The sequence below is a fragment of the Pistacia vera genome, unplaced genomic scaffold (genome assembly GCF_008641045.1).
Source record: "Pistacia vera cultivar Batoury unplaced genomic scaffold, PisVer_v2 Contig141, whole genome shotgun sequence".
Lineage (NCBI taxonomy): Eukaryota > Viridiplantae > Streptophyta > Magnoliopsida > Sapindales > Anacardiaceae > Pistacia > Pistacia vera.
The window spans coordinates 280,601-391,164 of record NW_022195478.1 but is presented as its reverse complement, the minus strand read 5'-3'; the positions used below and the strand labels follow the sequence as shown (position 1 = coordinate 391,164).

Below are 110,564 nucleotides of genomic sequence, written 5' to 3'. Positions count from 1 at the left end.
GAGAGAGAGAGAGAGAGAGAGAGAGAGAGAGAGAGAATTGTGAGGTTATTCTTATGAGTTAATTATAGTGACTTTCTTAGGGTATGATTGGAAGTTTTTTTTTCATTGATTTTGGAGAGTATTTAATTAGACTGGTTTTGAGGTGTTTAAAAACCCTTATTTGCCAGATTTTTAATGGACTGGTTTAAAAACTCTCCAAAACCAGTATAGTGTATTTTTGAAGGGTTTATAAAACACCCCAAATCGGAGTGTTTTGGTTGGTTCAAAAATTTTATCCTAAAAAAACTCATTTCCACTCCCTTTGCTGCACACAACACTCTCATTGCTGTTGACTTTTCTGAAGCACACAAATCTCTTGCTGCTGCACACGAAGTGAGTAAATGGTTTTAATTTGTGAGTGAATGGCTTTAAAAGTATTATTAGAAAAACCCCTTCTTATGGGCTTTATCACTGGGACGGTTGAGACTGAGCTATCTCTCTTGAGCGTGAAGGAAATTAACCCAGACAGATATGAATGAGTAATACAGCCTTTAATCTTATCATTCCAAAAACAGTTCAGCTGGGCAATGTTGAACCAGCTTTTTTGGCCATATGGAGTCAAGTTTGACAAACTGCAAAGTACTATAGTACTCCATTCTAAAATTTTATTGCAACTTTGGCTTTCTGTGAAGTACAGAATTTTGAACTACAAATGCTACTGTATGATCCATAACACACACCCATGAAAAAGAAAACTAGATGCGTGGTGAATTTGACAACTGTGCCAATTACATAAATATTACCAGAGCAATTGTAAGTAAAATGCGTGGTGAATTTGAGAGTTAACTCCGCCGTTCTTATGATGGTAATGGAAATCAACACAGCAAACTTCTATCATTAAGAGCTTCCTTACAAATCTTAATAGAAAAAAACAAAAATATATTCCATCAAACCAAATACAACTGCAAACTAAAACTAATGACCTCCAATAACGGAATTTGTTGAAGCAATCATAACTGTCAGAGAGAGCCTCTTGCTTGATTAGAGAGAAAAAAAATAAAAACAAATAATGTAGGCATTATCTATATTTATCAAAATTAATTAAGCAAAAGAGAGAGGTTTTAACTTTATAGGCATTTATGTAAATTTATCATTTAAAAAAACTGTCAGAACCGTTGGAAAATAAATTTCCAAGCATAGATTGAGTGATTTAAAAACCGCTATTGAAAACCTCTCAAAACCGCTACGATGGTTTACCCTCAAAATCGTTACGATAGTTTACCCTCATAATCACTATCATAAAACTCCCAAACAAACACAGAGTCTACTTGGGAGTTTTATAATAACAGTTATGAGAGTAAACCACTGTAACGGTTTTGAGAGTAAATCATCGTAACAGTTTTGAAGGGTTTTTAGTAACGATTTTTAAAACACTCAACCTATGCTTGAAAGTTTATTTTCCAACGGTTCTGACAGTTTTTTAAAGTGATAAATTTACATATATGCTTATAAAAATAGCCCAACTCTAATTAATACTTAGGAGTTTTGTTTTTTCATTTATAAGGTAAGAGTTCTTTACTTGTTTTTTTATTTATTAGTATTTTATAACTTCAAATGTGATAAAATCTCTTTATTATTTTTCGTCATTCTTTGCGAGACCTAGAATAATTGAAAAATGGTAGCTCCACTTCTTCAAAAAAAATCTAGAAATGAGATTTTAATAATTTTTTTTTTTTTATAATTGTTTAAAATTATTTTATATTTAATATGGTTGGAAAAACACATAATATGGTTAATTTGTTTTTTTTTTTTTAATATAATTAGGATATTTTTATAGTGGATAGGGTATTTGTAGAATAAAATTTTAAAACCAACCAAAACACTCCGATTTGAAGTGTTTTATAAACCTCTCAAAAATATACTACATTGGTTTTGAGGGGTTTTTGTGCCAGTCAAAACCAGTGTATAAAAATCTGACAAGTAATAGTTTTAGAACACCTCAAAACCAGTCTAATTAAAAACCCTTAAAAACCAGCGGAAAAAAGACTCCTATGCAAACCCAACAGTAAATGGATTAGGCTAAGACAAACTCCCTACTCCATTAACTCTTACTTTATATATAATTATATATAATGGAGAGAGTAAACTTAAAAAGCCAAACTATGTATCCTCCTTACGCATTAATCTACGACGCCTATTTTAAACTAAAATCCAACAACTGTTTGATATTGACTCCTCAAGAATACTTCCATCCTCATCTGAATGGTCATTTTCAACGCCATGTGATTCTGTACAATGTAATTTCATTTAATCACCAACTTCAACTTTCATTTATTATAATTTCTCCACCTTCTAGGTAACATTATGTAAAACTAAAGAATGATGAATGAGAAATGCATCAGGTTAACTATCACATAACCAATTAGTCTCAACTGCAAATAAACATACTACCAGTACTACCCATATAAGCTCCTTCAGAGTCATACATACAGTTTCTTTTCAGCCAAAAAGAAAATGTCTTCCAAATTCCGCTTCACTCCCCCGTCAGCAAATATAAACTCCACTGCAGTTTTTGCTAGCTGAAACATTTCCCTCTTTCCAAGACCTTGCCAATGATAAAATAACCAATTTCATTATGCATTTAACATGATTACAGTCACATACACTAGTATCATAACACTCACCAAATGCTGATGCAGCAAGGCGGTATTCCTGAGAAAGGGTGGTGGAGAAAACCCCTGAGTCATCGGTGCACAGGACTATCGGGTGTTTTGCATTGTACAGATCAACTGCATCACCAACACACTGTGTTACGAGATAGACACCTACACAATAATCTACAACAAACAAAAAGGTTTCTAGAGGCTTGTTTTCAGGTTAAGTGAACACCAAAACTTGTTTATTTCAACCTGACTTCATCTCTAATAGTTGAAACAAAAGCAGAGACAAGTCTAACCAAAATGATGAATATCTATTGAAGAAATTGTTTCAGTCCTGAATCTTCTGATGTTGGATGTCAAACAGATCTCAACCTGCAAAATGGTATATAAACCCCAATCAATTTAGCAAGTGGAACACGGCAAATCTAACAAGCCTCTAATGTGTTTTACTAATTTTTAATGTTATACAAAAACTTCTGTCACCACAAACATAAATGTAATCCAACCATTACTAAAAAAAGAAAAAAAGGCATAGCCATGGCAGAAGTTGAAGTTTCCAGTTTGAATAATTTGCTAAAGTAATATACAGAAGGTTTTATGAACAAAAACCACTCGGACTCGATAAAGACATGTAGAACACAAAATTGATTGACCAATAATCTATTAGGAAACAAGAAAAACTATTGAACCTCTTAAAATTTGACCTTCCCATTCCACTGGAACAATCAATAAAAGAGATGTTCATAAAAATCTAACCGGGATTTCAGATGATTTCAACTTTGTCCATTCTTCCTCTTCAAAGCAACAAGCATGCCCAATTCTGTGGGGAAGAAAGCCTAGCATACTTTGGATCTCCTTCTTATTAGGTACCTACAAGCACTAAGTTAGGAAATAAACTAGTCAGGATCTATACATATCTAAAAAACACACACGAACTGAGTAATAAAGTAGGCCTTCAAAAGGCAAATGCACCTCTCCACAATGAAGAGTTATCTGAAGGCCTTGTTCCTTAGCAAATTCTAATGCTGGGAAGAATGTATCCCTGCCTCAGATGCAAAAGCAATTTGCAATTGTAAACGATTTATAATAAATAAAAAGTCTAAAACTTGTTTATATAGAGAGTTCTGTATTAAAGAAGCACCATTGGCCCACAATAGGATTTCCAGAGAGGTCAATACCAACTACCCCTAAATCCCTCATTTCCAATGCAAGCTTAACCTGAGAAAGAGAGAGGCAATAGAAATTAGTTGCCATACACATGGAGTTGGATGATATACAACTTAAAAAATTGCATACCACATTTTCCTAACATACAGTTTCTAAAGCAGCTTCAGTGCTCTCACGACGGTCAATGCTGAGAAGAAGTCTAACATATATCTTTTTCCTAGCAGTACCACTAAATGTATCCATATTCATAGTGGTCACAGGACTGCTAACATCCATACTACGAGGAACAAAATCAACATCAACCGCAGTGATAGCCCTTAAACCCTCCAACACTGCTTCCATGTAAGAACGTTTGCTCATTCCAATAGAATCATTTTTCTGGATGAAATAAAAAATCCAACAGATTGCTCTATCAAATGAATTTCTTGTTATTCTAAGTTTCTAACAACATTTAAGAAACGACTAACTACCGAAAAAAGAAAAAAAAAAATGTTGACAACTCAAGTAAGTACCTTTGGAGTTGTTCTTAACTCTAGATATACAACATTCTCAGAAGCAAAATCTTCAACAACCTGATTTTCAAGAAGAGAAAAAGTGCATCAAAAGGTTGTGTAGGTGGCAAAAGAAATGTAAATTCAGAAATTCAGAATTTGTTTGTCATACTTCTTTAGTAATTCTCGTCACAGTTTTGTGATCGGTAGTGATTACATGGATCAGGTCAAATAACTTGAACACTTCATGTAAAGTACGATCACCTGAGTTAAACAAACTTGCATAAATTCTTCATTTCAAGCTTTACAAGTACCCAGATCATAGTATAAGAAAAAATAGAACATTGTTGTAAAAATCGTGTCCCCTTACAAGATTGCAAAAGAGTAAGTTTTTGTTTCCATGGAGAACCAGATAATGTGACTTCAACATTTCCAAAATTTCAATATTTTTTTTTCTTTAGAAAAAAAAAAAAAAAAAACAACATCAAACAACCAAGAGCACAAGGTACATACTTTTCCTGATAACATGCTCCACATCTGAGAAAACTATGACACCCTTTTCACCCAAACCTCTAGCAAGTTCTCTGTTAAAATGAAAATATAGTAAGAAACAATCATAAATCAACCTTAATATTACTCAAAAAAAAAAAAAAAAATTAAAAAGAATAAATTAAAAACACACACACACAGAGACATACATATATATATATATATACACACACACACACACACAACAAAACTTGCCTTTCCTTTAGAAGTGAAACCTGAAACTAAGATTTTGCATATGTAAAGGAGAATAGAAAGAAAATGGAAGACTTACAGTCAGGGGTAAACTAAGATTTGGCATATGTAAAGGAGAATAGAAAGAACAAGGAAGACTTACAGTAAGGTGGAGTCTCTAATGGAGCCATTGAGGTGAGCGTGCAGTTCAATCTTTGGCATGGACACACACCACTCCATCTTTCTCTTTCTTTGAAACTGATCTTCTTCTTCTCGTTGATGTTGTTCCTGTTGTTGTAGATCAACAGTGTTACAATCTTAGCAGTGATTTTGGTATGCTACTCATTATTTTGTACTTTCTCATCACTTCACTCAACCAAATAGTCAAACCACACAATTGCTTTATCAAGTGGACTCATCCACAACTCTAACCGGCTCATTGGGCTCTCTGAACATAAAGCCTAGGCCGAACATCAGTCAGGGCCATCTCCCTTTACTTACTCCCTCTCTAATAATTGACTATTGACACCCACAACTTATATAGAAAGGACTGTCTTCACAATAATTTGGAACCACCAATTTAGTCCCATGTTTTTTTTTTCTTTTGTGTGTGTAATGATTGAGGGTGTTTAGGTCAATTTGTGTGTACTCCAATTATTTTCCTAAAACCTTGAAATTATCGATTAGGTACGAGCTCTAGTGGTCACCCTTATTAAAGGTCGTGAGGACTCAAACTCAGGAGACCATATAAACTTAGATCATTTTTTGTTCTTTTATCATCAGATCACCCACTGATAGCTATTTTAGTCCCACTTAACCTAATTTACCCACATCCTCCACTTTTTATTTTATTTTTTTCTAGTTCGACATGTTTTGCCTTAATGTTTTATTTTTAACCTTTAGTTCTTATATAAACTTTAACTCTAAATCTTCACAATCATTAAAACCTTTTATTTTATTTCAAATATTTGTTTGTTTGGTGAAAATATATTATTAAAAGTAAGTAGAATGTGGTCACACAACATGATAGGTTTGAAAAAACAATGAAGTTTTAAATTTGAAATTAGGGGACAGGTGTAAACGAAATATTTTTAGTATTAAATGGGTTTAAATAAGTTAGACGGGGGCTAAAAAAGTACTTGTCAACTTATTGTAGTTAACCATTAAAAAAGAGCATTATTTCATTGATGTGTCTATAAAATCACTCTTTGTTTTCAATATAAAAGAAATTCCATTGATCTATCTTTAATTATCAGAAGGCCCCTTTGATTTCAAAAATAGTTATAAATATCTTTTGAAGTCGTAAAAATCATTATTAACCTCCTCTTAAATTCATTAGTAACCTCATTAGTCGCTTGTGGGAACTAAGACTAGACTAATTTCCTGGGACTAAACTCTGATGTCAATATGGTATTGGATTGGTCAAAAATATATTATATCCAAAAATTAATTGATAAATTTTAAAACTAATTTAATATTTGTTTTAAAATTATTTAATTATTTAAAAAATAGGTAAATCAAATTTGTATATAAGATAATTAGTTATAATTATATATAGGGGTAATATCAATTTGCAGCCAGGTTTTTTTTAGAAAGTAATTAGGAATTGAAATAAGTTTAAAAACACACAAAAAAATGATAAAATTGTTTAAAGAATTTATATTTAACTTTTAAGAAGGGTAAAAATGTAATTATTAATTTCCAAATAATTCTTAAATTTTAATATATTTAAAATTATATAATTAAATTTACCTAAAAATAATTAAAAAAATAAAACATCCTTAAAAAAAAAGAAAAAGAAATGTAAACCACCAACGAAGCCAAGGCTACTACTGGCTATTCTTTGCCCCAGCCTAACCTGGCTTGGCTAGATAGATCTTGTGCCAGACTCACTGTTTTAAAACCCGGACCAGGCCGGTCGATCCAACCGGTTCGATCAGGACCCGGTCCTATGTTTGGTCCGAGCCAATATAAAACCTAGTTATAATAAAAAAACTGTGTTAACCTGCCATTGAACCGGATGAACAGTGCCACCTGTCCGGTCCAACTGACCTACCAAGTAATCCGGTTCACTGTTTCAAATGAAAAAAAAACTAACTCTATGACTCCGTTTGGTTCATTTTTTTGCAGTTTTTTGAAAAAAGTTAAAAAAAGTTAAATTAGGCGGGTATTACGATGTAGGATTTGAAAATTAATAAAAATACCCTCTATGTTTGTTTATTTACTAAACACCTCTATAATAAAACTTTGAAAGTTAACAAAAATACCCCCAACCCACCCATTGAATAATCATAGCCGGCCACCACAACTGGATGGTGGTCGGAGTCGCCGTATCGGCGCATGACCGATTGGATCTTGCCTGTCGTGCGCCGATATGACCTTTGCTGGCCAGATCCACGGTGGATTTGGCCGGCAAAGGCCAGATTTACGGCTAGATTGACGAGTGAATGAGGTCAGATCTGGCCGTCAATGGCCAGATCTAGCCGTAGATTTGGCCATTGACAGCCAGATCTGGCCGTATTTGCTCATTAACGACGGCCAAAGATACGGCCGTCATTGATGGTTAACGACGACTATATGTTGGCCGTCGTTGACGTCTGGTTACGGCCAAAGATCTGGCTGTCAACGACCAGATCGTTGGCCTTTAGCCTTAGATCTGGCCTTTTCCAGCCAGATCCACCATGGATCTGGTCGAAAAAGTCTAGATTGGTGCACTACTGGCCAGATTCAGCCGGTAGTGCACCATTATATTAGATTCCAGCCAACTTTCGGTAGTGGTGGCCGGAATCTGGTATAATGTGGGTTTAGTGGTGTTTTTGCAATTTCGAAAAAAATATTTAGAGGTATTTAATTAAATTAACAAATTTAGGGGGTTTAAAAAAAGTTGAATAATATTGGATAATATTGTGAGTTTTTGGGCATTTTTTTGTTTAACTTTTTTGGGAATACTAATAATAGTATTCCTAAAAACCAACCAAACGGAGCCTATACTTTTTAAGTTTTTCTACGCAAAACACCAGAGGGAATCACACACAGCCACTCTGAGCACTCTCTGAAATCGCAACCCAATCTCAATTAACTCCACTCTCTTAAGTCTGAAATCTCAACCATTGTTCAATCTCAATTGATGACAACAACATCTCCCTTCCTCGTTAGAAATCGACGATGACATTAACTCCTCGCGGAAATTGAGACTCGACACCTCCCTTGCTCGACGACAACGACGCCTTCCTCCCTCTCTGGAAGTCGACGACAACAACACCTCCCTTGCTCGAAATCGACGACGACAATGCCTTTCTCCCTGCTTAAGCTTTTAAAGGTATTCCACTGTAAAAAATGCTTAGTGTGATTTGGAAACGACAACACCTCCCTTTTTTTGGATTTTGCATGTTTCGGCTGAGTTGAATTGTAACGCCCCACTTGAGGTATGTAGCTAATTTACATTGCATTGCTTGAATCTTTATTGTTTTGCTTTAATTGAGTTGTTATATTGTTAACATTGTTTGGTTGGTCATTGGTTGAATGGAATGTGAGTTGGTTGAGTGGTTGCCTGAAATTGTAAGACTTGGTGAATTTTGTGTTATAGACTTCGCCGGGGCGAAAAAGAAGCTTTGCCACGGCGATGAAGTCCTGCAACCTACGGTGTAGGTTCTGTTAAGTTTTCGCCGGGGCGAAGAAAGATTCTTCGCCGCGGCGAGGGCTTGACAAAATGGTATGAGTTTCTAGAGAATTCTTCCTTTGGGGCAAAATAACCATTCTATCCCTAATTAGCAGGAAAAGTGGGGAGTGAAATACAAGGAAATTACATGGAAAATAGTTTAAATGGGGGTGCATTGCAAAGAATTCAAAGGGCAAAAGTGAAATTCCTAAGAAAGTGTAAGGGTAAAATAGGAATGAATGAAGATAATTTGAGCTAAAAAGGGGTTAAGTTTAGCAAACCCTTCATTCTCTATTCTTCCATCGCCTCTTCCATTCTCCATTTCCTCTCAATTCTTCCTTCAAGCTTTAAGGATTTTTGAGGGTTTTAATTAGATTTGGTAGAGAATGATCTAAGGCATCCTAAGGTAAGAATCCTTGCTCTAGATGTGAAATTTACCTATAAAGGTGTGAGGTCTTAAGTGTTATTGTTTAAAGGTGTAGAGAAAAGACATCTACCAAAGGAAAAGAAAAGTGTTAGTGGAATCACACCATCACAAGGTAAGTAAATCCCAATCCAAGTTGATATTTGAGAAATCCTTTGAGTAGAGATTTATTTAGCATGATATATGTTATGTTATTGAAACTGTGTTGAGATGAGTAGTTATTTTGTGGTTGTTAAATCACTCATGAGAAGTGTGATGTGTGATGAGAATGTAGTTTGTGATGAAATTGGAAGTGTTAAGTTATGGGAGGGATTATAGCTTGGTGAGGGAGTTTTCTCCCATTTTGGATGGTTTAAGAGAGGGATAGACTTGTAAATAAAGTGGAGTATAGGTATGCACACTAGTTGTTTGATGAAATGCCTAAGAGAGTATGAGCATGAGTTGTGAACCTTAATTTTTGCAACATTAATATTGGCATTTCCTAAGTGCATTAATGAACCTGAACCATCTATATGCATTAATTGTGCATTTGAGAAGTAGTTTGAGAAAGAGTAGAGAAATTGTGACTAACCTAATCTAAGCATTAAGCTACACTATGAATACTAATTTGAGAAAGAGTAGAGAACTTTGTGACTAACCTACTTTAAACATTAAGCTACACTATGAATACTAGTTTGAGAAGAGTAGAGAAGTGTGAATGAAATACTCTAAGAGTAGAGAGAATGAGAAGAGCATAAGAACGGGTTGGTGCTTTGTGATCTCCACCCGATAGTTTGAAAACGGGTTGGTGCTTTGTGATTTCTTCCCGATAGTTATGAAAAAAAGGTTGGTGCTTATGATCTTCACCCGATCACGAAGAGTGGGTTAGTGCTGTGTGAACTCCGCCCGGCTGTGCCTCCAATAAGATGAGACCGTGACATATAACAGAAGTGAAGAGGCTGTGAAAAAGAGAAAATAAATGAGATGAGAAAGAGTGTAAGGAAAGAATTAAGAAAAAGAAGTATGGGGACAGTCGTAGAGGTATTTACTTACTGAGCATTATTTTGTGCTCACCCCGTTGTTTTTTGTGGTTGCAAGATATTAGGTGAGAACTGTGGGACGGCATCGACAAGCGAGGAGAAATAGCTACATTGTCCACTGTTAATATCATTTTGTAAATGATAGTTTATTTTGTATAAAAAAATGCTTATATGTAATAAAAAAAAAAATTTGGGCCCATTTACTTTTGCTAATATTCATGTCTTCTACTTACTATGTTTCTATGAGTACCCTAGTATAAAGCCGTCATTACATGAATTTTGTTATCTCAAAAATGCTAGGAAGTTTGTATTTGTCTTTGTTTTGAGAAGGGAGATAAGAGTCCGTTAATTAAAAATGGAAAGCTTGCTTGTTGGGTGAAATTTTTGGCGTTGGTCTGGACTCTGATGTGGTTGTCATTAATTCTGCTTGGGGGTGAATTTGTGTTGGGTGGAATTGGAAACAATGAGTGAGAGACAAATGTTTGGCTCGTTCATAATTCTGAAGTTGACTCCCTTTTGGCAAAATTGTTATAATAAAGAAAATTTTTTTTATTATATGTATTTGTATTTTATATGTTATGGACTCCATGAATTGTGGATATTGAAGGATAAGGACTTGGGTTTTGGATTTAATTAAATTGATGTTTGGGTTCAATCATTAAATTGGGGTTCAATGGAAGTAATTGGGTCAATGAAACATAAGAATAATTATTTAAACATATATATGAAGGATATTGACAGATATGATGATGTACCGATCCAACTGATTGGACTGGTGACTCATGACCCGAGCAGTAGAACGAGTTGTCTTCTGATCCTAATTTTAAAACTATGATCGGCTAACGAGAGACCAAAGTGTTGGCGTCGCCAGTGGCTACTCGTGGCCATCTTTTTTTTAATTTTTTATTTAGTATTTTTAATAGTTAATTTTAAAATTATTTACAATATATTTTTGGTTTTTTAATTTTTTTAGTTTTTAATAGTGATCTGATTTTTAATTTTGGAAATATATATATTTAATTTTCATAATAATAAATTTGAATGTTTTCCTTCAACTATATGTTAAGGGGCATTTAGTCTTTTCTCATTTCAGTTAAATTTAACATAATTTTGCCCCTTTTTTTGTTTTAAAACGTTGTCTTTTATCTTTGAAACATTTTTTTATTCATTTTTTTTTTTTTTGTAATTTCCATGTATTCTTTCAAAAATCACTAAGGAGGATAAAATAAATGGAATCAAACAATAAAAAAGCTTTTATCCATAAGCTTCAATGGGTAACAAAAACATCGAATAATAAGGCGAGGAAATCCAAATAATTTACATAGTGGAATAGAAGAAATCAATTAATGGGCCAACAGCCAACTGCACAGAAGACCTTTACTAAATGAACCGTGAAATTCATTGAATGGTATGGGTCATCCTCATTCATTTTCATAAACTACCACAGCATGCATAAAATAAAAGCCAATTAGCAGAGCAGTAATGGCGGGGGCAGAGTGAGAATTTTTGTGTGGAAACATGACTCTGTCCAATCGGTGAATCAGTAAATTAAAAAACAAATACAGAGAGATATTGTCGACAATTTTATTAACTATAGACTTGGTCATTAATTTTGTGAAAACTTTTTATGGCAACTTATATGAGTCATTTATAAGGTGTGTTTTATTACAACCAAAGCACATAAATTGGTGGCGGTTGGTTCCGAAACCTGTCTTTCCTTAAGCTGGTAATTGAAATAAACCATCAAGAATGAGTCTTGGTTCGGTTAACTCACACATCATGGAAAAAATGCTTGTCCTCACATAGGCAAACGTGAGCAATGGGGAAAATTGCGTCCGATTCACATCTGTTATATAATCGGTTTATTGATTATTATTATTTTTGAAACCGGGTGTCGGGCTAGCTTTCGGTTTATTGTTTTTTTTTTTTTATATTTGAATACTCTACAAATCCAAAGATTATGTAAACACAATATATTGTAATAAATGATCAAATATTTGAACCTAGAAACTTACAAGAGGAGTAAACCTTTGACTGTCATTTTGTATTTATTGGGTGGAAAAATAAGAAAAATGGTTGAATATGAAGCATTCAATAATTATTGGCATGACATATTAAATGAAAGGATGCTAATCTCTCTCTCTTTTATATGTTGATAGTATAATTGTAGTTGCAATGTTTAATTAATTTGACTATAGATAGATTTTTTTTTGGTTTATTATTGACCTATTACTATTCTCACTTCCTCAGTCTATTCCTACCCGTTTTAACTCAAATAATCAAGTAAATTATTTCCTTATCGACATTAAAATAAACAAATAATTTACTAATAATTGATGGAATACGGACCACCATTAATTCTTTTTAAAATTGGAAATTACAATGCTATTTAAAATAGAACAACTACAATGCTTTATTCTCTCAATATTGGAAATACACTTGAAAATTCAAGCACTACATATATCTATTAATATCAATCCATCATTTATATGCTTTAATTCACTAATTAATATAACTTAAAATTATATCAAACATTTCCTTTTTTGTAAATTATCCGACATATGATCTTGGCAAAATAATAGCTTTGAGAGGATGCTTCATGACAACAGTGAAAGCATAAGTCTCTGTCGGGTCGGGTGGAGCCCCGGGAACCGGCAACCACTTGAAAGCATGCACCATTCTAGCCAGCAACAAATTAATATGTAACATTCCCAGGCTCCACGCTGGACAAATCCTCCTCCCAGCCCCAAACGGAACCATCTTCACTCCACGTGTCCCAGTCACATCCACACCAACCCCATCCCCGTCCACGAACCTCTCGGGTCGGAACTCTCTCGCATCCGACCACAGATCCGGATCCTCAGTCACCCAGGCTGTGTAAAACTCCACATAAGCTCCTGCTGGAATAGCATACCCGCCCAGCTCAGTGTCCTTTATCGCCGCATGTGATAACAAAAAGTGCCCCGGCGGGTGTCGCCGAAGTGTTTCTTTAACTACGGCATCAAGATAAACCATTTTCTCTACATCTTCTTCTTCAACCAGCCTATCTTTCCCAACACAATCAACGATTTCCTTATATAACTTTTCTTGAATCTCTTGGTTTAACACCAAGTGAAGCAACGCCCATTCAACGGTTGTTGCACTCGTATCAGTGCCCGCGCTTATCACTTCTGAGCATAATGTTACGATCTCTTCGTCGCCTAACTGGCCTCGACCATTCGGTTCCAAACCGAACAACGAATCCACATACGCTGCCCCAACTGGACTCACCATCTCCGAATTAGGGTTCTCCCCTTTTTGGACAAAATCTTTTCTGTTCCTTATAAGCGGAACCAAGCAATCCAGTTGTCTTTTCCTGAGTTGTTTTGCTTCCTTCATTTGGCGGTGAAATAACGGAGTGAGAATAGGCAAGAAATCCGGGAGTTGAGGTGATGTTATGAGCATTACGTCCTTTAGTATGCTTTCAATATGCTTGATCCTTTCTTCAGAGATCTTTGCACCAAAGCACAAACAAATCAATATACTGCAAATGGTGAGCCTGCAGTTACTCATTACCTCAATGAAGCCATTCTCTGAGGCCTCATTCTTGATCCTTTTCATGTGGTATTCCATTGCCCATTTTCTTATCCAGCTGCATTGTTTGACCCTGGTTGGGGTTATCAACTCTGTGACGAAGTTTCTCCTGAGAGTCCTCCAGAGAGACCCGTATTCGGCCGAGTTTATGGCGCATTTCCCGACGCTGAAGACTAGTCTGATCGGAGAATCGGGTGGGCGGGAGGCAAATGCAGGTCCCCTTTGGACAAGAGCTTCATGGATAAGCTGAGAGCTTGTGACAATAACCATAGTACGTTGACCCATTTGCATGGTGAAAATTGGACCATATTTTTTACGTAACTCACGTATTATAAAGATGAAATGGCGGCGTTGGAGGATGACCTGGATCAAGTTTCCGACGAGAGGCCAACCGGGAGGACCTGGTGGCAGCTGGTTCTTGGAGCCACGACGGATTTTAGACAAGTGTCGCCACCACAAACAGAGAAAGAAAAGGGCTGAAAAGATGATAAGGAGGTCTGTTAACTCCATTTTAAGTTGTGGAGAAGAGAAATGAAGGTCAAAAGAAAACAATTAAGTGCACTGGAGGCTGTGACGATTGTTATAGATGGTGAAGGAGGGTGAGTGAATGAGTTTGGTCCAACAACTTATTACTGTATTTATTTTTATTTCAGAGACATTTACTATACGTACGGCGAAATATTAATTGGTTATGTAACTAGACATGGCGGGTAGATATGCTAATTCAATGTTTTTTAAAATAAATCGTGAATAGATTTATTCTAATTAGATTAAAATATAATCATTGTCCAATTATATAAATTTTAAAGTAAATATAAATTTTATATAAATACAAAATTATGTTAAGATGAAATTAATAATTGTATCGGTATAATTATTAATATCAATTATAGGTAAATGTTATTAAATCATTCATCAATTTGAAAAGATCACATGAATATTATATGGTTTAATTATATTTTCAGGATCATCACCTTGTACAATTAATATTATTTTTGCAGATATGTCTTTGATATTCGATATCAGTATTTTGTAGTGAATCATGTATGATATTTAAGATCACCTGAATATTATCAAGATCAACTATTTAAACTTAAAATTTATACTAACATTCCGCAATTTTTGTAACTTATATTCATTTTCAAGTTGCGTTACGCGGGCATGTTTATTATATTTTTTTTACATTATTATTGGTTTTTTTGTGTGTTTAAATATATATTTTTTATATTGAAATTCATTTTATATTAAATTGATAATTAAAAAATCAATAAATAAAATATCCACAAATTGAACTCAAACTCTATATCATCATGGTTCTTCTCAAATATGTCACTATTTGAAATTCGCAATCAAAGTTTAAAACTTTGTCAAGAAAAGCAAAAAAAATTGTAGGATAACCCAATGCGTATTATTGTAAGTCTATAAATCAATCAGAGAAAGAGAAACTTTATTGAAAAATGTAAACTTTTAAGTAAGAGACTTGCAGAGCCAAAGGAAAGAACTGATTTTAATTGTTGAGAAGAGAAAATGAATTATTTTTTTTATTATTATTATTTTAGAAATTAAAAAAAAAAATTAAGAATATTGAGAAGAGAACTCACATAGAAAGCAATAACAGCTCCAGCAGTATAATATGAAAGTAACTTAATTGAAGCATTGAAGAAGCTATGAAGATAAAGGTCCTGTGATACAAATCTATTTGCTGCAATTAAAATTGACCACCACCTATAACAAAAAAAACATTTGATGATAGCATCCTAAAGAAAGATGATAATTGTAAAACCCACAAATCAAACAACAAAATCAATCCAAAAATCAACAAAAAGAGATAGAACAAATACAAGTAAAACTACATATCAATATTTATTTTTCTTTATTATCGCTAAAGTTGAATTTGTTATATGTGTGTGATGATAAAATGAATGGTTCAGTAGCAGATCTATAGTTAATCTAATTTATCGTATAATATATCAAATTAAAACCATATCTTTCTAGTTTCCAAAGATTTAAATTGCTCGTCAATTGAATTTTTATTGAGTAAGTTATGGCTAATTTACTACTGACTGTTCAGTGGATATCGAGATATAGGGAAAACTGAAATGTGTATGATAAAAAAAGGAATGGTTTGATAGTAGGGCTACAGTTTTCTAAATTAAGCATATAATATATCAAATTAATGCTCTGTCTGTCTAGTTTCTAAATATTCAAACCTCTCATTAATTAGATTTTTATTGAGCAAGTTATGGTCAATTTAATACTGACTGTTCAGTGGAAACCGAAATATGCGTGATGATAAAATGAATGGTTTACTAAAGCTATATGGTTCAGTATCAAACATCAGTAGATATTAAATGAAATTAGTTATATTTAGCAACAACCCCTTTTCATGATATATGTATGTAATATAAAAAGATATCAACAAAAAGAGTTAGAACAATTACAATTAAAACTACATATCAATATTTGTTTTCCTTTAAGGATAATAATAATGGTTCAGCATATTATAAATGGTTTACTCAATTAAGCTACATGGTTTGGCAACAAACATTAGCTGATATTTGTGATACAAATAAAATTTGTTATATCTAGCAACAACCTGTTTTTGATATATGTAACATAAAAAATATCAACAAAAAGAGATAGAACAAATACAATTAAAACTACATATCAATATTTGTTTTCCTTTGTCATCACTAAAATTGAATTGTTTTTATGTGTGTGATGATAAAATGAATGGTTTGGCCGCAGGTCTATAGTTATTCAAATTCATCATATAATATATATTAAAGTCTATCTTTCTAGTTTCCAAAGATTCAAACCGCTAATCAATTGGATTTTTATTAAGTAAGTTATGACCAATTTACTATTGATTGTTTAGTGGAAATTGAAAAACAGGGAAAACCGAAATGTGTGTGATGATAAAAGGAATGATTCGAAAGAGGGGCTACATTTATCAAAATTAAGCGTATAATATATTAAATTAAAGACCTATCTATATAGTTTCTAAATATTCAAACCTCTCATCAATTAGAGTTGTACTGAGCAAGTTATGATCAATTTATTATTGACTGTTTAGTGGAAACTGAAATGTGTGATGATAAAAGGAATGGTTTGGCAGTGGAGCTACACTTATCCAAATTAAGTGTATAATATAATAAATTAAAGACCTGTATATCTAGTTTCTAAAGATTTAAACCTCTCATCAATTGGAGTTTTATTGAGCAAGTTATGATCAATTTACTATTGTCTGTTCAGTGGAAGTTGAAATGTGTGTGATGATGAAAAGAAAAATTTGGCAGTAGAGCTACAACTATCCAAATTAAGTGTATAATATATCAAATTAAAGCACTGTCTATCTAGTTTCTAAAAAAATCAATTCTCTCATCAATTGGATTTTTATTGAGAAAGTTATGATCAATTTACTACTGATTATTCAGTGGAAACTGAAATGTGTCTGTTAAATAAATGAAATAAGTTATATTCAGCAACAACCTCTTTTCATGATATATGTATGTAACATAAAAAGATATTAACAGAAAGAGATAGAACAATTACAATTAAAACTACATATCAATATTTGTTTTCCTTTTGGGATAATAATAATGGTTCGGCATATTATAAATGGTTTACTAAAGCTATATGTGTAATATCCCACTTGAGGTACGTATTTAAGAGTTGTTGTATTAGTTAAAAGTTTATTGTTTCAACTTAAATTGAGTTTGTATGTTGAGTTGGTTGAATTGTTGCCTTGAAAATTGGTTGAGTTTTGGTGAAGTTGGAAATCCAATCTTCGCCGGGGCGAAGAAGAAGCTTCGCCGTGGTGAGGAGGAGAAGTTGCATTACGGGTAGGTTNAATAATCGAAAAGGATTTGTTTTTGAAGAAACCTGTTTTTGCCGAACTTCGCTTCTGATCTCTCTCTGAGCCTTTATTTCGTTACCGAAGTGACGAAGTGACGAATATTAATCGAAGAAGACTGATGAGGCGATGACTGATGAGAGACTGATGACGAAGTGACGATGCGGCCGCGATCTGAGACTGAGAGTCGAGAGATCAGAGATGAGATGGATTCGTGATGACTGTGACTCCGTGAGAGGGAGGCGTCAGGCGTGAGAGGGAGGCGTCAGGCGTAAGAGGGAGGCGTCAGGCGTGAACTGTGAAGTCTCAAGTCTGTGATAAAAAATAAAAGACTTTTAGTTTTAGGGATTCATTCAGTTCAAAACAGAATAGAAGGCTTATACGGGTGCCCGCGGGTGCTCACGGGTTCACCCGTATGACCCGTAATTTATTGGACCGGGTACGGGTACGGGTCAAACAAAAATGGGTTTAATTTATTGAACCCATACCCTATATTTTTTACCCAGGTACGAACCGACCCGCGGGTCCATACCCGTTTTGCCAGGTCTAGGTGGAATTGGAAAGAATGAGTGAGAGACAAATGTTTGGCTTGTTCATTAATTCTGAAGTTGACTCCCTTTGTTGGCAAAATTGTTATAATAAAGATAATTCTTTTATTTATATATTGTATTTGTATTTTATATGTTTATGGACTCCATGAATTGATGGATATTGAAGGATAAGGACTTGGGTTTTGGATTTAATTAAATTGATGTTTGGGTTCAATCATTAAATTGGGGTTCAATGGAAGTAATTGGGTCAATATAAACATAACAATAATTATTTAAACATATAATATTAAAGGATATTGATGGATATGATAATGTCACCATCCAACCGATTGACTGGTTGACTCATGACCCGAGCAGTAGAACAAGTTATCCTCCGATCCTGGTTTTAAAACAATGGTCAGGCTAACGAGAGACCAAAGTGTTGGCGTCGCCAGTGGCTACTCATTGGCCATCCTTTTTTTTTTTTTTTATTTAGTATCTTTTTATATTTAGTATTTTTAATTAATTAATTTTAAAATTATTTAACAATATATTTTTGGTTTTTTAATTTTTTTAGTTTTTAATAGTGATCTGATTTTTAATTTTGGAAATATATATATTTTTAATTTTCATAATAATATAAATTTTGAATGTTTTTCCTTTAACTATATGTTAAGGGGCATTTATGTCTTTTTATCATTCTCAGTTAAATTTAACATAATTTTGTCCCTTTTTTGTTTTAAAACGTTGTCCTTTTTATCTTTTGAAACAATTTTTATCAATTTATTTATTTGTAATTTCCAATGTTATTCTTTACAAAAATCAGTAAAGAGGATAAAATATAATGGAACTAAACTCATTATAAACCTTTGTAATTATTATTCCAAGAATCCTAACTTTCATTTTTATATAATAATCCTTTGTATTCTTTATTCAAAATTTCGTTGAAATCTTGCTTTCATGAGAAATAAAATCAATTACTCTTAAAAAAGCTTTCATCCATAAGCTTCAATGGCTAACAAAAACATCAAATAATAAGGCAAGGAAATCCAAATAATTTACATAGTGAATAGAAGAGATCAATTAATGGGCCAACAACCAACTGCACAAGAAGACCTTTTACTGGAAATTCATTGAATGGTATGGGTCATCCTCATTCATTTTCATAAACTACCACAGCATGCATAAAATAAAAGCCAATTAGCAGAGCAGTAATGGCAGGGGCAGAATGAGTATTTTTGTGTGGAAACTATGACTCTGTCCCAATCGGTGAATCAGTAAATTAAACAACAATTACAGAGAGAGATTATTGTCGACAATTTTTTATTAACTATAGACTTGGTCATTAATTTTGTCAAAACTTTTTATGGCAACTTTATTATTGAGTCATTTATAAGGTGTGTTTTTATTACAACCAAAGCACATAGTATTGGTGGCGGTTGGTTCCGAAATAAGTGACCTACCTGTCTCTCCCTTAAGCTGGTAATTGAAATAAACCATCAAGAATGAGTCTTGGTTCGGTTAAACTCACACATTACTGGAAAATATGCTTGTCCTCACATAGCCATAACGTGAGCAAAGGGGAAAATTGCATCGGATTCTACATCCGTTTATATAAATCGGTTTATTGATTATTATTTTTTTTGAAACCGGGTGTTCGGGCTAGCTTTCAGTTTATTGATTATTATTATTTTTTATAATTATAGTGGGTCTATTGAACACTCTACAAGTTTAAAGGACTATATAAACTATAATATTATTGTAGTAGATGGCCACAATGTTTGAACTTAAAACTCAAAGGGAAAAAGTAAAGACATGTCATTTTGCATTTTATTGGTGGAAAAATAAGAAAAATGGTTGAATATGAAGCATTCAATAATTATTGGCATGACATATTAAATGAAAGGATGCTAATCTCTCTCTTTTATATGTTGATAGTATAATTGTAGTTGCAATGTTTAATTAATTAGACTATAGATAGATTTTTTTTTGGTTTGTTATTGACCTATTACTATTCTCACTTCCTCACTCTACTCCTACCAGTTTTAACTCAAACAATCAAGTAAATCATTTCCTTATCGACATTAAAATAAACAAATAATCTACTAATAATTGATGGAATACGTACCACCATTAATTCTTTTTAAAAGTGGAAATTACAATGCTATTTAAAATAGAAAAACTACAATGCTTTATTCCCTCAATATTGGAAATACACTTGAAAATTCAAGCACTATATATATCTATTAATATCAATCCATCATTTATATGCTTTAATTCACTAATTAATATAACTTAAAATTATATCAAACATTTCCTTTTTGGTAAATTATCCGACATATGATCTTGGCAAAATAATAGCTTTGAGAGGATGCTTCATGACAACAGTGAAAGCATAAGTCTCTGTCGGGTCGGGTGGAGCCCCGGGAACCGGCAACCACTTGAAAGCATGCACCATTCTAGCCAGCAACAAATTAATATGTAACATTCCCAGGCTCCACGCTGGACAAATCCTCCTCCCAGCCCCAAACGGAACCATCTTCACTCCACGTGTCCCAGTCACATCCACACCAACCCCATCCCCGTCCACGAACCTCTCGGGTCGGAACTCTCTCGCATCCGACCACAGATCCGGATCCTCAGTCACCCAGGCTGTGTAAAACTCCACATAAGCTCCTGCTGGAATAGCATACCCGCCCAGCTCAGTGTCCTTTATCGCCGCATGTGATAACAAAAAGTGCCCCGGCGGGTGTCGCCGAAGTGTTTCTTTAACTACGGCATCAAGATAAACCATTTTCTCTACATCTTCTTCTTCAACCAGCCTATCTTTCCCAACACAATCAACGATTTCCTTATATAACTTTTCTTGAATCTCTTGGTTTAACACCAAGTGAAGCAACGCCCATTCAACGGTTGTTGCACTCGTATCAGTGCCCGCGCTTATCACTTCTGAGCATAATGTTACGATCTCTTCGTCGCCTAACTGGCCTCGACCATTCGGTTCCAAACCGAACAACGAATCCACATACGCTGCCCCAACTGGACTCACCATCTCCGAATTAGGGTTCTCCCCTTTTTGGACAAAATCTTTTCTGTTCCTTATAAGCGGAACCAAGCAATCCAGTTGTCTTTTCCTGAGTTGTTTTGCTTCCTTCATTTGGCGGTGAAATAACGGAGTGAGAATAGGCAAGAAATCCGGGAGTTGAGGTGATGTTATGAGCATTACGTCCTTTAGTATGCTTTCAATATGCTTGATCCTTTCTTCAGAGATCTTTGCACCAAAGCACAAACAAATCAATATACTGCAAATGGTGAGCCTGCAGTTACTCATTACCTCAATGAAGCCATTCTCTGAGGCCTCATTCTTGATCCTTTTCATGTGGTATTCCATTGCCCATTTTCTTATCCAGCTGCATTGTTTGACCCTGGTTGGGGTTATCAACTCTGTGACGAAGTTTCTCCTGAGAGTCCTCCAGAGAGACCCGTATTCGGCCGAGTTTATGGCGCATTTCCCGACGCTGAAGACTAGTCTGATCGGAGAATCGGGTGGGCGGGAGGCAAATGCAGGTCCCCTTTGGACAAGAGCTTCATGGATAAGCTGAGAGCTTGTGACAATAACCATAGTACGTTGACCCATTTGCATGGTGAAAATTGGACCATATTTTTTACGTAAATCACGTATTATAAAGATGAAATGGCGGCGTTGGAGGATGACCTGGATCAAGTTTCCGACGAGAGGCCAACCGGGAGGACCTGGTGGCAGCTGGTTCTTGGAGCCACGACGGATTTTAGACAAGTGTCGCCACCACAAACAGAGAAAGAAAAGGGCTGAAAAGATGATAAGGAGGTCTGTTAACTCCATTTTAAGTTGTGGAGAAGAGAAATGTAGGTCAAAAGAAAACAATTAAGTGCACTGGAGGCTGTGACGATTGAGATTTTTTTTATAGATGGCGAAGGAGGGTGAGTGAATGAGTTTGGTCCAACAACTTATTACTGTATTTATTTTATTTCAGAGACATTTACTATACGTACGGCGAAATATTAATTGGTTATGTAACTAGACATGGCGGGTAGATATGTTTGTTCAATGTTTTTAAAATAAATTGGGAACAGATTTATTCTAATAAAATAAATAAATTAGATTAAAATATAATAATTGTCAAATTATATAAATTTTAAAATAAATATAAATTTTATATAGATACAAAATTATGTTAAGATAAAATTAATAATTATATATGTATAATTATTAATATCAATTAAAGGTAAATGTCATTAAATCATTCATCCAATTTGAGAAAATTACCTGAATATTATATAGTCTAATTATATTTGCAGGATCATCACCTTATACAATTGATATTATTTTTACAGACATGCCTTTGATATTCGATATCAGTATTTTGTACTGAATCGTGTATGATATTTAAGATCACATGAATATTATTAACATCAACTATTTAAACTTAAAATTTATACTAACATTCCGCAATTTTTATAACTTATATCCATTTTCAAGTTGCGTTACGCGGGTATGTTTATTATATTTTTTTTACATTATTATTGGTTTTTTTTTTTTTTGTGTTTTAAATATATATTTTCTATATTGAAGTTCATTTTATATTGAATTGATAATTAAAAAATCAATAAATAAAATATCCACAAATTGAACTTAAAGTCTATATCATCATAGTTCTTCTCAAATATGTCACCATTTGAAATCCGCAACCAAAGTTTAAAACTTTGTCAAGAAAAGCAAAAAAAATTGTAGGATAACCCAATGGGTATCATTGATAAGTCTATAAATCAATCAGAGAAAGAGAAACATTGTTGAAAAATGTGAACTTTTAAGCAGGAGACTTGCAGAGCTAAAGGAAAGAAATGATTTTGATTGTTGAGAAGAGAAAATGAATTATTTTTATTATTATTATTTTAGAAATTAAAAAAATTTTAAGAATATTGAAAAAAGAACTCATATAGAAAGCAACAACAACTCCAACAGTATAATCTAAAAGTAACTTAATTGAAGCATTGAAGAAGCCATGAAGATAAATGTCCTATGATACAAATCTATTTGTTGCAATTAGAATTGACTACCACCTATAACAAAAAAAACATTTGATGATAACATCCTAAAGAAAGACGATAATTGTAAAACCCACAAATCAAACAACAAAATCAATCCAAAAATCAACAAAAAGAGAGAAAAAAATACAATTAAAACTACATATCAATATTTGTTTTCCTTTGTCATCACTAAAGTTGAATTTGTTATATGTGTGTGATGATAAAATGAAAGGTTCGATAGTAGGTCTATAGTTATCCTAATTCATGGTATAATATATCAAATTAAAGCCCTATCTTTCTAGTTTCCAAAGATTCAAACCGCTAGTCAATTGGATTTTTATTGAGTAAGTTATGACTAATTTACTACTGACTGTTTAGTAGAAATCGAGATATAGTGGAAACTGAAATGTATATGATAATAAAGGAGTGGTTCGATAGTAGGGCTACAATTTTCCAAATTAAGGCCTTGTTTGTCTAGTTTCTAAATATTCAAACCTCTCATTAATTGGATTTTTATTGAGCAAGTTATGGTCAATTTACTACTGACTATTCAGTGGAAACCGAAATATGCGTGATGATAAAATGAATGGTTTACCAAAGTTATATGATTCAGCATCAAACATCAGTAGATATTTGTTAAATAAATAAAACTAGCTATATTCAGCAACAACCTCTTTTCATGATATATGTATGTAACATAAAAAGATATAGAACAATTATAATTAAAACTATATATCAATATTTGTTTTCCTTTAAGGATAATAATAATGGTTCAACATATTATAAATGGTTTACTCAATTAAGCTAGATGGTTTGGCAACAAACATTAGATGATATTTGTGATACAAATAAAATTTGTTATATCTAGCAACAACCTGTTTTTGATATATGTAACATAAAAAATATCAACAAAAAGAGATAGAACAAATACAATTAAAACTACATATCAATATTTGTTTTCCTTTGTCATCACTAAAATTGAATTGATTTTATGTATGTGATGATAAAATGAATGGTTTGACCGCAGGTCTATAGTTATTCAAATTCATCACATAATAGAGCAAATTAAAGCTCTATCTTTCTAGTTTACAAAGATTCAAACCGCTCATCAATTGGATTTTTATTGAGTAAGTTATGACCAATTTACTATTGATTGTTCAGTGGAAATTGAAAAATAAGGAAAACCGAAATGTGTGTGATGATAAAAGGAATGGTTCGAAAGAGAGGCTACATTTATCAAAATTAAGCGTATAATATATTAAATTAAAGACCTATCTATATAGTTTCTAAATATTCAAACCTCTCATCAATTGAAGTTTTATTAAGCAAGTTATGATCAATTTACTGTTAACTGTTTAGTGGAAACTAAAATGTGTGATGATAAAAGGAATAGTTTGGTAGTAGGGCTACAGTTATCCAAATTAAATGTATAATATAATAAATTAAAGACTTGTATATCTAGTTTCTAAAGATTTAAACCTCACATCAATTGGAGTTATATTGAGCAAGTTATGGTCAATTTACTATTGATTGTTCAGTGGAAGTTGAAATGTTTGTGATGATGAAAAGAAAGATTTGGCAGTAGAGCTACAACTATCCAAATTAAGCGTATAATATATCAAATTAAAGCACTGTTTGTCTAGTTTCTAAAAATTCAATTCTCTCATCAATTAGATTTTTATTGAGTAAGTCATGGTCAATTTACTACTGATTATTCAGTGGAAACCGAAATGCGTGTGTTAAATAAATGAAATTAGTTATATTCAGCAACAACCTCTTTTCATGATATATGTATGTAACGTAAAAAGATATCAACAGAAAGAGATAGAACAATTACAATTAAAACTACGTATCAATATTTGTTTTCCTTTTAGGATAATATTCGGCATATTATAAATGGTTTACCAAAGCTACATGGTTCGGCAACAAACATCAGATGATATTTGTGATACAAATAAAATTTGTTATATCTAGCAACAACCTGTTTTCGATATATGTAACATAAAAAATATCAACAAAAAGAGATAGAACAAATACAATTAAAACAACATATCAATATTTGTTTTCCTTTGTCATCACTAAAATTGAATTGGTTTTATGTGTGTGATGATAAAATGAATGGTTTGGCCACATGTCTATATTTATTCAAATTCATCATATATTAAATTAAAGCTCTATCTTTCTAGTTTTCAAATATTCAAACCGCTCATCAATTGAATTTTTATTGAGTAAGTTATGGCTAATTTACTATTGATTGTTTAGTGGAAATCGAGAAACAAGGAAACCAAAATGAATGTGATGATAAAATGAATGGTTCGGCAGTGGGGCTACAGTTATCCAAATTAAGTGTATAATATATCAAATTAAAGCATTGTCTGTCTAGTTTCTAAAGATTCAATCCTTCGATTAGTTGGATTTTTATTGAACAAGTTATGGTCAATTTACTACTGATTGTTTAGTGGAAACCGAAATACGTGTGATAATAAAATGAATGGTTTATTTGACCAAAATTTAAGGGATTATTATATTAGGATTGATAAGAAATATTTCAAATAACACCTATAAATTAGAAAACAAAATCAACCAAAATTAATTCATTTAACATATATACTCGCACATCAGCAGGACATAAACAATTAATCATTCATATAACAAATTAAAATACATGAATTTTTTTATAGAAAACATATTCAACACAAATGAACCGTTTCTACTAATATAAATATGACACATACTCACAGTTCGGCTGACAATAGGATCATCCTCGATTTGATCTTAGTAAAGTACATGAACATTTTCTTGAAAACAAACATAACAAAATTTAATTGATCTTTATGTTAAGATTGTTAAGGAACAATTATTCATTCGTATAACAACTATTACCTGAAAACGAAATCAACAAATGTTAATTAATCTTTATATTAAAATTGTTAAGGAATACACTTACCGTTCAGCACGACTAACACAATTAATCATTCAAATAGTTTGACTGATAAAAAACAATCTTTCAATCAAATAATAACCGTTAAAATAGTTAGGAGATATACTTACAATTTCGTATTAAAATAGTTAGAAGATATACTTACAGTTCAGAAGAATGAATCAAAATAACAATTCACTTGACAATGTCAATCAGACATCCTTCCTTTATTCCACGCCAATTCATGAATCTTTGACTTATAAATAACAACAAAAACATAAATAAATAAAACATCATCGATTAACAAAATCATGAAGAACATACGTATTATTGACATAAACAAACATGACCTATAAATAATTAACAAAAGATTAAACATATTATTGACACCAACTAACATATTGTGATAATACACAATTAAACATACGCCCTTTTTACAACCCTTTATTTAGACCTTTCGAATGCCAACACAATTAAATATGAAGAAATGTTTGCAATGTCAATACATTGCACCTATATAATTATTAATAAACAGGTATACTTTTATATCAATGTAATGCACCTATGTAATCCAATCTTTATGTTTATTTATTTAGACTTTGGAATACCAATGCTAACATTATTATTATTATTATTACATATCACTTTTTTTAAATTAATTAATAATCATATATGGAGCAATAAATGCCAACCCAACGTGTTAAAATAGAGCAATTTGATTGGCTTATTAATCCAATGTGTCAAAATGGAGCAATTCTAGAGCTTCCAAAATGTGCCATATGTTGATTAACCCATATATTAGTTTGTATATATGCATGCATCCAGTAAGATTTGTATATATATACTTGTTAAATTTTATTTGTGTTTGGTAGAGTATTTTTGAAAAAGTTGAGTTAGGTTGTTATTACGAGAATATGATTGGATTTTGAAAATGTGTTTGGTAAATTTTTGGAAAACATTTTCTAAAAATATATAGATTATTTTTTAATCCTCTACATTTGTTAATTTAGCTTAACACCCCCTATAATAAAACATTGAAAATTAACAAAAACATCCCCACCCACCCATTAATTGCTGGCAACTGGCCACCATCGCCAAAGGGTGGCCAGAAGTCGCATGGCACACAACCGGCTGGATCTAACTGGTCGTGCACCGATTTGACCTTTTTTGGCTAGATTTACCATGGATTTGGCCAGAAAAGGTCAGATCTTCGGCCAAAGATTTGGCTGTTGACGGCTAGATTTAGCCACATCTAATTGTCAACGATGACCATATCTTGGCCATTATTGATGGTCAACGACTAGATCTGGTAGTTAATGGCCAAATCTTTGGTCGTAGATCTGGCCTTTTTGGGCTATATCCATGGTGAATCTGGCCGAAAAAAGCTAGTTCGGTACACGACCGACTAGATCTAGCTAGTTGTACACCATTTCGGCGACTTCTGACCACTCTCCGATGGTAGTGGCCAGCTGCCGGCACTGAATGGGTGGGTGGGGTGTTTTTGTTAATTTTTAATGTTTTATTATAGGGGGTGTTTAATTAAATTAACAAACCTAGGGGGTTAAAAAAATCTAAATATTTTGAGTTGAGTAGAATATGATTGAATTTTGAAAATATTGAAACAAACATGTATTTTGGGTGTGATTGGATAGGATAGGATAGGAAATAGTAAAACGAAACACAGCCTACTTTCAACTGGAGAGAAAAAATTTATCCACTCTGAGAATTTGGTCAACTATGATCCAAGTCCTGCATTTTAAAATATTAGAATTTACCCTTCTTGATTTTAACAAACGTTTACCTTAATCAATTAATCAACTTTTCATATATATATATCAGTCAAGTTTAATTAGAAGAAGTGGATAGTACTAAATAATTATATATGTTGGTTGGATCTATTATGTTATTTTAATTGGTGACAAAATTTATTTGGGATGCAAAAGTGGTTTGCTTTGATGATGGATTGACCACATAACATGCATGATACAATGTTTTTGTTTAGTTTACCAACCAACCGAATTGTGTATCATTAATTGTACTGTCGTCTAGACTACATTGTGGCATTTGCTTTGATCCTTTTTATTCTTTCCATGTTTGTGCTTAATTTGGCATCAAATAGCGATGAGCCATAAGAACAATGTCTTTCAATACCTAGATGATAAACAGCTACGACATATATCTACACAATATCCTATATAAATTCTTTTTTGACTGATGAAATACCCGTTTGGGTATTTTTTCTATTTGACTATGATAAAATTAAAAAAAGAAAAAGAGAGAAAAGAAGTCTTAAATTGGTTAGTTGCGGTGTCAACTACTTTCTAACTTTTACAGAATGTAACCATACTCTTATGCAAGCTAGCTAATCGTTTATAAGCACATGAATCCTAGTATTACTGTCCACTTGAAAGGCCAGAGCATTAATGTGGCAGGGAATCTATCTTTGGCTAACATATTTAGTTGAAACGAGCAAGTTGGAACAAAGAAACGGAAAACTATCTATATATCTAGCTGGCTAATTACACATGACACAACCCGTCCCGAATTTCCTCGTCCCGTAGGATCCGGGCGCTCCCACAAGACTCGGATACCCGAGACGTGCCATGTAGGAAAACTGCGAAACCTGTTTAAAGACATACATCATCTTTCGTTTTACAAAAGAAAATAGTTAGGGAAACTTTTGGTATCAGGTTTTCCACTTATACTACACATTCCAAAATATGAAACAAAAGGAAATACATCATGGAAAACATGAGTTCTTGAAACGAAAGTCCAGATTTACAATGCGACATAAATATAAGACCCACATAAAAGATGTCAACGCGTGGCACAACCCTGAGCNAGGATAGGATAGGAAATAGTAAAACGAAACACAGCCTACTTTCAACTGGAGAGAAAAAATTTATCCACTCTGAGAATTTGGTCAACTATGATCCAAGTCCTGCATTTTAAAATATTAGAATTTACCCTTCTTGATTTTAACAAACGTTTACCTTAATCAATTAATCAACTTTTTATATATATATATCAGTCAAGTTTAATTAGAAGAAGTGGATAGTACCAGTCAAGTTTAATTAGAAGAAGTGGATAGTACTAAATAATTATATATGTTAGTTGGATCTATGATGTTATTTTAATTGGTGACAAAATTTATTTGGGATGAATAAGTAGTTTGCTTTGATGATGGGTTGACCAAATAACGAGCATGATACAATGTTTTTGTTTAGTTTACCAACCAACCGAACTGTGTATCATTAATTGTACTGTCGTCTAGACTACATTGTGGCATTTGCTTTGACCCTTTTTATTCTTTCCATGTTTGCGCTTAATTTGGCATCAAATAGCGATGACCCATAAGAAAAATGTCTTTCAATACCTAGATGATAAACAGCTACGACATATATCTACACAATATCCTATATAAATTCTTTTTTGACTGATGAAATACCCGTTTGGGTATTTTTTCTATTTGACTATGATAAAATTAAAAAAAGAAAAAGAGAGAAAAGAAGTCTTAAATTGGTTGGTTGTGGTGTCAACTACTTTCTAACTTTTACAGAATGCAACCATACTCTTATGCAAGCTAGCTAATCGTTTATAAGCACATGAATCCTAGGATTACTGTCCACTTGAAAGGCCAGAGCATTAATGTGGCAGGGAATCTATCTTTGGCTAACATATTTAGTTGAAACGAGCAAGTTGGAACAAAGAAAAGGAAAACTGCTGGCTAATTACAGTGCTTATCCGTCTACTTTCTCTTCATTATTCCTTTTTGGTTAGCAGGAAAAGTTAGGAGATGAACGAAAGAGATTCGTATTTTGCGATAGAGAAAGCTAATTTTTAACTTACCTATGAGCAAAAACCAGCTAGCTATCACTTTCCCCAGTGGCTATATTAATTCACTTACAATCGTTGTTGATCCATGATTATTATAACTTTAGCCAAGCTGCCTCATGATAATTTACATAAAGTCATAAAAAATTAACTAGTATCACACGTAGACCTGGCAAACGGGTGGGCCAAGCAGGTACAGGTTGGGTAATGATGGGTACGGGTCAAACGGGTTCCGAACCTGTAGGTAAAAAATGTGAACGAGTAAGGGAATACACCACCTATACCCGGTCAACCTTGTTGCGCAGTTAACTCTCTTTCGGGGAGTTATTTTTGTTGGTTGCTTTTATTTCAGTTTTTAAAGTTCTGTTGCTTTGATGTTTTGATTGGCTAACATTGTTGTTAATGTTGCCTTTGTTTGATTATTATTTGTACTTATCTCTTATTTTTGTTTACAGGTTTGTTTGGTTGATTGAGACAGGTTTGTATTGCTCACATTATCAATTTGTTTCTTTGTTCATAAGTATGATGAAAGAGGAGAATATGGAATATTTTTGTCAAATTTATGCTTTCTGTGTGCACAACAGTGGTGTGTGTACACAGATTGCCAAACTTATGTTTTTTGTTTGTTTCGTTTCGAGTGTGTGCACAATTGTTTTGTGCTTGTACACTCGCATAAGATATTATCAACTTAGCACAAGTTTCGTTTTTGTATAAAACAGCAAATATATTTATTTATCTTTTGAGTTGTCTTTTAGGACCACATACAAGTGTCAAAATATCATTTTGTGGTCCAAGGGAATAACATTGCTTTTTCCTGATTTGGTTGTGGTCCAAAATTAAAGTAGGAATCCTTTTCTTATTTGGATAAACATGAGTCAGCCCTTGTTTATTGACTTGGCACAAATTGTTGAGTGAGAAATCTCTTCTATATAATATTCATTCTTGCGTTCATTGAACCTAACCTTTTGATATTTGTTTTGCTTGTGCTCTGCAATTTTCAGAGAGTATTTTTCTTAAAGGTTCACTTTATGTTATTGTGCCAAACCTTCATCATCTCATATCCTTATTGAATGGCAGCTAGAACTTGGTTACATTGTTGATGCTAAAGCATGGCTTTGGCGTGTGAAGCTTGGGTGGAGATCAAGTGTTCTTCGAGTATGTTCCTGGCGTGAAGGAGTCTTGGGAAGCAACAAGATATTAGAGATTTAAAGGGTGATGTTTAGTGTAACTAGAATAGGGAGTTCTCTTTGATGTAGCTAAAATCCACTTTGAACAATATCTTGAAATGTTTGTTGTTTAGTGGATTTGCTTCGATCTGGACAAGGTCCCATGGATGTAGGCTAAGAGTAGATTTTACCTGAACCATGTATATGGTTGTGTTATTTATTTACAGCTTATGAATGTTGATTTATTCTAATTTGACATTGCTTAATCAACTTTGTAAATCTCTTCCGCTGCACTTTAAAATGGGTACCTAAAGAATGAATAGAGTTCACAAACTCTAACATTCAAATAGTAGAAACTTTTGAAGGACAACTATAAACTAAAGACCTACCGTACTTTGCTAAAGTGTGGGCTAGCTGGAGCATTAACAATTGTTTAGAGTACTACAAAGAGTAATGATCATGCCAACAGAAAAAGATTAATGTAATCACATCGTTTTGGGTCATAACAGAAGGAAATGGCAACTTGAGATCTAAGGGAAGATGTATGAAGCCCTACACAGAGAGGGACTAAAATAAATAATTCATGTAATCAACCAAAAGCCTTTAATTAAACCTAACTGACTTGAGTTCTCAAATTTGGCAGTCTTACTTATCTATGCACAGGTAACAACCTGTGATGTGAATAAGCGAATGAAAATATATTAAATGCTCAACAATTCCAAATGCCTTTTGGAATAGAAAACAACATGTAGTTTGTCTTCCTTATATCAACAATTTTAATGAAAAAAATATACCAGCAAAAGCTAGGCCTGTACAAATGAATAAGGAATTATTTGAACACTGTCATAAAGAAATTAAAGATTTACAAGATAAAAAATTAATTAGACATAGTAAATCTCCATAGAGTTGTTCTGCTTTCTATGTCAGTAACGCTACAGAAAAAGCGAGAGGAGTTCCTAGATTAGTAATTAATTTTAAACCATTAAATAAAGTATTATAATGGATTAGATATCCAATTCCTAACAAAAAGGATTTACTTAATAGATTATATAGTGCTACAATATTTTTAAAATTTGATATGAAATCAAGATTTTGGCAAGTCCAAATGGATGAATTAGATAGATATAAAACTGCATTTAATGTTCCATTTAGTCAGTTTGAATGGAATGTCATGCCCTTTGGATTAAAAAATGCCCTTTCAAAATTTCAAAATATTATGAATGATATATTTAATCCTTTATACACTTTGCAATAGTATATATTGATGATGTTTTAGTTTATTTAGAATCAATAGATTAACATTTAAAACATTTAAAAATATTTGAAGAAATTAATAAAAGAAATGGATTAGTTGTTTCAGCCACAAAAATGAAATTATTTCAAACAAAAATTAGATTTTTAAGTCATGAAATTTATAAAGGAACTATTAAACCAATTGATAGATCAATAGAATTTGCAAATAATTTTCCTGCTGGATTAAGAAATAGAACTCAATTACAAAGATTTTTAGGATGTCTAAAATTTGCAAATAATTTTTATGATGAATTAAGAAATAGAACTCAATTACAAAGATTTTTAGGATGCCTAAACTATGTAGCAGATTTTTTCCAAGATCTTGGAAAGCTATGTGAACCATTATATGAAAGACTTAGGAAAAATCCTCTTGCATGGTCTGATTATCATACTCAAATAGTTAGAGAGATTAAATCCAAAATTAAATTTCTTCCTTACCTTAGCATATTAGATCCATAAGCTTGCTCTATTATAGAGATTGATGCCTCTGATATAGGTTATGGTGGAATATTAAAACAAAGATTTGACAGTAAAGAGAATCTAGATATGTTCCATTCTGGAGTTTGGTTCGATACCCAAAAGAATTATTCAACTATCAAAAAAGAAGTTTTATCAATTGTTTTATGCATTACAAAATTTCAAGATGATTTAATTAATAAAAAATTTCTGATTTGAATAGATTCTTCTGCATCAAAATTTATTTTTGAAAAAGATGTCAAATTTTTTGTCGGATGGCAAACAATACTTTCTTGTTTTGATTTTGAAATTGAACACATCAAAGACATAATAATTCATTACCTAACTTTCTTTGCCATGAATTCTTACAGGGAAAGAAAAAAGCTGAGTGAGAGAGAGAGGAAAAGGAAAAAGAAACTTGAGTGAAAGTTGGGCACTCCTATCAAATACAATGATTCTCATAAAGAAAAAACATTAACCAATTTTCAAAAATCAAAAAATCTTTTTACTATTATTCAAAATCGTCATCTTTCTCAAAAGAAAAATGGTCAAAGAAATTTTTTAAAAAATCTTCTTTCCAATAATATTTGGCAAAGAATACTTTTTGATACCCATATTAATTTATGGAATTAAATAAGTATATTAAAAATCCACCAATACAATTAATTAAAGCCTTACTCCTTTCTGCAAAATCTAATTATTCTTGAAACCGAAATTCGTGCTAATAAAGTCCTCAAGAAATATGAGAAAGAAAACCACAAGAATCATTCAATACTTGGATTTCCAATTTTTATAACAATAAATTTTTAGCATCAACATCCAGAGACAATAGTTATCCCAATCAATTAGCCTTAGCTGAAGAAACTATAGATTTAGCAGAAGCTGAAAATGATATACTAAATTCTCAAGATGATTTTCAAGTCCTAGACTTTTCTCAAAATTCTCAAGGCAATGATTCCTCCGACAACTTTCTTGCGGATGATTTTCAAGATTCCCAAAGCTAAGATTATTAAAGCATGACTCAGCAACATTTTTATCCTGCGTTGAACACTTTCGGTTTATGAGAGAATTTTTGAGAGGCAAAAATTGTATTGAAAACTCTTTGTAAAAAAGTTTGCAGCAGCAAACGTGTTTCTTCATCAAACTTTCATTGTAAGTTCAATATTTTAAGCATTTTCATTTGATTTCTTTATAAATTTACTCCAATTTCCTATTTATCCCTTACTTTATTAAATCCAATGTATAGATTTTTTATTTTAGTTATAATTTCTTTTAATGTTTATAAATTATATGGTTAATGAAAAAATTCTTTTAAAAACAAATTACTAATTACACCTCTAGAAACACAATGCCTACACTAAAACTCTCCAGATACAGTATTTCACAAACATATTAGGGTGCGTTTGGTTCGGGGAATGTTTTATTGCTAAAAATATAGGATTACCATTGAGATAGATTACCTTGAAGATTACAGAGGAATGTTATATCAATATGTTTGGTTAAATTAGTGGGTATTAATAAATAAGATGTTTGATTGGGAAGAATAAAATATTATCGACAGAGGCTTTTACTGAATTGCCCTTCCTTTTTAATATCATTATATTATTATTATTTTAATAAATTCTTTTAACACCATATATTTGAGAATTTAGCTAAAACACCCTAAACAACAAAGTTTAAATTTTAATAAAATATCCCAACCACCCAAGACCACCGTCGACTGTTGGCCACCATCGACATCAGTCACTAAAACGGCGCATGATTGGCGAGATCACCAATCGTGCGCCGTTTTGGCCAGGTCGAAGGCCGAAAACAGCTAGATCCTTGGCGATCTAGCTGTTTCCAGCCAGATCCATGCTAATCTGGCTATTTTCGGCTAGATCGAAGGTAAAAAATTAGCTAGATCACCATGGATATGGTCAAAAATTGCCACAAATGACCGATCTATTCTGGCCGTTTTCGGCCAGATCCATGACGATCTGGTCGTTTTCGACCTTCGATCTGGAAAAAAATAGCTAGATCTGTGTATGGCCGACCAAATCTCGCCGGCCGTGTGTTAATCTGGCGATTATTGTCGGTGGTCGGCAATGGTAGTTTGTTAACTTTTAAACTTTTGGTGGTTGAGGTGTTTTAGCTAAATTCTAAACTGTAGGAGGTCTGGGTGATTGTTATTTGGTAGATATTTGAGGATAATTGTGTCCAGAATGATATTTAATTAAGGGCAAAATGGGTATAAAATTAAGATTACCTCGATAATCTTCAAATACCACCCCTTGAGAAGGTAATCTGATTACCCTCGGTAATCTTTAAATACCACCCCTTGAGGAGGTAATCTGATTACCCTCGATAATCTTTAAATACCACCCCTTGAGGAGGTAATCTGATTACGCCTTATTTAACCCACAATAATCACTATTGGTATTGAAAGATTATCGAAATCTTTTATTACTTAACAACCAAATAAGTGAATTTTCAGAATTAAAGATAGATTACCGGAGTTATCTTTCTATAACCCTAACCAAACACACCCTTAAGGTACTTCTAAAAAAAAAAGTTCAATTAGCACATCAGAACTGTTTTAAAAATAATTTTAGTATGTATTTTTCAGATCTGTTCGAAAAATCTTGAACTGAGTACACTTCATAATAAATTTTATATTCATTGAAAATTCACAGTTCTTTTTTAAAACAAATATTAGACATGTTATTCTAGCACAAGTAAAAATTCAAAATAAAATACATTTTCTGATATATTTAAATACTTTTCACAGGTTGACCCATTTACAGAAAAACCAAACCTACAAGCTTTATAGAGTAACTTAGAAACTTATAACATTTTGTATTAATGAAATAAAATTAATTGAACTCTATACAGTACTAGTTTTAACATATCTTAAAATTAGCTTTATTCACAAAACATAAAAATCATGGTTTAGAGCTTTGTCCACAGTTTCTTGAAAATTTAGTTTTTATCAATGATAATATGAAATATTTTAAATTAAATTCTTAAGTATATTCAATACCTAAAACCGTATATGTATTTTTAATGCCTTAAACATGATATATGAAAAAAAAAATATAATCAAAGTTTATAACTTGTATTTTAAACTTAAGAAATCTAGAATTCAATGTTGTCTGCTTATTATCCATAGTTTCGTATTTCTTCACTAGCATAACATCAAGGCAGCAATATTTCTATTTCAATCCAACCAAATGAGATTGTTGATGCCTGATTTTGACACCAATGATTTCGCATGTGTAAAATGCTAAGAAGTCATACGTGAGTTGATTATAGTGAGTGGATAAGGTACTGTGAGTATAATAACATGCAAAGACGTAAATGTGAAGTTGACAAGATGATTTTTATAATGGTTCAGATTCTTAAAGCGAATCCTACATCCACTGTGTTCGTTTATATAAAGATCAATTTCTGATCGCTAGATAAGCTTACAAGAGGTTGCGAGTTATAGTCTGGGATTACAAGCGTTTGGTGTTCTAAGTGTTATTAGAGAATGTCGAGCTAGTCTCTTTCTAGTAGTGCATCTTTACTATTTTCTTTGTTGAATGCGTGAATGTCTAACTTCTATTTTATAAGGGGGAGCTGCCTATTTCTACCCGTTTAGCTCAAGGTAATGATTTCATTTTTACGAGTGGCCGGGTGTTGTGTAGATCCCTCATGCCTTCCCATTTGTTGAGAACTCAAAGAATATCTTTAAATTAAATGGGGCTTAGACAGGTGTGTGAACCAAATTCACTCAGGTACAAATTCTTGAGTTGGTTTGGGTCTATGATAGCCATATTCCTTTTGCCTTTGGAGTCATGTTCTGGATGGTAGAATGTTTTCCTGGATTTTGATTGGTGCTTGATGACATTAGCATATGTCAAACCTTATTTTAGGCATAACAAAGATAATTACAAAAATAAATCAAAAATATTACCTTTTACCAGAAATAGAAACCTTAATTAGAAAGTCCATTTGTGTTTGTTGTTTTCGTCACAGTCTTACAGTCTCATAGTCTAACCCTCTCTCTCTCTCTCTCTCTCTCTCTCTCTCTCTCACACACACACACACACACACACACACACACACACACACACACACACACACACACACATGCACCCTTTCTCTAAAACTCTTTCTCACACATACTCTAATTGGCTTTAGTTTTTTTTTTTTTTTTTTTTTTTTGGTCAGCTTACATGCACCTCAACTAATCCTTTAGGGCGCTAGAACTGTCGGCCGAGTAAGAGTTCCAGTAGCCACCTCTATTGGTGCCTACAGGACTCGAACTCATGAACTCATGGAATCTCTTTTTGCTCTTTTACCATTAGATCACTCAATGATGGTTAATTGGCTTTAGTTTCTTTTTCTCTTTTTGTAATCCAAAGGAACGATATTTTAATCATTAAATAAACCACTTCAATAGTAAATTTTAAACATATGCGTTTGTTTTTAAAAACAAAAACAAAATACATTGTTATCTACCATTCAAACCTTAAACACAAACTCATTCGCTTATTCAAGTAAAACACGTAGACCAAATCCAATATCAATTTTATTCAAACGTCAATAGAAATGAAGAAGATATACGACAAAATCAATGGTGTTGCACATCAACAATAAGAAAAAGTTTCGTTCAAAGGACATTAACATATAAACTTAGGGGAAAATTAGGAACCTCACTCCACAAAATGCATATTTATATAAAAACAAAAACAAAAAAAGATAACAAAAATTGAATCAAAGTGCAAATAAAATAAAACATCATTAAGCTTGATGGAGTACAATTCATCAATTATCTTTCAACAAGTTCCCTTTCAATGTAGATAATCATGTAATATGCAAGAAATTCATCAATATTATTATGAAGCTTTGTTTTATAAGATTCTTAGTTGAAAATGCCTATTTAGTTGTTGTTTTGGAAATAGGAACAATAAACACTAAACAAATCAACCCCCTCAATATAAGTGTAGAATCTTGATTTTTTGGTTTCAATCAATTGTCTGAACAAATCAAACTTTTAAAGTTCCAAATTATTTCTCCAAGTGTTATCTCACCATGATCAAAATCTTGAGGGTAAAATTTCTTTACAAGCCTACAAATATTATTAGTGTTAAATGGTTTGAAGTTATCACTGTGATTCATTGGAGAGCTAAGAGTACGTAAGGAACTCCATTATTTGATTGGGAAGTCTATTATGTAACTCCCATCAAATTAAAATCTATCATAGTATATGTTGGTGTTAAGAGCCGGTGAACTCTAACGATAGATAAAGGAGAAATGAAAATGAGTTGAACTGAATTTTCATTACACTGCAACTTACAATAAATACAACCAAAATACTAACTGTTTCACCAACTACAACAGACCATACAACCATTTAAAATTTAAAACTATGTTTGCAACTAATACAAGCTTAATCTAAGCTGATTTCGCCTAAACATGTCACTAAAATCAACCACTACAGTAGCTTCAATTTCGGCAGACAGAGAAGACTTCAGCTGCTGCTTGGCGCCAAAACACATTCAAAAAACAAACTAACTTTCAATTGAATTTCCAGCAAATTATCACTGTTTCAACACTCCTCCTTGATAATTTTGCTGGAAACACCAAGTCTGATCCTGAAGTCTTCAAACTTGGTTTTGGATAATCCCTTAGTAAGGATGTCAACCACCTGATCATCACCACTGCAGTGAACTAGTTTTATTTCCCTTTCTTGCTCAGCTTCTCTCATTGCATGGAACTTGATCTTTATGTGTTTAGTTTTCCCATGATGGACTAGATTCTTAGCCATAGCCACAGCCGACTGATTGTCACACATTATCATAGTAGGATGTCTCTACTTCAGCTTCGAATCTTCCAGGATTTTCTTAATCAGACAGCTTGGTTCACAGCAGCTACAGTTGAAATGTATTCTACTTTTGTTGTGGATTATGCAACTATTTCTTATTTCTTTGACAGCCAACAGATTGCACCATGATTCAGGAAGAAAGCATACCCTGAAGTGCTCTTCATGTCTTCCACAGAACCACCCCAATCACTATCAGAGAATCCCTTTAGGCCAAAGTTTTCTAACCTCCTAAACCACACTCCAAAGTTGGTGCTCCCTTTCACATACCTGAGCACTCTTTTTGTAGCTTTGAAATGTGTTTCTTTGGGTTGATTCATGAACCTAGACAGTAAGCTTGTTGCAAACATGATATCAGGCCTGGTTGCTGTTGGGTATAACAAGCAGCCAACCAAGCTTTTATACTGTCCCTCATCAGCACTTATTGCATCATCATCCTTTGACAGTTTCAGATTTGGAACCAGAGGAACATCCACTGATTTGCAGTTTTCCATATTGAATTTCCTCAAAACTTCAATTGCATACTTCTCTTGATTAACAAAAATTCCAGCTGAGCTTTGATGAACCTACATCCCAAGAAAGTAAGTCATTTCACTTAAATCAGTCATCTCAAACTCATCAAGCATGGATCTCTTGAATTCCTCCAACTGAGTCGGTTTGCTTCCTGTCACAAGTAGATCATCAAGATATAAGGAGATAATCATAACATCCTCATCAATCTCCCTAACATACAATGTGTGCCCATTTGGACTTCTTACAAAATTCAAACTAGCAAGTGATCATTTATTCTACTGTAACAGGCCCTTAGTACCTGTTTCAGGCCATACAAGACCTTCTTTAGGAGATAGACTTTGTCTTCCTTTCCCCTGACTTTATACCCTTCTGGTTGTTCAACATATATCTCCTCATTCAGCTATCCATTAAGGAATGCATATTTGATGTCTAACTAAAATATTTTCCATGCAAATTGTGCTGCCACTGCAAGTAACAACCTGATTGTGTCATGCCTTGCAACTGGTGCAAAGGTATCCAGAAAATCAACTCCATACTGCTGAGCAAAACCTTTGACAACCAGTCTTGCTTTGTGCTTAAGGACTAAACCATCTGGATTGAGGTTCTTCTTGAAAATCCATTTAACTTGGATCATTTTTCTGTTTTGAGGTTTGTCCACCAGGTTCCAAGTTTGATTCTTCTCAATCATTGCCAGCTCCTCTTTCATGGCAGCTCTCCAAACTTCTGATTTTATAGCTACAAAGTAACATGTTGGCTCAAGTGAGGCTATGTTACATCTCTCATAAACCTTAGCTAAATGTCTGGTACCTCTAACCGAAACTTCTTCTTCTGCATCACCCTCAACATCATCAAAATTCTGATCACCTATAGCTTCTGTCCAGCCTGGTTTTTTCTCCATATCAGCTCTATTTTCTTCCTAATTCCATACTCCATTCTCATCTATTTTGACATCCTTAGAAATCTAATTTTTTCTGGTTTCTAGAACATACACCCTATAGGCTTTATATTGACTACTATAACCTATAAAAATGCCAATTAAGGCCTTTTCATCCAGTTTGGATCTTTTTGCTGCTGGAACTAGAATGTAGCATATACTTCCAAATATTTTGAGCCTATCTACTGCTGGTTTGACACCATGCCATGCCTCATAAGGTGTTTTGATGTCCAACGCTTTTGTGGGAAGCCTATTAAGCAGAAACATTACTGTATTGACAACTTCTGCCCAAAATTTCTTTGGCAATCTCTTCTCAGCTACCATACATCTAGCCATCTCTACAACTGATCTGTTCTTTCTCTCATTGACTCCATTCTGTTGTGGAGTGTAGGGGCTGCTGTATTGATGCTTAATTCTAGCATCCTTGCATACTTGTTCAAACTCTTGAGAAGTGTATTCTGTACCATTGTCACTTCTCAAGATTTTTATAGTTTTTCTAGCTTGATTTTCCACCAGCAGCTTAAACTACTTAAATACACTAGCAACTTCTCCTTTTTGCTTCAGAAAATATACCCAACACATCCTAGAATAGTCATCAATAAACAACACAAAATACCTACTTCCACTTAATGACAAAGTTTCCATAGGACCACATACATCTATATGAATGAACTGTAATTTTTCAGTTGCTTTCCAGGCTTGGTTTACAGGAAAGGATTGCCTATGCAACTTGCCAAGTTGATAGGCTTGACATACGGTTGTACTCTCCTTTAATTCTAGCAGATTCTGGACCAATTTCTTGGTCTGAATTTCCTTGAGACCTTGGTAATGAATATGGCCAAGTCTCTTATGCCATTTCACAAACTCATCTACCCTTACATTGCAAGCTCTATGTTCAGTTCTTTTCAGCTTAATGGGAAAGCTTTTCCCCACCATTTTGACTCTCATCAACTCACACCCCCTACTGTCTGAAATTTGGCAGATTTGATTTTCAAAATGCAAGACATAATGGTTTTCTAACATTTGTCCTACACTTAAAAGGCTTTTACTGATTTCGGTTGCATAGAGTACATTTGAGATGAGTTTTGTACCTGTTGAGGTATGAATTGCAACATCTCCTTTTCTCTTTGTTTCAACATAGTCACAATTTGCAATTTTAATCCTGGACCGATGTGCTGAGTTTAATCTGACAAAATCCCGCAGGTGTGGTGTCATATGGTTTGTATATCCACTGTCAACTAGCCATCCATCATAGCATGTTGGTGGTGCACTGTAGGAGGCCACAAACAACTGTTTTGTCCCTTGTTCAAGTTGCTGGTCATTTGTCACTTATGTTTGCTGTTGGGGCTGCTCTCCTTTGTTCTTGCATACCCTCTCTATATGACCAAATAGTTTACAAGCCCTATATTGTATTCCTGGCCTAAACCAACATCTTTTTTTAGAGTGCCCCTTCCTTTTACAGTGGGAGCAAGGTGGATATTCCTTCATCCCAGCTGGTTTTCCTCATTGGCCATTGCTAATTTCTTTCCCTTTCTTCTCACCGGCATACCTCATATTGTTCCCCTGAGCTGGTTTGGTTTTGTGAGCTGCCATCATTGCACCCTCACATATATCTTCTTGCCTCAAGAGCCTTTTTTGCTCTTGTGCTTACAGTGCAGGAACCAACTCTGTAAGTGTAACCTGCCCTATGTCTCTTGAGTCCTTGACGCGTGTTTCCTATAACATGCAATATGTAGCAAGTATACTATTCGCACAAGTAATATAATGATGAGTGAGTATCATTCCCACGAGGATTGTTAGCTAAGCACTAAGCTTCCTACTATTCTCAAGTTAGAGCAATCGATTTCTTTGGATTAATAGGAGCTATTTCTAATTAAAACTAAACAATAAATTTTAAACTAAAATTTACGAAGAATGCGAGATGAAAAACACGGATAAAAATTAATTCAAGTAAAACGGGTAGGGTTTTGACTTCATTCGGATTTTATGGGTAAAACTTATAAATTAAACTAAATTCATACTCATATGTATTTATTGTAAATCGAACTCTCCTAAGTGTTAAACATACCTTCTCAGGCTATGTTTCCCTACTCTTCCTTATCAACTTTCCGCACCCAACAATTTGAAAGTTAACAAATCCAAGCTCATTAAGCATAAGAATCCTACAATGATTTCATTGATTGTTGAATCTATCTTTAGCATCCAATACTACAATGGTGATTACCCAAGATGCCTAACATGATTCATTTCTCAATCTCACCATGTTCATCACATATAAGCATTAAAAATTCAGAGTAAACACACAATCCATGCATATTCAAATGAAAATAAAATAATAAATCACTTAACCCATTAAAATCCGAATTACAATCAAAACCCTAACCCAAAATGGGTTAGTTCATGGCTAAATCAACAGCACAATGGAAAGAAACAAAAATATTAAAGTTTAACATAATGAAAATAAAAGAAAAGATAAGAAATCTCCCCAAAATGATGAATCATCTGGTTTGAAATCGAATCTTAACACTTGTTCCACCTCACAATTACTCAAAATGAAATCTAAGAAAATGTAAAATGCTGCTCTAACCCTATTCGACCTCTCCTGGAAAAAGGCTAAGTGTTTTCTTTTATACCTTGCCAAATTTCCCAGAAAAACATGCACAAAGTAAAACTGTGCATTTTACAAAACTAGAATTTACGACCGTCGTCGCGGCGAAGAAGAAATCTCGTCACGGCGAAGAGAGAAGCAGACATGTTCGTGTCTGGCGTACTTCGCCGCGGCGAAGCTTCTTGAAAAGTTCTGAAATTACAGAACTGCCACTCTGCTTGCATCTTTGCTTTATTCTTCGATCCTCGATGCTCTCCCTTGGAAGCAAGCTTCATAGTGCTTTATTCTGCTTCAGAACTCTCCCAACTTCTGAGATCCGCTTACTTCTGAGTTTAGAATTTCCAATTTTGTCCTTATTTGCTCAAAATGTCTGTTTTAACCTGAAACACGAAATGTAAAGATTTAAGCAACAATTTAGGTTAAAATAAACTAGAAAGTACTTGAAATCCGACTAAAAAGTCTAATGAAAACAGTATAATCCACAGATTATCAGTCCTCAAGAGATGAGATTTTGGACTCAAATCTTTCAGGTAGGCTGACCAGGACTTTCTCCACCATTCTCCTGTTTGTTAATTCCACTCCTAGCAGCCTTATTTTGTTGACAACACTCATCAACCTGTCAACATAGTCCTCAACCTTCTATGATTCTTGCATCCTCTACACTCAAAACTATCTTTCTAAATTTATCACCTACATGTTCCTTGTTGTGTTGCTCCCCATGTATTCTTCTCTCAACTTATCCCATGCCTCTTTTGGAGTTTTGTATGCCATGATCCTTGTGAATACAAGGTTTGTTACAACCGCATGAATGTGGGAAAGGGCTCTCGGTGCTTTGGCAGTTTTTTCCTCATGCAGTCTCATCTGATTCAAGGTAGGATTTGGTCCTAATGGAGGTGGTTGCCTGTTTTCTTCCACATACTACCACAGCCCCTGACCCTGGAGAAATGCTTTCATCTTTACAACACATATGGGGTAGTGTTCCCCATTAAACACTGGAGGTGACATCAAGGCTGATTGAGCAGCCATTGATTCAGTTTATGTGTCGAACGCAGAAAAATAAATGGACAGGTGCAGACTATTTTGGGCTGAGATGGGAGGTGTTCTTGAGCTGAGATTGATGAGTGAATGCAAGATAGATTTCAAGTTGTTTTTGTGTGGCTCTAATACCAATTTTTGGTGTTAAGAGCTAGTGAGCTCTAAGGAAAGATAAAGGAGAAATGAAAATGAGTTGAACTGAATTTTCATTACACTGCAACTTACAATATATACAACCAAAATACTGACTGTTTCACCAACTACAACAGACCATACAACCATTTAAAATTTAAAACTATGTTTGCAACTAATACAAGCTTAATCTAAGCTGATTTCACCTAAACATGTCACTAAAATCAACCATTACAACAGCTTCAATTTCGACAACAGAGAGGACTTCAGTTGCTGCTTGGCGCCAAAACACATTCAAAAAACAAACTAACTTTCAACTGAATTTCCAACAAATTATCACTGTTTCAATAGTATCAATGATATCAATGTGATAGTAATGCTCAATTGGAATATTATATTTCGGTTGACAAGAACACCTTGTACCTTCCATATATCAAGCACTTATATTAGTCATAACAACACCATGCTTTTGACAAAATCTTATCAAACTTTCAAAGAAAGAATCCCATCTATCTTCATATTAGTGTTGAAGAACTATTCTTGTTGATGAAACTAAACTCAAAGCACTTACACTATCTTAATTTTTCATCTATAGTGCTTGACAAAGTTATTATTGGTCCTCGTAATTTTATTCAAAAGAAGCAAAATGAACACATAAGTTTTTTCCAAGTGCAATTCAATCCTTCTTGGACTCATTACTCTTCCTCTTCCTATTCTCTTTTGTTATTTACTCAACACATCACAAGAAGTGCTTAGTCTGTAATTGTACAAGTTGATATTTACAAGTCTGCTAAACATTTGTCTATTCTGTCTACTTCTTACAAATGTAGGAACTGATAATTGAATGTATCTTTCAATTGAATATTGGACTTGTAACTCATATATAGAATTTGGAAATGATGTTTTATTTGGGTAGTATTTGATCATAATATAATTCTTATACATGTTCTCCACAATCTCTGCAATTGCCATTCATTGTAACTGATTATTTTTGCTATAGCTCAAAATTTTCAATCTAAGGAAATTGTTAGCATTTTCATTGAATTGGCTCTTATTATATGTAATTCAAACGGGTACTAAAAAGTAGAACTATTAACCTTGATGCAAGCTGAGGAAGTTCACAATTTGATGGCAAGAACTACAATAAATTTTCATATTCATATAAAACAAAACTGTGGAATTCAATATTGCTCAGTTTTGTCATCAATAAAAAATGGGGAGATTGTTGAGCCCTCATGTGTTTTGATGTACCAAAATTAATCAAAAAGAGTGATTAATATATTAACAAGGTGCAATGGTATGACATAAGTCATAACCAAAACAAAATGTAGATTTTTCAGGTGAAACAACTATCCACGCAGATGGGACGCCTATCCCATCCAATTTTTTTTGGAAAATAATCTCCAGTCAAGCCATTCCATTTTAGAACAATACTGTCCTTCATGCCTGTTCACGACTCTGTCCAAAATGAAGAAAAAATCATTTCAAGCAAAATTCAAGTCAGAATTGGAACAACCAATCAGCATGGCCATCTCAGCTAGCCATTCTAAACATAGAAAGAGAGGTTAATACACATCCGCGAGTTGAACATCATTTGTGATGTAAGTAGGAATGACCAGTCATTTAGCCCATTCCACATGAACGACGTTGTTCCATCAAGTCGTCCACAGCTCTAGAATCTTGACACTTTTGCAATATGAAGAGGAACACCCATTCCATGGAATGCTTGTTCCAAGCTAAAGGCAAGATTTTAGACTTAGAATATTCGAGCTCAAGTTAAGGTTGAGAGAACTTCAAGTAAATCAAGAACGACCTTGACGCACGTTTGTTCCAAGTTTTCTTCAAGTCGTTCCAGGAAGGAATAACGCCATTCTAGGAAGTCATTCAAGGTTTTGGAATTTGTGGACATTAAGTGGTCCAACATGGAACGCCAGTCTACGATAGGGTAATGCCCATTTGCAATAGGGTAACGATCATCCCACATAAGAGAACGACTATTCCAAACCCTACTTTTCAAAATAAAGCGACGGTTGGTGTTAGGATCGCCTGCTTCTGATGTTGGAACGTCTGTTCCTCTGGGTTCTACAGCTTTTCAGAAGTGCATTAAATGTAGCAACGACTAAAATTGATCAAGGGTTGGTGGAGTCTTCAAAAGGACAATTTATTGCAAGAATTTAAAGAGAAATAATATTGTATTATCCAACATTCAATCTTACAAACCATAGAGCTCAAAATCAATCTTCATTTGTGCAAAACTTACATCTTTAGAGAGAATCTTTGAAACCATTGTGTATTAGCCTAGATTAGAGGTAATCTTTCACAAAACATTTTATCAATTATCTTTGGGTGAAATCTTGTAAATCTAGAGGCAAAATCCTGTCAAACTATTGTAAAGTAGAAATCCTGTGAAAACGAGTGTAAAGGCAAAATCTGATTCTAGTGGAACTTCAAGGAGGTTGCCTTGAAGAAGTAGATGTAAGAAGCTTATGGATATAACTTCGAACCACCATAAATCTTCGAGCATTTCTCTTCTCTCTTTGATTTATTATTATTTTTCATTAACTTGCTTATTTATTGCTTATCTTTGAAGTTATTTATTGTTCTTGTTGTTGGATAGTTGGAGATTTTATTATTCTGCATTAAATTTTTATTCTCTATTCACCCACTCTAAGAGCATTTGCCATATTAGGGTTTTACAGGTGTAATTATTGTGTTTAAGGGGTTTCTACATAATTTTCTACTGTAATTTCTTTCATTGTAATTTTGTTTCCTTTTTGTTAATAGGCTTTCAATTGAAACCGTGTAATCAATCAATGTGAAAGCAAAAATATACTAATACTATATTATTGTTATATTCTTTCTGTTTACAAAAGTTGTAGTTTAGAAAAAAAGAAAAAAATATTTTCCATGGCAAATGTGTTTGGGTAAAACTCACTACTGAAAGTTAGCACAAAGGAGGAGGTACCCAATCCACATATATACATAATAATAGTCTAACAACTTTGTAGTCTGGGACAAATTCAACTTCTAATACCTTCCTTCACAAGTAGCATGCAAGGTCGAGGTCTAAACTCATAACCACCTTTAAACATGTCGCTCTAATAACATGATAAATGGAGGATTGTGTCCAACAACATATATACACCATAATAGTCCATTAACTTGGCAATATGTGACATATTCAACTTCTAACATGCTCCCTCACGCCTAGCATGTAGGGCTATGATTCAAACTCATCATCAGTTTCAAGCGTGTGATTTTAATACCATGATATATGGGATTATGTATAACTCACTCTCAAAAGCTAGGTCAAAGGAAAAGGGTGCCCAAGCACATATATGCACCATAATAGTTCAATAACTTGGCAATGTGAGATAAATTCAATTTCTAACACCCTCTCTCAAGTTAGCTTGCAAGGTCAAGGTCCAAACCCATCATCGCTTCAAATGTGTGGCTATAATACCATGATAAATAAATGGGCTTGAGTAGAATTTACTCCCAAAAGTTAGGTCAATGGACGAGGGTGTGTCTAATCATATGTGTACACCATAACATTCCAAAAACTTGGCAATGTAGGACAAATTCAACTTCTAATATCATTTCTCTCTTGCAGCCTGCAGGCTACATCCATGCATAATTGCTTTCAAACATGTGGCTTTAATACCATGATAAATGAGTTTGGATAGAATTTACTCCCAAAAGCTAGTTTTAGGAAGAAGGGGTGTCTAACCACATACCTACCATAACAGCCTAAACTTGGAGATGTGGGATAAATCAACATATGAGACTTCAGGTAACATAGGCATCAAATTGTTTCGCATAATATTTTTGTCAAATAAATCCCTGATAAAGTAATAAATTTCATCAAATAATAATAAGCGAGGAAAACTCAATAAATTTATCAACAAAACTAAGTTTGTTTACATTTTTTTGTATCAAATTAAGAAGAAAAATAATACACGTATAATAGGACTTATATTGGTGTTAAGAATTCTACAATCTAATGATAAAATAAATAGTTGTATATTTAGAGCGCTGTTTATCAAGTGATTGTCATGTGTGATATTATTAGTTAAAATGATTAATTTAATTTAATTTATAATTTAAAATAACACATTTTTGCTGAAAAAGCTCATTACTGTGTTAGCTTTCACCTAAAATTTGGATAAAACCATACCTTTTTGGAGATATATATATATATATATATGTGTGTGTGTGTGTGTGTGTGTGTGTGTGTGTGTGACAATATTGCAATACTGAACCTAAGAGGAAATCTTAATTAGTTGAAGAACACAATCAATAGGCTTGCCTGCCAACTTTATGCTAACAAATAAAAAGAGGACGTACGTGATGGATTTTCTGTTCAAAGTAGTTCACTTCAATCAGGTATTTTTTTCTATTCATTCTTCCTATTTTTCTGGTAATACCCAATAAGTAGTGAGAGCTTCATTATATTTGTCTTATTATACATTGCTTCACTTTCTGGGTAGGTATTGTATTGACAATCTTTCACACGTCAATTCCTTGCCAAGCCTAGTATTTATGAATTCAACAGTGGTTTACAATATGGGATTACCTTTAAAAAGAAGGTTACTGATTTTTTGTTTGATATATTTTGGTAAACTTCAATTTATTAACTCTAATCATGTTAGATTACTTATGCAAGTTTCTTTTCTCTTCTCAATTAGCTTGTGTGGTGTCAATCACAATTCCCTAACACCACTTCTCAATACTGTTGCCATGAATGTTATCAAACGTGTTAACTCCTGTATTGCTTATGTCTTACTAAGCCTCAATATCATACCCATCTTTCCCTTATAAATACTCTCTAATCCATTTACAATGATGATCCAAACTTATACACCATAATCTTCATTATGACTTTCATGGGGAGCCAAGGGCAGGATTTTGATTATTCTCAAAGGGCGCAATGGCTGAGGGCGGTTGTGTTGGGAGGCATGGAAGGATTAGTTTTGACAACATTATTGATGATGGGTGCAGAAAAGGTTGCACAGAGAACTGGTGCAGACAAAAATAAAGCGATGCTAATAACAGGGTCGGTGGGATTAATTGCAGGTGCTATGAGAATGGCGATCATAGAACTCGTTTCTGTGTATACACAAGTGGATACAATAGCATTTCAAGCGGAAAGACATATGAAAGTTGGACGAGGAGGGCAGCAGACGTGGGTGATTCCAAGCGCTACTGAAGTGGCTATGGCGTCTTCGCTAGCTTATCTGTTGTGGGGCGCAGCGCCATTGGTGGCAGGTGTGTTTGTAAATGATGTTCATGTGAGGTTTTCCATTGCCATGATTGCAACTTCTTTGTCAATGGTGGTGTTGGGAATGATTGGAGCTGCACTTGGAAAAGCCCCCATTCCAAGGTCTTGTGCTAGAGTCTTAGTTGGAGGACTGATTGCAGTTTCTGTAATGTGGGGGAAGATCAAAATTCTTGGATTTATCTTATTGAAGATTTAGCTACGTTATTATTCAATGAGTACTTGGTTTAATTTCACTATGAGAGAAACTTTAAAAAGAGCTGTGGCCACATTATTTGAGTGCCCATAGCTCATATAATTAGCTGTATTGTTTATAAATACGGTATGGTACTGAATAATAAGTATGGAATATGGTTGTAAATTATAGAAAAGTATTTCTTTGGAGAGCTATATATTCAAATACAGCATGGGAATTGCTAGAGAGATTATTTTTGTACTTCTATCTTATTACATAAACCAAGCTGCAAAACAAATTAATGGGCTAATTAAAAACCGACCCAACTTGAAGTTAGGCCCATCCCTGACTTAAACGTCCTCCAACAAAATGGCCAAGTACTGACATCGATCTCATTCAAATTGAAAATGGGTTCAGTGACAGTAACTTTGTCTTCGATCTTCGCTAGCAGTTGCCGGAGTCTGGGCGCATCCATGTCTCTCCTGCCCACTTTAGCATCAACCCACGTTTATTCTCCGAAAAAGAATCACCACAACCACGAGAATGCGGTGGTGGTTGTGTCTTTATGTTCAAGCAAGACAATCTTGGCTCATGCTCATGCTTTCACGCACACTGCCACTTCTGCACCTTCTTCTTTTAAAGGGTACTCCAAATTTCAATTCTTTCTTTCATTCTTAGCTAAATTACGAGAAGTCACTGAAAGTAAATAAATTTCTCAGTATATGCTTGTAAATGAAAAGCCAATTCTTCTGTAAATGAAAAGCCAATTCTTCCAGTTCATGGGTTGGCACTTATTCATAATTTTAGACACGCTTTTGAGGTTCTTATCATTGGCAGATTGAACTTTTTTTATTTTTATTTTTATCGGGTAATAACTTGTTAACTTGTTAAGAAACCCGAAACCTTCTATAAACTTAATGAAGATCAACTTTAGATAAAATTAAACTTTCAGTGCTTGAGGTTTACATGGTCTAGCTCTCGTTTGCTTTATTGATTGCTATATTTTGAAAAAAAACATTTGCTTCTTTTATACAACTAAGCAATAATATCAGTGTTAACAAGAAAGTGTAAGTTTCTAATGTTGTTGTGACTCATAGTGCTGAATTAAGCATTTTTTTTATTTTTATTTTTTTATTTATGTTCTTCCTAATGGGTGAAAATATGTGGATTGTTTAACTTTATTTAATTTTTTTTTTCTGATTAATATTCTAGCTCACTAATTTTGAAATTATGTTGTTTCAGCTACCCTGAATATCATCGCTTGCTTCCATGTCCCTCAGAAAATAGACCACCAAGAATTGAACACTTAGTTGTTTCCGAAGGAGGGCCTGTTTTGGAGTACCTCTGTAAAGTACTCGATCTTCCTCCACTGTGAGTTCTCTTTTATGATTTTATTAGAGTTAAGATTGATAGTATAACATATCATTGCTGGATTTCTGAACTTCTCTCTTATGAAGAAAATTTCATTCTTTGAAGGTTTGTTGCAGATCTCATCCATTTTGGAGCTGTTTATTATGCCCTTGTATGTCCACAGCCTCCACCAACTGCGACTAAAGAACAAATTAGGGTATTTAAAGAAGTAACGGATCCATCAGTTCTCAGTAAAAGAGGTTCTATTAAAGGAAAAACAATACGAGAGGCACAGAAAACTTTCCGTATAACTCATGTTGACCAGTTTGTTGAAGCTGGAACATACTTACGTGTGCATGTACACCCAAAACGCTTCCCAAGGTAAACCGCAATGATTGGTGGATGTTTATTGTCATTTTCAACAGGCATTATACTTTTTGACGTTTGAATTCTTTTAGGTGCTATGTAATTGACTGGAAATCAAGAATTTTGGCGGTAGCTGAATCCTATATAATATTGGACAAACCTGCTGGGACATCGGTATGTTATTGAACTATAAATATCTCAGTTCTGTTATATACTGATCTCAACAAGTTAATGAAGGATGAGAAGTATGACTTCAATGGTGGCGGTGAACTTTGGTAGTTGATATCAGTCTAATCTTACTCAAATATTGTAATATTTTGTGTACTAAAGTCAGCACATATCATCCTGTGCCCTTCTATGCTACTGATGTGTGGTAATAAAGTGGCTGTGACGGGCTAGAGAACCTTATGAAATAAAGGCCCAAGTTCTTGCTTTAGTTCAAATTGATATTAAAGCATTCTTGCTTCATATGTGGACTTGAAATCATTTATTTGGTAACTTTTAATTGCTGTTTTTACTAGTAAACCATTTCTTATTGCATCTACGATTCTATGTCTACTATGCAGGTAGGAGGAACTACCGACAATATAGAAGAAAGTTGTGCAACGTTTGCAACTCGTGCCCTGGAATTAACTACTCCATTGAGGACCACCCATCAAATTGATAATTGCACCGAGGGCTGGTATTATGATCTTATAAAATTCTACCATCATTGTTGTCATAACTATTTTTGATATAGAGAGTAATTTGTGGTCAGTTATTATTCACAGAGAGTAATCCATGATTAATAATTCTTCTGCAGTGTTGTGTTAGCTAGGACGAAGGAGTACTGTGGAGTTTTCCATGGAAAAATCAGAGTAAGTATTTTATCTCAATTTCTGGATAGATATGATTGAGGTAGCCTTTCTTGTGAAAGGGCAGTGTAACAATCAAAATATCAGATCATGCTCCACCAGGGTATCTCCTTCAGATTTAAATAAGTACCGCACAAACTGAGCTAGTATTTTTTTTTATTGTGTATAGTTCAGAAGTGTGTTTCAGTAAGCTTTATGTTGATTTCTCAATGTCCTTTACTTTGAAGTTGTATGTTTCATCTTCACTAGGAGAAAAAAGTGAAGAAGCTTTATCTTGCTCTTGCTGCTGCACCTATGCCAGTTGGATTGATAACACATTATATGCGTCCTGTTAATATGGCTCCAAGACTTGTTTCAGAAGGTAGGAACCTCTTCACTCTTTGCAATTATTATAGGTAATTGGTTGGAATGAAGTTGGCAGACCTTGAGTTTATGTTAGTGTAATCTTCAGTTTGATGTAAGGCCTTTAGCATGTATATTAACATGGAAATTTTCATTATGGAAAGAAATTATAGGGCTCTACAATCTCATGACACACTCTTGTGTCCATATGATGTCACTCCCCTTTAGTTTTTGTTTTTGTTTTTTTTTTTCCAGAAATAAATAATTACGCTAAATAATGTCAATTTGTACTGAGGAAACTTGAAGAAATTAGGAAACCGATATATTTTACCATATGATATGGTAGGTGAGGTGTCTTGATTGCATGGGACATGACTACTTCTCCATAAAGCTTTGGCCTATTTTATTTTTCTCTTAATTGGCGATTCTGATTTAAGCTTATTTGTCAACTTATTTAAGTCCCTCAGATACTCCATTGAAAGGATTTCAATCTTATAGCTACTGTAATTTCATGGATACAATCATGTGGAAATTTAAGTTAAAAAATTCACTTGCTTAAAACATTCTTTCTGGAACTTCTGTGGTTAAACAAGCATTTTCTGTTTTATCTGGTTATGGGACTTGGATTTGAACCAAAGTTTTACGACATGCAGATTTTATTAGAGGATGGTATTTATGTCAACTTGAGGTTATGGAATGTAAGAAGGTTCCCTGGCCAGATGCTAGTATTGAAGAGAAATATTGTATTGAAGGCTGTGAATGGCCCTCAAAACATCATGCATATGAGTGTAAAATCAACCTGTTGACTGGTCGGACTCATCAGGTTCTTCGGCTGTCCCTTTGTTCCCTTGTTTTTTATTATTTTTTATTTTATTTGATATGATTTTTATTTATCCAGCAGTTATAGTGACAACTTTTAAGAATTTGCGTCTATGTTTCTTAATATATCTTTTCCTCACTTCTGCATGGATTCCATTTTGCGTTCCTTATACTTCATAATGTATACTTTTAATTTTTATCTAGTCAATCAAGACTGCTTCTTGACTTGAAAAGGAAGATTCAGTTGTTCAGAAGTATAATACAGCAGAAGCAGAAATTTTCAGATAGTTTCAGGGTTGGAAAAATTAATTCAGAACACAAGAAAGTTGAGAAAGTGTGTTACTCAATGGGTAACATTTTACTGAAAAGGATTAACTTTAAACTGAAGTATTAGAATTGCTCTAATGGCTTGACTTTCAGTTATTTTGCTTCCCTAATAAAGTAATGGGCAACATTTCCCAGAAAACAAGGATTGCTATCAGAGCTTTGTTATTCCATAATATGCTACAGTAGAGTAAAAATGAAAATAACTTTTACTTTCTTTAACCATAAGAGGAGGCTAAGTTCTTACACAGATAGTAAAGGAATTTATTTTGACCCCTCTGAAGGATTAGTTTTTACTTGACACCCAGTAATGTCAAACAATTACTCAAATAATAAGGTTTTGATAATTTTTTCGGGGGTTTTAGTGATTGTATACCAAAAAGTGATCTCTCAGGAAGGTTTTTAATGGTTTCAAAACATTTGGTGTTAGATGAGGAAGTGACTTCTTAAAGGGGTCCATATAGTTAACAATAATTAAATATATGATGCAGGTGAGAGCGCAATTGGCTGCCTGTGGTGCACCAATAGTGGGTGACTCAATGTACATGCCAGGCTTGCATTGGCAGAGATCTCTACTCCGGGCTTAATCCCTTTGGCAAATGTGCAAAACAATACCCAACGGAGAATGATAAGGAATGGCTATCATGGAGTGGATTTCTCGGCATGGAAACCCTAGTGTTGCCATTGGTCTTCAAGCATGTCAAATTTCATGGGATGATGGTGAGCACTGTTATGACTGGCTCTCCCTGGTGGAGATGTAAGAAAGTTTAGTTCAGGTTCTCGGCATGGAAGGAGTCTAGTGTTGCCATTGGTCTTCAAGCATGTCAAATTTCATGGGATTGGTGAGTGCTGCTATGAGGCTGGCTCTCCCGGTGGAGATGTAAGAAAGTTTAGTTCAGGTTTGAAAGATGAAGATCAACCATAGAGGCCATTATTTTTAATTGTATTGTGTTATGTGTCCTCCTGACTTCAATTGGCAAAATTTTTTGTTTTTTTTTTTCTTCTGTATTGCTAGTCAATTAGAGCATCATGTGTGCAGGCATAACTTGTCAAAGGCAGGATTTAACTAAACACAGATTTTACATTGGAGCAATTCAATGGTGTGTAAAGAGAATATAGAACATAATGGTGGTTACAGACTTACAGTATACAGCACAAACAAAAAAAAAAAAAAATTCTTTTCCTTCTTTTTCTTTTGGGACAAAAGGAAAACTCAATATTTGATAAACAAAAAGGCAATGAAAGCATGCCTTGCTACTAGAGGTGGAAAATTGACCCACCCGGCCCGGCCCGGCCTCGGGTTATGTTCTTTGGCGGGCCGGGTTAGGCCCCCATTATGGGGAAAATGGCTGCCCAGCCCGGCCCGCCAACCCTAACCCGCGGGTTAGCGGCGGTCCGGGCCGGTTAGCCCGATTTCTTGTTTTTTTTTTTGTTTTTTGTTTTTGTTTTTTTAATTTAACTTTTCAAATAATGTTTTTAGTTAACTTTTCAAACAGCATTGCTAATCTTACAAAGAAGCCTACAAAGGAGGCATACAAAGTTAACCTCCACCCTTCATCTTCATCATTTCTCTCTCTTCTCTTTCTCTTTTTCCGTTTTTTCCTTCACTTTGTAAGTTTCTTGTAGACTTCTTTGTAAGGATGATTTATTGCTTTCAAATATCAATAATTCAATTCAATTCAATTTTTTTTTTTTTGTTTAACATTTCAAATATTAATTCAATTTTAAACAATAAAATTGTAATATAAGAAAAATTAGACTTATTCATTTATTAAAAAATAAAATAAGAAATTATAACAATTATTGCCTCATTAAAAACCTCACCAAGAAAAACCCAATGGGAAAAACTTGGTAAAGAAAAAAGAGTGCAATAATTGACAATTAATTTATAAATTACATTTTACAAAACAACTAATTTGGGGGTGGTTCACTAGGACCTCACTCATCTGTATCATCTATTTACAAAATTGAAATGATTCTACTAAAGTATTGTCGATAACCTCGTATTGATCTTGATGGCGTGATCGTTTCCAATCTCGAAGACATGTGAGGACTTCAATCATTTTGGAGCAAGTTTAGTCCTCCTTTCATTTAAAATCCTTCCACTTGCACTAATGTTTGTTCGGATGAGACGGTTGAGACAGGAACAGCGAAAACATCCAGGCAAGTCTTGATAATACCGAAAAAATACATTTTCTGGCTCTCAATACTGTAATATCAAAGTGACCTGCTGTAAACATTTCGGGGGTTGCCAAATATTGTTGAAGTTCATTACTCTGCGACTCCATGGAGGACAGTATATTAGTTGTTGTTTATTGGTGGTGGTGCTTCTGAAGAGGAAGTTGTGGCTGTGCTTCGGATTCGGTCCTCTTCGGCCTATTCAGTGCATTTCAAGAGTATAAGTCTTCATTTATGTTTCTTCTGATACAGCTTCTCTGGATATTTCGCCTCTTTGCGACTGCGGTTCCCATACCTGTTTTCATATTGGAAATATACTTCGAAAGACTATTTTTTACCTTCCTATTTGATTGACATATGATTCGGTTTGTAAATTTTCACTTAAATTGTCAAAACCATTTTCTAAACGTGCTAATTTAATTCTAGGATCAAATATACACCTAAACAATAAGAAAAGGATGGGTTCCCATATTTCAAATTTTTTTTTTTTGCATTGCCTTTATTGGTGCATTAAAATTTCATTGTCTTTGTTTTTTGTAAATAACTCGGAAATTTTTATAATTGTATATATACCAATGGACTAGTAGGATAATACACACCAAAAAGTTGTAAAGTGGTTGGTAAAAACGTTTGAGAAAAGAATGAAATACTTTAGCTATCTTCCAATCATTTTCTATCAAATAATGAGGACCTATTACTTGCTACAAAATAACTAATTATATTAGCATAAGGTAAACATGAATCAAGCATTAAATAAGTATTTTCCATCTAACAGGCATATCTAATGCAAAATTCTAGGAGACATATTTGATTTATACAAGCTTCTTGAAATTCAGCATTTATTTTATTACACTAGTAATCCAAGCTAAAGATTCCCTAATTCTATCAATATTTTTGTTTAATTGTTTTCATACCACTTTTCACAATTAATTAATACATGACATGCACAACGTTGGTGAAAAAACTTCAAATTGTTATATAAGGTATATTAGTTTGAAAAAATCTATAGCTTTACTATTAGAACTTGCATTCTAAAGTTAAACTTATCACTTTATCAAAATATCATAATCTTCTAAAACTTCAACAATTTTATTATGATTTCTAAACCACTATGATCCATATCCATTAATCTAAATCCTAATAAAGATTTATTTATTTTAATTCATTATCAAAAATGACTAATCACACAAATATAATCTTGTTTAGTTCTATCTTCCAAATATCGGCAGTTAGAGCCACACTAATATGACAAGTATGAAATTTATTTTTTAATTCTAATTTCATTTTTTAAACAATTTTATTAAATCATTTCTAGTTGCAGTTTTAAAATACTTTTAAATCCTGAAAAAATGAATTTTGAACAAATCTTAAAAATGAATTTTGAACAAATCTTTCAAAATATTTCTTCAGCCATATTAATAGGTTGATCAGCTGCGTAATATATAAGCTAACTGTTCCCTATACATCAGAATTATAACGCCAATAGTACCCATTTAGTATTTGAGTTTGATTGCTTTCTCTATTTCCATGTTATTAATATATTATTAGCATGCTTTTTTAAAGTACTAGTACCATTACCTGAATCAGCTTTATAAACATTTCTACATATTTGCATCTTGCTTTCTTGACTTGAACGCCATTTTCTGTTCGTAAAACTTGTCAAAATGCGCCCAAACGTCTGATGTGTGCTGTCTTCGGTTTCGACGGCAGTTGATGAACCCATCTCAACTTGAGATGGAGTTGGACGAGGCTACGATTACGAGGACGACTTTTAGAACCACCAGGAGCTGTTGGAATCGACGGCATATTTTAGGTGTATGATTCTGAGACTGGGATTGGACAGCGGGACTATTTGAATCTCCTGCATTCATAGTAAATTAGTGGGATAGGACTAGATAGTTTTCTTCATCATTGAAATTAATGGGAGAGAAATATCTATCCATTGTACTTGAAAAAAAATTGATTAGAAGAAATAAAAATTAAAGAAGAAATTGGAATATGGAAATTAGAATTAGAAATTGGAAATATGAATTGAAATTGTAAAAACTAATAATATTAAAATAAGAGCAAATTGATAACAAAAAGATTAGAATAATATAATTGAGAGAATAGAGATTGAGAATAGGAATATGAGAGAATGAGAGAATTTGAGTTGTGAGAAAAATATGAGAGTTTAGGGCCAATTTATAGAAAAATGGGAAAGAAAATGACGAAAAAGACCTCTCCAACGGCTATAAAACGCTATTTTCAAGGGTAAAAGGGTAATTTAAAAAATAATTAATTTACATTTTTTAATTTATTTTTAGGCGGGTTGGCCGTTGGCTACAGCCAACTCGGCAGGTTGGCAACAGCCAACCCGCATGCAACCCGTCGGTTGGTGGTCCTCCTGCAGAGAGGACAAAATAGCAACCCGCGGGCTGTCGAGTTGCCATTTTGCAACCCGGCCCGCCCGGGGGGTTGCTGGTGGGTTGGGCTCAACCCGGCCTGCCATTAAGGCGGGCCGGGTTAAACCCTCTTCATTACGGGCCGGGTTAAGGTTGACCCGCCTAACCCGACCCATTTGTTCCACCTCTACTTGCTACTGACCTCCTCTCTCTCTCTCTTTGGGCAGTGTCGTCCATCTCTATATTAGTTTTCTACTTTATCTATGACCATTATGATCTGTGACGATATGCTTGATGCCTTTAGGAGCTGCTCATAATATGATATCATAGGACATAGATTAATGCCTTTTAAATTTATTGCTATTATGTGTGACATTGCTCTTGGTGTGACGTGATAGGAGTTTCCGTTTGATCATTGCTAACCTTCAATTTTGTAACTGCTTTTTATGACCAAGCCATGCAGAACTGAGAGAAGTATAGAACACTATAAACTCTCACACTTTGTTGTAACGATGTCTATCAGACTTTATCTTTGATATAATATCCAGTAACCGTACTTGACATGTCTAGCTCATTCAACTGAAAAAGAACTTTCCTGTACTAAAGATTTAGCATGCTGCTTTCAAATACCAAGTGAAACTTGCGTTTGATTTCAGGGTGGATACATAATTCTAGAATGTTTTGAATATAATACTAAACCTGAACTTAAATAGCTCGTTTTCCTGGATATTTTGTATCTGGTTCTGTTTATTGTTCTTCTGAGCACAAACATGGAGGGAGATTAAGACCCTAACACTGGAGATGCTCTTGAATATTCTCTGGTGTCTGGGATTTGATTATCCTATTCTTTTCAATGACCTGTTTATACCAAGTTGCTGATAACTTAGGAGTCCTCTTCAGTGTGGTATAATCAACATGGTGAAGTCCAAATCTTACTGTATAGCCCTTTGTCCATTCGAAGTTATCTAGCAAGGACCAAGAAAAGTATCCCCTGACATCTGCTCCATTTCTGTTTAAATAGGGAGAGACATTGGCGAAGGAAATATTCATTAACGTAGAAAGAATCTGAAGTCTCGGGAGCTTTTTGATGACAGATCAATGTCCTTTTGATTTGATTGTTTAAAAATTCTAATCCAGCACATCCTTACCTCATTGCTGTCAACAGTGCATCTAAGTAGCAAGTCATATATTCGACCCTTTTGACATCATGGAGATACTCTTCAGTGGTGGAATTTGGAGTATTTATCTCGCCGTATCCTGCAATAGAAAATGAAGGTATGCAAGGATAAGTAGCAAGTTTCTTCCTTGACAGCTCTGCAGATTGCTACTTACCATTTTCTGTAATGAACATGGGTATGTTATTGTATCTCTCTTTCACGTAGTTTATAACCTTCTCCATTCCCGGTGGGTATACATTTAGCCACTCCAATGAGGTCTGCAAAGCCAAAAGGTTTCAGCAACTGGTTTATGAATGTGAAGTCAGTATGTTTGTGATGAATTTAGATTGCATACGGATTCTCCTATGGGGACACCATTTCTTTGGTTACTTCGTCGGCAAAATCCTTCTGTCTTGGTAGCTCCCCATCCAGGTTCACATACAGAAGAGATACAGTCTCGGATGTAGTAACTGGTGTAGTGATTGATTCCAATAAAGTCCAGTCCCATCTTCAATTTCTCTTTATCTTTGCTTGAAAACTCGGGTAGTATAGTTCCCAAAATGGTTTTCATCTCTACAGGATATTTTCCATATGTAATTGGATCCAAAAACCTGCATTCATTTCATCAAACAGTGCAGTATCTTTAAATCATGAAGATAAATATGCATTATGTGTGTTTAGTCATGTGAAACAATTGAGTGAGAAGTTGAGGATTAACCAATTCATGAAGAAGGATTGACTTCGTTCGGCTGCTAACTTGTCTGCTGTGGAGTTGCTAATGGGTTCAAACCATGCGGCGTGCAAAACAATCCCAATGCTACCTCCTTGCTCTCTCTGGAGTTTCACTGATACTGTTAAGTCTACTCCTATCCTCTCATCCAGAAACTTTTAGAAAATAAAACTATTACCCTTTTCATTGTATATCGTTACTGTTATTACCTGGTATTTGGTTCTGTATTTATGAACTGCAGTAGCATGTGATAGGATAACATTGTGAGCTGCAATGAAAGGCTCCATCTCTGAATTGCCCCGACTGCAATTTCCAAATGGCCTTGAGCAATGAGATGGAGGATATTCACCTAAACGATAACCAAGGATGACTTGATAGTTTGGCTCATTGAAGGTGACCCAGTATTTCACTCGGTCACCGAAGGATTTAAAACAAATGTCTGCAAAATATCCAAAATCCTCCCTGGAATAAAGGATAAACTCCAATGAGTTGAAAATGAGTTGAAATTAGGATTTGTGTACTCTAGTTTCTGCATGGTAATGTTTGCATACACTTACTGTGATTTAGGACTTAGCCAAGCTCCATAAGTGTCCTCAAGATGTTGAGGGCTGTCAAAATGAGTCAATGTTACAAATGGTTGGATACCTGAAAGAGGGCAATTGAGGAAGATGAGATGTCTGCCTTCATTTCAGTTGTGAATCAAAACAAGGATAGAAGTAAACCTTTAAGCAAGAGAGCATCAATGAGGTTGTTATAGAAATTGATACCAGCTGTGTTGATATGTCCAAATCTCCCTTCTGTTAAATGGCATGAAATTTCACATCATTTCTTTGTAGAACAAAGTAGTTGATATGCAAATGGGATCAAAACTCACTAGGCAAAATTCTAGCCCATGAAATTGAGAAGCGATAGCTGTTGACTCCAAGGGACTCCATTAGATTAATGTCTTCCTATATCCGCAAAATCAAATAAACATTCAATAAGTTTGGAACCCACCAAATAAATTCATGCCATTTTGAAACAACCTAGAGTTGATGACACTAATCCCCTTGAGGTTTGATTAAATAACAAAGTTTTCCTAAGGTTACTAAATAACATACATCCCAGTTTAAGCGTTAAAATAAGCGGTAGGAAGATTATTTTATTATTACATCTAACCTATGGATCAATGTCTTTTTAACTATATACATATTTACCTTTTAACATAGTTGTATTAACATTTGATGCCTAGTGTCAAGGGTTGAGAGTTTCACACCTAAAAAGCTAATCTATTAGGTGGAGGGACTCCCTCCTTTTATAAGTCTAATATCTCATCAATACATTTTCGGTGTGGGATTTGTTACTTTCTCCCCCACCCAATCTTGTGATGCCCTCGTCACAGGTGAGACCCCTACCTATCCACCCACCTCACTCTTGTGTGGACCCACAATCACATGTGGATACCCTCACGTGGGTGCCTGACAGGACATCGAAAGACGAGAGTTTGATATACAAAAACTAACCTATTAGATGGAGAGACTTCCCCTTTTATAAGCCCAAGACTTTCCCAATATACTTTCGACGTGAGATTTGTTACACAAGGTGGTAAACAATAAAGAGAAATGACTAAGTTATTTATTACCTCTATAATTTATAGTAAAATANACTTGATAGTTTGGCTCATTGAAGGTGACCCAGTATTTCACTCGGTCACCGAAGGATTTAAAACAAATGTCTGCAAAATATCCAAAATCCTCCCTGGAATAAAGGATAAACTCCAATGAGTTGAAAATGAGTTGAAATTAGGATTTGTGTACTCTAGTTTCTGCATGGTAATGTTTGCATACACTTACTGTGATTTAGGACTTAGCCAAGCTCCATAAGTGTCCTCAAGATGTTGAGGGCTGTCAAAATGAGTCAATGTTACAAATGGTTGGATACCTGAAAGAGGGCAATTGAGGAAGATGAGATGTCTGCCTTCATTTCAGTTGTGAATCAAAACAAGGATAGAAGTAAACCTTTAAGCAAGAGAGCATCAATGAGGTTGTTATAGAAATTGATACCAGCTGTGTTGATATGTCCAAATCTCCCTTCTGTTAAATGGCATGAAATTTCACATCATTTCTTTGTAGAACAAAGTAGTTGATATGCAAATGGGATCAAAACTCACTAGGCAAAATTCTAGCCCATGAAATTGAGAAGCGATAGCTGTTGACTCCAAGGGACTCCATTAGATTAATGTCTTCCTATTTCCGCAAAATCAAATAAACATTCAATAAGTTTGGAACCCACCAAATAAATTCATGCCATTTTGAAACAACCTAGAGTTGATGACACTAATCCCCTTGAGGTTTGATTAAATAACAAAGTTTTCCTGAGGTTACTAAATAACATACATCCCAGTTTAAGCGTTAAAATAAGCGGTAGGAAGATTATTTTATTATTACATCTAACCTATGGATCAATGTCTTTTTAACTATATACATATTTACCTTTTAACATAGTTGTCTTAACATTTGTTGCCTAGTGTCAAGGGTTGAGAGTTTCATATCTAAAAAGCTAATCTATTAGGTGGAGGGACTCCGTCCCTTTATAAGTCCAATACCTCATCAATACATTTCCGGTGTAGGATTTGTTACATTCTCTCCCACCCAATCCTGTGATGCCCTCATCACAATTGGGACCCCCTACCTATCCACCCACCTCACTCTTGTGTGGACCCACAATCATATGTGGATACTCTCACGTGAGTGCCTAACAGGACGTCGAAAGACGAGAGTTTCACATCCAAAAGATTAACCTATTAGGTGGAGAGACTTCCCCTTTTATAAGCCCAAAACTTTCTCAATACGCTTTTCGAGTGAGATTTGTTACACAAGGTGGTAAACAATAAAGAGAAATGACTAAGTTATTTATTACCTCTATAATTTATAGTAAAATACTCTCAAAGACTTATAGTAAGTTATAACAGAAAAAAAAGGACATAATTCTTTGATAGATAACTGATAAGTAGGACAAATGGAGCATGATTAATTAAATTGTTAATAAATAATCAATCATAGGTCCCTCAATTATTCCCGTTATTACTAAAACTATACCAAAATAGAAGATATGGGAATCTAATCTTATAATTAAAATCAGATTCGACATAGGCCTTTAAACAATCTATAATCACACCTTCAACATTAGTTAACTCAAGACATATAATCCACCCAATTTAATTATATTAGCCAGGCTTTGAATTGGTCTAAGAACTAGATTCTATTCAACGACTATATTTAAATGAAAAAGTTATAATAATTACAAAGAGAGAGATATTAACCATCACGGGATGATATGATAATAAAAGAGCAAAAATATGTTCTATAAGTTTTTGAGTTTGAGTCCCTCCTAAGCCATTGATACTCTTACCCGACCGACGTTTCAAGGTCTCAAGTGATTAGTCCCGGTGATTAAAAGAAAAAATTAAAATTTAGATGTTAACTATTGTCACTCTATTTCTGCTTGTACTGATTAAGAACCAAAATTTTCCAACTACAGTTTTTGCTACGATGGTACATTAGGAGTATTTTAGGTTATTTTCATATACCTCTCACAAAACTGTTTAATTTATTACATTTAAAATTTTTAAAAACCATTAAAAGGCTCTTTTATAATTATTAAAATTAAAAAAAAAAAACCCGAGATAGGGTTGTTTTTAATAATTATAAAAGGGTTTTAGATTATTTTTCAAAAGGCTTCGGTACATTCAAATTAATTGATTTCAGAGAAGGTGTATAAAGTTAATCCAAAGTATTTCTCTACTAAGAACTAAGACTATTTAAAGAAAAAAAAGATACCAAATAACGATGATAATGATCCACAGCAATATCACCATTACTTCCGTCAATTATGTTTCCTGCAAGAACAAAAAATGATAGAATATTGCATTTTTTTTTTGTTCATGTGTAAAGTCAAAATGTGTGTATATGATGAGAAAGTTGTAAAAGTCATGAATTTCCAAGCTTAGCTTTGATATTATGGATCATAAAACGTAGAAAGAGAAGAAAAACTAGTCACTCACCAGGTTTGTGGGTAAAAACATCCCAGTTGCTTAAACCTTTACCTTCACTCAAGTATGCACCTTCAAACTGCAAAAAATGAAAGGAAATTACATAAATGAAGGCAATTGAGGAAGTTGCATATATGTGAAGAGTTAAACTTAGACCTGATATGAAGAGGATGCAGTTCCAAAGAGAAAGTTGGATGGAAATAAAGATGAATGACTTTTGAGACCAGGAGGTAATAGTAGCACAACTAAGAGAGCTATTGATTTACATACTGTAAAAAGCTTCATATTTCTTCACTCTATGCTGAAATGAAACAACCTTCATTTTATATGCATGCTTCTTCTTATAACCCATGAAGCAGAGAAAAGGACATATTAATTAATTATAAGATTTGGGTTCCGAAAATTTCTATATGATTTGACTGTTATGCAATCAAAAGAAAACAAGTGAGTGAACTATTTGAATTATTTTTGCCTAAGAATTTGAATCGGGTTCTAATCTATGACATTATTAGATAGAATATAGCTAGGTCCCTTTAAAAGATTATGTTTTTCAACTGTTAGATTTCCTGTCAAGACTTTTAACCAACATTTTGGCCCTCCAAATTAATTAATTAATAATGTGCCAATTATATACCAGTGATTAGGTTAGGAGAATCCATTTCTATTATCATATATTCCATGTTTCCATTGCTTTGCTTTGTGAGAACACTTTCAATACTTCACCATTATTGACACAACTTCCATTTCACTTCACAAAAAGGAGCATCAAAAGCCCCTTTACTACAAGCTAAGTTACTTGTTGCATTACAACATCAACACATTCCAAGGATTCATTCCTCCTGCCTTTTCTGGATCATGCTTTAGCACTATACCTTTTCTGAGCCTTATGTTTAGCAATGAACTGTTTATACCAAATTGCTGATAGTCTTTTAGTTCTCTTGAGAGTGGCATAATCAACATGGTGAAGTCCAAACCTCACTGTATATCCATCCTTCCACTCAAAGTTGTCGAGCAATGACCAAGCGAAGCATCCTCGTACATCTGCTCCTTTCCTGATAATGTTATCAAATCCAACTTATTATATGAACAATCTTTGAAGATAACAGAGAACAGAACATGCCCAAAAGGATTGTAATAAGAATTGAAAGCCATGGATAGATGATAATTTAGCAACCTCACTGCCGCTGCTAACTGCTAAGGCATCCAAGTAGCTGTTCATGTACTCCACCCTCTTGACATCATTGATTGAAATTTCGGTGGACGAAAGGGGAATGTCCTTTTCACCAAATCCTGCAAGACGATAATCATATGAGATTAATTTTGACAAAATATGTGACCAAATGTTAAAGGAACAATTTGAACTCACCATTTTCTGTTATGTACATTGGAATATTATTGTACTTCTGCCTTATATATGTTACTACTTTTTCCAGTCCTTGAGGGTAAATATATAGTCAATCTATATCCGTCTACACAAGTAAAAAGCTTTAGTTATGTCCCCAAAGAAGTTAAATTATGGAGATTGATGACAAACACAGACAACATACGGGTTCTCCAATGAAGATGCCATTTTTTTGTGCAGTCCACAATGTGAAGCCTTCTGTCTTAGAATTTCCTGGCCCTGGTTCACATTTGGTAAAAATGCAGTCTTTTACATAGAAACTGCTATATTGATTGATACCAATGAAGTCTAATCCATTCTTCAGCTTTTCCAGACCAGATTTGGAAAATACAGGCAGATTAAATCCTAGAATTTTATGCCTTTCTGATGGATATCTCTGGAATACAATTGGATCTAAGAACCTGCATTATACTCTTAGAGAAAAATCGAGTCACTCATAGTGATCTTGGAGACCGTATAAGGACATAAGATATTAATGTACTGGGGATGTATATGTGATGGAATTGCTCACCAGTTCATATAGAAAGCTTGAGCTCTCTCAGCTGCAGATTTGTCTTCCAAGGAGTCGCTGATAGGTTCAAGCCACATGGTATTCACAACAATACCAATGCTACCTCCCTGTTCTTTCTGAATATTTTGGTAGCATTATGGTTTAGAATAAAGCTCAATTGACTACCAATCACTGAACAGAAAAGTCCTAGCCAAGACTTTGAATATCTACCTATATACCTGGTATTTAGTTCTGTATATACTGACAGCAGCTGCATGAGATAAGATAATGTTGTGAGCTGCAATAAAAGGCTCTCTCTCTGAATCCCCATTAATACAATTCCCAAACAGGCCAGAGCATCTAGATGGTGGGTAAATCCCTGACCTATAGCCACGAATGACTGCAACATTGGGTTCGTTGAAGGTGGCCCAGTACATCACTCTGTCTCCAAAGCATTTGAAACAAATGTCTGCATAATATTCAAAATCTTCCCTGAAAAATGCATAATGCATTTTAGTGGCAGGCCATTCCTTTATAAATTAGGCAAGATAGGTAACAATATTGAGAGAGTGTTGCCACTCACTGCACTTCAGGACTTAGCCAAGCTCTATATCTGTCATCAAGTCCCTGAGGAATGTCATAATGAGTCAATGTCGCAAAGGGTTGGATCCCTGAAATCAGAAGCAATGAACATTTAAGTAGAGGTAATTAAGTAAGAATGATACTTAAAATCATTTAGATGCTTATAATGATAACGTTTCTTTCACTTGACATCTTGCCGAAGTTTAAATTTTTCCCACAGTTTTGATCAGATTAATTATATGGTTAGATTACTTTAGATTACATAAGTTATGGTATTAGAGTTTTGAATTGACCTTTGAGCAGAAGAGCATTGATGAACTTGTTATAATGATCGATGCCAGCCTTATTCACAGCTCCGAATCTTCCCTCTTTTTCAAAGTTAAGATGACATTGAGTTAGAGATAGAAAAAATGATACAACTAGACAATTAAATGTTCATACATTTAGAAGAACTAAAAAAACCTTGCCCATGATATAGAGAAACGGTAACTATTGACTCCAACATAATCCATGAGATCCACATCTTCCTGCTTGATCATATCATCAAAAACCAAACAGATAATTTTCTCAATTTGTCATGATAAAATTGACTGAATTTTTTTGAGTTGTTTAGCATTGAATACACGAGATCATGTACAAGTCCCACAACAGAAAAGAAAAAATGACTGATGACTAAATGGGCTCAAAATAAGTCAGTATAAAAGTAGCTACAAAAAGAAAGAAAAGCCAAATCACAAAGAGAAATAATTTTAGATTTTAAACCAAGACGCCATGGACAAGTGGGATTTCAAATCAACAGGGTGGGACACATCCACAATTAGCTGTCTACACCCAAAACTTTCAATCAACTGGACAATTTAACCAATAAAATCTCCTTTAATTATATTTTTTTATCAAACCCCTCTTTAATCACCCTGGTATGAACGGAATTTCATCTCAAAATCTTTTATAAACTAAGTCCGTTAAGGGATTAAAACAAGTGATAACTTTTAATGGTTAGTGGAAAAAGGAGTTACCAGATATCGATGGTAATGATCAATAGCAACATCTCCATTACTTCCATCCATGATATTACCTAAAACAAAGAAGAAACAGAAGTTGTTGAAAAGAAGGCATCAAATAAATAATGAAGCTGTAAAACATATATAATTAGCAACTCTAACCAGGTTGGTGAGTAAAATTGTCCCAGTTGCTAAGGCCTTTACCATCAGTTAAGAAAGCCCCTTCAAACTGCATAAATAAAATACAAGCATAACAGATAATTATAAATGGATAAATAAAACTGTATTTTTGTTCAGTGAGAAAGAACCTGATAAGAAGAAGATGCAGTTCCAAAGAGGAAATTTTCCGGGAAAGGAGATTCATATGTATCCGTTTCACCTTTCAAAGAGATATTTTTGTCACTACATGAAACCAGTGGCATTAGAATCCAAAACCATTGGAATAAAGATTGATATAGAAATGAATTCTCCATTAAAATGAAACTGAGGTAGTTCTCTACTTGTAAAGACATAAAGAGTGGTTCTCTTGATGTCAGCAACTGCGATTGCCAAGCGTTGGTTGTCTGCATGCAAGTACATATTAACACGGCGTCTCAGAAAAAGCCAACATATAACTGCTTATCAGAGAATAATTATGTTACCTATTCAATTATTAAATTTACAATGAAAAATTGAAATTTGAATTTTAAATACCTGTTTATTTTTTTTTAAAGTAAAGGATTTAGAAGAACCTTAAAAGAAACACAAAACCAGATGTTATGCCTAAAAAAGTAGGGCTGATGCAAGACCCAGTCAGTGTAAAAAGTCAAAGCTTAGGTAGGCCCGCAGCCAGTCAGAGGAAGCCACGTCACACAATGACAGGGGCAGCATGCTCCTGTCAGGGTAGTGGGTGCGCGTCAAACCAGCCAGGAGCTAGAATGATTCCACGTGTCTAATCACTGCACTAAATCGCGTAAATCGATCTAAAAGGTGGGCAATGGGACATAAAGAAGGATTTGCATGAATAATCCCACCAACTCGCAGATTTAGTAATGATAACCTTAATCCATCCCACTATAAATTGAGAGCTCCTCTCTCATTTAAAGGATTAGCTAATCTCTCTAAAAAAAAAAAATAGCATTCTATCTATTGTATAATCATTTGTAAGTCAGTCCGCTGAACGCGACCTGACCACTATCATTAATACAAAATCAGTGGACGTAGGATTTGCTTCCTTAGCATCCGAACCACTTTAAACATTGTTCCCTATTGTTTTTACTCATTCTTTCACCGCGTATGTCTTCTGGGCCAGCTCAGCATTTCACACGTGTATTTGGTTGGTGTCAAAATCACGCATCAACAGTTTGGCGCTAGAAGAAATGTCTGATTTAGTATCCGTCCTTCATCAGGAGAATCTCTTAACTTACTGGTCCTACAACAGCAAATGGCTCGCCGACTTTAACTTGAGCGAACCAATCAGGGTGCTAAGAGATCCCCTGAGTACAGGAGGACACCTCTCCTGAGGTACCTTCGGTTCTGCAAAATGTCGCAAGGGATATTCCTTCAAGTTCACAACTTGACCCTGCCATCAGAAGCTACCTGGAGAGGTTTGACAATACTCTTCAGACGGTCAACCGAAGGTTGGACCGTTTGGACCGGGGCGTGCCACCCAAATCAAATGAGGCGGTGCAACCGCCAAAAACGCCTGCTGGTCTTGCGAAAGCATGGCAAAGGGCGATAGCCCATGGCGCGAGCACTGCAGCGCGCCGAAAGAAGGGTAAGCAAGTGGCGAAAAATGGGCCTAAGGGCACTAAAGGGCCGGCGAACACTGACCACGTCTCAAATAGAATACCTGTGGCGTTAAGACTCAGTGAAAAGTCACAGCCAGAGCCGTCCCATGCTGCGTCGCATGAAAACCCCCGTAAAAGTGCTAGGCGGGGTGATTCTCATTACCGCCATAAAAGCAATCCTAATCACAATCCTAATCATAGTCGTGCAGGAGGTTCCCATACTCCGCGGGGCGGTTCATACCACCGCAGAGGTCGTGAAAATTCCCCGCACCATTCATTGCCATCACACGGCTCTAGCTAGCGTGTGTCGAGAGCGGTCAGAACTACCGGCCGAGGCGAAGTGGATCCGACCACCGGACTTTCCTCATTCGCAATCGTGAGGGTTGAACTCAGATGGGTGAAAGTAATCCCCAAATAGCTCCGTTGCCCCAGATTGAGGAGCTGTAGCGTGCTCTAGACCAGCTTAAAGTTCAACAAAATGAGCAAGGGCAGGTCGCATCAGCGTCTCATTTTTCTCCGGCAGTATTAGCTGCCCCTCTCCCGTCAAGATTTAAAATGCCCGACATGCGGGTGTTTGATGGAAATTCTGATCCGTAGGATCACTTGTACGAATTCAACGACCTGATGGAACTTCACCAGGTTTCAGATTTGGCAAAGTGTCGTTGTTTGGCAGTAACTCTAACCTCTCATGCCAAACGATGGTTCAGGTCGCTCCCAGCGGGATCGATTAGCTCGTGGCCTCAGATAAGCATGACGTTCCTAAGGCATTTCCAAGCAAACTGAAAGTTCTCAATGCCTTTGAGCTATCTCAGCAATATAAGGCAAGAGAGGGATGAATCCCTCTAGTCTTACATCGACCGGTTCCACAGAGAACTTAATAAGATAGCTCACACTCCCGAAGAGTCTGTTCGGACTCTCATCATAGTGGGAGTCCGCCCACAGACCGACATGTGGAAAGAGTTATAGGCTGAGGATGATGTTTCCCTCACCCACTTCTATAACATTGCGGAGAAGTACCTTCGTATTGAGAATTCCGTGGCGGCACTCCACCGCCGTGACCCCAATGTTTCAGGTAGTGCGCCTGGTCAGGAGGAAAGTAGGAGAGTTGATCGCAGATGGGCTATTGATGATCAACGAAAAGGAAATAAACCGCGCTATGAGCCCAAAAAGTCTTATGTTCCCGTTTCTCGTCGCGATTATGACAGAAATCAGTATACGCCTTTGAATGCGTCTGTATCGGCTATTCTTGACAAGTCAGAAGAAGCCAGCTTGCTCGGAGAGCCTGAGCACATAAAAAATCCCCCGTCAGCCAAAAATAGTAAGAAATACTGTCGCTTTCATCGAGATAATGGGCATCACACCAATGAGTGTCGAGCTCTCAAATAGGCAGACCTCATCAAGCAGGGGCATTTCAAGGAATATATTGATGATTCCACTCCCGCACAAGAGAAAAATCAAGGGGAACCAGGAAAGAAATGATGTGATCGCAAAGGTATATGCAACGTCAATTTGATCTTTGGATTCCCCGCGAGGTGCCCAGGAAAGGTATGCTCGCGCAGTCCATCACGACCCTATCAGTGTGATGAGCACGACGCGACAACAACAAAAGGTTCGTAGGAAGGAGGAAATTACCTTCTCCAAAAAGGATGCAGTTTGATTGCATCATCCCCACGATGACGCTCTTGTGATCACGCCCCTAATAGGGCGCCATAACATCCATAGAATGTTGGTGGACAACGGAAGTGCTGTGAACATCCTATTCCAAACAGCTTTCTAAAGAATGAAATTGGACGAGGCCGACCTGAAGCCTGCCTCGATCCCCCTATATGGTTTTATAAGGGACCACCTGATCCCCAAAGGAACGATCTTGCTTCCAGTCACGCTGGGTGACTTTGACGAAGTGACCAAGGTAACTAAATTCTTGGTAATGGATTGCCCATCCGCTTTTAGTGGTATCCTGGGGTGACCTCTGCTGAGAAACTTCAAGGTAGTCACTTCGATATACCATCTGAAGATGAAGTTCCCCACCCTGACGGGGATAGGGGAAGTTAGCGAATCTCAGCATGCATCTCGTGATTGTTACGTAAAAGTAGTGCAGATGGGGTGCAAAGGGAAAGGTATCTCGCGTGGCATTCCTCGATAGGCGATGGCGATCAGCTGGATCGAGCCATAGCCTGGCCCAGTCGAGAATAATATAGATCCTCGTATTCAGGAATGCCCTTCCAGTGGGCCAATTGAAGATCTGTCTAAAGTATTGGTCGACTAGAGCGAGCCGAGCAGAGTGTTAGGGATTGGGAGCAATCTCAACCCCCAGCTCGCCATCGAACTGACCAGCTTCCTCAGAGAGAATATCGATGTGTTTGCATGGTCACATGCGGATGTGGTCGAGATCAACCCGGATATTATTTGCCATGCATTGAACATCGACAGTGAAGCCAAGTCGGTTCGCCAAAAGAGAAGAGCGATGGATTCGGAGTGATATGCTGCCTTAAAACTTGAGGTGGATAACCTTCTTCGAAATGGGTCCATCCGAGAAGTGCTCTATCCGACCTGGGTTGCCAACCCGGTTCTAGTAAAGAAGCCCAACGGCAAATGGCGAACTTGCGTCGACTTCATTGACCTTAACAAGGCATGCCCAAAAGATAGTTTTCCCCTTCCCAGGATCGACAAGCTCGTGGATGCCACCTCAGGGCATGAGCTGCTGAGTTTTATGGACGCGTACTCGGGATACAATCAAATTCCGATATACTCGCCGGACGAAGAGCATACATCCTTTGTTATAGATCGGGGGCTGTACTATTATAGAGTTATGTCAAGAACGCTAGCACAACTTACCAATGGTTGGTTAACAGAATGTTCTCCAAACAGATCGAAAAATCGATGGAGGTCTATGTAGATGACATGCTGGTCAAATCCCATGTCGCTTTAGATCACATAACGCATCTCGCTGAGATGTTCGACATCCTCCGACAATACAGAATGAAGTTAAACCCCCTCAAGTGCTCATTCGAAGTATCCTCGGAAAAATTCGTAGGATACATGGTTAACCAACGGGGCATAGAGATCAACCCCGAGAAAATCCAAGCTTTCCTCGACATGAAATGTCCGACCAACAAAAAGCAGGTAATGAGCCTTAATGGGCGAATAACGGCGCTAAGTCACTTCATATCGAGGGCAACAGATCGCTGCTTGCCATTCTTCAATGTTCTAAGGGCCAATAAAAAGTTCGAGTAGACTCCCGAGTGCGAACAGGCATTCTAGAGAATTAAAGAACACCTCGGGAAGCCACCCCTTCTGTCCAAGCCTTTCCCGCAGGAGATCCTCCTCCTGTATCTGTTCGTCTCTCAGTTCGCAGTCAGTGTAACCTTAATTCGGTAAGAGGATAGGGTCTAATGACTTGTGTATTATGCGAGAAAGCGTCTGTTGTTAGGAAACGACCCAATTGCGTAGCGGAAAACAAAATTTTTACAACCATGGATCGTTCCTTAGAACCCAAAATCAGGACACAGAAAATTATAGTTTATATATTACAACAAGAATCTGCAGAAAATAAATCTAAAGTTTAGATTCATACCCATGTTGGAAGCTCCACGAATATTGTCTCTGAACGCGTTTGCTACCAATCCAAGTGTAGGATCGAACCCAAGAAGTCTACATGAAGATAATCACAAGGAACCAATGAGGGATTTGCTAGATCCTCCTTGACCTTAAGAAATCAAGAAGAAAACTTTGATTTTGGCACAAACCAAAATGGCGTGGGAGAGTGTTTTTCTTTGTGTTGTGTGAGTGTGTTTTCTTTCCTCTCAAAAGGCAAATTAAAATCATATAAAATCACACAAACACTTCTTCTTTTATAGGCAAACTTAGTTGCCATATTCCCATATGGAATGGGCTTGGGCTTCAACCCAAACACCCCATGTTACCAAACACTCCTAATTAGATATTTTATTTATTTCATCATTATCTCAATTAAAATCAATTAATATTTAATTAACATTTAATAATAATGATGATTTAATTAAATATGTGCGAACACATATTTAAATGTAATTTCATTTATTTAATTTTTTAACAAATTAAATAAAAGCTACGACCTCAGCAAATTTAATTACACTGTGAAATTACCAAAATACCCTTTTGCCAAAAAAGACAAAAACGCCTTTCTTTCTTCCTGGCTCTTAAATTATCTTCTATGTGTGTGACCCATAGGCTCCTCATCATACCGGCAGTGTATAGTATCGCGATTAACATCAATTAACCGTCTCACTAATACATAGACCAAGATTGGCCCCTAGCAAGGCATCATGGCCACCCGATAGATTTGGATTCAACAAAGTAGCTACCTGTCAACGATATGGTTACCGTACAATTCGATCCTTTTATCATACGTTATCTCGATGAGACGAAGGCATAGAAATAGTGTCAACCTTCGGTTACTCTTGATATTATGTATTCAGTTTCTGGACCAATGACCTGTATTATAAACCGGATAGAGCAACAACTCAATCCCACTGTGGCCACAGTTTTAGTGTCATTGCCATATACTGAATTGCGCCGTGAGATAACTTTCTCCCGTACCCGGGAGTGATGAATCCTCTGTCAATCCACCATAGTCTTGATACACTCCTTGATGCAGCCAATCACCACCGTATTGACAGCTCTGAAAAGAACTGCGTTAGGCTAGTGTCAAACTACACCAATCGGTGCACAAGGCGCTCCGGTGATCTCAAGTCTAAGGATCACATGCACCACCATTTGTTAGAGGATTTGTTCCATAGACACTAGGGTTACCATCCATATGGAATCCTCTGGTGGGTCAGTCTAGTGAACTTGATGTGGTGTATTCGCCTACTGCAAGCACCCATGTGTTGCACCAGGTTGTCACCAAACAACCTTGACAAGTGAGATCAGTCACTGCCTTTCGACAGGGTCGTTCAACACTATGATAGCCTTACCATATTATCTGTGCCCTTATTTTAGAATAACACTGGGGCTATGGACATTTATAGCATGGCCACCATATGTGCTCATAGGGTTTTCACTATCAAGATTTGAAACACTTGATATCCTCGTCACGGTTCTACCATTCTAAGAATATATATCAATACATATTGCCATAATAATGATTTACGCGATATAGAATAAAATGCATTTTATTGATTAACGAACATTATTACAAAGAGTCAATTCTACAATAATTGATTGGCTCTAGGGCATCTACTCTAACGTCTGTTAGATGCCGAGATGTGGTATCCAGAAATGGAATGGTTAGCTTATGCCCTGTTGATCGCTTCCAGGAAGTTGCTACCTTACTTCCACGCTCATACGATCCATGTAATGACCAATTACCAACTCAGGCAGGTCCTCCAGAAGCCAGAAGCGTTAGGTAAATTGCTTAAATGGGCTATGGAATTAAGTTAGTTCGATTTGAAGTATAGACCGAAATCAACTATCAAAGGGCAGGCTGTTGCCGACTTCATATCTGAATTCTTATATCATCCAATGAATGAGTCAGAGCAACAGCCTAGCGAAGTCATTCAGGAAACTGCCCAGAATCTGTCGACCTGGAGCCTCTACGTCGATGGATCATCGAACAGAAAAAGGGCCAGGGCAGGTCTTCTCCTTTTGAGTCCTGAAGGGGCTCACCTTCATGACATTCTCCGATTCGGTTTTAAGGCAACCAATAATGAGGCCGAGTATGAAGCTCTGTTCGCTGGACTGTGGTTGGCCAAGGAAATAGGTGCAATTGCAATCAGTATCCACAGCGATTCCATGTTGGTCGTTAACCAGATTTTGGGAGAGTACCAAGCCAAGAAAGAAAATATGATAAGCTATTTGAAGAAAGCTAAGGCCGCACTCGAGCTGCTCAAGCACTTCACGATCACACAAATTCCTAAAGATAACAACTCCGTGGCAGGCGCTTTGGTAAGAATAGCCTCGTCATTGGACTCAGATGCACCGGAAAGTATTCATGTTCGATTCATCGAGACCCCCAGTATCAGCCTGATCGAACAGGCCATGAATGTAACAGAATCAGATTCGTAGATGACCCCTATCATTCAGTATCTCAGGGATGGGACCTTGCCTGATGACAAGGTCGAGGCAATGACTCTGCGAACAAGATTTGCTCGTTACACCCTCATCGGAGACCAGCTGTACAGGCGAGGGTTTAGCGCCCCTCTCCTCCGATGTGTAACTAGCGAAGAGGCAGATTACATCATAAGGGAGATACATGAAAGGATCTGCGGTAATCACACCGCCGCACGATCTCTCGCCGACAAAGTTGTTCGTCAAGGGTACTACTGGCCCCTAATCCAAGAAGACACCTACAACTTTATCAAAAGGTGTGACAAGTGCCAGCGGTTCGCGAACATATCGCGAGCTCCTTCCCACCAGTTGATAACCATGACCAGCCCCTGGCCATTCTCCATGTGGGGAATCGATCTTATCGGTCCCATGCTAGTTGGTAAAAGGGGAGTAAAGTATGTTATGGTCGCGGTGGATTACTTCACCAAGTGGGTCGAAGCAGAACCGTTAGCCGTGATCACGACCAGAAAGCTCAAGGATTTCGTCTTCAAGAACATTGTGTGTCACTATGGGATTCCTCATACTCTTATCTCGGACAATGGCAAACAATTTGACAACGAGGAGTTCAAGCAGTTTTGCTACGAGTTGGGTATTCATAAAAAATTTACCTCAGTCGCAAGGCCGCAAGCAAACGGTCAAGTTAAAGCTGTCAACAAAACCATCAAGCACACCTTGAAGGCAAAGCTTGGCGCAGCCAAGGGAAATTGGGCGATGACCTCCCCGAAGTTTTGTGGGCCTACAGGACAACTCCGAGAACCTCTACCTCAGAAACCCCTTTTTCGCTAGCATATGGCTGTGAAGCGATAATCCCTATTGAGGTAGGAACCGGTTCACTTCGGAGGGACCTGTACAATGAAGCCGACAATGAAGCACTTATACGCGCAAGTCTGGACCTAGTTGAAGAACATCGTAGTAAGGCTTAGCTAAAGGTAGCAGCCTATCAGCAACGCGCGAAGATATTCTTCGACTCTAAGGTCAGGAGAAGAGACTTTCGGGTCGGCGACCTTGTTTTGAAGGAAATTCTTCTCAGCACTAGAGAACCAAGTGCGGGAGTCTTAGGACCGAACTGGGAAGTCCCCTACCGCATTGCCGAAGTGATAAGACCGGGGACTTATCATCTCAAAAGGCTAAATGGTTCAAAAGTACCCTGAGCTTGGAATGCTGAACATCTCCGACCATATTATCAGTAATTCCGAACTCAGTTTTTCCTTGTAAAGATTTTATTTTTCGCAATCTTTGTAAATGTAAATAACAAGTGTATTATCCTATTCTTTTGTAATAATCCTCACATGTAATTCTACTCGTATAGACGTATTATAATTATGTTCGCATAGATTTGTTCTAATGTTATAAACGGTTAGAATGCGATCTTGTAGGGTACATAAATTATAAGTGCTCTAGAGATTAAGATGCATTTCATTAATAAGTACAGTGAACAAGACAAGATCCCAAAAACAAATTACAATTATCGGTCTTGATTCTCGACTCCTGGAGGACCGACCTCGTCATCTCAGGGTTGGTTGCCATCCGCCTGGTCGGCTGTAGGTTCTTCAGGGACGTGTCCCGAAGCCTCTCCCTGATCAAATCCTCGAGTGGCCTCCGCTGCTTCCTCATCCTCTAGTCGCGCCATGGAAATGAGAGTTTCCCACCAATCCTCCTGGAGGTTGGACATATCAATCTGTGGATTCTTCGGCCACAAGGCATAGATGGACTCGATCACCTATTCAGCAGCCTTTGCCTCAACCTCCTCTGCTTGGTTCTGCATCTCTTTAGTCAGCGAAGTAACTTTTCCTTGACTCGCTTGGAGTTCGGCCTCAATAGCCTGCCTTTGCTTCTCTAAGACCTCCCTCTCCTACTCTGCTCGTAAGGCCCGCTGAGAGGTTGTTTTGAGCTCCTAATCTTTCTCGTCGACTTCCCTGGATAGCTTGGCTATAGTTCTATGGAGTTCTTTTATCTCCTCCCCGTGCTTCTCAAGCTCGGCCTTTTGAAAATCCACCGTGCGAAGAGTCGCATCCCTTTCATTTAGGTACCAGACCACCGATTCAGTGGATAGCCTCTTTTCTGCTTCGACGGCTTCCAGGTCCCGTTTGAGCTTCATATTCTCTTCCTTCAGCGCGACCTCTCCCACAGCAGCTCCCAGCCGAACCTTTTACAGGGATAGTTGCATGGAGAGCAGAGCCTGCGAACAAGAAGAATGTCAGTTTCCTACCCAGAACAAAAAGGCAGTCCTCGTCGAGGATAGTTCATTTTACCTTGCCTATGTGCTAGATTGATGTGGACATCAGGTCCACATGGTTGGAACCCACAAACTCTTTAAATACTTTCGCGAGTTCGCACTCTAGCAAAGCGAAGACCGCCGACTGCAAATGATCTGATAGTTGTCCCATCGAGTCCAACACTGGAGTATCCTCGCCAGTACCCCCGTCAGGGGTGTCGCTCACTGGCTCCTTACCCAACCTCTTTCCAATGCATGTGACATTGCTTTGCCCTGCTCGAGATGCTCCCGAAGCAGTGCGAATGCCTGGCTGCAACCTCCCGGGCTGAAAGCCCAGATCCTCCGGTTCAAACTCTGACTCTTCAACCCGAATTTGCCACCTCTTCCTAGGTTGCCGAGTCATTGTCTTTTGCTTCGGGCGAGCAGCCAAAGGCTGGGAAGCGCCCGTAGGTCGAATTAGGGTGCCCGCCGAGGGTTGGGGAGCCTCAGTAGGATGCGCAGACCCCGATGTTGCCCCTTCGGCCGGGGGACCACTAGGAGCAGCTTTGGTCGTCCTAGCGGTCCTCGCCCGAGGGAAAGAAAATTGCCTTCGTCATGGTAACCCTGACATCTTCGGAGGCATGGTCGTTGTATATGAACATCGTTAGTAAAAAAAAAAAAAAAAAAAAAGTTCATTGCGCAATCAAAAAGGATCCAGTTAAATGGAGGCTCTAAGGTTGCGTCTACGTTGAAGAAGCCGTACCTTCGTAGATTCGTGGTTGTCATGAGCAGCTTTGCGTCGCGACTTACTTCGGGCAAGAAACCGAAGGCTACAATTCTATCCGGCTCCGCGAGCAGCTCCAAACTAGTCGTTTTGTTAATTGCTAGAAAAATAAACAGTTTGTTAGTAAGAAAAACAAAGTCAATGAGCTCGTTAAAGGAAAAGAACCTACTCGGGTCCTGGAAGCGATAGAGGCCGTCGTAACGAAAAAAGAAAAACTTTGTCTCATAAGCCCCTGCGTTGCTAGGGTAACTATGTATCCCCGCTGCGATAGTAGGTCGCATGGACAAGTAGTAGGAGTCCTTGTCCTTGCTCTTTTTTAGGATGTATGAGCAACCGAGTTCTACTGCAGTTAGCTCGCCTAACTGGTTCTCGCGACACGCGATGTACATGGCAACCGCAATCATGTACGTGTTCGGTGTGAGTTGCATCGATGCGATCCTGAAATGATCCAGGACCAACTTGACAAAGGGGTGGAAAGGGATTAACCCCCCACCCTTGAAGATTTCCTCGGAGATCGCGGCCAACCCACGTGGCGGATGTCGAGCTGTGTGCGTCCTATCGCGGATACCGTATTGGTCTATCACCCTATTGAGCTCATCCTCAGTAAGTACCGAGAAGATCTCTTGGGTGGGACTCACAAGAACATCCTGTGTGGACGAATTGGTCCCTTCCTCGGACCTAGTCGTTAAGGGGTCCATCCTACTACAGTCTGCAAAAGCGACAAGCAGGGAATCTTTTTAGCCCTCGTACACCATTTCGTACGATGACGTGGAGGAAAGCAAACACTTCCCCTCCTAAATCCCAGAAAAACCCTAATAGAATGATTCGAGCCGCCATTCATGGCTCGAACCCAGCAAGAACATTTCATCTCCGATCAACTACCAGAAAAACCAATCATTTATCAACTACTGGGAGTGAGAAATTAAAACAAAAAACGATTCTTACCTCTTGGAATATGAAGATGGATCCTTCTGCTTCGAATATCAGGTACGCGCTGGCTTGGAAGGCAAAGAATCCAAGTTTGCAAAAGTCTCTTGCTCTCTTTGAAAAGATGAGTGTGGTGACATTGCCTGAAACGAACCTGGGTTTTATAGCAAAAGAATTGGCGCTTAGTTTTCCTGAAATCAAACAACGTTTGGGCAGAAAAATATACCTCCTCGTTGATCGCGACCACGTGTTGCAGATCCACGGGAAAGGGTGATCGTCACGCTCCAAGAAAACCAAATCGTCGTCCTTCTCTATTGAAAAACCCAAACGACGGCACGATTCTCCTGCCGCATTAAATGCCCCCCAATCTGCATTTAATGCTCTGATGGAGTATATCATTTCAACATGTCATGTATTTAAGGCGCATGGTTGGCATTAATTGTGCACAGGGCACATCTGTCAGAGCAAAAGATGTTTTATTAAATGTATCCGTTACGAAAATGCAACAGGTAACATCTGAAGAGATTGTTACGTAGAACACTCTTCATCTGGTCAGTCACAAAGCAACATGACTCCTCTATTCTACCTCATTGGTCGCGAAGCGACGTGACTCTCGACGAGTATTCGGTTCCGAAACAACCCAATCCCTTGTCCAGAAGAGAATTCCAAGTATAATCAGGTCGTGAACTTCGGAAAATCGAAATCAAAGCACTGGTATGGTCTGAGATCAAGTCGTTCATCTTTAAGCAAAGACTATCGGGTCGCACTTGCACAAGCGTAGTCTCGACCTCTCTTCAAACAGGTCGGAATCTCCAGAATTTCCTTGAAGGCGTCTTGTCACGGCATGAATTATAGTTTCCAAGGTTCGATCCTCAAACCTTAAAAACTAGGGGACTTCTGTTATGCCTGAAAAAGTAGGGCTGATGCAAGACCCAGTCAGCGTAAAAAGTCAGAGCTTACGTAGGCCCGCAGCCAATCAGAGGAAGCCACGTCACATAATGACAGGGGCAGCATGCTCCTGTCAGGGTAGTGGGTGCGCGTCAGACCAGCCAGGGGCTAGAATGATTCCATGTGTCTAATCACTGCACCAAATTGCGTAAATCGCTCTAAAAGGTGGGCAATGGGACATAAAGAAGGATTTGCATGGATAATCCCACCAACTCGCAGATTTAGTAATGATAACCTTAATCCATCCCACTATAAATTGAGAGCTCCTCTCTCATTTAAGGGATTAGCTAATCTCTCTAAAAAAAAAAAAGCATTCTATCTCTTGTATAATCTTTTGTAAGTCAGTCCGCTGAACGCGACCTGACCACTATCATTAATACAAAATCAGTGGACGTAGGATTTGCTTCCTTAGCATCCGAACCACTTTAAACGTTGTTCCCTATTGTTTTTACTCATTCTTTCACCGCGTGTGTCTTCTGGGCTAGCTCAGTATTTCACACGTGTATTTGGTTGGTGTCAAAATCACGCATCAACACCAGACAAGAGATCAAATAAGGTAGGATCCATTTCTTTAGGATACTTTGGGTTGAATTTATGTTTTCAAGTTATTAGACTAAGGGAACTATTAGCGGTATATTTATCTATATATATATATATATATATATATAATATAAAGGATCAATTAAAAAAAATAGCTTGGAGTTTCAAAATTCATAGAAACTACCCCTAACTGCATATATATATATAATATATATAATAAAGGATAAATTTTAAAAACTAGCTTGGAGTTTCAAAATTCAATAGAAACTACCCTAACTTTGCAAAGTTTATTTCAGATAAATACGAAATTACCCATTTTTAAGGTTAAAGAAGATACCTATTTAAATTATAAAAAACTAGGAAATTGAATTTATACCTTATATAGATATTATTCATATATATATATATATATATATAAATTTTAAAAACTAGCTTGGAGTTTCAAAATTCAATAGAAACTACCCCTAACTTTGCAAAGTTTTTTTTCAGATAAAATACGAAATTACCCCATTTTTAAGGTTAAAGAAGATACCCTATTTAAATTATAAAAAACTAGGAAATTGAATTTATACCTTATATAGTTATATTATTCATTGATATTACAAATTAAATTATATAGATGTAGACAGGATCAATGGTTGCTTAACTTTACATAACTTTTTACATCAATTTTTATCCTTTAGATTAAAGAACAATCAACGGTTCAGATTAGATGAGAATCAATCTTCATTTAATGCGCAAGTCTTGTGACTTCTTCTTGTGTAGAGCCCAAATTTCTCAAGGGCCAAATTGTAAATATTTCTAATGGATCTTACTCACACCCTAAGCATGCAATCTAAGAGATATCTTCCTAAAGAAGTCGAATCATAATTCAAAGAGGAATCTGGCAGGAATTTGTTGGGGTTATGCCCTATGAATACAATGATTTTCTGAAATAATGTAAACAATTGTTAAACAAATAAAAATATTTTATTTGTCTCATCATCACATATCTCCTTTATATTACATGTGTATATGTATATCAAAGGTTCTAGAGCTAATAGATAAGATAAAATCCTCGTTTATATGAAGCAGTCATATATAAGAAATGTGAGATTTTATCGTAGCTCGAAATTATGTTAACAACCATATAACACGAGCTAGACACTCTGTTTGATAAAGATGTTGTGTGTCTGTCTTTGTGAGGGTAATAAATCTCGAATCACTAAAATGAGGATTTTAGAGTAGAAACACTTGTACATTAGATATGCATTGAACTGGACCAAGTGAAGTTTATAATTCTGAGTAACTACCATGGAAAACATAAACTTCACACCTTAGCAACTTTGGCATATGTAACTTAATCTTGAGTGGGTAATGTACCTTTGATTTGTAGACTATAGTCTTTGATTAGAGTAGAAGGTGAGATTCAGTTATTTGACGGATCAATACATTGGCCGATTGGGATTGTAGTTCTATTGGTTAGAGAACACTATTCCATAGATATGGAATTCATAACTTCGAAAGGTTTAAGGAATATCGTCTTATGGGTTTTACAAGGTCCTGAATGATGATATTTGGCCAAACGTTTAATGAAGCGTTCATTAAACATTTATCATTAAATAAATGTAAAACCATTGTTTTAAAACCTGGCTCGGCCCGATCAGTTTAATCAGTTTAACTAGGACTCGGAAGCCTTAGCGGGTCAGGTTTACATTATTCCTATTCACCCAAAACCCAAGAATTTGGGATGATGATCGACAAACAATTAACGGTTGGGGTGTTGGGGGTTTTGAAGAGAAAGTGCCAGTGAGTGTAATGGTGGCAACGGAATTGATTTCCGATGAGTAAATTAGTCGAAAATCGAAAAACACTAGCGGTGGCAACAACTGGCTTTTGCCAGATTGGCGAGGCTAACGGAGGTGGGGTGAGGTGGGTTTTGGTCGAAAGGAAAAGGGAAGTATTTTCGGGGTGCCGAGGAGGGTTGTCAACGCTGATGTTGGCGAGATTTGGCCTAGAATGCGGATGCTGGCGTTGGTGAGATTTGGCCGAAATCGAACCGATATCGACCATATCTTGGGTAGATTATTAGGGGAATGGACTCAAGGGACGATTGAGATATCTACCCAAGATCTGGCTAATATCGGTTCGATTGGGATATCTACCCAATCTCGGTCAAATCTACTCCGATAGGGGTGTTTTTGGCTATCAATATGGCCAGAAACGACCATATCAGAGCCTCTCGGTGACGGTGGGTTACTCAAGGGGACTCTAGGAGACTTCCGGTGGCAGATGGCAATGGCGGGCAATGGCTTGGGGTGGTGGTGGTGATTTTGTTATAAATTAAAGTTTTATGTAAGCGGGAGTGTTTTAGCTAAATCTGAAATATTGGGGGTTAAAAAAATTATTCAAAAATTAATAATAAAAATAATATTATATAATATTTAAAAAAGAGGGCAATTTAGTAATTTAAATAACATACCCATCAATTTATTCATTCTAACCAAACATATTAATATAACATACCCACCTATTTATTCCAAGTAACCAAATATATTTTTCCTAAAAATTCTCAATAATTTATATTACCAACATTAACTACTATTGGTATTGAAAGATTATTGGAATCTTATATTACTTGACAATCAGATGTGGTAATAAAGTAATATAAGATGACATAACCCTAATAATCTCATATAACTCCCAACCAAACGCTCTCTCAAATCCAACATTTTTTAAACCAAATGCACCCTAAAAGTAAATTGGTTCACTTTCTAAGTTGGAATTTAATACAACTAATAAAAAGTTACTGAAATCTGAGATTTCAAGAATCTATAAGCATGAGTAATATAGGAATATTTTGTCATAATCAAAATAATGGTTGTTGTTAGAGAAAACGACTTTTTCCTACCGAATAATGGTGTAACGACACTTTTCCACCCTCAGAATTTTATAAATACCAGTTTACCACCCAAACGTTAGATTCCTTTAATAGTTTCCGTTCAAAACAGTAATATTCACTACAATGACAACAATACCCTTGATTGTTTGAATTAAAAATTTATTTATTATTATATGTCATGTCAATGGAATCAATTATCCATTCTATCACCGTCTCTCCCATCTTCACAAAAACTCCATTAATCAAGCAAATCCACAAATCTACAAACCCCACGAATCTCTTTTCTTCTTCTTCACCTTTCTTCGTTCTTCTCCTTCTCTCCTTTTATAATCCTCCTCTTTCTGAACTCTCTCTCCTTTCATTATCAATCCCACTTTTTTTTGGCTCAGCTTAACTGAAGCCACTTCTTCTCTCTCTGGATCAAAGAGTAGACTGACGTTGGCCCCAGAACTCCTTGCAGTTGAAATACAACTCCGAGCTCCAGAATAACTCATCAAATCACCACCTTCTTTTGACCCGAAAAGCCCACTGCCCCTGAAGCTACAAAGAGACCTGGACCTTGACACAGTACCCATATAATCAACAACCCATAAATCACTTTTCTCATCACATCCACCAACACTTATGCCACAATCTTTGTCCTTTTTCTTCCTAAACAACTTGTGTCCCGATCTGGCCAACCACCAAATCTTTGTCCATATCAACACACGACCAGCGATATCCCGCCAGTTTGTGAGCTGTAACGCCGAATTTCAACCAAATTCTGATAGTAGTGGTCGGAATTTGGCACTGTGGATGGATGGGGGTGTTTTTATCATTTTACAAAATTTATATATTGAGGTGTTTAGTTAAATTAACAAACTTAGGGGTTTTTTTGTTATTTTTTGAATTTTATCTCATAATACTCACCCAAACTCTACCTACTAATAATATTTCAAAAATACTAGTCAAAATACTAAAACAAACACAAAAGATCCAATTAACTTTTAAGTTAAATTGTAAAGGATATTTTTGTCACAATTCCGCACTCACTTATAACTACTTTTTTACCATCTTGCCCTTTCTCACAACTTTAATTACTAACATATTTATGCTTTGAGTAGTAAATTGACATTTTAAAAGTTTAAGGGTGAGAAAGTGTTATTAAGTCATTTTTTGGGTGGGAAAAAGCTGTTTACTCGGTGTTATTATTAGTAGGCCAATGTTATAGTTATCATAAAAAACATATAACGAATTTACGTACCGTGACACCATCATTTTTTCTTAAAAAAAATTCAGAATTAATGAATAGTCATGATAATGTCACATCTGTCGATACGTGAATTCGGTATATGTTTTCCAATGTTTGTATCATTTTTTATTATTATTAATATTAATATAGCATAACTATAAATACATTGATGGCGGACAATGTGGGATATTTTCATATATATATATATATATATATTGTTTTTCTACGTAAATAAAAAAAGTTAATTTCCATCTTCCTGATATGATAGGATATTCAAAATTTGAAAAATGAAAAGATTATATTTTACTTTAGTTTTATACATAATTTATTTTGAAAATATTAAAAGTCATTTTAACCAAGTTTTAAGAGAATGTATCAAATCTCTTAACTTCGAAATCCAAAACAAATGTATATACATCCACCTTTAACATGCTGCTCATTTTAGTTTTCTATGTCTTTTTTTTTTTTTTTTTAATTAAAAAAAAGTAAAAATAATCCAAACAGGGTCACAGACTCACTGTATTACAAGTTTACAACAATGAACAACCCTTCCAAAACGACGTCGCATTCAGTCGGAGGAAGTGAAAACATCCGTCCATTAAAATAGAGTCAAAACAACACGATTAAGATTAACACCAAACCCAATCTTTCACTATCTCTCTTATAATTCACAGATCTCTTTCTCTCTCTCGTGTATCTTTTAATCGAATTCCCAAAATCCGTTAATTTTCACAGGTACTTCAATTAAGATGATTTTAATTTTATATACGGTCCGATCGTTCGTTGAAATCAATAGTTTCGGTTAGGGTAGAATTTCAGAATTAGGATTTTGGATGATCTAATAATTTGATTCTAACAGGGAAGATCGAGGGTTTTGAATAATCACGGAGAATCAACCATGTTTAATCGGCTTTTTGGGAAACCTAAACAGGAAACCAATGCTCTCACTACGCTTGACAAGTTAAATGAGGTATTTTTTTCACATTGTTGCTCTTCTTTTTTATCTATTTATTTATTTTTAATTTTTTTGTACTGGGTTTACGAATTTATTATGATTTTTGCTGGGCAATTAATTAATTAATTAGAGGTTGCTTGTTGATCGGTGGAGTGCAATTGTTTACAATCGAAACTTTTATGTTCTCTTTAACTTCGACTGTTTCTGGTTGCATTATTATTTGAAGGAAATTTTTTGAATAAGAAAAAATGACAATTTGAATTAAGAATGATGTTTCTAATTATACAATACTATTCTTTTGTTATTCACTCCGCAACATTGAGGAACCAAAACCAAGACCAATTTTTATGGTAGTAGAAACTAGAAAATACAGTGGTGTTTAATTTTGATTTTGTAAATGCAATTGAATCTGTTAGAACTCAAGCCCAAGGGAGAGCCCAACCCAAAAGACCGGCCTGATAGGTGGGAGAGCCCCTAGGCTTAAGTACCACACTCGGTGGGTATGAGATCCCGATGTGGGATCCTAACATTGCACCTCCCTTCAAGAGCGGACATCCATGACAACTTTCACTTTATCGACACTGACCTGACGGTAGCTCTTTCTCCCTTTGGGCAGCTTTACTCATCTATCAGCTATTCGATGCAGCACCCCCTCCCAAGGAGAGCACACTGCACCTTAATCTAGCCTATAGATAGCCCTTTCTGCAGCCCAACTCTCAACAAAAAGCACCAATGTTAGAACTCAAGTCTAAGTCCAACCCAAAAGACCGACCTGATAGGTGGGAGAGCCCCTAGGATTGAGTATCACACTTGGTGGGTCTGAGATTCCGATGTGGGATCCTAACAGAATCGTAGTATAGTTCTCTTGCACATTTCTAGTATTAGTGGTGTTTAAGGATTTTATCAAATTTTAGCACTAGGATATTTCTCTTGCACTTGAATCTATTGTGACTTGACTTGTTTACACATTTTCAGTGAGAGTTATGATGCTGGTTCTGTCTGGTATGTTGGTTTCTATGTTGCTATCATTGTGCATAGTGTAAACTGTATCTTCTTGGCATTGTGTAGACGCTTGAAATGCTTGAGAAAAAGGAGAAAGTACTCCTGAAAAAGGCATCTGTAGAGGTTGAAAGGGCCAAGGAATACTCCAGAGCAAAGAACAAAAGAGGTATGGCTGAGAAGCGCAAGGAGATCTCTCTTTTTTTTTTGTATTATATTGTTGTCAGAAATTATCATGTAGTTTTAGTGTGAAAAATTTTATTTATCTTTTTTGTTTGCTTGGGTAGTTTGTAAATAAAATCTCCAGAGCTTGTATGATTACTGGCTCACCATTTACCTGTGTTGCATGCATGCAGCTGCAATACAATGTTTGAAGAGGAAGAGGCTATATGAACAACAAATAGAACAGCTTGGGAATTTCCAATTGCGTATTCATGATCAGGTGATGATGGAACTTTGTAATCAATGTTTAGTTTTTGCTGCATGCTTATACTAATTATGTATAAGGTCAACAGATGATTATGTTAGAGGGTGCAAAAGCCACAACTGAGACTGTAGATGCATTGAGGACAGGAGCATCTGCAATGAAGGCAATGCAGAAAGCAACGTAAGTATCTGCTTAGATTCATCTGTGTATTTGTTGTTACCAGAGTTTTTAATTCCATCATACATTATATTGGTTTTAGCATCTTCATTGTGCATGTTAGTGGAACCAGTTACCAGGGTATATGGCATATTTTCTTTGTTTCAGTTTTTTACCCCCTTTCCTTTTAATTCTTTTCCATTATATAAAGGGACAAGTTTATGTTGCCTGGTAAGTTTTGCAATTTGATACATGGTCTGTTCTACAATTTGCCTTTTACTGGAGAAGTTGAAAATATTTATAAGTCAGTTGGAACCTACACTAATGTGTATGCCTTGTTTCTTTGTTTCATGAAGGACATGGAGAATCATATAAATATATCACCACTGAATTTAGATGATAATAATAATAACAATGGCTGATGTGTGTTAAAATGTTGGGTTGTTTTCAGGAATATAGATGATGTAGACAAAACCATGGATGAGATCAATGAGCAGACTGAGAACATGAAACAGATCCAGGAAGCTTTGTCAACTCCTATTGGTGCAGCTGCCGATTTTGATGAGGTCATTATTCTCTTGATGTGTATTGAAATTCTTCTTAGATAAAATTTTGTTTTATTCGCATTTATTCCACGTTCTTTGAAAGAAACTCTGAACATTGTTGGTATTTTTGGCAACACAGGATGAGTTGGAAGCAGAACTTGAAGAACTGGAAGGTGCAGAGTTGGAAGAACAGCTTCTTCAGCCTGCAACCACAGCTCCGGCTGCTCCAGTGCAAGTTCCTGCTGGCAGGCAACAAGCTCGCCCTGTTCCACAGAAACGCACGGCTGAGGAAGATGAACTTGCTGAGTTACAAGCTGAGATGGCACTTTAAGCAGGTTCTGAACCCTCCCATTTCTTTATTCAATTTTCCGTTTTAATTGGTGCTTGCGAAAGCTAGTAGCAGTCGTAACACTTTATTAGCATCTAGCATTGACTTATCGCCTGAACTAGTGCAGGTGTTGTTACCCAGGTATGAAGAGAATGTTTTAAAAACTGGCCATATTCTATACGAAGATTTATGCTCTATTCCGATAGGGTTTGTGTGTGCATTCAATGAATAGACTGTATATAAGATTGCATAAACCAAAATGAAGTCCCATTCAAATTATGTAATATGTATCATGCTTTTTAAACCATTAAATTGAATTTATTGTCTGGCGATGTATTTTTCCTTTTCTTTGGGTTTTTAAGCAAGAAAGTTTGTAGCTTTGATAGACTTTGGCAAAATTTATATCTCATGAAATACTGCCAAGTTAGTTATGGCAATTTTATCTGGAAGTCATATACGAAAAGGAAAGCATTGCAAATATTCGATTGGGTTATCATTATTCATGGTTGTACTTTGGAAGTCTGGACGGTGTGAGTTACTATCTGGTAAGTAAATCGATACGGTAAATGCAGCGAAAAACGGATTTTTTTTCTTCTATCGATTACTCTGATTAACCTAAGATCAAGGTTTGAGATTTATATATTTTACATGCCTAAATTGAAAGAAAAAACAAATATAATATTAATCTAGATAAGGATCAGAGATCTTATGTAGTTTGAAGACTTTTTCAAATATCTTTGAATCTATTTTGCTACCAATCTAAGAATATGATCGAACAAAAGATGATCTATACGAAGATAATCCGAAGAATTAAAGAAAGATTTGTTAGATCTTCTTTGACTTCAAGAATTAAAACAAAATCAAAGAAAAATCTTTGATTAAAAAATGGAACGCAATAGCAAAGAAAAATCTTTGGTTAAAAATGGAAGGCAATCGTGTTAGAGGAGTAGAGAAAGGAGTTGCCTCTGTTTTTTCTTTTTCTTTGGTTGAATTAATGTATTTATTCATTCTCTAATACACATGCGCTTATTTAGTGTATGTGTCAAAATCCTATTTTAATGAAGAATAGGCATGGCTCCAATCATGTATCCAAACACCCTCTTTGTGGTATTTTTATTTTAACTTTATTATTATAATAATTAAAGTCAATTAATATATTTATGAAATATATTAACATTTAATTAACAATAATAATTCATTTAAATGTATGCGTACATGTATTTAAATATAATCTCACTTATTTAATTTTAACATTAAATTAAATATAGACAACAACTTCAACAAATTTAATTGCACTGTGAGATTACCAAAATACATTTTCATCCTAAAAAACGAAAATGCTCCTTATACAAACTGATTCTTAAATTATCTTTTATGTGTGTGACATGTAGGCTTCTCATCATACTGGTAGTGAGTAGTATCGCGATTAATACTAATTAATCGTCTCACTACACACAGATCAAGATTGACCCATATTAAGGCATCATAGTCATTCGATAGATTCGGATTCAGCGCAACAACTACTTGTCAATGATATGGTTACTGTGCAATCAAATTCTTTCATCATTTATTATCTCATCGAGATTGAGGTACAGAAATAGTGTCAACCTCAGTTAATCTCAATGTGTTTGTATTCAGTTACTAAACCAATAACTGGAATAATAAATTAGATTGGGCAACGACTCAATCCCATTATGGCCACAGATTTAGTGTCATTGTCATTTACTGAATTGCGTAGTGAGATAACTTCTCCCGTACCTGAGAGCGATGAATCCTCTGTCGATCAACTATAGTTTGATACACTCCTCGATGCAGCTAATCACTACCATATTAATAGCTCTGAATAGAACTACGTTGGGCTAGTGTCAAACTATTGTTTTAAAAACCGGACTGGAGGGCAACCTGCTCTGCTGCTCGGGTCACGGTTCAACCGGTTGGACTGATGACGTCATCACACATAATCTGAAATATGGTAAACATCATAGCAATTGTACTCATCTGCATAAGTAGATAGCCATTCCGGGAACTTCAAGATACGAGAATTATCAAGAACTCTCACTCTCTTCATGTAACCTGAATTGTCGAAAATTGGGTCTGGATATTCCCCATTTCCCATTTCCGTTGTAGTGTGGGAAGATTGCCCCAACTTTAAGCTGTAAACTTCACCTCCCCATTCTACACTTTCTGCACCACTGATTATCAAACTAAATAAGTTATGAGGCCAGTACCCCACGTTGATTTTTTCTCCATACTGCATCCACCAATTGCTTGTATTTGGATCCTGAAATCAAAGGATTATAAAAATTCTGAAGATATGAGAATAAAATATTATTCAAAGTGTTTTCAATAAAAGAAAAGTTCCATTTCATTTTACCTTAAATATGTAAATAGTTATCTGGTATGGAAGGTCGTTAGCTACTGAGATGGGATAAATTGCAGCCCCAAGTGCAATTTCCTTGCTAGTTTGAACAAAACCAGGGCAAGTAAGATCAAAGGACCATGTTGCCTTTGATCCATCAACCTATTTAATAAAGAAAAGAAATAAAATTTGGATCTTACGTTGTGTATTTAGTAGCATAGACATCTCCACAAGAAGTTAACCTCCATAAAAATTATAGTAACTTTTTTGTTGACTAGTACTTACGGTCCAATATACATACAATCGAGTCTTCTTATCTCCATACACTCTTGGATTTACCCGAAAAATTATGAACCAAAAAAGAAAAAAGGTATTTGTTTAGCTAGTGCTGTAATGGATGAATGATTGAATTGAAAAAGAATTCTTAGTTATACTAACCGCCCATCCAGATTCAAGGCTTTCAAAATCGTAGTAAGGACCACTTTGGAGACTAACTCGGGAAGTACTGTACTCATCGTCAGATTCGACAGAAGGGTCCCAAACTTTGATGTCTGCTTTAGCTCCAGAGTAAATATAACCTAGTGTAAGCAGTATTGCCTTCTGATTTAATTACAGAAATTGAACCAAATCAGAAAAAATAGGAAAAAGATAATGATTCAAAGTGAATATGATCAGGTATTAACCATAAAAGTTCAGAAGAGTATGAATCAGAAGATGTTCACTAAATTTATTGTTTGCAACTCACCTTGAATCAAATTGGATTGTCAAGACATGCATGCCAATCAGCCTTTATGCGTCGATTTCCAGCAAGGGAGGACCGCATCGTCGATTTCCAGCGAGGGAGGAACGTGTTGTCGCAATTTCAAAGATTGGAGTTGCGATCGATTTCAGCAAGGAATGGTTGCGATTTCAGCAAGATTCATTTTTTATTTGTGTGGGATTTCAAATTTTCGCGATTTCATTCAAATTTTTTCAGAGTATTTTGCGCGTAGAGGAACTGAGGAAGAAGAAATTGCGTGATGGTGAGAAAGTGAGAAAATTAGGGATTTTTTTCCTTTTTCAATGTTGGGCCGATTTTGCTTGTGGTCCGGTAGGACCGGCATTCCAGCAATGTTCACGCAGTCCATTGACGGGTTAAAACGGGTTATTGTATAATGCCAGTTTTTATGTTGACTCGAACCGGACACGTGACCGGTTCATGATCCAACCGGTTGGACCAGCTGGTCTGGTCCAGCTTTTAAAACAGTGTGTCAAACTACACCAATCGGTGCACAAGGCGCTTCGGTGATCTCAAGTCTAAGGATCACATGCACCACCATTCGTTAGAGGATTTATTCCATAGACACTGGGGTTGCCATCTATATAGAATCATTTGATGGGTTAGTCTAGTGAACTTGCCTACAATAAGCACCCATGTGTTGCACCAGGTTGTCGACAAACAATCTTGATAAGTGAGATCAGTCACTGCCTTTCGATAGCGTCATTCAACACTATGATAGTCTTACCGTATTATCTGTGTCCTTGGTCAGAATAATACTGGGGCTACGGACATTTCTAAAACCTTTGGCAACTAGTAGTGTCTTACATGTATGCACCTTGCCATCCGTGTCAGTCTTCTTCTTGAAGACCCATTTACACCCTATGAGTTTTAACCCTTCAGGTGGATCCATTAGAGACCACGCTTGGTTCTGGTACATGGAGTCCATCTCAGATTTCATGGCTTCAAGCCATTTAACGGAATCTAGATCTGATATAGCGTCTTCGTAGGTTCTGGTTCATTGTCTTGGTAGGCTAGAACGTCACCATGTTAAGTCACGATATAACCGTATCTCTCAGGCTCACGACATACTCTCCTAGATCTACGTAGCTCATGTGCTACCAAAGGTGGTTCACTTTGATCCACAAATTGTGGAGTAACCTCCTCACGATGTTCAACCACCTCTTGTGGCAAATTACCCTGTCATTTGTTTAATGTATCTTGTGGTACTAAAACTTCATCGAGTTCTACTTTTCTCCCATTAGTACTTCTTAGAAAAAAATTATTTTCTAAGAAGACACCAGTATGAGCGACAAAAATTCTGCGCTCTTCTAGATGGTAGAAATAATATTTTTTTGTCTCCTTAGGATACCCTACAAATATACATTTGCGGGATTTCGGACTTAGGTTGTTCGAAGTCAATTTCTTAACATAAGCTTCACAATCCAAAATCCTTAGATAAGACAAGTTAGCTTTCGCCCACTCCATAGTTCATATGGAGTCTTATCTATAGACTTTGACGGCACATGGTTCAATACACAAGTCGTAGTCTTTGGGGCATAACCTTAGAATGATGCAGGTAGATCACTAAAATTTATCATGGACCTAATCATGTCAAGTAAGTTCCTATTCCTCCTCTCAGACACTCGATTGTGTTAGGGTGTATACGGAGGAGTGAATTGTGATACTATCCCACATTCTTCAGGTATTCAGAAAACCCTGAACTTAAGTATTTACCTCTTCGATCAGACCGAAGAGCTTTAATACTTTTGCCCAACATATTCTGTACTTCATTCTTGAATTCTTTGAATTTATCAATGGCTTCAGATTTATGTCTTATAAGATAGACATAATCATATCTACTGAAATTATCAGTAAATGTGATGAAGTATAAATATCCACCTCTGACTTCAACTGTTAGTGGACCACATACATCACTATGGATGATGCCTAACAGTTCAGTAGCCTTTCACTTTGTCATGTGAAAAGAGACTTGGTCATCTTGCCTAAAAGGCATGACTCACATACCTCGAATGACTGGAAGTCAAAAGGGTCCAAAACTCCATCCCTTTGAAGTTTTGCAATGCGAGTCTGATTAACATGACCCAATCTGCAATGCCAGAGGGATGTCTGGTTTCGATCATTATGTTTAGCTCTCTTGGTTTTAACACTAAGAATATCCTTATTGTTTAAATCAAGAACATATAACTCGTTATATAACCTTGCAATTCCAAATAGAATACCATTCAAACTAAGGGACAACAATCCATTAGAAATCTCAAAATGATACTCTATATTATCCAAAGCAGATATTGAAATAATATTTCTGGAAATAGAAAGTACGTAATAACAATTATGTAGTTCCAATACCAAGCCTGTAGGCAAAGATAAACAGTAAGTTCCTACAGCCAATGCAGCCACATGTGCTCCATTTCCAACTTGTAGGTCCACTTCTCCCTTGGTGAGTGCTCTACTCTGCCTTAGTCCCTGCACATCCGTATAAATGTGAGTACCACATCCTTTGTCAATGACCCAAGATGTTGAGGAAGAGAAGTTAATCTCAATCATGAACATACCTGAAGTTCAAGCCTCTGACTTCTTCTTGTTGGTGAGGAAAGCCATGTAGTGCTTCCTCAAATGGCCAGGCTTGCCACAGTAGAAGCAAATTACTTTCCTGCCTTTCCCAACACCACTCTTAGACTTAAAAGCATCTTGTCGTTTAGGCTTATGCTTGGGTTTGGCCTTAGCCTTTCCCTTGACTTTACCCTTTCCTTTACTAGTAGCAACCAGTAAAACAGGCTTGGACCTTTTCATGTCCTGCTCTATAGTCCTCAGCATGTTCAGAAGCTTTGACAGGGATTTTACCATTGTGTTCATGTTGAAGTTCATTATGAACGGTGCAAAAGAATCAAGTAAGGATTGCAGGATTAAATCCACTTATAATTCTGCATCCAACCCAAAACCCAAAGTCTCAAGCCTCTCCATGTGCTCGATCATTTTGAGCACATGAGGGCCAACTTCGGCTCAATTAGTCATGCGACTCCTAAACAGTTCACTTGATACCTTGTACCTCTCATGTCGAGCATTTCTTTTGAAAAGTTCCTTGAGATGCAGAATAATGGGAACATCATCCATATTCTTATGCTGCTTTTGCATCTTAGGTGTCGTCAATGCTAACATAAGGCATTGAATGCCATCAACATCATCAAGGAACTTTTGATAAGTATCCTTTACTTCTTGAGTGGCATCAGGACTAGACTCAACTATATAAGGCTTATCAAGGATATACAATTTCTTTTCAGACTTCAATATAATCCGAAGATTTCGATACTAGTCCGAGAAATTGGATCCATACAGCTTGTACTCTTTCTCGATTATTGGTCGTAGGTTCATAATGCTCATTTTGGTGAATCTATAATTGCAGAAAAATAAAAGTCATTATAATGTTCATTATAGTTTAATATGGTCTTTTATTAAAATGCTCCCACTATTTTCCTCAAGTCAATAGCCCTCACTATTAACTCAAGAAAGCCGTTGGCTTTCCTAGTGGACTGAAATCCCATCTAGCCCATTTCAAACATTCGCTTTGGCGAACAAGCCAAAATAGGTTGATTAAGTAGGCTAACAAATTTAATCCACACCAGTTGATAGCTCTCACTATCAACTTCAAATGTGAAGCAAGCCAACAAGCCAATCACACAATCCAACGGCCTAGCCATAGTTCTCAAGTGTGATTCTCAGTATCAGTATAGTGGACACTACATGTCGTCACGTACACACGACATATGTACTTCTCTATTATGCCTATGACATGCTTATCAACATTCACTTTGGCGAACAAGCAAAACACGTCATTTTAAGTCGACCCATCACTATTAAGGAAAACTCTAATGAACTTTAACCTCCCACTAGTAGAAGTATACCCATTGTTGGAGTAGATGCCCTAGAGTCAATCTATTATTGTAAAAATTGACTCTGTAATAAATGTTTATTTATCAATAAAAGGCATATTCTTCTATGTTGTGTAAATTATAGTTATATGTAATGATATATGTCCTTAGGATGGTAGAACCGTGACGAGGGTATCAACTGTTTCAAATCTTGATAGTGAGAACCCTATGATCACATATGGTGCCCATTTTAGAAACGTCTGTAGCCCTAGTATTATTCTGACCAAGGGCACAGATAATACGGTAAGGTTATCATAGCGTTGAATGACCTTGTCAAAAGATAGTGACTGATCTCACTTGTCAAGGTTGTTTGCCGACAACCTGGTGCAACGCATGGGTACTTGCTAGAGGCAAGTTTACTGGACAGATCCACCAAAGGATTCCATATGGATGGTAACCCCAGTGTCTATGGAATAAATCTTCTAACGGATGGTAGTGCATGTGGTCCTTAAACTTGAGATCATCGGAGCGCCTTGTGCACCAATTGGTGTAGTTTGACACTAGCCCAATGTAGTTCTATTCAGAGCTATCAATACGGTAGTGATTGACTACATGGAGAAGTGTATCGAGACTATGGTGGATCAACAAATGATCCATCACTCCTGGTTATGGGAGAAGTTATCTCACTGGGTAATTCAATAAATGGCAATGACACTAAATTTGTGGCCACAGTGGGATTGAGTTGATGCTCAATCCAATTTATTATTCCGGTCATTGGTCCATTAACTGAATACAAACATGTTGAGGATATCTGAGGTTGACACTATTTCTGTACCTCAGTCTCGATGAGATAACAAATGATGAGATGATTGGATTGCATGGTAACCATACCGTTGACAGGTTGCAGTTTTGCCGACTCTGAATCTATCGAGTGGCCATGATGCCTTGCTAGGGGCCAATCTTGGTTTGTATGTAGTGAGATGATTAATTGGTGTTAATTGCGATACTACACACAACCGATATGATGAGGAGCCTACGGGTCACACACTTAGAAGATAATTTAAGAATCAATTTGTGAGAAGGGTATTTTTGTCTGTCAGGATGAAATGATATTTTGATAATCTCACAGTACCATTAAATTTGTTGAGGTTGTTGCCTATACTTAATTTTAATATTAAAATTAAATTAGTGAGATTATACTTAAATATATCTATGTATATATTTAAATGAATTATTATTATTAATTAAATGTTAATATATTATTATATATTAGTTGATTTTAATTATAATAATAATTAATTAATTAACATACCATAAAGGGTGTGTTTGGTTGCAAGGGTGAACTAGGGTTGGAGCCCATGACTATTCCTAAGTGGAATAAGGTTTTAATTGTTGCATTAAAACAAAGTGATATATTCATTCAATCCAAAACCTTAGCCACCCTATCTCTCTCTCTCTTTCACGTTACACTCTTGTGTGAAGAAGAAAATTTTTCTTGTTCTTCTTTCTTTATTTTTGAAGCCCTTGATTGTTCTAGCAAAATAATCAAGGGTTGTGCGAATTATCTTCGTGTGGACTTCCGTGAGTGCAATCCTACATTGGATCGATTAGCGAAGAATCACGTGAACAGTAGACGGTAAACAATACTGGTGAACAGTAACCAGTGAACAGTGTCAATGAATAGTATTCATGTCTGAAATCAGAGATATTCGGAGGAGCCTCCAAACGTCGGTATGAACTAAATCCTTGTATGGATTTGTTTTTAATACAGTTTTATTTTACGTTTCAGTTTATGCATGAAAACGTTATAATTCGTACTCGGATCTTGGTTCATGTAATTGATTGATTCGTTTTAAATATTATGTTTTTCCACTGCGCGAATTCGGTCAGTTACTAACAGCCTTGGCTTTGGCGAACAAGGTTCCGACGAACAGTGGTTTGATTAAACCCATGGTTATGGAAGGCTTACATATGACTTAATATACTTTATTTGAGGGTTTTTATTTTACGTCTCGCCAGTTTTATTATCTTTGTTAGAATAACATCGTTTGACATGTTGTGAAGCATTCAACCTTAGCACGTATTCTAAGCAAAATATAAATGTGTCAGTACATGGCCCAACTAAAACCAATTTCCTTGAGCCTAGAGGAACCGGTGGGTCACCTAGGGGTCCTGCAATAAATATCTTGAGTCTTCAAGTATGATTGTCTCGTCTTTGCTCCGTCTTCAAGTACATTACAAAATACATCATACTAAATTTACAGTGAAATTAATTATTACACTAATTTTACATCAATAAATTTAGAAACCTCGATTTACATTTGAGGGGAATGAGATGAGAAGATAATGTACATCGAGAAGGTAAGAGAAAGGCAGGGCACACAATCTCTATTTAATATTACAATCATACATACCCCAAAATACTTTAAAACATTCATCGTAGGTCCAAGGTTCATGTACTGGGCACCATGCAATTTTTCAAACAAGAATTATTGCATACATTCAAAACAATCAATTTTAAATTTGGTGGGTTGATTTATAAAAATTACCCTATTGGATTTGCAGAATTATGCATCGATCCAGTATTAAAAATGCTACAGCACCATTCACGCTGTAACATGGTTTTATCACGTTGCGGCGCATAGCAGGAACATGTTTGCGCTGCAGCAAAGTTTTATTTCATCGCAATGTAAAACTAGCAACTCGCGCTTTGACGATGCATTCGCACCGTGGCGTATTCCTGTTACGTCGCGGCGCAATCATGCAATCTTACGATTCGGCACACTACATCATTGTAATTATGTTGCAGTGTAGTTTTATTACGCCGCGGCTCAGATGCGCATTTTGTATTTGACAATGACTTTGTGCTACGGCGAAGTGTTATTTCGTCACGGCTCAAATAGCGCGATTGTGCAATCACACTGCGTAATCACACCGCGGTGAAGTTTTGTTTTGCTGCGGCCCAAATGCGCGATTACAGTTGCTCAACGTTTTCCTACAATTACGTTGTGGCAAAGTTTTATTTCGTCGCAGCGCATTTACGTAATCTTGGTTTACGAAACTCTACGCCGCAACGCAGAATAACTGTGTCGTGGTGCAAATCTCAATTTCCAAATTATTGTTCATGCGTGTATCACAAAAACGATCCAATGTGAATCCCTCAACAAATCCAACACATCAGTTAATCAATTTAAGCAATATTAACATATCAATAAACCAAACATGCAATATCTAGCAATCAATTCAGTTAATCAATCAAAATACTATTAAAATATATACAATTAAGGCCCTAGGCTCTGATACCACTGTAAGTAAATCGATGGGGTGAACGCAGCGGAAAATGAATTTTTTTTTTCCATCGATTACTTTGATTAACCCAAGATCAAGGTCTGATATGTATATATTTTACATGCTTAAATTGAAAAGAACAAATGTAACATTAATCCAGACAAGGATCAGAGATCTTACGCACGTTTGGAGGCTCTTTCAAATGTCTCTGAATCTACTTTGCTATCGATCCAAGAATAGGATCGAACGAACGGTGATCCACACGAAGACAATTCGAAGAACCAAAGAGGGATTTACTAGATTCTCTTTGGCTTCAAGAATCAAAACAAAATCAAAGAAAAATCTTTGATTAAAAAATGGAGGGCAAACGTGAGAGGAGTAGAGAAAATGAGCTGCCTCTTTTTTTCATTTTCTTTGGTTGAATGAATGAATTAATTCATTCTCTAATACACTTTGCACTTATATAGTGCATGTGTCAAAACCATATTCTAATGAGGAATAGGCATGCTCCAACCTTGTATCCAAACAACCCCTTGTGGTATTTTTATTTTAAATTAATTATTATTATTATAATTAAAGTCAATTAATATATTTATGAAATTTGAAACACTTGATATCCTTGTCATAGTTCTACCATCCTAAAGACATATATCAATACATATGAATATGATTTACACAATATAGAATAAAATGTCTTTTATTGATTAATGAATATTATTACAAAGAATTAATTTTATAATAATTGATTGGCTCTATGACACTTATTCTAATACTATCAATATTTTTATTAATACTAAGTGGAAATGAGAGAAATTTCATGTGACATGTATAATTGATGAGATATCCTAATTCTACTTGTTATACATAATTTATTGTATAGATTGGATGTTATGAGTACGGTGTCCAAATTAGAAGTGTTATTAAGGATGAATTGACATTGATAATCCCTCTAAAGTCATCTTCTGTTAACTTCCATATCACCAATCAGTAATCACCATATTTAATGATTTGTGGTCTAACCTCTGCTTAAAACAAGAAATGATGTCCCTGAGAAAGACCTGATAATATGAAATATTTATACAGTAGCTTGGTTCTTTTTCGAATCAATCCCCACAATTTCATTTGGTTCAATTCCAAATGTAATTTTTTTTTTTTTTTTTAATTGAAGTTCCCATTTTGAGGATTTTATGAAAAACANTCCTAAAATAACATAAATTAAACTTGGAAAATAAAGTGGTAGGACAGTTGTTAAAAACGAAAAACTAGGATGAGCAGATAACAAAAACAAAATAGTTGTAAGATTGTTTTTTAACACCAAAAACGTGGTTATGTGAAGTGCCCCATCACCTATACACATTGTAAATGTAAAATCCACGAAACAAAGACCCCGACAAAAGGCCAAAGCCAAAACCAAAGCCAAGTAGCCACCTACACCCCCACTCTGTTTGCGTGAGATCAAACATTCTTAAATTCTCCAGATTTCACTATTACATCATCTCCCGTGATTGCTTCACCTTCACTTTCGAGATTCCCGACTTTCTTGGACCAATCATCTTTTCTTCCTTGCCTAACTTCTTTTATTGCTTTTTGACTCTTCTGCTTCTTCGATGCCGCAGTTCGAGCATTGAATGGAGTGAAAAGATCTATGATTATGTTTTGTGGTATGGTCAAAAGAAGGTTGCGTGGTATGTTCACAATCTTATCATTTTCGTACTTACTCGTGCTCGTCACATTTTGATTTAAAAGTAGACTCTATCTTTGATTTAGATTCTTGTTAAAAACAGTGTCTCCAGCTTCTTATTGCCCTATAATTGTTTTGAGTTTTTTTTTGGGGGGGAGGGGGGGTACTTTAGTATCAATTCTAGATCTGTATTGTTAAATTTGCTTTGGAGATGTAGATTTAGTTTTAGAAATCTCGAATGCTATAATTAGCTTTTGATGTTTCAGTTTTTATCTTACTTGCAGTTTGAAGCTCAGGTTTGGGAATCATTTGATAATTTGAGGCTTGGAAGTCTTTTTTGTATGGTAAAATAGAAGTTGCTTTGGATCTGAACCAGACGGTGAAATTTGATTTAATAAAGTTGGAAAGATGCAAACAAGGGTGGTTCCGTTGGAGGAAGGCAAAGACCCTTCACTTATAAACAAGACGAATCAATCGAGGGCGTTGCCGCTGAGGCTATTTCAGTTATTTGGTTTGTTTCTGGCTTTGTGTATCGCCTTTACATTCATTAGTATTTACACAATTCGTTTTTTTGGAGTCCAGAGTGTAGTGACAACGGTTAAGTCCAATTTTGAGCCATGCTTTGAAAAAGAAAAACCGAATGGTTTGGATAATTGGATAAAACCTCCATCAAATTTAATGCACACTATGAGCGATAAAGAGCTTTTGTGGAGAGCATCATTTGTTCCTCGAATAAAGAAGTACCCCTTTAGGAGAGTTCCAAAAATTGCGTTTATGTTTTTGACAAAGGGGCCACTCCCACTTGGACCTCTTTGGGAGAAGTTCTTGAAGGGGCATGAAGGGCTATATTCGATCTATGTTCATTCATTGCCCACGTACGAGGCTAAATATCCATCATCATCAATTTTTTATGGGAGACAAATTCCAAGTCAGGTATGGCCTGCATCTTTGTTATCCAGGTTTAATTTGCTATTTTGAATTTTGATAGAAATTCATCTGACTCGTTTGTTGTACTACTGATTATACATATGAGGATGTAAATTCCAGTCCTTTTCCTTGACTGAGGATGACTATAACTTCTTCTTACCTGTAATTTGTTTATTCTCTTGTGGTTTCATCTTTACTAATCATTATGTCACCATTCTTGGATGCCTTGTCATATTTGGTCAAGAGCTTAAGTTGACGAGGACTCCAGAACTACATTTGGGGTTTCCAGTCTTTGAAAATAAAAAAGTTATGTCATCATTCAACATGGCCTTTCAATTATGTTTTTGACAAAGGGTCAAACTCTGGAGATTTTTTTTAATGAGGAAGACATTGATTAATCAATTTTACTTTTAATCTAATTATATCCTGTTTTTCAGTTGGCGGTTGGTTTTGGACATGTGAGTCAGCCAAGTAGGTGATGATGTCAGTTATAAAATATTACTTCTTTAGCCAAGTGCCTCAACCCTTGCATGAGTTGCTGTTACGAACTGGAAACAGAAATGGAAATGAGCTAGCCACAGAGAGTGCATGAACCAAATAAGCATATGATCTAGACCCTTGCATGAGCTGCTGTTAGGAACTGGGAATAGAAATGGTTATGCTAGCCACAGAGAGTGCACGAATCAAATAAGAGCATAATTTAGACATAACAGGACAAAAGAATGTTAGCTATACATGTGAAACATCACTGTATTCTATGGGACCATATTCTTGAATATTCTTACTTTTTTAGTTTATTAAAAAAAAGCTAACATTCATTTTAACTTGCAGCCGCCATCCTGGGTTAGACAGAGAATGACTGACTCTCATTAGTTGATCATTTTGGGTAAATGTGAAGAAAAGGTGGGAACTGCTGGGCTCTCTGTTTGTTAGAGCCATAAAAAGCTGGCCAAATTAGTTAAGAGGTGAATAAGATGGGACCAAAACACAATTATAGATAGGGAAGGAGTGAGGTCGGAATTAACACTATATGTGTTGGATCAAGTGGGGCTGTGTATTTGTATAAAGAAGATGCCTTTTGAGAAATGGTGTTGGAACTGGATTAGATAATTAGGACTTGATTTGTGTTTCAGTGTTTGATTGAGTATAAAAGTAGAGCTGTAGCCTGTAAGCATAAAGGCTTGACATCAAATTGCAGTAGTTATTTTTTTTTTTATTTTTTTTTTTATATAAGGATTCACAATATTAATTAGTTGTTTACGTTCTGATCTTTGAGATAGCAAAAAGATATAAACAGATGGAAGTTTTAGGGTTTCACATGGAGATGGAAAATATTGATGGTCTATGTTTTGGTTCAAAATGAAGTACTCATCTTCATAGGACTAATAGAAATGTAAATATCAAGATAATAAGGAAGAGCCCTTAAAACATAAGCTTTGGTTTTGCTTTACATGGTTTTGAAGAGCTATTTTTCCTAATCATACATGCTGTTTGTTTTATTTTATTTTAAAATTGAGTAGTAGGAAGACAATATGTGCTTGAAGATGCCCCTTGTTAAAATTTGATACTTGAACTGTCTTCCTGTCTTATCAGATGTAAGGGGTGCTTATCGTAAAGACTCGTCATAGGAACTTATCAATAAGAATTCTTTCTAAGTTTTTCATAAATTGTTTGATAATTATTGTTTTTTACTGCTTCAAGTGTATGGCTTTGAATCCAATATTCTCAATATTAGGAGGAGTTGATGGTTTTTGTGCTATCTTCCTTTGCAGATCTCTGAATGGGGAAGAATGAGCATGTGTGATGCAGAGAGAAGACTTCTTGCTAACGCATTGCTTGATATCTCCAATGAGTGGTTCATACTCGTCTCCGAATCCTGCATTCCACTATATAACTTCTCCGTCATCTACCACTACATAATGAGATCCAAATATAGTTTCATGGGTGCATTTGATGACCCTGGACCATATGGGAGAGGGCGTTATAATGAGAACATGGCTCCCGTGGTGAACATTTCCCAGTGGCGTAAAGGATCCCAGTGGTTTGAAGTTAACCGAAAGCTGGCAGTCAACATTGTGGAAGATACTACATTTTATCCAAAATTTGAACAGTTCTGTCGACCAGCATGTTATGTGGATGAACACTATTTTCCCACGATGCTAGCCATTCTAGTGCCAAATCTCTTAGCAAACAGAAGCCTCACTTGGGTGGACTGGTCAAGGGGAGGAGCTCATCCAGCTACATTCGGAAGAAATGATATCACAGAAGAATTTTTCCTCCATAAAGTTTTCGAAGGTCAACAGTGCACATACAATAGCCAGCCCTCTTCAACTTGTTTTCTTTTCGCAAGAAAATTTGCACCAAGTGCTTTAGACCCTCTGATGAATATATCATCAAAAGTTTTTGGCTTCTGAGAACTGAATTAACCTTTCAATTCCGAATTCTGAAAGAATGCTAGAAACAGATGAAAAAGGTCAGTAGGAGCTCGTCTTCTTCATCCCTTGCATCATACATGTGGATTATGTTCTAGTTTTAGTCACTTTGATGATTATACTTCAATTCTTAGCCGCCCGTGATGAAGCATCTTATTATTATGTGTACAGAGGCTGACTACAGAGATTTGGTATGGCTTCATTGGGATTAGATAATAAGTTTTGATATGTTGAATTTTATTGTTAGTTTACTGATATTGTATTGTAGCAATGTTCAATAGTGTATAACACAAGTATAATTCATGTAGTGTTTGTTACACCATGCATTCCGTGTTTTCTATTTGACCATTATATGATGAATAAACTATTTTTTTTGCATCCAAATTATGGTTTAGTGACATTTTTCCACTCATGGATTTTTAAAATATCATTTTACTATCCAAATTTATATTTCATTTTCAATTCTGGTATCGTTGCAACGCTACATCACCATCATTTTCTTTATCGATTATCACTCACAAAAACCCCTCAAATCTTACTCTCTCCAACTCTGTCAATCGTCAACAATCGAGCGATTAAGGTTTGTGTAGCCATCGCTTGCAAGTCAAATTTTGATCAATTTACATGTATTAACTTCTAAACACCAAATTAAATTGTTTAATTAGTAGATCTAGACTGTAAGTTACCAAATTTAGAAGTACAGTATTTAAATCTTTTAATTAGTTTAAGTAAAAAAAAAAAATGATTTTTATAATAAAATAAGCTATAAGAAGAGAGTTGATAATTGAGGGGAAATAGAACTAATGTTTTTCTTATTCCAAAGTTGAGTGTACATCATCTTTCATAATACATCTATTTATATCTCAAGCTAATAAAATGATTTGATGTTGTGGAACTTGAAAGGTTTAAGAGTTAGAGAATATGAAATATTAGGAAGTTACAGAATTGCAAGGGACATCCACATTTATTCATAACACTCCCTCTTGGATGTCTATTACACAAAGAATATGCCTCATTAAAACCTTACAAGGAAAAAACCCATAAACCTATTGAAGGAAAAAAAAGTACATTATTTTTGTGTATTATACGCATTTAGAAACTGTCTCATTAAAAACCTTATCAGGAAAAACCCAACCGGATAAAACCTTGGTCAAGGTAAAGAGAGTACAGTGCGTATTTACTCCCTCTCATGATGATATCACTTAAGATTTTTGTACCGACGCATTCCAATATTGTATACCAACTTTTCAAATGTTGCAGTCAGTAAAGTTTTAGTAAATAAGTCTGCTAGATTATCACATGAGCGAATCTGTTTAACTTCAATATCGTCATTCTTTTGAAGGCCATAAGTAGTGAAGAATTTTGGTGATATATGTTTCGTCCTATCACCTTTGATATAACCTCCCTTTAACTAAGCTGTGCATGCAGTATTATCTTCATATAATGATATAGGAACTTCTTTATTGTAATCAATGCCACATGATTCTTGAATATTTTGGGTTATTGATCTGAGCCAAACACATTCTTGACTTGCTTCATGGATAGCTATTATCTCAGCATGGTTTGAAGAAGTAGCAGCTATAGTTTGTTTTGTAGAACACCATGAAATAGTCGTACCTCCATATGTGAACAAATAGCCTGTTTGAGATCTAGCTTTATGTGGGCCAGATAAATATCTTGCATCTGCATAACCAATTAATTGAGGTGTAGATTCATTTGAATAAAATAAACCCATATCTATTGTTCCTTGAAGATATTAGAATATATGCTTAATTTTGTTCCAATGCCTTCGTCTCGGAGTACAACTATATCTTGCTAACAAATTTACTGAAAATGTTATATTCGGTCGTGTATTGTTAGTAAGATACATTAATGCACCTATTGCACTTAGGTATGGTACTTCAAGACCAAATACATCTTCTTTATCTTCTATCGGCCGAAAAGGATCTTTGTTCACATCAAGTGATCTTACAACCATTAGGGTACTCAGTGGATGTGCTTTATCCATATAAAATCGTTTTAAGATTTTCTCAATATAATTTGATTGGTACACAAAAATTCCACTTGTTAAGTGCTCAATTTGCAAACCGAGACAAAATTTTGTTTTTCCAAGGTCTTTCATCTCAAATTCTATTTTTAGATAATCTGCTACCCTTTAAATCTCTTCAGGAGTTCCAATAATATTCAAGTCATCAACATATACAACAATTATAACAAATTCAGATCTAGATCTTTTTATGAAAACACATGGGCAAATAGGGTCATTTTTATATTTCAACAAATATTTACTAAGACAGTTATACCACATACGATCTGATTGCTTTAATCCATATAATGATTTATGCAATTTAATTGAATAAAATTCTCGAGAATTTGAGTTGCACGCTTCAGGCATTTTAAATCCTTTAAGGATGTTCATATATATGTTGTTATCAAGTGATCCATATAAATAGGTTGTAACTACATCCTTTAGATGCATATCAAGGGTTTTATTTGTTGCCAGACTAATAAGGAATCGAAATGTTATTGCATCTATCATTGGAGAATATGTTTCTTCATAATCAATGTCAGGTCTTTGCTAAAACCTTTTTGCTACAAGTCTTGCTTTATATCTTACGACTTCATTTTTCTCATTTCGTTTTAGCACAAATACCCATTCGTACCCCATTGGCATTACATCTTTAGGTGTTCGGACTACAGGTCCAAAAACTTCACGTTTTTCTAATGAGTTTAGTTCTGCTTTGATTGCGTCTTTCCATCTTTCTCATTTCGTTTTTGCACAAATACCCATTTGTACCCCACCGACATTACATCTTTAGGAGTTCGGACTACAGGTCCAAAAACTTCACGTTTTTCTAATGAATTCAGTTATGCTTTGAGTGCATCTTTCCATCTTTCTCATTTCGTTTTCGCACAAATACCCATTTGTACCCCACAGGCATTACATCTTTAGGTGTTCGGACTATAGGTCCAAAAACTCCATGTTTTTCTAATGAATTGAGTTCTACCTTGATTGTGTCTTTCCATTTTGCCCAATCCTCTCTCTGTCTACATTCTTCAACAGATTTAGGTTCAAGATCCTCATTATTATTTACAAATATCAAGCGCTATATTGTATGCAAAAAAGTTGTCAACAATTATTTCTTTTCGATTCTATTTTTTCCTTGTAGAGACATAATTTATTGAGATCTCTTCATTCTTGCTAGTTTCAGGTACCTGAACTTCTTCTAGAGTTTCATGATTAAATATGTCTCTATTCTCTTCATGAGACCTTGTCTCCTTGATGTAAACATCTTGGTCATTTGCTACTCTTTTCTTTCGAGGATTTTTATCTTTGGAACCAACTGGTCTACCTCGCTTTAAACGTGCCTTAGATTCATTTGCTACAGGTAATTGTCCTTCAGGGACATCAATCCGAATTGGAGCATTTGCAGCTGGTATGTGAGATTTAGTCACTCTTTTTGAATCAGTGAATGCATCTGGCAACTGATTTGCTACATTTTGCAAATGAATTATCTTTTGAACTTCTTGTTCACACTGTTTAAAACGAGGATCAAGATAAGATAATGACGACATTTTCTAGGTAATTTCCTCTTCCAATTGCCTATTCTCTTCCCTAATGATGGGAATTTTGTTTCATTAAAATGACAATCAGCAAATCGTGCAGTAAATAAATCTCACATTAATGGTTCTAAATATTTAATTATAGAAGGAAATTTATATCCAACATATATTCCCAATCTTCTTTAGGGACCCATTTTAGTGCATTGCGGTGGAGCAATTGGAACATATACTGCACATCCAAATATTCTTAAATGGAAAATATTTGGCTCTTGACCAAAAGCCAATTGTAAAGGGGAGAATTTGTGATAACTTGTTGGCCTAATGCATACAAGTGCTGCTGCATGTAAAATAGCGTGTCCCCAAGCAGAAGTTGGGAGCTTTGTTCTCATGAGTAATGGTCTAGCAATCAATTGGAGACGTTTAATAAATGACTCTGCTAGACTATCCCATGTATGAACATGGGCAATAGGCTTTTCAATCGTTATTCTGATTGACATAAAATAATCATTAAAAGCCTGAGACATAAATTCACCAGCATTATCAAAACGTATTGTCTTAATTGTTTAATCTGGAAATTGTGCTCGCAATCGAATTATTTGGGCAAGTAATCTCGCAAATACCAGGTTACAAGTAGATAATAAACACGCATGAGACCATCTTGTAGATGCATCTACGAAGACCATAAAATATCTAAATGGTCTACATGGTGGATGAACAAACTCACATATATCACCTTGAATTCTTTCTAAAAATGTAGGTGATTAAATCCCAATTTTAGTTGGTGATGTTTAATAATTAATTTACCTTGAGAAAAAGCAGCACAAGAGAATTCATTAGATTGAAAAATCTTCTGGTTTTTCAATGGATGTCCATGTGAATTCTCAATTATTCTTCGCATCATTATTGAACCAGGTTGGCCTTAACCAATCATGCCAAATAATAAAAGTATTAGGATTAGTAAACTTCTGGTTTATAATAACATGTGTTTCAAATACACTGATATTTGTGTAGTATAATTCAGAAGAAAAAGCAAGTAATTTTTCCAATACACATTTCTTGCCTGCAATTATTCTTGTAATATAAAGATATTCAATATTTCTTTCATTAGTTGTCTCAATATGATATCCATTACAACGAATATCTTTACAACTTAATAAGTTTCTTTTAGACTTGGAAGAAAATAATACATCTTTTATAATAAATTGTGTTCCTCCGTGCAATAACATATTAGCTCTTCCAGAGCCTTCAATTAATTTTGTACAACCAAATATTATATTTATGTTAGCTTCACACATTATCAAAGAAGAAAAATATTTTCTTTCTTTAAGTATAGTGTGTGTTATAGCACTGTCTATAAGACAAAGATGTTCATCATCAATCTTGGATCCAATCGTAGACTTGAGAATGTCCGTTTTTCTTTATTCAAAAACAAAATACATAGTAAAACATATTACAAAGCCAACAAAACAAAGTAATTTATCTAAAATTGAAAATCACACTTAAACATATAAAGTAAAACACTCATTAAAAGCAAAACACTCAACTTAAACATATTAAAAGTAAAACACTCAACGTAAATAAATTAAAAGTAAAACACTCACAAAAACATGACTTTAATAATTTTGGATATTCCCATCCCCAATTAAATGAACAATTCTCCCTTTAGGATTTTCAAAGAAATCTGCAACAGCCAATTGTGTTATATCATTAGGTCCATGATCAAAATTATCATCTTGATAAGCAAAATTTGCTTCTCTATTTTCATTTTGGTAGGCAAAATTTGCTTTCGTATTTGTCTCTTTTTCTTTCAACGATACTTGATAAAGTTCAACAAGATGTTTAGACGTACAACAGGTACGTGACCAATGTCCTTTCATGCCACATCGATAGCACAGATTTTTGTATTCTTCGAATTTTTATGTTGTCTACTTTTGCCCTTTCCCTTTTTCTCTTCATCATTATTCCACTTCAGGTGACTTTTATAATTAGAAGAGTTATAGTTATAACCACCACAGTTGTGATTATTACGACTTTGACAATGTCCATGTCCACGGCCACGACCACGACCATGGCCATGAACTCGCCCACGCCCATGATTATTAGATATTGTCACATTCACTTCAGGGAATGGAGTAGAACTTGTTGGGCGAGCTTCATGATTTTTCATTAATAGCCCATTATTTTGTTCAGCCACAAGAATGCATGAAATTAGTTCAAAATATTTTTGAAAACCCTTTTCTCTATATTGTTGTTGTAGGAGCGCATTTGATGTATGAAAAGTAGATAATGTTTTCTCTAACATATCTTCATCAGTAATATTTTATCTGCACAATTTCAATTGAGAACTAATTCCATATACTACAAAGTTATATTCAATTACTGATTTAAAATCTTGTAAACGTAAATGCATCCAATCATAACGAGCTATAGGAAGAATCACAATTTTCTGGTGGTCATACATTTCCTTCAAATTTTCCCAAAGAGTAAATGGATCTTTTACTGTAAGGTATTCAGTTTTCAATCCTTCGTGGAGATGATGTCGGAGGAAAATCATGGCTTTAGTCTTATCTTGATTGGATGATTCATTTCCTTCTTTGATGGTGTCACCAAGATCCATAGCATCTAAGTGAATTTCAGCATCAAGAATCAATGACAAATAATTCTTGCTCGTAATATCAAGAGTCACAAATTCAAGTTTCGTAAGATTTGTTATGACAAATTGGCAAATGGAAAACTTCAACTCCAAATTTGATAAGAGATAAAAACTTGAAACTTGATGAGAATTTTTTTTTCCTTTGACAAATTGATATGACTAGAGACTTGTACTGATAACGTATAATAAAATAAACTATAAGAATGTTTATAAGAAGAGAGAAGGTAATTGAGGGAAAATAAAACCAATGCTTTTCTTATTTTAAAGTTGAGTATACATCATCTTTCATAATATATCTATCAATAGTCTCAAGATTATGAAATATTATAAATGAAATTAAAAGCTAATAAAATGCTTTGATATTGTAAAATTTGAAAGGTTTAAGAGTTAAAGAACATAAAAGATCAGGAAATTATAGAATTATAAGGGACACCCACATTTATTTATAACAATTTTTATCTTTCCATGTATTTTACTTGTGGCTGTTAATGAACAGAGAGAGAGACCAACAGAAACTTCTGGAAACCCCATGATTCAAATTCAAATATGAAAAAGCTTTTTGTTCTGTCCACCACGCGTCCTCCTTCCGTTGGTCCCACCACCTTGTTCCACGTGGGTGCTCTACCACGATTTTTGCCGTTACGAAATTGCGTGATTACTTGCACAAATTACTGATTACTAATTATAATTCCAACATTAATATTCTTTAAATCCCCACTCTCACATTAATTCCACGCGCCTCAACAATAATGAATTCAAAGCAATTCCTTCCCGGCCAATGCGTCAATAAATAAAACACCTTTCAGTTTCCTTAAATTAAACCCCTTTTTTTATAAGGTACCGCGTTATTATCAAAATTTCACTAATCTATTACTATGCGACGTCGCATTTATAGAA

General features: G+C 35.5%; 10 protein-coding genes across 13 annotated transcripts; 4 read left to right on the top strand and 6 right to left on the bottom strand.

Moving 5' to 3' along the window:
- Positions 1-2,274: 2,274 nt before the first annotated feature.
- On the bottom strand, positions 2,275-5,435 carry LOC116123303 (adenosine deaminase-like protein). Its single transcript, XM_031409096.1, has 11 exons — positions 5,181-5,435; positions 4,811-4,881; positions 4,470-4,561; positions 4,319-4,378; positions 3,954-4,184; positions 3,781-3,857; positions 3,612-3,681; positions 3,396-3,509; positions 2,936-3,011; positions 2,664-2,768; positions 2,275-2,584 (listed from the first exon to the last, which is right to left on the bottom strand). Exons 1-11 carry the CDS (start codon positions 5,255-5,257, stop codon positions 2,460-2,462), a joined length of 1,098 nt encoding a protein of 365 aa, XP_031264956.1. The 5' UTR covers positions 5,258-5,435; the 3' UTR covers positions 2,275-2,459.
- Positions 5,436-12,506: 7,071 nt separating this feature from the next.
- On the bottom strand, positions 12,507-14,222 carry LOC116123311 (cytochrome P450 77A4-like). The gene has a single exon (XM_031409105.1). The coding sequence runs from the start codon at positions 14,199-14,201 to the stop codon at positions 12,669-12,671; it is 1,533 nt and encodes a 510-aa protein (XP_031264965.1). The 5' UTR covers positions 14,202-14,222; the 3' UTR covers positions 12,507-12,668.
- A 6,184-nt stretch (positions 14,223-20,406) lies between these two features.
- Positions 20,407-21,957, bottom strand: LOC116123312 (cytochrome P450 77A4-like). The gene has a single exon (XM_031409106.1). It carries the CDS (start codon positions 21,937-21,939, stop codon positions 20,407-20,409), a length of 1,533 nt encoding a protein of 510 aa, XP_031264966.1. The 5' UTR covers positions 21,940-21,957.
- Positions 21,958-48,769: 26,812 nt separating this feature from the next.
- On the top strand, positions 48,770-49,360 carry LOC116123272 (vacuolar iron transporter homolog 1-like). The gene has a single exon (XM_031409066.1). It carries the CDS (start codon positions 48,770-48,772, stop codon positions 49,358-49,360), a length of 591 nt encoding a protein of 196 aa, XP_031264926.1.
- Positions 49,361-49,731: 371 nt separating this feature from the next.
- On the top strand, positions 49,732-54,338 carry LOC116123299 (RNA pseudouridine synthase 6, chloroplastic). The gene is given in 12 exon segments (XM_031409094.1): positions 49,732-49,979; positions 50,579-50,707; positions 50,813-51,067; positions 51,145-51,226; positions 51,619-51,734; positions 51,855-51,909; positions 52,156-52,267; positions 52,902-53,071; positions 53,883-53,942; positions 53,944-54,025; positions 54,028-54,127; positions 54,129-54,338. Coding segments are annotated over 12 exon segments (1,431 nt in total). The 5' UTR covers positions 49,732-49,743; the 3' UTR covers positions 54,163-54,338.
- Positions 54,339-58,452: 4,114 nt separating this feature from the next.
- LOC116123285 (beta-glucosidase 46-like) lies at positions 58,453-64,791 on the bottom strand. 2 transcript variants are annotated; one of them, XM_031409076.1, is made up of 13 exons: positions 64,743-64,791; positions 64,027-64,171; positions 63,883-63,949; positions 63,659-63,717; positions 61,990-62,065; positions 61,838-61,912; positions 61,673-61,760; positions 60,050-60,302; positions 59,829-59,944; positions 59,466-59,721; positions 59,286-59,388; positions 59,102-59,210; positions 58,453-58,962 (listed from the first exon to the last, which is right to left on the bottom strand). In XM_031409076.1, exons 2-13 carry the CDS (start codon positions 64,153-64,155, stop codon positions 58,743-58,745), a joined length of 1,551 nt encoding a protein of 516 aa, XP_031264936.1. In that variant the 5' UTR covers positions 64,156-64,171; positions 64,743-64,791; the 3' UTR covers positions 58,453-58,742. The 2 variants fall into 2 exon arrangements, with proteins under 2 accessions (XP_031264936.1, XP_031264934.1); XM_031409074.1 differs by lacking the exons at positions 61,673-61,760; positions 61,838-61,912; positions 61,990-62,065; ... (2 more) ...; positions 64,027-64,171; positions 64,743-64,791 and adding exons at positions 60,398-60,485; positions 60,563-60,637; positions 60,715-60,913.
- On the bottom strand, positions 64,178-67,867 carry LOC116123286 (beta-glucosidase 47-like). Its single transcript, XM_031409077.1, is given in 12 exon segments — positions 64,178-64,944; positions 65,050-65,160; positions 65,237-65,339; positions 65,418-65,673; positions 65,784-65,899; positions 66,002-66,254; positions 66,346-66,433; positions 66,638-66,717; positions 66,801-66,871; positions 67,361-67,419; positions 67,508-67,574; positions 67,654-67,867. Coding segments are annotated over 12 exon segments (1,629 nt in total). The 5' UTR covers positions 67,858-67,867; the 3' UTR covers positions 64,178-64,723.
- Positions 67,868-85,352: 17,485 nt separating this feature from the next.
- Positions 85,353-88,462, top strand: LOC116123298 (vacuolar protein sorting-associated protein 32 homolog 2-like). Of its 2 annotated transcripts, none has more exons than XM_031409092.1 (8): positions 85,353-85,441; positions 85,566-85,676; positions 86,730-86,829; positions 87,017-87,102; positions 87,176-87,267; positions 87,695-87,809; positions 87,928-88,123; positions 88,244-88,462. In XM_031409092.1, exons 2-7 carry the CDS (start codon positions 85,605-85,607, stop codon positions 88,117-88,119), a joined length of 657 nt encoding a protein of 218 aa, XP_031264952.1. In that variant the 5' UTR covers positions 85,353-85,441; positions 85,566-85,604; the 3' UTR covers positions 88,120-88,123; positions 88,244-88,462. The 2 variants fall into 2 exon arrangements, with proteins under 2 accessions (XP_031264952.1, XP_031264953.1); XM_031409093.1 differs by having other exon boundaries at positions 88,239-88,462.
- A 1,605-nt stretch (positions 88,463-90,067) lies between these two features.
- Positions 90,068-94,388, bottom strand: LOC116123271. Its single transcript, XM_031409065.1, has 4 exons — positions 94,296-94,388; positions 90,914-91,075; positions 90,491-90,637; positions 90,068-90,397 (listed from the first exon to the last, which is right to left on the bottom strand). The coding sequence occupies exons 1-4, from the start codon at positions 94,386-94,388 to the stop codon at positions 90,068-90,070; spliced, it is 732 nt and encodes a 243-aa protein (XP_031264925.1).
- Positions 94,389-100,077: 5,689 nt separating this feature from the next.
- Positions 100,078-103,618, top strand: LOC116123315 (glycosyltransferase BC10-like). 2 transcript variants are annotated; one of them, XM_031409109.1, is made up of 3 exons: positions 100,078-100,095; positions 100,376-101,024; positions 102,791-103,618. In XM_031409109.1, exons 2-3 carry the CDS (start codon positions 100,500-100,502, stop codon positions 103,430-103,432), a joined length of 1,167 nt encoding a protein of 388 aa, XP_031264969.1. In that variant the 5' UTR covers positions 100,078-100,095; positions 100,376-100,499; the 3' UTR covers positions 103,433-103,618. The 2 variants fall into 2 exon arrangements, with proteins under 2 accessions (XP_031264969.1, XP_031264970.1); XM_031409110.1 differs by lacking the exon at positions 100,078-100,095 and having other exon boundaries at positions 100,170-101,024.
- The last annotated feature ends 6,946 nt before the right edge of the window (positions 103,619-110,564 follow it).

Bases quoted from the DNA above. Each gene is read 5' to 3' on its own strand.
- LOC116123303 (XM_031409096.1), bottom strand. From the start codon at position 5,257: ATGGAGTGGTGTGTGTCCATGCCAAAGATTGAACTGCACGCTCACCTC. The intron at 4,882-5,180 runs GTAAGTCTTCCT...TCATTTTAACAG, and splicing joins ATTAGAGACTCCACCTTACT to AGAACTTGCTAGAGGTTTGG. The intron at 3,510-3,611 runs GTGCATTTGCCT...TAGTGCTTGTAG, and splicing joins TAACTCTTCATTGTGGAGAG to GTACCTAATAAGAAGGAGAT.
- LOC116123311 (XM_031409105.1), bottom strand. From the start codon at position 14,201: ATGGAGTTAACAGACCTCCTTATCATCTTTTCAGCCCTTTTCTTTCTC.
- LOC116123312 (XM_031409106.1), bottom strand. From the start codon at position 21,939: ATGGAGTTAACAGACCTCCTTATCATCTTTTCAGCCCTTTTCTTTCTC.
- LOC116123272 (XM_031409066.1), top strand. From the start codon at position 48,770: ATGGGGAGCCAAGGGCAGGATTTTGATTATTCTCAAAGGGCGCAATGG.
- LOC116123285 (XM_031409076.1), bottom strand. From the start codon at position 64,155: ATGAAGCTTTTTACAGTATGTAAATCAATAGCTCTCTTAGTTGTGCTA. The intron at 61,913-61,989 runs GTGAGTTTTGAT...GCCATTTAACAG, and splicing joins ATGGGCTAGAATTTTGCCTA to AAGGGAGATTTGGACATATC. The intron at 60,303-61,672 runs GTAAGTGTATGC...CCTTTATTCCAG, and splicing joins TGGCTAAGTCCTAAATCACA to GGAGGATTTTGGATATTTTG.
- LOC116123298 (XM_031409092.1), top strand. From the start codon at position 85,605: ATGTTTAATCGGCTTTTTGGGAAACCTAAACAGGAAACCAATGCTCTC. The intron at 87,103-87,175 runs GTGATGATGGAA...TAAGGTCAACAG, and splicing joins AATTGCGTATTCATGATCAG to ATGATTATGTTAGAGGGTGC. The intron at 87,810-87,927 runs GTCATTATTCTC...TTGGCAACACAG, and splicing joins CAGCTGCCGATTTTGATGAG to GATGAGTTGGAAGCAGAACT.
- LOC116123271 (XM_031409065.1), bottom strand. From the start codon at position 94,388: ATGCAAAAGCAGCATAAGAATATGGATGATGTTCCCATTATTCTGCAT. The intron at 91,076-94,295 runs GTATCAAGTGAA...TAATTAAATCAG, and splicing joins CTCGACATGAGAGGTACAAG to AAGGCAATACTGCTTACACT. The intron at 90,398-90,490 runs GTAAAATGAAAT...CTTTGATTTCAG, and splicing joins TAACTATTTACATATTTAAG to GATCCAAATACAAGCAATTG.
- LOC116123315 (XM_031409109.1), top strand. From the start codon at position 100,500: ATGCAAACAAGGGTGGTTCCGTTGGAGGAAGGCAAAGACCCTTCACTT. The intron at 101,025-102,790 runs GTATGGCCTGCA...CTTCCTTTGCAG, and splicing joins GGAGACAAATTCCAAGTCAG to ATCTCTGAATGGGGAAGAAT.